A 144179-nucleotide genomic window follows, 5' to 3' on the forward strand; every position below is an offset into this window, starting at 1 on the left:
GTCTGTAATGTAGGGGGGTTATGTATTGTAGGGGGGGTTCTGTATTGTAGGGGGGTCTGTATTGTAAGGGGGGTCTGTATTTTAGAGGGGGGTAGGTAATATAGGGGAGTCAGTATTGTAGAGGGGGGTATGTAATGCAGGGGGGTCGGTATTGTAAAGGGGGTCTGTAATGTAGGGGGTCTGTACTGTAGGGAGGGGGTCTATACTGTAGGGAGGGGGTCTGTATTGTAGAGGGCGGGGCTGTAATGTAGGGGGGATCTGTAATGTAGGGGGGTCTGTATTGTAGAGGGGGGCTGTATTTTAGAGAGGGGGCTGTAATGTAAGGGGGTCTGTATTGTAGAGGGAGTCTGTAATGTAGGGGGGTCTGTACTGTAGGGAGGGGGTCTGTGCTGTAGGGAGGGGGTCTGCACTGTAGAGAGGGGGTCTTACTGTAGAGGAGGTCTGTGTAACATGCAAGGGGTCCAGAATTGTTAGGGGGTGTCTGTGTAACAAACTGTGGGGGGCTGTGTAATGTAAAGGGGTCCAGAGGTGCAGGGTGCTGTGTAATGTAAAGGGGCCCAGAGGTGCAGGGTGCTGTGTAATGTAAAGGGGCCCAGAGGTGCCGGGTGCTCTGTAATGTAAAAGGGTCCAGAGGTGCGGTGCTATGTAATGTAAAGGGGTCCAGGGTGCTGTGTAATGTAAAGGGGTCCAGGGTGCTGTGTAATGTAAAGGGGTCCAGGGTGCTGTGTAATGTAAAGGGGTCCAGAACGAAACATCCCATCATTAACTGTCAGTCCGGGCCTGGCAGGGGTCTCCAAACTTTCTAAACAAAGGGCCAGTTTACTGTCCTTCAGACTTTGTTGGGGCCAGGCTGTGGCCATTGGAAGTTGAAATTGTCCTGGCGTCAGTGAGAGTAAACAGTGCATCTTTGGCATTAGGGGAAGGAGTAATGCCCCATGGTTGGTGTTAGTGTGAGGAAGAGTGTCCCATGGTTAGTGTGTCAGTGGAAGGATAGTGCCCCATCGCTGATCTCAGTAGAAGGAATAGTGCCCTATAGTTTGTGTCAGTGGGAGGAATAGCGCCCCGTCCTCAGTGTCAGTGGGAGAAATGGTTCCCCATTGTTGGTGTTAGTAGAAGGAATAGTGCCCCATCGTTGGTGTCAGTGGGAGAATTAGTGCCCTGTACTTAGTGTCAGTTTGAGAAATAGTGCCCCGTCCTTGGTGTCAGTGGAAGGAATAGTGCCCCATCATTGGTGTCAGTGGAAGAAACAGTGACCCTTCATTGGTGCCAGTGGGAAAAAAAGTGCCTCATTGTGGTGCCAATGGGAGAAATATTGCCCCATTGCTGATGTCAGTTACAGGAATAATGCCCCATTGTTAGTGTCAGTGGGAGGAATAGTGTCTTGCATCAGTAAGAGTGCCCCAAGGGCCAGATAAAGGCAAGCAAAGGGCCACAGTTTGGAGACCACTGATCTAGTGGTTATAATACAGTCTTTTCCTAGTTGAGATATTTCAGGAAAATACTGCATTATGGTCACTAGGTGCAGGTGGCAGAAAGAAAAATCTTAGACACATTATAAGGATTATTTATGATGTCTATGTGAATGCTGTGACATTTGTACAGAGAATTTGTTATAAATAGGCCCCTAAAGCCCTGTACACACGATCGGATATCTGATGGAATCTAATCCGATGGATTTTTTCGTCGGATATCCGATGAAGCTGACTTTCATCAGTCTTGCCTACACACCATCAGTCAAAAATCAGACCGTGTCCAACGCGGTGACGTAAAACACTACGACATGCTGAGAAAAATGAAGTTCAATGCTTCCGAACATGCGTCGACTTGATTCTGAGCATGCGTGGATTTTTGACCGATGGACCTCCACACAGACGATCGTTTTTTTATCCATAGGAGAATTTTAAAACGTGTTCTATTTTTTTTCACGGATGGAAAACAAACCGATTGAGGCCCACACAGATCGGTTCGTCCGATGAAAACAGTCCATCACCTGGCCGCGTTATCGGTAATGTGGCGCTTTACCATCGTTTTAGCTGCGCTATTCGGCCGCTAGCGGGTCGCTTTTAACCCCCGCTAGCGTTTGAAAAAAGGGTTAAATGCGACTGTGTATCGCCGCTGCCGAAGCGCCCCTCCCTGAAAAAATTTCAGTGGATGCCCATGCTCACTTACTTTATAGGGGGTCATGATTAATGCCAATGTTCTGAAGGGTAGTTGGGAAGAGTTGCAGAACTACAGAGGGAAGTGACCTGTGATTTCTTTTCAGTTGCTTTCTAGACTTCCCTCCAGGTTCCCCTCTTGAACTGCTTTGTTTTATAGCTTATTATTGCAACATATTTTTAAAATAAAATTGACAGACGGCTATTATAACATAAGAACAAAACCCACACTATTGTGAAAGACAGAGGCACATCAAAAATTTAGCAAGCCATTATTGATATTGAGGAAACAAATAGCGGAATAAAAGATTGTGCAATGAAACAGGAAGAAAAAGAATTTCAGCTTAGCAGAGGGGAGATAAAGCCGAGTTATTCTAGGTCACATATGAGGTTCTGCTGGGTGACTGTCTAAAGAAAACAGCTTTGTTTGCCCGCAGTGGTGTCTAGTCTACCAGTATGTTTTTCTACATACTATAAATATCCACAGGCAACCTTAAAGGGGAGTTCCAGCCATTTGTATGTTTATTAAAAGTCAGCAGCAACAAAAAGTGTAGCTGCTGGCTTTTAATAAACAGACACTTACCTGCTCCAGCGCTCCAGCGGCGCGCCGGCCGGGGCTCCGCTCCTCTCCCCCCCTCAACGGCCGGCGTCTTTATTCTCAGTGTGGGCACCCGGCCGTGACAGCTTTCGGCTTCACGGCCGGGCACCCACTGCGCATGCGCGAGCGGCACTGCGCATGCGCGAGCGGCGCGGCCCGGCACCGCGCCGTGTAATTGGCCAGGAGATCGCCTAGGACCTGTGACGTGTCCTAGGCGATCGCCTACAGCAGCCCCTTCCTGAAGGCGATTAAGCTTAGTCGCCTACAGGAAGGAGGAAGTGGGACAGGAAGTCCCACTCTTGCTGAAGCCCCCACTCCCCCCCCCAAAAAAATTACATGCCAAATGTGGCATGTAAGGGGGAGAGGAGTGGGTTAAGAGGAAGTTCCAAATTTGGGTGGAACTCCTCTTTAGCCCTGGTTCACACTGGGTACGATTTAGAACGATTTGAGATGCGATTTGACATGTCAAATCGCATCTCAAATCGGCGGCAATTGTCGGCAATGGCACTGTCCTAATCAGTGCGACGCCGCATCTGCAAATTTCAAAAAGTAGTTCCTGTACTACTTTTTGCGATTTCGGGCCGCGATTTACATTAAATTGCGTCCGAAATCTCGGCAAAATCGCGATGAAATCGCGCTAAAATCGCGCATTTTACCGTGATTTTGAATTCGCAGCAGTGTGAACCTAGGCTCAAGGTCATATTAACCCAAAAACAAGAATGTAATATTTTGCAGCTTACCAATCATTAGATGTGGTGGCTGCATTCGTTTTCTTTTTGTTAGGATTTTTTTCCACCTTTATTTTCATCTGGTGATCTGGCCAGTAACACACTGTGGGCCGGATTCAGATAGGTTAGCGGATCTTTAGATCCGCATAACCTATCTGATTTACGATCCGCCAGCGCAAGTTTTTGAGGCAAGTGCTTAATTCAGAAAGCACTTACTTCAAAACTTGCGGCGGCGTATCGTAAATCCCCCGGCAGAATTCAAATTCTGCGGCTAGGGGGCGTCTACAATTTAAATCAGGCGATCGAACAGCGCATGCACCGTCCGCAAATTTTCCCAGCATGCATTGCTCCAAATGACGTCGCTAGGACGTCATTGGTTTCGGCGTGAGCGTAACTTGCGTCCAGCTCTTTTCTGAATCGACGTAGGCAAACGACGTAAAAATTCAAAACTCGGCGCGGGAACGACGGCCATACATAGGATACCCCTCACATATCAGGGGTAACTATACGCCGGAAAAAGCCGAACGCAAGCGACGTAAAAAAGAAGCGACGGGCGGGCGTTCGTTTCTGAATCGGCGGAAATCCTCATTTGCATATTAGTCGCGTGTAAAAAACAAAACGCCACCTAGCGGCCGACCTGGAATTGCAGCCTAAGATCCGACGGTGTAAGTCACTTACACCTGTCGGATCTTAGGGAGATCTATGCGGAACCTGATTCTCTGAATCAGCCTCATAGATCCGACCGACGGAACTCAGAGATACGACGGCGTATCTCTATCTGAATCCGGGCCTTTCTGTCTAATACCCCGTACACATGATTGGAATTTCCGTTGGGAGAAACTCCGACGGATTTTTCTGACGGAATTCCGTTCAAGCTGTCTTGCATACACACTGCCACACCAAATTCCGACCATCCAAAACGCGGTGACGTACAACACTACGACGAGCCGAGAAAAACTAAGTTCGATGCTTCCGAGCTTGATTCTGAGCATGCGTGTTTTTTTTCTCCATCGGAGTTCCATACAGATGCACGGAAAAAAGAGAACATGTTCTCTTTCTAAGTCCGTCGGAATTTCCGATGGAAAAACTGAGATGGGGCACACACAAGTTCCGTCTGACTTTTTCCATCGGAAATTCCGATCGTGTGTATGGGGCATAAGGGTGTCTCCACTCTGGATGGAGACACTCTTGGACAGTCACATTGTCAGACTGGAGAGAGGTGTTACATGAACTAGTAGAGTTAGAAGAACTTGACTAATAAATCAAATCTGAACTCCAGCTAACATTTTTTAAAGCACCGATAGGCGGCACTGATATGTTTACAACCACTTTAAAATTTAAAATAATTAACCACTTCCATACCAGGCACTTACGCAGCTTCCCGCCCAAGCCAATTTTCAGCTTTCAGCACTGTCGCACTTTGAATGGCAATTGAACGGTCATGCTACACTGTACCCAAACAAAATTGGCGTCCTTTTTTCCCCACAAATAGAGCTTTCTTTTGGTGGTATTTTATCACCTCTGCGATTTTTTTTTTGCGCAACAACTAAAAAAAGGCTGAAAATTTGGAAAAAAAATTACGTTTTTATTTTTTTCTGTTAATTTTTTTGTAAATAAGTTTTCTCTTTCAATTACGGGCACTGATATGCCGGCACTAATGGGCACCGATGAGATGGCACTGATGGACATCGATGAGGTAGTACTGACGGGCACAGATGAGGTGGCACTGATTGGCGGTGCTGGTATGCGACACTGATGGGCACTCATAGGCGGCACTGATGGGCACACATAGGCGGCACTGATGGGCACACATAGGCGGCACTGATGGGCACACATAGGCGGCACTGATGGGCACTCATGGGCGGCACTGGGCACTCATAGGCGGCACAGATGGGCACTCATGGGCGGCACTGATGGATACTTATGGGTGGCACAGATGGGCACTGATAGGTGGGCACTGGGCATGGATGGGCACTGTGGGGTGGCACTGATGGACACTGTGGGGTGGCACTGATGGACACTGGGGTGGCACTGATGGACACTGTGGGGCAGCACTGATTTTGCCAGGTTGCCAGTCAGTGCCCATTTGTGGGCACTGATTGGCATCTTTTTTCTTTTTTAGACTTCTTTTTTTTTTTTTTGCAGGTTTTTTTTTTTGGCAGGCTTTTTTTTTTTTTTTTTTTGCCCACCCTGGTGGTCCAGGGTGGGCATCCCTGGTGGTCCAGTGTGGCGATCCGAGGGGGGGCTGCGCTGATAAACAATCAGCGCGAACCCCCCTGTCAGGAGAGCCGCCGATCGGCTCTCGTCTACTCGCTTCTGTCAGACGCGAGTGAGGAAGAGCCATCAACGGCTCTTCCTGTTTACATCATGATCAGCCGTGATTGGACACGGCTGATCACGTGGTAAAGAGTCTCCGCCGGAAGCTCTTTACCGAGATCGGAGATGCAGTGTGTCAGACTGACACCCCGCATCACCGATCGCCGCGATGCACGCCCCCACGGGCGCGCGCGGCATGAAATCCTGCAGGACGTTCTAGAACGTCCTGTCAGGATTTCATAACCACTTCCCGGATGTAAATCGGCCATAGGCCGGGCGGGAAGTGGTTAAAATATACTTGACCCAAAACCACTATAGCTTTCTTTTACATTTTTTTTTTACAATTTTACGCAATTTGGGAACAGGGACTTGGATGGTCACCATACATTAGTCACATTATGCAGTCACAATAGGTGTATTTCCACTTTTAGGAAAGATATCAGTATTCATATTACAGGCAGTTGAAAAGGAATGCAGCACTGACATACAATGTCTTACAGAAAGTGAAAAAAGGGGATAGATCGTATCTGGAAGTTAAGGATAAGGAATTCATTTTAACCCCGTACCCCCCATTGTCCCCTTTTCACATCTCTCATCATTTCTTATCTATAGCCAGCAGGTCCAGATGTCATTACACTTGGCCAGTGATCACTGGCATGTAATTTTACCCGAGCTATGCCGTCTATGCCGTCCAGCTGGGAAATCAGAGTGACGTCTCCCAACTTTGAGATAATAATCTTTTTCATTAGTCTGCCCACATATTACATGATGTTATGAACAATTGGTCTCAAGTTCCTCCAGAAAGCGACACTGAAAAACGATTTTTATTAAAGAGGAACACTAGCCATTGCATAAAAGCCTTCAGTGGGATTACAGGATCACATGCTGCGCTTGGAATTTAGATTGTAAACTCCAGAAATACCTGCACTAAGCTTTACAATAATTTCCTTACAGTTGAGGGTGCTTTTTTATTTAAAATAGAGCTGTGGTTGAGCCACCAACATTCAAACATTTACACAATCTTAACCGCTTGCCGACCGGCGTACGCAGATGTACGTCGACAGAATGGCACGGGCTGGCAGATTGGTGTACAGGTACGTCCCTTTAAATCTGCCGCCCAGCGAGCGCTCGTGCGTACTGCCGTGGGCGCACGCGTGCCAGCCGCATGCCTCGTGAGCGTGTTCACAGGTCCCGGGAATTCAATGTTCCTGGGCGACCCGCGATTGCGGTCGGCAAGGGCAGAACAGGGGATGCCTTTGTAAACAAGGCATTCTCCTATTCTCCTTAGTGACACTGTCACTGATGGCTGTTCCCCGTGATCGGGAACGGTCATCAGTGATGTGTCACGTGTAGCCACACCCCCTAACAGTAAGAATCACTCTCTAGGACACATTTAACCCCTACAGAGCCACCTAGTGGTTAACCTCTTCACTGCCAGTGTCATTTTCACAGTAATCAGTGCATTTTTATAGCATCAACTGTGGGTATGGGATTATGTACTGTATAGGTTTGTAAAACGTATTTTTCTTGTTTTCCCCTTCTTCATTGGTTGAATTAGATAAACTTGTTTTTTTTCAACCAAACTAACTATGTAACTGTGTACACACTCAACAATGCCTGAGAAAAGGTGGGGCAAGGGTTTCTGACAACCTGACAACCTCCCTTATCATATCCAAAATTAAAAATAAAAGGTTTAGTATTTAGTTCTACTTTAAGCTAAAAATTGGGATAAATGGATCATTTACGGTGTAAGACCTAAAATTCACATGGCCGGTATGCAGCCTGTACCCTCTCTTCCACGATAGTGATGAATAGAAAGTCTTCTGTCCTTTTGATCAGATGCTACTGAGGTACATAGCTCAGGACGGTTCCCGAGAACAATGAAGGATTTCATTCTGCACGATAGATGATTTTCTTTCAGCAAGTCACAGATGACGGTGGCTCTAACTTATGATCAGTATTTCAATGTTTCAATTTGCCAACTTCAATTCCTCATTCTACATTGTAATCTGAGCGCCCGTACACATGAACCTTTTTGTCCTCCACTCTTGCCTTCTGTGTAAGGAAGGGATTGTTTTCAAAGTTGCACCTATTTCTACCCAAGATAGGGGCAAGAAATAATGAGGCCACAACCAACGAAAAATTACTTTTGACTTACTTCAATTAACAATTAACAATTTTGAACAATGTTTTTTTTCTTTCTGTATTTTGCTTGATATTGAAAAGGAAAACAGGAAAATCTGATTTTACAATCCGATCTGATATTATGTTATACATTATGTTGCATTATATGATATTATACAGTATATTCTATTATGGCATATGAAATTATAGTATATTCCAACCCCTTCTCCCCTATTTCTCTCCTATTTCTTTCTCTTCACTCTGGTTCCTTCTCTTCACCTTTTCTCCCATTCTTCTCTCTGCTGCTCTGGCCCACAGGCTTGGCCATGTGGGGCTTAGACACATGTTGTGCTACTGTTTATGCTGCAAATTGGTGAATTTAAAGGGGAGGTTCACCCTAAAAACGACTTTCCCTTATTACACTGGCCCCCCACATTACAATACGATTATGCCTATTAGTTTTTTTTTATGCTGTACATACCTTCGTACAGCTATTCACCCGTGGCTTCCGGGTTGCGAGTCCCCCGGGAGTGGGCGTTCCTAACGTTTGACGTTTTGACAAAAACGAGCTCCCCCCGTCGCGTAAGCCGCGTCACGATTGGCGAAAGGAGCCGAACGGCGATGCGCAGGCGCAGTATAGCGCCGACTCGCCGTTCGGCTCCTTTCGCCAATCGTGACGTGGCTTACGCGACGGGGGGAGCTCGTTTTTTGTCAAAACGTCAATCACCAGCATGTTAGGAACGCCCACTCCCGCGGGACTCGCAACCCGGAAGCCACGGGTAAATTAGCTGTACAAAGGTATGTACAGCACAAAAAAAACCTAATAGGCATAATCGTATTGTAATGTGGGGGGCCAGTGTAATAAGGGAAAGTCGTTTTTAGGGTGAACCTCCCCTTTAACCCTTTTTTATATAATCCTTTTTTATTTTATTTTTATTAATTTTTTTATTTATTTTTTATTTTTTGTTTTGTACTAATTGTATGATATTTCGACATCTCGTCTTAAATTTTTTATTTTTTTACTTATAATCCAGTGAGACAGTTAGTGGGCCCCCTATATCAGCATTCTGAAACCTTACCAGGTATGGACTTTCTTTTTTTGATCAGCTACACCCCGCCCTTGGACTTCCGATGATATGTTCTCAGTTTAAGTCTTAAGCCCTGTACACCCGATCGGTCCATCTGATGAAAACGGTCTGATGGACCGTTTTCATCGGTTAACAGATGAAGCTGACTGATGGTCAGTCATGCCTACACACCATCGGTTAAAAAAACGATCGTGTCAGAATGCGGTGACGTAAAACACAACGACGTGCTGAAAAAAACGAAGTTCAATGCTTCCAAGCATGCGTCGACTTGATTCTGAGCATGCGTGGATTTTTAACCGATGGACGTGCCTACAATGATCGTTTTTTTTCTATTGGTTAGGAATCCATCAGTTAAATTTAAAACAAGTTGACTTTTTTTTAACCGATGGATAAATAACCGATGGCGCCCACACACGATCGGTTTGGACCGATGAAAACGGTCCATCAGACCGTTCTCATCGGTCTAACCGATCGTGTGTACGCGGCCTCAGGATTAATCATTCTGCTGTCTGCAGCTTTGTACTTGTTACTTTTACTTTTTGATGTGTCCACCACTGTTTTGTACTTTTCTGCTGATGTGTGTTTTCAATAAATCCTTTTGTACAAGAAATTATAGTATATTATATAGTATAAATAGCAAGAGGTGCAATCAGCGCAAAAATATATATAAATTTGTGTAAATAAATAAATAAATCCCTCTCCCCAAATAAATGCAAGATGAACACTTAAGGAAATTCACAAAATCCAGAAAAGTACATATTATAAAAGGTTAGTGCAGCGCATACAATTCAAATGCTGCATTAAAGGTATAGGTGAAAAGACCCAGCGAAAAAAACTGAGCCAAAAAGTCAATCATAATCAAAATTAAACGTGAATAATAGTCCAAAAAATTATGTGACAAACAAATTCCAGAATCCGCTACAAGATTCACCAGTGACGTAGATTCCAAACAATAAGTGATCCCTCAAACACTATAGGATAGGCCACACTCACCTTAAAGCGGTGGTTCACCCTTAGAGGGCACTTTTTAGTCTTAGATTCCTGCTCGTTTTGTCTAGGGGAATCGGCTATTTGTTTTAAAATATGAGCAGTACTTACCCGTTTATGAGATGCATCCTCTCCGTCGCTTCCGGGTATGGGCTGCGGGAATGGGCGTTCCTTCTTGATTGACAGTCTTCCGCGAGGCTTCCGACGGTCGCATCCATCGTGTCACGATTTTCCGAAAGAAGCCGAACGTCGGTGCGCAGGCACAGTATAGAGCGGCACCGACGTTCAGCTTCTTTCGGCTACGAGTGACGCGATGGATGCGACCGTCGGAAGCCTCTCGGAAGACTGTCAATCAAGAAGGAACGCCCGCTCCCGAAGACCCATACCCGGAAGCGACGGAAGAAGATGCATCTCGAAAACGGTAAGTACTGCTCATATTTTAAAACAAATAGCTAATTTCCCCTAGACCAAACAAGCAGGAATCTAAGGGGAGAAAAAAAAAAAATTTAAGAAATGGGTGAACTCCCGCTTTAAGGCATGGACTCCTGTGTTACCAGGTAGTCATGCAAGCAGATAACATAAATGTAGATACACCCGATGGCAAATTGTCGTATCAGGTCCCTCAGTAGTCCGGCGCAGGATAATTTACCATGTATGGAAGAAAAATAGATCTAAGTGCTCTCCGTTTCAAAAATGCTAAAATGTATTGGATAAGCATAAAACCACTCACTACACAGTACAGATGTGCCACTTTACAGGTGGACTAAGGGGACCCCCCCGGGGAATCATTCGGCCTGTCCCTAATGATCAGTCAAGTTCCTCCTCTTACATTGGTGGCCAGTGGTAAAGTACTCCTTACATTGGAGGTAAGTAAAGAAATGCCCCTCTTACATTCATCGGTGGTCAGTAGAGAAATGTTCCCCTTTACATTGGTGGTCAGTGGAGAAATGCCCCTCTTACTTTGGTGTTCACTGGAGAAGTGTCATCTTACATTGATGGTAAGTGAAGAAATGCCCCCCTTACATGGATGATCTGTTGGGAAGTTCCCTGTTACATTGGTGGTAGCTAGAGAAATGCCAAATTTACATTTGTGATCAGTTTTAGGGAGAATTCCCCCTTACAGACGGCTAGAGAGATCAGTGGTTACCGTATTTATCGGCGTATAACACGCACTTTTTTCCCCTTAAAATCAGGGGAAAATCGTGGGTGCGTGTAAGGCCCCGTACACACGACCGAACATGTCTGCTGAAACTGGTCCGCGGACCAGTTTCAGCAGACATGTTCGGTCGTGTGTACGGCCGACTGGACAGGTTTCCAGCGGACATTTGTCCAGCCGACCGTTTTCCAGCGGACAAATGTTTCTTAGCATGCTAAGAAACATGTCCGCTGGAAGCCTGTCCGTCGGACATGTTCGGTCGTCTGTATAGACTCACCGTACATGTCCGCTCGGCCGCCATCCCTCGCATGCGTCAAAGTGATTAGACGCATGCGTGGAAGCATTGACCTTCCAGGGCCACGCACGTCGCCGCGTAATTGTCGCGGCGACGGCGCGGCCACGTCACCGCGTATCGTGTACGCGCGGATTTCTGTCTGATGGTGTGTACAACCATCAGACAGAAATCTCCGGGCGGACATGTCTGCTGAAAACGGTCCGGCGGACCGATTTCAGCGGACACTCCGTCCATGTGTACGAGGCCTAATACGCCGATCCCCGCTGTCTCTAAAGCGCCCGACATAGACGGAGCTGAGACGATCGTACTGTGTACTCGGCTAAGCTCGGCTCCGCTTGCAGTCACGCCCTGTCCCGCCGAGAGAGGACAAATACACAGGAAATCCGGCTCTGTATAGCTGGGCTGAGGCGCTAAATTAAAAAATACATAATGCTGCAATTTTGGGCAAGGTGCAGATGGACACTTATAAGGCTGGATGGACTCTGTGCATGGCTGCAGATGGATGCTGGGCAAGACAGCAGATGGACACTGATAAGGCTGCATTGATGGGCATTTAAAATGTAAGTTTTCTTTCCTTAAACTTCCCTCCTAAACATTTTTTTCCTTAAACTTCCCTTCTAAGCTTGGGGTGTGTGTTATACGCCGGTGCGTGTTATACGCCGATAAATACGGTACTTACCTGATCCTGCATGGGTTGCTCTACGTAGTGACTTTGGCACCAACACCAGAGCTATACAGGCAATATAGGGAGGAAGATCAAGACCATGATTTGTATCATTGTCCTGGGGCACTAAGTGGAAGACCCAGAACTCATGCCCCAGGTTCCTCAAGCCCAGGGCCGATCCGTCCTATAGGCTCACTATGCAAGCCGCTTAGGGCCCCGCAAAGCTGCGGAGGGCCCCCCAAATTACTAGAGGCCCTGCATGGTGAGATGTAATTTTCAGCCCCTCACCCCGCTTCTCAACTCGCTAGCTGCATGGGAGAAGAGGTAAGAAGTCAGCACCCCCCGCTTCTCACTTTAATGTAAGATGTCATTTCCAACAGCAGAACACTCCTTCCCCCCGTCACTGTCCGCAGCGCCCCCCCCCCCCCGCGCTTCTCAACTTTAATGTGACATGTAATTTTGCTTAGGGCCCCAGGTAGGTCAGGATCGGCACTGCCCAGGCCTAGCAAGGCTCAGTCATTAATTGAACCAATTATCAGATCAGGAAAGTCAGAAGTTCCTTCTAAGCTACTTGGCTAGCAGTCCTCAATGCCAACGCCATTCCACCAGTTGCAGGCAAGTTCTGGCAGGTTTTGGTGCTAGAATTGTTGACTGTCAATGACGGTTAGGCTCCAGAACAGAGCTAAAGCAATGGCATCATCACCGTCGACATACCCTTTTAAGCCGGGTTCACATATGTGCAAACTAGATGCGGGTTTCCCTGCATCCAATTCGCATTATATGCGAGTGTGCGTGGGGCGGCCGAGGTCCACATTCCAAAAGGGTCCTGTGTGTCTTTGAGTCTGGTTCAGGTGCAAAGTCAGGCAAAAATTCGGATCTGAATCGCACCTGAACAGGGACGCACCGGACCCTATGCTGGGAACCGTGGCCTGCACATATGTCAACCCGGCCTTAGAGAATAGAAGGATCTGTTCAAATTGCCAGAACCTTACAATAAAATTAAAGCGGAGCTCCACCCTAAAGTGGAACTTCCGCTCATCGGATTCCTCCCCCCCTCCTCCGTGCCACAATTGGCACCTTTCAGGGGGGAGGGGGTGCAGATACCTATCTGAGACAGGTATTTGCACCCACTTCCGGGCATAGTCTATGGCCATGACCAATCCCCCCCCCCCCCCTCCACCGGTGTGTTCTGGGAAACACACGACTCCCAGAACACAGCAGGGGAACAGTAGGGAACCGGGCAGTGAAGCCGCAACGGTTCACTTCCTGGTTCCCTCAACGATGATGGCGGTGGGGGCAGCCGAGAGACTAGCGATTGCTCGTCTTCTGCTGCCGACGCCGCTGGACTCCAGGACAGGTAAGTGTCCATTTATTAAAAGTCAGCAGCTACAGTATTTGTAGCTGCTGGCTTCCTTATATTCTTTTACGGCGGAGCTCCGCTTTAATGGAAAACAAGATGACACTGGGTAGTAGGGTAGAGTTTTCTTTCAAAAAGAAATAAATTACAAATGGACTTATCCAAACAGTGGAGCAATCCCAGCCCGAGTACATTTTCTTATTTTTTTTAGGTCACTGGTTCGCCTAATTTATAACAGGTCTTATTTTTCTCTACAGAGACAGATTGATACTATAATTATTAATCTGCTTTTCTTTCAACTCCCCGGTGACTGATTAAATACTAGTTGGAGGGAATAATAGCACTCCTGATATGTTCCTGTACAGCCCATGTTTAATGAGTTACTGTAGTTAAGGGATGACAGGCGGCAGTGATAACAGAAGTTATCGAATAGGCCGAGCATGGGAATACAAATATGACTTGGATACGCTGCAATGGGCTGACTGGTAAACATTGCTGATTATATTTTGTTGATGTCAGCCATACAACAAACAAAGACTAGCATACACTGTCACAGATCATATGGCAAATCAACACTGGGCATGGCGGAAATATGCACATGTTTTATATGGTCAGAAAATAGTATGGCCCGGATTCACATACATTGGCGCATATTTATGCCGGCGTAGCGTATCTAATATACGCTACGCCGATGTAGCGCAGAGAGGCAAGCGCCGAATTCACAAAGCACTTGCCTCCCAAACTGCGCTGGGTTTCCTCGGCGCAAGCCGTCGTAGGTGGAAGTGGGCGTGAGCCATGCTCATGAGGCGTGACCCCATGCAAATGGGGCATGCGCCGTCCCGTGGATGTATCCCAGTGCGCATGCTCAGAATCACGTCGGAACTACTCCCTAAGATACGACGGATCACTGCCTACGACGTGAACGTAACCTACGCCCAGCCCTATTCACGTACTACGTAAACTACGTAAAATACGCCGACTGTGTTCCCTGGTCCATACCTTAGCATGAGTTGGGCCTCATATATGGGGAAAAACTTTACGCCGGACGTACGACTTACGCAAACCGCGTATATCATGCGCCACTGATTTTATGATGTATTAATGGTTATAGCGCTGGGTTATGGTTTTTTTTATAATTATTAGCCAGATTCAGGTAGGGGCGCGTATCTTTAAGGCGGCGTAGCGCATCGTATTTACGCTACACCGCCTTAAGTCAAGGAGGCAAGTACTGTATTCACAAAGCACTTGCCTCCTAACTTACGACGGCGTAGAGTAAATGGGGCCGGCGTAAGCGCGCCTAATTCAAATGAGTATGAGGGGGGCATGTTTTATGTAAATGGGTGGTGACCCGATGTGATTGACGTGTACATATCCCAGTGTGCATTGCTCCAAAGTACGCCGCAAGGACGTATTGGTTTCGACGTGAACGTAAATTACGTCCAGCCCCATTCACGGACGACTTACGCAAACAAGATAAAATTTTCAATTTTCGACGCGAGAACGACGGCCATACTTAACATTGGCTACGCCACCTTGGGGGCAGCTTTATCTTTACGCGGCTTATCTCTTACGGAAACGGCGTATCTTTACTGCGACGGGCGCACGCACGTTTCGTGAATCGGCGTATCTAGGCATTTATATATTCTACGCCGAACTCAACGGAAGCGCCACCTTGCGGCTGTCGTATCTTAGATAGGTTTAAGTGTATCTCAGTTTGAGCATACACTTAAACTTACGACGGTGCAGATTCCGAGTTACGTCGGCGTATCTGCTGATACGCTGGCGTAACTCTCTCTGAATCTGGCTATATATCTGCCTAGAGTTCAGCTTTAATGATAAAAGCCTAAGGTAGAACGTGTGTTTTGTGCGCCTACCTTCGATACTAAGAGCAACACATCTCACGTAAAAATCCCTATATTTGGGGAGGAAATTTATTCTTTCCCCTTATATAAGCTAACCTTTTTATTTTCTACAATTTTGATGGGATTGTGAGTGACTGCTGCTCAAGAGGAAGTCATTCATTCACCGACATACTTGTTTCTCTGTTTCCTAAGGTAGAACGTTTCTGAATTATTATACTTTTTTAGGAATTGATTTATTCATGTAGAGTTACTGATGATCCGCTTATACATTGGATTTTAAATCTGTGTAGATGAACCAAAAAAAAAAAAAGCAACAGGTTGAGAAACTTTTACATTTAAACAGAATAAAGTCTTCTATGTCCCCCATTCAAATAAGCCTTGTGTCAATGCCAGCGATGAAATATTTATCCCCAGTAGACGTTATTTGCTTTCTTTGCTGTTCCGTCGCTCCTCGACGTGCATGCTTCTGTTTAAACTTGCTTCTATTCATTTAAATAATTGATATCACTACGGCTGCCTGCCTGACATGGCTTTGAATTATTGCAAACTGTATAAATGACCTGGAGCTGTTTAAAAATGACTTAAGCTAATTATTTTTTGTTTTTCCAACGTGCTCGTCATCGGCGCTACCGCCGCGTGTTATCTCCCGCTCACATGAAAATACGCCGGGGCTCAGCACGGCGAAGCCGAATGCAACTGTGTTTAAATGGCTTTAATGACTCTTTTAGAAATCATGTTTGCGCTGCACAGAAGGATAATTCTCTGAAGTGATAAATTGGCTCATATGTCTCAAGAAAGGATGACACGCCGCACCTAGGGGGGTTTTCATTGTGGAAGCGCAACAAATAATTATCCCTGTCTTATTTAAACAGCTCACTTCATGCACCATGGCATCTATACAGCCTCCTCGTTACTTTGCTTTGGGCCAGATTCTCAAAGGCGTTACGACGGTGCAACACCATTAGCGCCGTCGTAACTCCTCATCAAGTCCCGGGTATCTATGCGACTGATTCTTAGAATCAGTTGCGCATAGATACCCATTAGATCTGACATGCGTAAGACGCTGTCAGATCTTAAAAGTAATTTTTTTTCCCGCCGCTAGGTGTCGCATCGTCGTTTTCCCCGTCGTCTATGCAAATGAGGTAAGTACGCGAGATTCCCGAACCTACGCGCGTCCGACGCTGAGAATTTACGTTGTTTCCGTAGCGTACGCGACGCGTACTATTAGCAGGGGCAACCAATGTTAACTATGGCCGTCGTTCCCGCGTCAAAGTTTAAAAAAAATACGTCGTTTGCGTAAGACGTCCGTGAATGGCGCTGGACGCCATTTACGTAAACGTCTAAGCAAATGACGTCGGGGCGACGTCATTTAGCGCAATGCCCGACGGAGCATGCGCAGTACGCTCGGCGCGGGAGCGCGCCTAATTTAAATGGTGCCCGCCCCATTTGAATTGGGCGGGCTTGCGCCGAGCGAATTAACGATACACCGCCACAAGTTTACAGGTAAGTGTTCTGAGAATCAGGATGTAAACCTGTAAACCTGCGGCGGTGTAGCGTACAGCACATACATTACGCTGCCCAGGAGCAACGTTAATGTATGAGAATCTGGCCCTATATGTTTATTTATGGAAGAAGTAAGCATGTTCCATGTTCTCATGCTCCCTGCAAATTTTAAGGGTAACTCCACTTTCGTGGGGGGGGGGGGGGGGGATATAGCAAATAAAAAAATATATTAATATAGCATATACAATTGCGACACAAGTCATATTGTAATTGAATGTTATTAACCACTTCCATACAGGGCACTTATACACCTTCCCGCCCAGACCAATTTTTAGCTTTCAGTGCACTTTGAATGACAATTGCGCGGTCATGCTACACTGTAACCAAACAAAGGCCCAGATTCACAAAGGAGATACGACGGCGTATCTCCAGATACGCCGTCGTATCTCTGAGTTGTGCCATCGTATCTATGCGCCTGATTCATAGAATCAGTTACGCATAGATTTCTATTAGATCCGACCGGCGTAAGTCTCTTACGCCGTCGGATCGTAACTGCATATTTACACTGGCCGCTAGAGGCGTGTACGCTGATTTACGCCTAGAAATATGTAAATCAGCTAGATACGCAAATTCACGAACGTACGCCCGGCCGACGCAGTACAGGTACGCCGTTTACGTTAGGCTTTTCCCGGCGTAAAGTTACCCCTGCTGTATGGTGGCGTACATGCGGTGTACCAATGTTAAGTATGGCCGTCGTTCCCGCGTCGAATTTTGAATATTTTACGTTGCTTGGGTAAGTCGTCTGTGAATGGGGCTGGACGTAATTTACGTTCACGTCAAAACCAATACGTCTTTGCGGCGTATTAGGAGCAATGCACACTGGGATATGTCCATGGATGGCGCATGCGCCGTTCGTGAAAAACGTCAATCACGTCGGGTCATGATTATTTTACATAAAACACACCCCCCTGTTCCACATTTGAATTAGGCGGGCTTACGCCGGCCGATTTATGCTACGCCCGCCGCAACTTACGGAGCAAGTGCTTTGAGAATACTGCACTTGCCCGTCTAAGTTGCGGAGGCGTAACGTTAATCGGATACGTTACGCCTGCCTATAGATACGCCGCTGTACGAGAATCTGGCCCTAAATTTTTATCATGTTGTACCCACAAATAGAGCTTTCTGTTGGTGGTATTTGATCACCTCTGGGATTTTTATTTTCTGCAAAAAAAAATTATAAAAAATGTTATAAAACATTGTAAATAAGTACGTTTTCTCCTTCACCGATGGGCACTGATGGTACTGCACTGACAGGCACTGATAAGGCGGCACTGATGGGCACTGATGAGGTGGCACTGATATGGTGGCATTGATGGGCACTGATGATGGGCACTAATATGCGGCACTGATGGGCGGCACGGATGGGCACTGATAGGTGGCACGGATAGGTGGCATGGATGGGCATGGATAGGCGGCATTGATGGGCATGGATAGGCGGCACAGATGGGCACGGATAGGCGGCACGGATAGGCACGCATAGGCGGCACGGATGGGCACGGATAGGCGGCATGGATGGGCACTGATAGGCGGCATGGATGGGCACTGATAGGTGGCATGGATGGGCATAGATGGGCACTGATAGGTGGCACTATCGTATGTGTTGTACTAATGGATGCCAATCAGTGCCAAACAATGCCTGCCAATCAGTGATGCCCATTGTGGGCACTGATTGGCATCCATTGCGGGCACTGATTGGCATCCATTATTTGTGAAATTGTCATTCCTGGTGGTCTAGGGTGGCATACCTGTGTTTTTTGTTTTGCATCCCTGGTGGTCTAGTGGCATCCCTGGTGGTCCAGTGGGCATCCCTGGTGGTCTAGTGGCATCCCTGGTGGTCCAGTGGGCATCCTCGGGGGGGCTGTGCTGATAATCGATCAGCGCGAACTCCCCCTGTCAGAGGAGCAGCCGATCCGCTCTCCTCTACCCGCATCTGACAGACGCGAGTGAGGAAAAGTCGATTACCGGCTTTTCCTGTTTACATCGTGATCAGCCGTGATTGGACACGGCTGATCACGTGGTAAAGAGTCTCCGTGAGAGACTCTTTACCGAGATCGGTGTTGCGGGGTGTCAGACTGACATCCTGCAACAACGATCGCCGCGATGCGCGCCCCCAGGGGCCCGCAGAGCCTCGATATCCTGAGGAGGTTAATATGGCGTCCACTCAGGATATTGAAACCACTTTGCTGACGTCAATCTGTCATTGGCGGGCGGGAAGTGGTTACAAATTGCCTTTTCTTTTTAATCTGCAGCTGCTGTAATTTTCTGAAAATGCAATATGGCTACCTGGAGGTGTTCTGTGCACAGAATGTATACAGGCCACGCCCCCAGAAACATAATTTCCTGCTTGTGTGATTGGCTCACTGATTTTGCCAGAAGTCTGCTCTAAAGCCTCGTACACACGATCGGATATCTGATGGAATCTAATCCGATGGATTTTTTTGTCAGATATCCGATGAAGCTGACTTTTATCAGTCTTGCCTACACACCATCGGTCAAAAATCCGACCGTGTCCAACGCGGTGACGTAAAACACTACAACGTGCTGAGAAAAATTAAGTTCAATGTTTCCGAGCATGCGTCGACTTGATTCTGAGCATCGTGGATTTTTGACCGATGGAGTTCCACACAGACAATTGTTTTTTTTCTATCGTTTTTTTATCCATAGGAAAAATTTAAAACATGTTCTATTTTTTTTCACCGATGGAAAACAAACCAATGGGGCCCACACACGATCGGTTTGTCCGATGAAAACAGTCCATCGGTCAGTTTTCATCGGACAAACCGATCGTGTGTACAGGGCTTTAGATCCCTTTCACGCTGGGGTGGCAGGTTCATTAGCGGTAAAGCGCAACTAGTTTTAACAATGCTTTACCGTCATTTTAGTGGCGCTTTTTGGCTGCTAGCGGGGTCCCGCAAGCGCACTGCCCCAATGTGAAAGCACTCAGACTTTCACACTAGGGAGGCATGAGAGGCACTTTTCAGGCGCTTTACAGGTGCTATTTTTAGCGCTAAAATGCCTGAAAAGCACCTCAGTGTAAAAAGGGTCTAAGGGCCAGATTCACATAGAAGCGCGGCGGCGTAACGTATCGTAGTTACACCGCCGCAATTTTTCATCGCAAGTGCCTGATTCACCAAGCACTTGCGATGAAAACCTACGCCGGCGGCCTCCGGCGCAAGGCGGGCCAATTTAAATGGGCGTGTCCAATTTAAATTAGGCGTGCTCCCGCGCCGGACCTACCGCGCATGCTCCGTTTCCGAACTTCCGTCGTGCATTGCGCACCGTGACGTCATTTTTTCGAACGGTGACGCGCGTAGCGTAATTCCGTATTCTCGGACGGCTTACGCAAACGACGTTATTTTTTAAATTTCGACGCGGGAACGACGGCCATACTTTAGACAGCAATACGCTTGCTGACTAAAGTTAGGGCAGGTAAAACGACTACTAACTTTGCGACGGGAAACTATACTAGCGGCGACGTAGCGAACGCGAAAAACCGTCGTGGATCGCCGTAACTGCTAATTTGCATACCCGACGCTGGTTTACGACGCAAACTCCCCCCAGCGGTGGCCGCGGTACTGCATCCTAAGATCCGACAGTGTAAAACAATTACACCTGTCGGATCTTATGGATATCTATGCGTAACTGATTCTATGAATCAGTCGCATAGATAGAAACAGAGATACGACGGCGTATCAGCAGATACGCCGTTGTATCTCCACTGTGAATCTGGCCCTATGATTTAAAACAGAGTTCTGCCGAAAAACAAATACTGCAGCTGCTGACTTTTAATATTAGGACACTTACCTGTCCTGGGCACCCGAAGCCAATCTGCCACTCAGGCCTCTCGGGTGGAGGCGCCGCCATTTTCAATAAGGGAATCAGGAAGTGAAGCCTTGCGGTTTGACTTCCTGGTTCCCTACTGCGCACGCGCAACTCACGCTGCGCGTGCCCACTGGTCTCTGCTGTCTTCTGGGACCCTTGTGTCTCCCAGAAGACAGTGGGGGGGGGGCGTAGGGACTGCAGTGATCTATGCCCGGAAGTGAGACACCGGAGGGGGGGGGGGGGATTCCCAAAAGCATACGTTTCATTTTTGGGTGGAATTTCGCTTTAGGTCAGATATCAGGCATCCCCTGCAACAAAAATTGTATTTTCGGTGAGATACTCCCAATAGAAAATCACGCCTAAAGGGATGCAGACCCAGCAGATTTCCTCATTAGGGCCCTGCAGTTGCAGAGCTGATTGATAATTTTGGAACCACTCCCATTAGACCCACTTCCCACATGGGCACAGAGAAACACACAGGGATTTCTTCAGAATAGCAAAAGGTAGGAATCTGCAACAAAGGTTGTTAAAATCCTTGCTATGCACATAGATCACACAGAGGGGAATGTTTTTTTCTCAATAAAAGTGAAGTTATTCTTTAAAGTCAAACATAATGTTGCAATTAAATTATCTGTAAACTTGAAAATCATCTCTTGGACATGGTAATGTCAAAATAAAAAATAAAAAGGAAAATAAATAAGAACAAAAAAATTAAAGCGCCCCGTCCCACCGAGCTCGAAGGCATACATAAGTCCCACCCACATATGAAAACGGTGTTCAAACCACACATGTGAGGTATCGCCACGATCGTTAGAGTAATAGCAATAATAGTAGCCTGAGTCCTTCTCTGTCACTCAAAACTAGTAACCTGTAGACATTTTTAAACGTCATCTATGTAGATTTTTAAGGCTAAAAGTTTGTCGCCATTCCGCGAGCAATTCCGAAAGCGTGACATGTTGGGTATCAATTTACTCGGCGTAACATTATCTTTCACAATATAAAACAAATTGGGATAACTTCACTGTTGTCTTAATTTTTTAACCACTTGCTTACTGGGCACATAAACCCCCTTCGTGCCCAGGCGAAATTTCAGCTTCCGGCACTGCGTCGCTTTAACTGACATTTGCGCAATCGTGCGACGTGGCTCCCAAACAAAATTTACGTCCTTTTTTCCTCACAAATAGAGCTTTATTTTGGTGACATTTGATCACCTCTGCGGTTTTTATTTTTTGCGCTATAAACAAAAAAAGAGCGACAATTTTAAAAAAATATATATATATTTTTTACTTGTTGCTATAATAAATATCCCAATTTTTTTTCTCAGTTAAGGCCGATACGTATTTTTTGACATATTTTTGTAAAAAAAAAAAAAAAACGCAATAAGCGACTGGTTTGCGCAAAAGTTATAGCGCCTACAAAATGGGGAACAGAATTATGATTTTTTTATATTATTTTATTTTTTACTAGTAATGGCGGCGATCTGCGATTTTTATTGGGACTGCGATATTGCGGCGGACGTATCGGACACTTTTGACATAAATTTGGGACCATTCACATTTATACAGTGATCAGTGCTATAAAAATGCACTACTTACTGTATAAATGTGACTGGCAGGGAAGGGGTTAACACTAGGGGGTGAGGAAGGGGTTAAATGTGTAGCCTGGGTGTGTTCTAACTGTGTGGGGGAGGGGGGTGACTGGGGGAGGTGACCGATACTGTGTCCCTATGTACAAGGGACACATAGCGCGGGTCTCAAGTGGTTAAGTAAAAAAAGTGTATTTTTTTCAAAAAAAAAAGTGCGCTTGTAAGACCGCTGCGCAAATACGGTGTGATATAAAGTATTTTATTCTCTAGGGTGTAAAAAAAAAAAATGTTTGGGGGTTCTATGTAATTTTCTAGCAAACAAAAAATGGTTTTTATCTTGTAAACATCGAGTCATAAAAATTGTCTCGGTCCTTAAGTGGATAAGGTATAAAAATCTGAAAATATATATAAATATATAAATGAATGCAGCCACATCTAAGGACTAGAAAGCTGCAATATGTTTGATACTCTGTGAGCACTAAGCACTAGAACATTTTACAAACTATTGACAATGTTGTCTCTTATTAAATCATGAACACCAATAGAGGTATTAATGTCACTGTTCAGATGGGACTGTGGCGGTTTCTGCCTTGCCGCCTGTGTTACACATAGCCTGAGTTGCCTGAGTTGCCACACAAAAAATAAAGTCCAAAGTTCTTGCTCAAGATAATTTATTAACTGTAATTGTTAGGGGGCAATCAATAGTTGGCAATCACACAGCTGTTTTATATAAAATCCCCATGCTCATACTTTGATAGATCAAAATCAACATATTATCAAGCTGTTGTTTTCATTATAGCAATAGGTTTTGGCTGCCTGGTGGCAAATATTAACTTGAGATAAAAAAAAAAATTCTGATAAATAAAAGTTGTTCATTGAAGGTTTGCCGAGCAAAGTTTATACCAAAGTGCAAAGTTCATATTTCATAGTTTATTGATGGGGAGTCCAAACTCTTGTTATGTATAAAGGTTTTACTATTGTGTAAGAGTGGATAATATCCTTCCTTCCTTCTTTCCTTCCTTCCTTCCTTGCCTCCCATCTTCCTTCCTCCCTCCTTCCCTTTCCTTTCCTTTCTTCCTTCCTTCCTTCCTTCCTTCCTTCCTTCCTTCCTTCCTTCCTTCCTTCCTTCCTTCCTTCCTCCCTCCTTCCCTTTCCTTCCTTTCCTTTCCTTCCTTCCTCCATTTCCTTTCCTTCCTTCACTTCCCTCCATTCCTTCCTTCCTTCATTTCTTCCTCCCTCCCTCCCTTCCTTTCATTTTCCTTCCTTCCTCCATTTCCTTTCCTTCCTTCACTTCCCTCCATTCCTTCCTTCCTTCATTTCTTCCTCCCTCCCTACCTCTTTTCCTTTCCTTTTCTTACTTCCTACCTTTCTCCCCTTCCTTTCTTCCTCCCTCCCTTCCTTCCTCACATCCTTTCCTTCCTTCCTTCCTTCCTTCCTTCCTTCCTTCCTTCCTTCCTTCCTTCCTTCCTTCCTTCCTTCCTTCCTCTCCTTTTCTTTCTCCCTCCCTTCCTTTCCTTTTCCTTCCTTCCTCCCCTCCCTTACTTTCCTTTCCTTTCTTCCTTTCCTTCCTTCCTCTATTTCCTTTCCTTCCTTCACTTCCCTCCATTCCTTCCTTCCTTCATTTCTTTCTCCCTCCCTCCCTCCTTTCCTTTCCTTTTCTTCCTTCCTTCCCTTCCTTCCTTCCTTCCTCCCTTCCTTCCTTCCTTCCTTCCTTCCTTCCTTCCTTCCTTCCTTCCTTCCTTCCTTCCTTCCTTCCTCCCTCCTTCCCTTTCCTTCCTTCCTTTCCTTTCCTTCCTTCTTTTCCTTTTCTTCCTTCCTCCCTCCCTCCCTTCCTTTCCTTTTCCTTCCTTCCTCCATTTCCTTTCCTTCCTTCACTTCCCTCCATTCCTTCCTACCTTCATTTCTTCCTCCCTCCCTACCTCTTTTCCTTTCCTTTTCTTCCTTCCTACCTTCCTCCCCTTCCCTTCTTCCTCCCTCTCTTCCTTCCTTCTTCTCATCCTTTCCTTCCTTCATTCCTTCCTTTCCTTTTCTTCCTCCCTCCCTCCCTTCCTTTCCTTTTCCTTCCTTCCTTCCTCCCCTCCCTTACTTTCCTTTCCTTTCTTCCTTTCCTTCCTCTATTTCCTTTCCTTCCTTCACTTCCCTCCATTCCTTCCTTCCTTCATTTCTTTCTCCCTCCCTCCCTCCTTTCCTTTCCTTTTCTTCCTTCCTTCCCTTCCTTCATTTCTTCCTCCCTCCCTTCCTTCCTTCCTTTCTCTCATCCTTTCCTTCCTTCCTTCCTTCCTTTCCTTTTTTTCCTTTCTCCTTCTTTTCTCCCTCCCTCTCTTCCTTTCCTTTCCCTTCCTTCATTCCTTCCTTTCTTCTCCCCTTCCTTTGCTTTCTTCCTCGTTTTCCTTCTATTCCTTTCTTCCTTCCTTTCCTTCCTTCTTCCCTCCCCCCATTTTTTCCTTCCTTCCTCCCTCCCTTTTTTTCCTTCCTTCCTTCCTTCCTTCCCTCCTTTCCTTTCTTCATTATTCCTTCCCTTTTCTTTCCGTCTTTCCTTTCCTTCCCTCCCTTCCCTTTCCTTCCTTCCCACGTGCTACCCTTTAAAACGTAAAGCTGAATTCTAGGAGGAGATAAAAGACACAACTTAATGCAACTCTGCATTCATCAATACACGATTAAAGTAATATTAAACCCTCAGCATTTTTTAGTTTAATATATTGGTAACAATAAAATAAGAATTCCCCAGTAAATTATAAAAATAGAATATCATCAAAAAGTTAAAGGGGTTGTAAAGGTAAAAAAAATCCCTAAATAGCTTCCTTACCTTCGTGCAGTCCTCTTTCACTTACCTCATCCTTCCATTTTGCTTTTAAATGTCCTTATTTCTTCTGAGAAATCCTCACTTCCTGTTCTTCTGTCTGTAACTACACACAGTAATGCAAGGCTTTCTCTCTGGTGTGGAGAAAGCCTCTTGAGGGGGGAGGGGGCGAGCAGGAGGGTCAGGACACTCTCTACTTTGCAGATAGAGAAAGGAGCTGTGGGCGTCCTGACTCTCCTGCTCGCCCCCTCCCCCCTCAAGAGGCTTTCTCCACACCAGAGAGAAAGCCTTGCATTACTGTGTGTAGTTACAGACAGAGGAACAGGAAGTGAGAATTTCTCAGAAGAAATAAGGACATTTAAAAGCAAAATGGAAGGATGAGGTAAGTGAAGGAGGACTGCACTAAGGTAAAGGAAGCTATTTAGGGAAAAAAATTGTACCTTTACAACCCCTTTAATTTATTTCAGTATTTAAATTCAAAAAGTGAAACTCATATATTTTATATAGATACATTACACACAGAGTGATATGTTTCAAGCATTTCTTTCTTTTAATTTTGATGATTATGGCTTACAGCTAGTGAAAACTCAAAATTCAGTATCTCAGAAAATATGAATATTACATAAGACCAATAAAAAAATATATATATATATACAGAAATGTTGACCTACAGAAAAGTATGTCCATGTTCAGTATAGTATGAACTATACCGGCTAAATGGCAGCCCACAGTCCGCGGTCCGCGTTAGGCCCGAGTTACTGTTCTTTCTGGGCCACCGCAATCGTGCCATTTAGCTGCCACTTTTGTCCCTAGCCTCCGCCGCTGTCATTAGCAGAGCAGAGCGGACGGTGGGAGAGGCAGTGCTGTGGGGGTGATATGTTAAGAGGACAGTGCTGTGGGGGTGATATGTTGAGAGGATAGTGCTGTGGGTGGGGGATATGAAAGGGACAGTGCTGTGGGTGGGGGATATGAAAGGGACAGTGCTGTGGGTGGGGGATATGAAAGGGACAGTGCTGTGGGTGGGGGATATGAAAGGGACAGTGCTGTGGGTGGGGGATATGAAAGAGACAGTGCTCTGGGTGGGGGATATGAAAGGGACAGTGCTGTGGGTGGGGGATATGAAAGGGACAGTGCTGTGGGTGGGGGATATGAAAGAGACAGTGCTGTGGGTGGGGGATATGAAAGAGACAGTGCTGTGGGTGGGGGATATGAAAGGGACAGTGCTGTGGGTATGGGATATGAAAGGGACAGTGCTGTGGGTATGGGATATGAAAGGGACAGTGCTGTGGGTGGGGGATATGAAAGGGACAGTGCTGTGGGTGGGGGATATGAAAGAGACAGTGCTCTGGGTGGGGGATATGAAAGGGACAGTGCTGTGGGTGGGGGATATGAAAGGGACAGTGCTCTGGGTGGGGGATATGAAAGGGACAGTGCTGTGGGTGGGGGATATGAAAGGGACAGTGCTGTGGGTGGGGGATATGAAAGGGACAGTGCTGTGGGTGGGGGATATGAAAGAGACAGTGCTCTGGGTGGGGGATATGAAAGGGACAGTGCTGTGGGTGGGGGATATGAAAGGGACAGTGCTGTGGGTGGGGGATATGAAAGGGACAGTGCTGTGGGTGGGGGATATGAAAGGGACAGTGCTGTGGGTGGGGGATATGAAAGAGACAGTGCTGTGGGTGGGGGATATGAAAGGGACAGTTCTGTGGGTGGGGATATGAAAGGGACAGTGCTGTGGGTGGGGGATATAAAAGAGACAGTTCTGTGGGTGGGGGATATGAAAGGGACAGTTCTGTGGGTGGGGGATATGAAAGGGACAGTTCTGTGGGTGGGGATATGAAAGGGACAGTGCTGTGGGTGGGGGATATGAAAGGGACAGTGCTGTGGGTGGGGGATATGAAAGGGACAGTGCTGTGGGTGGGGGATATGAAAGGGACAGTGCTGTGGGTGGGGGATATGAAAGAGACAGTGCTGTGGGTGGGGGATATGAAAGGGACAGTTCTGTGGGTGGGGATATGAAAGGGACAGTGCTGTGGGTGGGGGATATAAAAGAGACAGTTCTGTGGGTGGGGGATATGAAAGGGACAGTTCTGTGGGTGGGGGATATGAAAGGGACAGTTCTGTGGGTGGGGATATGAAAGGGACAGTGCTGTGGGTGGGGGATATGAAAGAGACAGTGCTGTGGGTGGGGGATATGAAAGGGGCAGTGCTGTGGGTGGGGGATATGAAAGGGACAGTGCTGTGGGGGGGGGGATGGCAGTACTGTGAGGGGAGCGTGAAGGGGGAGCAAAGGTTGTTTTGATAGTGGCTCCTCTTAAAAATACCCCACAGATTCTCTATGGGATTTAGGTCAGGTGAGTTTGCTGGCCAATCAAGCACAGTGATACCATGATCATTAAACCAGGTATTGGTACTTTGGCAGTGTGGGCAGGTGCCAAGTCCTACTGGAAAATTAGATCAGCATCTCCATAAAGCTGGTCAGCAGAGGGAAGCATGAAGTGCTCTAGAATTTCTTGGTAGAGGCTGTGCTGATTTTGGACTTGATAAAACACAGCGGACCAGTGGCGGCTGGTGCTCAAAATTTTTAAGGGGTGCAAACAAACTGAAAAAAAAAAAAACATCAATTGCAGCCACTGTGCCCATCAAACACAGCTACTGTGCCCATAAATTGCTGCCACTGTGCCCCATCAGATGCAGCCAGTGTGCCCATATATTGCCGCTACTGTGCCCCATAAAATGCTGCCAGTGTGCCCATCAATTGCTGCTACTGTGCCCCATCAGATGCTCCATGTCTTCTTCTGTCCTCTCTCAGGCGTCCAATCACAGTGCCTGACGTTTCAGCCAATCAGGTGATCGGTAACAGACCCGGCAACCTGATTAGCTGAGAGGCGGTTCAGTGTTAGCAAAGAAAATGTCTTCGCTTTGCTAACACACAGCTGAGTGAACAGAAAACGCCCAGCATGGCGCCCGCTGTTCACATTTTTGGACGCCTAATCAGGTGCTTCCAAAAAACACCCCGCCACTGTAATTCCGGTGCCCTGTGCCCGAAAAGGGGCCGGACACCTGAATAGGGGGTGTCAGCGGCGACCATAGAAAGATTCATGCAATGCATGAATGTATCTATGATGGTAGAGCGGTGCAGGAGAGAGGGGGCGGTGCTTCTGCACCCTTTATGGACACGCCGCCACTGCAACGGACCAACACCAGCAGGTGACACGGCTCCCCAAATCATCACTGACTGTGGAAACTTCACACTGGACCTCATGCAACTTGGATTCTGTGGCTCTCCACTCCTCCTCCAGACTCTGGGACCTTAAAGTGGAGGTTCCCCCTAAAAAAAATGTCTAACAATACATTCAGAAGGCTGATTACACTGCGGGTAGGCTGTTTTATTTTATTTAATTTTTTTCATACATACCTCGATATCGCCGTTTCATCCCTCGGCTTCCGGGTATGATTCTTGCTGGGCGTTCCTAGTTGATTGACGTTCCTCCGACCGACGCATACTTGACGTCACGACTTTCCGAAAGAAGCCGAACTTCGCTGCACAGTCGCCGTATAGAACTCTATACGGCGCCTGCGCAATGACGTTCGGCTTCTGTCGGAAAGTCGTGACGCGCAGTATGCGCCGGTCGGAGGAACGTCAATCAACTAGGTCCAGCAAGATTCATACCCGGAGGGATGAAACGGCGATAACGAGGTATGTACGAAAAAAAAAAAAACCCCAGCATACCCGCAGTGTAATCAGTCTTCTCAATGTATTGTTAGACATTTTTTTAGGGGGAACCTCCACTTTAATTTCAAAATGAAGGTGGGGAGCCATGTCATCTGCTGGTGTTAGTTCCATGCGTTTTCTTTTTTTTTTTGGTGTTTTTTTTTTTTTTTAAGTGCTTGTTGAGAAGTGCAAGCATCGCCCTCTGGGGCATGCATTTCGTTTTGGGTCTAGATTTGAAGTGCATATGTTGTTGGTTTGAAGTGCATTAGTTGTGAACACATTTGACATTTACATTAATCCACTTTCACAATCATAGCTGTACAGCTGATTTGTTACTTACATTGACATCTATAGCTCCCCTCATGATGTTTATGGTATGAGGTTCCTTCATATGGGGGGGGGGGCAATTTAGACAGGAGCCAATTCACCTACCAGCATGTGTTTGGAATGTGGGAGGAAACCGGAGTACCCGGTGGAAACCCACGCAGACACAGGGAGAACATGCAAACTCCATGCACGTAGTGTCATGGTTGGGATTTGAACCCATGACCTACTTACTGCAAGACAGAAGTGCTAACCACTTAGCCACTGTGCTGCCCATACTGCTGTGTTTTATTCAATCCAAAGTCCCCTACCAGGCAATTCTAGAGCACTTCATGCTTCCCTCTGCTGACTTTATGGAGTTGCTGATTTCATTTTCCAGCAGGACTTGGCACCTGAACCACACTGCCAAAACTACCAATACCTGGTTTAATGATCATAATATCGCTGTGCTTGATTGGCCAGCAAACTCACCTGACCTAAATCCCATAGAGAATCTGTGGGGTATTGTCAAGAAGAAGATGAGAGACATCAAACCCCACAATGCAGATGAGCTTACCCCAGAAGGATTTACCCCCTTACTGACTAGGCCATTTTTTGCGATACCGCACTGCTTCGCTTTAACTGAAAGTTGCGCGGCCGTGCGACGCTGTACCCAAACAAAATTGATGTCATTTATTTCCCATAATTATAGCATTATTTTGGTGGTATTTGATCACCTCTGCAGATTTTATTTTTTGCGCTATAAACAAAAAAAGACCAACAATTTAAAAAAAATAACATATTTTCTACTTTTTGCTATAATAAATATCCCCATTTTATTTTAATTTTTTTAATGTAGCGCCCCCCCCCTTTTAAAGTTAGTGGGGCGTTACACTAAAGTTAGTGGGGAATGGGAGATTTCACTTGCTCCCATTCACTAATTGTTAGTTTGTGCTGGTGCCAGTTCAGAACTGCCTCTTGGGTCAGTCTGTGTATCCAGGGGTGCGTTTCCACCCCTGGGCGACAGTTGGCGCTATAGGGGTTCTGACGGAACCATCCTTCCCTAGCAGCCAATCAGAGGAGTTTCCCTCTTTGGGCATGCTGGCGGAGGGTATATTTGGAGCACCGGCCATTTTTCGTGTAGTCTGTGGGGCCCAAGTTCCGGGTGCGGCATCCACCTTTAGGGTGCGCGCATCCGCGGGCCCCATCCTAATGTCCGGTCGGGTTGAGGCTGTGCACCTTGCGGAGCCTTCTGTTGATGAAGAAGGGGACCCCAGCGGCTTGCTGGGTTCCAGATTCTAAGCTGGAGGCTGAACGGTGGGGGATTGGCTCGGGAGAACCTAAGTGCAGAGGTTGTCTGCGAGGCCTGGACGAACCACCTTGATTTCAAAATGAAGGTGGGGAGCCATGTCATCTGCTGGTGTTAGTTCCATGCGCTTTTTTTTTTTTTGGTCATTTTTTTTTTTTTTTTTTTTAAGTGCCTGTTGAGAAGTGCAAGCATCGCCCTCTGGGGCATGCATTTCGTTTTGGGTCTAGATTTGAAGTGCATATGTTGTTGGTTTGAAGTGCATTAGTTGTGAACACATTTGTTATTTACATTAATCCACTTTCACAATCACAGTTGTACAGCTGATTTGTTACTTACTTGTGTTTATACAGTACTTTACATCTATAGCTCCCCTCATGACGTTTATGGTATGAGGTTCCTTCATATGGGGGGGGCAATTTAGACAGGAGCCAATTCACCTATCAGCATGTCTTTGGAATGTGGGAGGAAACCGGAGTACCCGGCGGAAACCCACGCAGACACAGGGAGAACATGCAAACTCCATGCACGTAGTGTCATGGGTGGGATTTGAACCCATGACCCACTTACTGCAAGGCAGGAGTGCTAACCACTTAGCCACTGAGCTGCCCAGGCTTCTGTGCTTTATTCAATCCAAAGTCAGCGCAGCCCTCTACCAGGAAATTCTAGAGCACTTCATGCTTTCCTCTGTTGACTTTATGGAGTTGCTGATTTCTTTTTCCAGCAGGAATTGAACCACACTGCCAAAACTACCAATACCTGGTTTAATGATCATAATATCGCTGTGCTTGATTGGCTAGCAAACTCGCCTGACCTAAATCCCATAGAGAATCTGTGGGGTATTATCAAGAGGAAGATGAGAGACACCAGACCCAACAATGCAGATGAGCTTAAAGCCACTATTAACCACTTCAACCCCGGAAGGATTTACCCTCTTAATGACCAGGCCATTTTTTGCGATACGGCACTGCTTCTCTTTAACTGATAATTGCGCGGCTGTGCGACGCTGTACCCAAACAAAATGGATGTAATTTATTTCCCACAATTAGAGCTTTCTTTTGGTGGTATTTGATCACCTCTGCAGTTTTTATTTTTTGCGCTATAAACAAAAAAAGACCAACAATTTAAAAAAAAAACATATTTTCTACTTGTTGCTATAATAAATATCCTGTTTTTTTTTTTTTTTTAACAACTGTATTCATCAGTCTAGGCCAATATGTATTCTTCTACATGTTTTTGGTATAAAAAAAAAACGCAATTAGCGTATATTGATGTGAAGGGGTACAGTGCTGGGGGGGGGGGGGGGTTGAAAGGGGAATAGTGCTCTGGAGGGACGTGAAGGGGCAGTGGTGTGGGGGCGATATGTGAAGGGGGGCAGTGCTGTGGGGATGTGAACGGGGGCAGTGCTGTGGGGATGTGAAAGGGGCAGTGGTGTGGGACAGTGGGGGTGATATGTGAAGGGAGCAGTAGTGTGGGTGATATGTGAAGGGGGCAGTAGTGTGGGGGTGATATGTGAAGGGGGGCAGTGCTGTGGGGAGGTGAAGGGGGGCAGTGCTGTGGGGGTGATATGTGAAGGGGGGCAGTGCTGTGGGGGTGATATGTGAAGGGGGCAGTAGTGTGGGTGATATGTGAAGGAGGGCAGTGGTATGGGGTGATATGTGAAGGGGGCAGTGGTGTGGGGGATGTGAAGGGGGGCAGTATTGTGGGGTGATATGTGAAGGGGGACAGTGGTGTGGTGGTGAAGATGTGAAGGGGGACAGTGGTGTGGGGGATGTGAAGGGGGCAGTGCTGTGGGGGTGATATGTGAAGGGGGACATTGGTGTGGGGTGATATGTGAAGGGGGCAGTGGTGTGGGGATGATATGTGAAGGGGGACAGTGCTGTGGGGGATGTGAAGGGGGCAGCGGTGTGGGGGGATGTGAAGGGGCAGTGGTGTGGGGGGATGTGAAGGGGACAGTGCTGTGGGGATGTGAAGGGGGGCAGTGGTGTGGGGTGATATGTGAAGGGGGGCAGTGCTGTGGGGATGTGAAGGGGGCAGTGCTGTGGGGGTGATATGTGAAGGGGGCAGTAGTGTGGGTGATATGATATGTGAAGGGGGGCAGTGGTGTGGGGTGATATGTAAAGGGGGACAGTGCTGTGGGGGGTGTGAAGGGGGCAGCGGTGTGGGGGGATGTGAAGGGGACAGTGCTGTGGGGATGTGAAGGGGGGCAGTGGTGTGGGGGTGATATGTGAGGGGGGCAGTGGTGTGGGGGTGATATGTGAAGGGGGGCAGTGCTGTGGGGATGTGAAGGGGGGCAGTGCTGTGGGGGTGATATGTGAAGGGGGCAGTGCTGTGGGGGTGATATGTGAAGGGGACAGTGGTGTGGGGGTGATATGTGAAGGGGACAGTGGTGTGGGGGATGTGAAGGGGGCAGTGGTGTGGGGGTGATATGTGAAGGGGTGCAGTGGTGTGGGGGATGTGAAGGGGGCAGTGCTGTGGGGTGATATGTGAAGGGGGACATTAGTGTGGGGTGATATTTGAAGGGGGACATTAGTGTGGGGTGATATGTGAAGGGGGACATTAGTGTGGGGTGATATGTGAAGGGGACAGTGGTGTGGGGGTGATATGTGAAGGGGGACGTTGGTGTGGGGTGATATGTGAAGGGGGCAGTGCTGTGGGGTGATATGTGAAGGGGGGCAGTGCTGTGGGGGTGATATGTGAAGGGGGGCAGTGCTGTGGGGGATGTGAAGGGGGGCAGTGCTGTGGGGTGGTATGTGAAGGGGGACGTTGGTGTGGGGGTTATATGTGAAGGGGGGCAGTGCTGTGGGGATGATATGTGAAGGGGGACAAGCAGCTGCTCACAAAATGAGGTGCTGCACATAAAACATGTAGGGGTACCATTGACTCTTTAACGCACTGAAATACAAGGTGCAGTTTCCTGCACATGGAAATTGATTGGTACAAACGCACCATGCAGTTTCCATGCGGCTGCATTTTTTAATAAGGTGCCAGGAGTCAGGACCCTGTCACAGCAGAAAACGCAGGCGCAGCAGCCCAGTCAAATGAATGGACTGTTGTGTCTGTACACCTGGGCTGTGATGTAAAGAATCGTCGCACAAAAATGGGATTCGGACCTCTCCTGGAAGAAAATGTTACTAATCGGACCTCCATGAATTTTAATTCAATACCCCTTCACTATACCAATACTTGGTCGGGGCTTCTTTTTCATGAATTACTGCCTCAATGCGGAGTGGCATGGAGGTGATCAGCCTGTGGCACTGCTGAGGTGTTATGGAAGACCAGGTTGCTTTGATAGCGGCCTTCAGCTTGTCCGCATTGTTGGGTCTGGTGTCTCTCATCTTCCTCTTGGTAATTCCCCACAGATTCTCTATGGGATTTAGGTCAGGTGTGTTTGCTGGCCAATCAAGCACAGTGATATCATGATCATTAAACCAGGTATTGGTACTTTGGCAGTGTGGTTCAGGTGCCACTAGGGTTGCCACCTCATCCCTTTAAAACAGAACACATATTAATTACACAGGTTCTGTGGCTAATTAAGGTGGTAATTAGGACTCATTTGGTGCCTTATTTGCATTAAATTAGCCTCAGAACCTGTGTAATTCATATGTGTTCTGTTTTAAAGGGATGAGGTGGCAACCCTAGGTGCCACGTCCTGCTGTCTCCAAGTCAGCATCTCCATAAAGCTGGTCAGCAGAGGGATGAAGTGCTCTAGAATTTCCTGGTAGAGGCTTCACTGATTTTGGATTTGACAAAACACAGCGGACCAGTGGTGGCTGGTGCTCCAAATTTTTGAGGGATGCAAACAAACTGAAAAAAAAAAACATCAATTGCAGCCACTGTGCCCATCAAACGCAGCTACTGTGCCCATCAGATGGTGCCAGTGTGTCCATCAATTGCTGCTACTGTGCCCCATAAAATGCTGCCAGTGTGCCCATCAATTGCCAGTGTGCCCACCAATTGCCGCTACTGTGCCCCATCAGATGCTGCCAGTGTGCCCACCAATTGCCGCTACTGTGCCCCTTCAGATGATGCCCTGTCTTGCAGCTTGTCAGCGGCGGCCTCCTGCACGTCCTCCATGTCTTCTTCCGTCCTCTCTCTGAGGCGTCCAATCACAGTGCCTGACGTTTTAGCCAATCAGGTGACCGGTAACAGACCCGGCAACCTGATTGGCTGAGAGGCGGTTCAGTGTTAGCAAAGAAAATTTCTTCGCTTTGCTAACACACAGCGGATCGAACAGCGAAAGCCTAGCATGGCGCCCGTTTTTCAAATTTTTAGGCGCCTAATCAGATGCTTCCAAAAAACACCCCACCACTGTAATTTAGGTGCCCTGCGCACCCCTCCTCCAGACTCTGGGACCTTGATTTCAAAATGAAGGTGGGGAGCCATGTCATCTGCTGGTGTTAGTTCCATGCCCTATCTTTTTTTTTTTTTTTTTGGTCATTTTTTTTTTTTTTTTTTAAGTGCTTGTTGAGAAGTGCAAGCATCGCCCTCTGGGGCATGCATGTCGTTTTGGGTCTAGATTTGAAGTGCATATGTTGTTGGTTTGAAGTGCATTAGTTGTGAACACATTTGACATTTACATTAATCCACTTTCACAATCATAGTTGTACAGCTGATTTGTTACTTACATTGACATCTATTGCTCCCCTCATGATGTTTATGGTATGAGGTTCCTTCATATGGGGGGACAATTTAGACAGGAGCCAATTCACCTATCAGCATGTCTTTGGAATGTGGGAGGAAACCGGAGTACCCGGCGGAAACCCACGCAGACACAGGGAGAACATGCAAACTCCATGCACGTAGTGTCATGGGTGGGATTTGAACCCATGACCCACTTACTGCAAGGTGTAAGTGCTAACCACTTGGCCACTGTGCTGCCCGGTCTACTGTGCTTTATTCAATCCAAAGTCAGTGCAGGCAATTCTAGAGCACTTCATGCCTTCATCACCCTCTGTTGACTTTATGAAGTTGCTGATTTCATTTTCCAGCAGGACTTGGCACCTGAACCACACTGCCAAAACTACCAATACCTGCTTTAATGATCATAACAGTGGCGGCTGGTGCTCAAAATTTTTGGGGGGGCGCAAACGAAAAAAAAAAAAAACAATTGCAGCCTCACTGTACCTATCAATTGTCACCACTGTGCCATGCCATCAAATGCAGTCACTGTGCCATCAAAACGCAACCACTGTGCCATCAAAACGCAGCCACTGTGCCATCAAAACGCAGCCACTGTGCCATCAAAACGCAGCCACTGTGCCATGCCATCAAATGCAGTCACTGTGCCATCAAAACGCAACCACTGTGCCATCAAAACGCAGCCACCGTGCCATCAAAACGCAGCCACTGTGCCATCAAAACGCAGCCACTGTGCCATGCCATCAAAACGCAGCCACCGTGCCATCAAAACGCAGCCACTGTGCCATCAAAACGCAGCCACTGTGCCATGCCATCAAAACGCAGCCACCGTGCCATCAAAACGCAGCCACCGTGCCATCAAAACGCAGCCACTGTGCCAATGCTTTAAAACGCAGCCACTGTGCCATGCCATCAAAACGCAGCCACCGTGCCATGCCATCAAAACACAGCCACTGTGCCATACCAGCAAACGCAGCTACTGTGCCATCAATTGTCACCACTTTGCCATCAAACACAGCCACTGTGCCCCCAATTGTTGCCACTGTGCCCCCAATTGTCACCACTGTGCCCCCAATTGTCACCACTGTGCCCCCAATTGTAGCCACTGTGCCCCCAATTGTTGCCACTGTGCCCCCACTTGTAGCCACCATGCCCAGTACCCCCCCTGGCATTTACCTTTATGGCTTCTACGTCCCTCGATGTCCCTCGTCCCGCCCTCGATGACGCTTCAGCCAATCAGGTTACCTGATTGGCTGAGACGCCTGTCACTCTTATCCTCGGGCGTACGGCCGGTACGTCCCGAGGATGAGCTTCCAGAAGCCGACTACAGCCTCAGGGCTGTACTCGGACAGCCTATCAGGGCTGCTGGCCCTGATAGGCACTTCCACACAGCCAGTCAGCTGCCGCTATTCAGCTGACCGGCGCTCAACTTCCGGCCAGCTGAATAGTGGGCGGCAGCGGCGAAAATATACAGATTCATACAGTGTATGAATCTGTATATTTTACTGGCTGTGAGCGTGCCAGAGGGGGCGGCGCTCCTGCGTCCCTACGGACGCACCGCCACTGGATCATAATATTGCTGTGCTTGATTGGCCAGCAAACTCGCCTGACCTAAACCCCATAGAGAATCTGTGGGGTATTGTCAAGAGGAAGATGAGAGACACCAGACCCAACAATGCAGATGAGCTTAAAGTCACTATTAACCACTTCAACCCCGGAAGGATTTACCCCCTTAATGACCAGGCCATTTTTTGCGATACGGCACTGCTTCGCTTTAACTGATAATTGCGCGGATGTGCGACGCTGTACCCAAACAAAATTGATATAATTTATTTCCCACAAATAGAGCTTTCTTTTGGTGGTATTTGATCACCTCTACAGTTTTTATTTTTTGCGCTATAAATAAAATAAGAGCGACATTTAAAAAAAAAAACCATATTTTCTACTTTTTGCTATAATAAATATCCTGTTTTTTTTTTTTTTTTTAACAAATGTATTCATCAGTCTAGGCCAATATGTATTCTTCTACATGTTTTTGGTAAAAGAAAAAACGCACTAAGCGTATATTGATGTGAAGGGGGACAGTGCTGGGGGGGGGGGGGGGGGGTTGAAAGGGGAATAGTACTCTGGGGGGACGTGAAGAGGGCAGTGGTGTGGGGGATGTGAATGGGACAGTGCTGTGGGGGAGAGGGGTGTAAAGGGGAATAGTGCTATGAGGGGATGTGAAGGGGAAGTGGTGTGGGGGTGAAATGTGAAGGGGGAAGTGGTGTGGGGGTGAAATGTGAAGGGGGCAGTGGTGTGGGGGTGAAATGTGAAGGGGGAAGTGGTGTGGGGGTGAAATGTGAAGGGGGCAGTGGTGTGGGGGTGATATGTGAAGGGGACAGTGCTGTGGGGGTGATATGTGAAGGGGGCAGTAGTGTGGGTGATATGTGAAGGGGGGCAATGGTGTGGGGGTGATATGTGAAGGGGGGCAGTGGTGTGGGGGTGATATGTGAAGGGGGCAGTAGTGTGGGATGATATGTGAAAGGGGCAGTGGTGTGGGACAGTGGGGGTGATATGTGAAGGGGGCAGTGGTGTGAGGGTGATATGTGAAGGGGGCAGTAGTGTGGGTGATATGTGAAGGGGGGCAGTGCTGTGGGGGTGATATGTGAAGAGGGCAGTAGTGTGGGTGATATGTGCCCATAAATTGCTGCCACTGTGCCCCATCAGATGCTGCCAGTGTGCCCTGTCTTGCAGCTTGTCAGCGGCGTTCTCCTGCACGTCCTCCATGTCTTCCTCCGTCCTCTCTCTGAGGCGTCCAATCACAGTGCTTGACGTTTTAGCCAATCAGGTGACCGGTAACAGACCCGGTAAACTGATTGGCTGAGAGGCGGTTCAGTGTTAGCAAAGAAAATGTCTTCGCTTTGCTAACACACAGCTGAGTGAACAGCGAAAGCCTAGCATGGCGCCCGTTTTTCACATTTTTGGGCGCCTAATCAGGTGCTTCCAAAAAACACCCCGCCACTGTAATTTAGGTGCCCTGCGCACTCCTCCTCCAGACTCTGGGATCTTGATTTCAAAAGGAAGGTGGGGAGCCATGTCATCTGCTGGTGTTAGTTCCATGCGTTATCTTTTTTTTTTTTTGGTCATTTTTTTTTTTTTTTTTTTAAGTGCTTGTTGAGAAGTGCAAGCATCGCCCTCTGGGGCATGCATTTCGTTTTGGGTCTAGATTTGAAGTGCATATGTTGTTGGTTTGAAGTGCATTAGTTGTGAACACATTTGACATTTACATGAATCCACTTTCACAATCACAGTTGTACAGCTGATTTGTTACTTACATTGACATCTATTGCTCCCCTCATGATGTTTATGGTATGAGGTTCCTTCATATGGGGGGACAATTTAGACAGGAGCCAATTCACCTACCAGCATGTCTTTGGAATGTGGGAGGAAACCGGAGTACCCGGTGGAAACCCACGCAGACACAGGGAGAACATGCAAACTCCATGCACGTAGTGTCATGGTTGGGATTTGAACCCATGACCCACTTACTGCAAGACATAAGTGCTAACCACTTAGCCACTGTGCTGCCCATACTGCTGTGTTTTATTCAATCCAAAGTCCTCTACCAGGCAATTCTAGAGCACTTCATGCTTCCCTCTGCTGACTTTATGGAGATGCTGATTTCATTTTCCAGCAGGACTTGGCACCTGAACCACACTGCCAAAACTACCAATACCTGGTTTAATGATCATGATATCGCTGTGTTTGATTGGCCAGCAAACTCGCCTGACCTAAACCCCATAGAGAATCTGTGGGGAATTACCAAGAGGAAGATGAGAGACACCAGACCCAACAATGCAGATGAGCTTACCCCAGAAAGATTTACCCCCTTACTGACTAGGCCATTTTTTGCGATACCGCACTGCATCGCTTTAACTGAAAATTGCGCGGCCGTGCGATGCTGTACCCAAACAAAATGGATGTCATTTATTTCCCACAAATAGAGCTTTCTTTTGGTGGTATTTGATCACCTCTGCGGATTTTATTTTTTGCGATATAAACAAAAAAAGACCAACAATTTTAAAAAAATAACATATTTTCTACTTTTTGCTATAATAAATATCCCCATTTTTATTTTATTTTTTTTTAACAAATGTATTCATCAGTTTAGGCCAATATGTATTCTACATATTTTTTGTAAAAAAATAAAAACGCAATAAGCGTATATTGATGTGAAGGGGGACAGTGCTGGGGGGGGGTTGAAAGGGGAATAGTGCTCTGGGGGGACGTGAAGGGGGCAGTGGTGTGGGGTGATATGTGGAGGGGCAGTAGTGTGGGGGTGATATGTGAAGGGGGCAGTGGTGTGGGGGTGATTTATGAAGGAGAACAGTGCTGTGTGGGGATGTGAATGAGACAGTGCTGTGGGGGAGGGGGGTGTAAAGGGGAATAGCGCTATGAGGTGATGTGAAGGGGGCAGTGCTGTGGGGGTGATATGTGAAGGGGGGCAGTGCTGTGGGGTGATATGTCAAGGGGGGCAGTGGTGTGGGGTTGATATGTGAAGGGGGCAGTGGTGTGGGGGTGATATGTGAAGGGGGGCAGTGCTGTGTGGATGTGAAGTGGGGCAGTGATGTGGGGGTGATATGTGAAGGTGGCAGTAGTGTGGGTGATATGTGAAGGGTGGCAGTGGTGTGGGGGTGATATGTGAAGGGGGCAGTAGTGTGGGGTGATATGTGAAGGGGGGCAGTGGTGTGAGGGTGATATGTGAAGGGGTCAGTGGTGTGGGGGTGATATGTGAAGGGGGCAGTGCTGTGGGGATGTCAAGGGGGGCAGTGCTGTGGGGGTGTAATGTGAAGGGGGCAGTAGTGTGGGTGATATGTGAAGGGGGCAGTGGTATGGGGTGATATGTGAAGGGGGCAGTGGTGTGGGGGATGTGAAGGGGGGCAGTGCTGTGGGGTGATATGTGAAGGGAGGCAGTGGTGTGGGGTGATATGTGAAGGGGGCAGTGCTGTGGGGGTGATATGTGAAGGGGGGCAGTGGTATGGGGTGATATGTGAAGGGGGCAGTGGTGTGGGGGATGTGAAGGGGGGCAGTGGTGTGGGGTGGTATGTGAAGGGGGACGTTGGTGTGGGGGTTATATGTGAAGGGGGGCAGTGCTGTGGGGGTGATATGTGAAGGGGGCAGTGCTGTGGGGGTGATATGTGAAGGGGGTAGTGCTGTGGGGGATGTGAAGGGGGGCAGTGCTGTGGGGTGGTATGTGAAGGGGGACGTTGGTGTGGGGGTTATATGTGAAGGGGGGCAGTGCTGTGGGGATGATATGTGAAGGTGGACAAGCAGCTGCTCACAAAATGAGGTGCTGCACATAAAACATGTAGGGGTACCATTGACTCTTTAACGCACTGAAATACAAGGTGCAGTTTCCTGCACATGGAAATTGATTGGTACAAACGCACCATGCAGTTTCCATGCGGCTGCATTTTTTAATAAGGTGCCAGGAGTCAGGACCCTTTCACAGCAGACAACGCAGGCAAAGCAGCCCAGTCAAATGAATGGTCTGTTGTGTCTGTACACCTGGGCTGTGATGTAAAGATTTGTCGCACAAAAATGGGATTCGGACCTCTCCTGGAAGAAAATGTTACTAATCGGACCTCCACGAATGTTAATTCAATACCCCTGCACTATACCAATACTTGGTCTGGGCTTCTTTTTCATGAATTACTGCCTCAATGCGGAGTGGCATGGAGGTGATCAGCCTGTGGCACTGCTGAGGTGTTATGGAAGACCAGGTTGCTTTGATAACGGCCTTCAGCTTGTCCGCATTGTTGGGTCTGGTGTCTCTCATCTTCCTCTTGGTAATTCCCCACAGATTCTCTATGGGGTTTAGGTCAGGCGAGTTTGCTGGCCAATCAAGCACAGTGATATCATGATCATTAAACCAGGTATTGGTACTTTTGGCAGTGCGGTTCAGGTGCCAAGTCCTGCTGGAAAATGAAATCAGCAACTCCATAAAGCTGGTCAGCAGAGGGATGAAGTGCTCTAGAACTTTCTGGTAGAGGCTGCACTGACTTTGGACTTGATAAAACACAGCGGACCAACACCAGCAGGGGACACGGCTCCCCAAATCATCACTGACTGCGGAAACTTCACACTGGACCTCATGCAACTTGGATTCTGTGGCTCTCCACTCCTCCTCCAGACTCTGTGACCTTCATTTAAAAATGTCATCTGCTGGTGTTAGTTCCATGGGTTACCTTTTTTTTTTTTTGGTAATTTTTTTTTTTTTTTTTTAAGTGCTTGTTGAGAAGTGCAAGCATCGCCCTCTGGGGCATGCATTTCGTTTTGGGTCTAGATTTGAAGTGCATATGTTGTTGGTTTGAAGTGCATTAGTTGTGAACACATTTGACACTTACTTTGATCCACTTTCACAATTGTACAGCGGATTTGTCACTTCCATGTGTTTATACAGTACTTTACATCTATAGCTCCCCTCATGATGTTTATGGTATGAGGTTCCTTCATATGGGGGGGACAATTTAGACAGGAGCCAATTCACCTATCAGCATGTCTTTGGAATGTGGGAGGAAACCGGAGTACCCGGCGGAAACCCACGCAGACACAGGGAGAACATGCAAACTCCATGCACGTAGTGTCATGGTTGGGATTTGAACCCATGACCTACTTACTGCAAGGCATAAGTGCTAACCACTTAGCCACTGTGCTGCCCGGTCTGCTGTGCTTTATTCAATCCAAAGTCAGCGCAGCCCTCTACCAGGAAATGCTTCCCTCTGTTGACTTTATGGAGATGCTGATTTCATTTTCCAGCAGGACTTGGCACCTGCCCACACTGTCAAAACTACCAATACCTGGTTTAATGATCATGGTGTCGCTGTGCTTGATTGGCCAGCAAACTCGCCTGACCTAAACCCCATAGAGAATCTGTGGGGTATTGTCAAGAGGAAGATGAGAGACACCAGACCCAACCATGCAGATGAGCTTAAAGCCACTATTAACCACTTCAACCCCAGAAGGATTTACCCCCTTAAGGACCAGGCCATTTTTTGCCATACGGCAATGCGTCGTTTTAATTGACAATTGCGCGGTCAGGCAACATCATAATAAGCGTATATTGATTGGTTTGCGCAGAAGTTATATCGATTGTTTTTTTTTTACAAGTAATGGTGGTGATCAGCCACTGATCACTGTATAAATGACAATGGGGAAGAAGTTAACACTATCGGGGCAATCGAGGGGTTAAGTGTGTCCTAGAGAGGTGTTTCTAACTGTGGGGGGAGTGTAGTGAACCGGAGTAGAGAGAGATCGCTGTTCCTGATCACTAGAAACAGCAGATCTCTCTCTACTTCCCTGTTAGAATGGGAATCTGTCTGTTTACATTGTCATATCCCTGTTCTGGCCCTCTGTGGAGTGATCACGGGTGGCTGGCAGACATCGCGGCCGCCAGCCATGCGCATCGGCTCTGCGCTGCTATAGCCAATAAAGGGGCCGACGTACACCTAAGCAGATTTGTGCAACCGAGCCAACCTGCCGCAGTATAACTGCAGGGGCTGGTCAGCATGCGGTTACAGCAAACTGGGCTTCAAAAACACCTCAGCAGTGCCACAGGATGATCGCCTCCATGCCACTCCGCATTGATAAAGTAATTTATGTAAAGGAGCCCGACAACGTATTGAGTGCATACTTTACAGTGCATGGACTTACTTTTCAGTGAAGCCTCGTACACACGATCAGTCCATCCGATGAAAACGGTCTGAAGGACAGTTGTCCTAGGCTAACCGATGAAGCTGACTGATGGTCCGTCATGCCTACACACCATAGGTTAAATAACCGATCGTGTCAGAACACGGTGATGTAAAACACAACAACGTGCTGAAAAAAATGAAGTTCAATGCTTCCAAGCATGCGTCGACTTGATTCTGAGCATACGTTGATGGTTTTGAATACTAACGATCGGCGCCCACGATATGGCGCCCAAACACGATCGGTTTGGACCGATGAAAACGGTCCATCAGACCATTTTCTTTGGTTTAACCTATCGTGTGTACGCGGCCTAAGCCAACATCAGATTTCCAAATCTGAGCTTTAACCAGAGTAAGCGTCTACCTAATTACCCCATACCCAGTGATGTGTGGCCTCTCTAAACCCTGCCATGGAGGTCTAGGACTCATGCATGTCTTTCCGTTCTTTATATACATTTCATATATATATATATATATATATATATATATATGTGTGTGTATAGATATAGAGATGTATATATATCTACAGTTGTATGAAAAAGTACTTGCCCATTTCTGTTTTTTTTTGCATATTTATCACACTTAAATGACTCATCATCCAAATTTTAATATTACACAAAGATAACCCAAGTAAATACAAAATGCAGTTTTTAAATGATGGTTTAATTTATTAAGGCAAAGAGCTGTCCAAAACTGCCTGGCTTTATGGAAAAAATGAATTGCCCCCTAAACCTAATAACTGGTTGTGCCTCCCTTGGCGGCAACAACTGCAATCAAGCATTTGCAATAGCTGGCAATGAGTCTTTCACATTGCTGTGAAACTATTTTGGCCCCACTCTTCTTTACAGAATTGTTTTCATTCAGCCACATTGGAGGGTTTTTACAGCATGAACGGCCTGTGTAAGGTCATGATACAGCATCTCAATTGGATTTAAGTCCGGACTTTGACTAGGCCACTTCAAACCCTAAATTTTGCTTTGTTTAAACCATTTGGAGATGGACTTGCTATTGCATTTGGACATTCTCCTTTAGAATTTTCTGGTAGAGATCAGAATTTATGGTTCCATCAATTATGATTGATTGATTGATTTTTGAGCTTAGTTAGGCGCCAAATGCCCACTGTGAAGTGAGCTTCTAAGCGCCGCTGGTGAGATATTACTTTGAATCAATCTGTGATGGGGAAGAGAGAGGAAAGAGAAGAGAAGGCGGTGAAAGGAAAGGGTATCCAGCCCTTAGGGGAGCAAGAGAAAGAAGCTGTGGAGTGTAAGAGAGAAAAATAGAAAAGAAAAAGGGGAAATTATGGTAAGTCGTCCAGGTCCTGAAGCCGCAAAGCAGCCCCAGACCATCACGCTACCACCACCATGTCTGACTGTTGTTATGATGCTCTTGTTATGAAATGCTGTATTCGTTTTATGCTAGATGTAACGAAACGCACACCTTCCAAAAAGTAAAATTGTTGTCTCATCAGTCCACAGAATATTTACCTAAAAGTCTTGGGGATAATCAAGATGTTTTTTGGTAAATATGAGATGAGCCTTTGTGTTCTTTTTGGTCAGCAGTGGCTTTGGCCTTGGAACTCTCCCATGGATGCCATTTTTGCCCCGTCTCTTTCTTATTGTTGAATCATGAACACTGATCCTACCTGGGGCAAGTGAGTCCTGTAGTTCTTCAGCTGTTGTTCTGGGTTCTTTAATGACCTCCTGGATGAGTCGTTGTCATGCTCCTGGAGTCATTTTTGTAGGCCGGCCACTCCTGTGAAGGTTCACCACTGTTCCAAGTTATCTCCATTTGTGGATAATGGCTCTCACCATGGTTCGCTGGAGTTCAAAAGCCTTAGAAATGGCTTTGAAACTCTTTCCATAAAATTATATAGCAAACCCCTCGGGCAGTTATATGATTTCATTGAGCATGTGAATACGTTTTAATATTTTTTTTCTCGTATTTTTAGCAGCTAAGCAAACAATTACGAATCCATGGCAGACCTCCTGCCTTGATATTGTAGAGGTTAGACACGGACTAGATTATTTTATGGTCAATGAAAAATTAACCAGCATTGTACTGGAGTTTTTAAACAGTATTTAAAATTTGGAGAGTGAGTAACCTATGAATAACCACAAACATTGAATGAATCTCAACAATATGTGAATGTTGGAGAGATGAATGATTTTCTCTATTCAGTCTTCTTCACCTTTGTTATTATTATTATTATTATTATTATTATTATTTTTTTATTATTATTATTTCTCTTTATTAAATGTCTTCATCAAATAAAAACAGGTTACATTCATATTAGTCCATATACAAATTTCTTATTCCACATATGACATAACCTTTTCACTTTCCCATATTATTTATTAACTTACTGACCTTCCCCGTCCCAGTTAATAATTTTTAATTACATGTGGGATATCCCATTTTAGCCAACCAAGGTTTCCACATTTTATCAAATTCCTTGATATTTCTTCTCTTAGCTTTTACTACCTTCTCCTTGAGATAGCCTGGATGGCTCAGTTGGTAGAGCATCAGACCTTAATCTCCGGGTCGAGGGTTCAAGTCCCTGTTCGGGTACTGCCTTTCAACTACCTTTGCTCTTATGTACTTTTTTATCCCTTTGAATGCTTCTTTCCAAATTTAAGAGGCATTGTAACATATATGGCCTTCTGATAGCCCTGCTTCTAAGCAAGGTATACTCACAATGCCATGCCAAGTTCCCCACGAAGGTATACCCACCACATCATACCATGCTCCCCAGCAAGATATACTCATGATGCCATGCCACGTTTCCAAACAAGGTATATTCGCTGTGCCAAATCACAATCTTCAACAAGATATACTCGTCATGCCACGTTCCCCAGCAAGGCATACTCACCACACCATCTTTTTTAACAAACGATAACGAACGTGCAGAATCTGAAATCCGAAAGATCCGACATAAAAAATGCTTTATTTTCATTTTGTTGCGACAACAGTTTGATATAGATAGAAGATTCAACATGACGGTGACAATAGCGATCTGTGTCTATCGAATCTGCGGTCGAATGTGCCTAACCTAACTCTATTAGTCTGAGATTATTCGACATAGACAGAAAAGATATGACATTATAGAAACATGAAGATTCGACGAAGCAGCTAAAAACATACGATCGCCACGAGCGGACATTTATGGTCAAATGCTCCACCCAAAGGCTATAGAAGAATTCTAATGTTGGTTGACTAGTAATGATAATTAAAAAATATAATTATTACTAGTCATACAAAATTAGAATTCTACTATAGCTTGTGGGCGGAGCATTCAAAATAAATAAAAACACATTTCTGGAGTAACCAAATACATTTATTTTTCGGACAAAACCAAAATTCGGAAAATAAATATTTCAGTGTGCACATGTCTTCTGAGCACAGACAGGAGACTGGACAGGTATACAGCAAGTAAAGCAACTAAAAGTAATCCGTGAGAGTACAGGTACGTCTCAAAAAATGTGAATATCATTGAAAAAGTTAATTTATTTCAGTAATTTAATTAAAAAAGTGAAATTCCTATATTTTATAGAGTCATTACACACAGAGTGATATATTGCAATTTGCAAGCATTTCTTTCCTTTAATTTGGATGATTATGGCTTACAGCTAGTGAAAACCCAAAAATCAGTATCCCAGAAAATTTGAATATTGTGAAAACTTCAATATTGTAGACTCATGGTGTCACACTCTAACCATATACAGTAATTAACTAAAAAAACCTGCAAAGGTTTCCTGAGCCTTTAAATGGTCTCTCGGTCTGGTTCAGTAGGTTACACAATCACGGGGAAGGATGCTGACTTGACAGATGTCCAGAAGACCTTCATTGACACCCTCCACAAGGAGGGCAAGTCACAAAAGGTCATTGCTAAAGAAGCTGACTTTTCACAGAGTGCTGTATCCAGGCATATTAAAGTGGATGTAAACCAGTGTAGCGCCCTGCTCCTGTTGAGTAGGCGCTATTTTGTAAATTTAGTTACCTGAACTGTAGTTTAGCTCAGAGGATTATACCAAGTTGTGGGTTTCTGTTCCAGTCCAGCTGTGTTGCACATGTTCCCCTTGCCTGCGGGTGTCGCTGTCACCGGGAGTCAAGGTTGGAAATGCAATAGGCTGGATGCATTGGGTGCCTTCTTCCCAGAAGCAGCCCAGTGGGCGTGGTCAACCCACTGTGCATTCTGGGGGAGGGTACTTAAGAGACAGACATCGTTCTGGCAGGGTCTTCCGATCCTGACCTGATGGCCCTCCTGGCCTCAGGGATGCGCTGACAGTGTTTTTCCGGTCTCAGGGCCTGCTGGTTTGAGACTCCGCAAGTGAGAGTAGGCCCAGGAATTTCTGGGGCCTACTGGTCCAGGGATGGTCCTGTGCTGTCTTGCCTGCGGGAAGAAGCGTAGCAATTGGGGACTCAATTGAGGGACGCATCGGGACTAACTTGCCTCACTGTGCTGCCGGTCTGGCTGAAAGATCCTGGCACCGTGAGCTGTGTACTTTCTTTGAAATTTCACCAAGTGTGTGCATGGTTACACGATCCTGTGGCAGAGGCTTGTGTAGCGACTTAACGACACTCATCAAGTCTGTGGCAGAGACTTTGAATGAGCTTCGCACCAGCTGCTAGGTCAGTGAGAGTGGGCCTATCCGGTGGTTTCTAAATCCAGCATGGAACCGATTTGTCCTCTGGATCTAAGAATGTACCTGTGATCCGCAAAGCAAGGTACCTGAATCTTCCCTATCCCTCTACCCCTCTGTTGGAGAACCTGTTTAGTAAAACTCCTGAAAAAAAAAGATACCGAAGTGTTGGTGCAGACATTCTTTTTAAATAACTCTTCAAGAGGGACCCCTAGGACAAGTGTGGTGAACAGTAAGGTAACGGCAGGCCCAAAATTAAACCAGAAGCTCCTTTGGGGGTAGTGCTATACCTGATTCATGAAATTTGAGCTGGACACATATATCTGTAGTGTTTTCTTATCTCTCTTCAAATCACTGAGTCCAGTGGCTTTCTCCTGCTCTGTTCTTCTGTTATCAGCCTGATAACTTCTGACAAGTTCTCCGACACACGATATAAATCCTTTTGCCCTGCCATTTTCCTTTGTCATTGCTCATTTGTACATGCTTTTAACTCCTCAATAAATCTTCTATTTTGCATTGTATTGGGAGTGCAGTCATCCTTTTTTTGTTCACACAAGCATGACATTTTTATCGTGGGAGGTTGCTATAAATAGATTAGCACAGAGCTTGACTTGTCAGAGCAGAGCTCTGCACATTCCTTCCTTGCTTTGCCAATGTGGAGGGAGTGTGTGTGCCTTTCCTCCAACCAGCTGTTTTGGCTGTATGCCCAGACTTCACACTCAGTGCTGAACATGAAGAGAAAAATCTGTAACACGATGTGCACTTTCTAAAAGATATATACAGTTGAAGACAGGAGATTTGCATGTTCTATTTTTCTACACCGATGGAAAAAAGTCTGATGGGGCCCACACTCGAGTGGTTTCTCCAAAGAAAAAAGTCCATCTGACTTTTTTCATCGGAAAAAACGATCGTGTGTACACGGCATTAGAGAATCTGTGGTTTATTGTCAAGAGAAAGATGAGAGACACCGGACCTAACAATGCAGATGAGCTGAAGGTCGCTGTCAAAGCAACCTGGGCTTCCATAACATCTAAGTTGTGCCACAGGCTGATCGCCTCCATGCCACGCCGCATTGATGCAGTAATTCATGCAAAAGGAGCACCAACCAAGTATTAAGTGCATACTGTACTGTACATGGACATACTTTTCAGTAAGCCAACATTTCTGTATTTTTTTATCTTCTGAGATACTGAATTTGGGGTTTTCACTAGCTGTAAGCCATAATTATCAAAATTAAAATAAATATACCACTCTGTGTGTAATGAATCTATATAATATATGAGTTTCACATTTTGAATTGAATTACTGAAATAAATGTACTTTTTAATGATATTCAAATTTTTTTAAATGCACCTGTATACACATACATATGCATATTATCACAAATGCCTACTGGTGACTGGTGCTCATTATGTTTCCATGTTCAGGTAATATTTAGCAGAAATGGACAGTTGGTTACTTTGCATATAGCCTTGACACAAAGAAATATAAAACACTGTTTTCTAATGTTGTTATGGTGATCTTTTACACCAAAACAATGCAAAAAGATATATAAAGTAATGTTATCTATATTTTTTACTGTAAACTGTGACTTTGTTTATCTGTAAAACATGTAAAATATCAATAAAGATTCATTGAAAGTCAGATAAAGGGCATCATGCTCAATCGTAGGCCTTCAATCTTTAATTTTTTTTTATTATTTTTTAATCTGGTCCTGCCAGATGTCACAGGTCAGCTAAGATACAGTGGGGTAGATTCACATAGACTTACGATGGGCGTATCAGTAGATACGCCGTCGTAAGTCCGAATCCCCGCCGTCGCAACTTTAAGCGTATGCTCAAACTGAGATACGCTTAAATGTTGCTAAGATACGACCGGCGTAAGTCTCCTACACCGTCGTATCTTAACTGCATATTTACCCTGGCCGCTAGGGGCGTGTACGCTGATTTACGCCTAGAATATGTAAATCAGCTAGATACGCCGATTCACGAACGTACGCCCGGCCGTCACAGTAGAGATACGCCGTTTACGTAAGGGGTTTTCTGGCGTAAAGTTATTCCACCAAATACATGGCGCAGCCAATGTTAAGTATGGCCGTCGTTCCCGCGTCGAAATTTGAAAATTTTACGTCGTTTGCGTAACTCATCCGTGAATGGAGCTGGCCGTAATTTACGTTCACGTCAAAAGCATGACGATTTGCTGACGTCATTTGGAGCATGCGCACTGGAATAGGTTCACGGACGGCGCATGCGCCGTTCATATAAAACGTCAAATACGTGGGGTCACTAGTATTTTACATAGCACACGCCCCCAACCAGCCTATATTGAATTAGGCGGGCTTACGCCGACCCAGTTACACTGCGCCGCCGTAAGTTTCAGCGCAAGTTCTTTGTGAATACAGGGCTTGCTGATCAAACTTACGGCGGCGTAGCGTATCTGAGATACGATACGCCCACCTAATTCTACCTGAATCTAGCCCAGTGTGTGCAGGCTACCTGTTACTTTATACACATGAATAATCTCTGTGATGGCATTTGCGCAGCATATACAGTAGGCCAATTGGATAATATTTACTTTTTGCAGCACTGGAGACCTGGGTTTACACCCCCCCCCAGCTGGATTGTTTACAGTTTGGTTGAGAGCACAACCAATGTGACAGTTACATTCCTGGCACGTGGTAGGAATATAACTGTTTTTAAGAAAGTGTTAAATCGATGGGTTTTGTTTCACTTTAATGGTAGGTTACATACTGGTAGTTTGATTGGCTTCTGTATAAGTGACCACTAAACCTATAATTAAAAAGCTGCATTATGTAAAAGAGCTTGTAATCAGAATAGAAGGCCAGCTCTCCCTAGTGGTCTAAGAAAGATGGCGCCACATCATTGGCTGCAGGATCTGCCCGGTTGTGGTCCATGGCCCATAAATACAACTTCCCAATACAAGTCCACACAGGCTTCAGTCCTGACGGTGCCCTTAATTTCCCCAGGACAACCTTACAGTTCATAGGATGGGTTATCTCAGCCCCCTGTATAACTATGGGTCTTCCATATGTAGCACTACCCCCGTAGGAGCTGCTGGTTTAGATTTGGGTTTTGCACATTACTTTTCGCTGTCAGGGGAAGAAAGTCTGTAGAAATTCCAATGTCCACACATGATGTAAAACCTTCAACTGTTAAGTTTTATTTTTGCTGCATAAAACTTGTGAAGAAAGAAGGTAGAAGGAGAGAAGGGGAAGGTTCAGGTACATGGTACAGAATGCACAAAAAGTAACTAAGTTCCAGTATTCACCACTCTCTCTTGAGTGGGTATTGCTCACCCGGATAGACCCCTCTCCCATGGCCTAGCAGCCGGGATGATGCACGGACAGTATGAGAACAGTCTCTGCCACAGACTGTCTTGAGCATGAAAGATGGATAGTCAGGGATCCTCTGCCACAGAATTTAAGTCCCAAACTTCCTGCCTTACAGCAAAAGAGCCTTTAAGCCGATTTGGCGGACTGTAAGACAAATTGAGTAGTGGATCCCTTTTATAACGAGGTCACCAGGCCTATCCCGAGACATCAGCTTAGCTTGCTTGGTCTCCTCCAGGGCAGGTCCTCCCCCGGTTTCCTTCGTTAAGCAGCTTCCCTCACTTAGATGGACAGCTTGGGATCCCTTTTAGAATCATAGGCCCCAGCCAGCATAGCTGGGCCTACTTGATAGAGATGCAGCCTCAGACCAACAGGGTTCCAGGGCTGGAATGACACACACGTGCCAGGAGGGCCACGAGGTGAAGGACCCCGGGAAATGGTGTCTGCCTCTTAAGTATCCCTTCCCAGCATGCAAAGCGGGGGCACCACTCCTACTGGGCTGCTGCTGAGAAGGGTCACTTAACACACCATGGTTCGCTTGAGTTCCAACATGGGCCTGAGGTGGTAACTCCTACCAAGCATAACCATTAGCCAGAACAGAGGCCAATTTCACAGAAATTCAACAAAGTCTGAGCCCACTATTGGCTCAGATGCCCTCTAAATTTACAATAGCGCCCCAGTCATTGGGAGCAGGGCGCGACACATAGATCAGTCCCCCACATACTCAAAGACAACATTTGTGTCTTCCACTCAGAGGTAATGGTATGGATATCGAATACATCAGCCCTTGCTAACAGACAGAATCTGCAAGGATGCTAAGCATCTCTTTCTGGTACACCGAAATAGAAGGACGTCCAGTTAGTTCAGGGTTGAGGCAACTGACTTACTCAATTTAAATTGATACACATGAGTTTTTTTCTCAGAATTATGCTCTCATGAGTATTTACTACATACTTCTTTCAGGCCTGTATTTCAGTTTCAATATGCTCAGACAGTTTTCACAAAATGATGGATGGAGTCCTTGTTCCAAAAATAGGTTCTTGCCAAGTCCTTGTACTACTGAAAAAAAAAACAGTTTTATTTAAAAAAAATGATTAATTTTAAACTTATCAGACAGAGAAAATGGGTACGACGAATGCCTGAACAAAAAATGTTGTCGGCATATGCATAAAAAACCGGAGTATACTGTATTTATCGGCGTATACCGTGCACTTTTTTGCCCAGGGCAAAATTGTGGGTGCGTGATATACGCCGATACCCGCTTACCGCGCTGTGTTTGAACCACTGCGCCGGCATATACCGAGCATAGTACACTCGGGCAGGCTCGGCTCCTCTCGCGGTCACGTCCTGTGCGTCCTGTACGTCCTTTACGCGAGAGGAGCCGAGCCTGCCCCACTATACCCGAGTGTACTGCGCTCGGTATATGCCGGTGCAGTGGTTCAAACACAGCGTGGGAAGTGGGGTTCGAGCAGGGAGGACACCACGATGGCCGCAGAAGGACGCCGGACCGGACGAGGCCGCCGATGAACGACGGGCAGGACGCGATGGACGACGGGCAAGACACCGATGAGGGGCATCCAAACTGTAAGTATTTTTTTTTTCCAGGAATTTTCCTTCAAGTTCGGGGGTGCGCGCTATACGCCGGGGCGCGTTATAGCCAGATAAATACGGTAAATAAAAGAGCCAAACAACGATGTAAGTAACACCATTTTGTATAACCAGGTCTTAGTAGTTGGTGAAGGGTGTTGCTATTTATTGAACCCAGCCTACCTTCAATATACTAGTAGAAACATGGATGAAAGTTGCCATGTATAATAATACAATCAAGGTGAAAACAATAAACATGGGTCACACACATCACTGCTGTACCATTGATCCATACCATACAGTACAAGTTAGTAGTAGAGAGAAATAAGTACACTAAAAACCTAATAGAGAAACTCAAACCAGATATGCTCTCTGGGATATAAGTGGTGGTGGGTTGGGGGGTGTCAAGTCCAAGGTGTTGATCTGAGACTTGGAGCAGTAGCTTTTCCAATTAGTTGGTAAGAATGTGTAACAAGTCACCCGAATCCTGGCATCTGGGGCACCTAGCATCTGTTCTCTATCTGAACAGGAACAGTCTCTTGGGTGTATAGTATGTCCTATGTATCAGCATCAGATGTGAGACTTTCTGTGCGGGTGAGACCGATACCAGGTGCCCCTCTCTAATTTCCTCCTCCATTGCCCATCTGATATTACCCCTAAGTCTTTTTCCCATTTTCCCCTGCTTTTAAGCAGTTCCGGACCTTCAATACTTCTTGCTGCATATATGTGGATATATTTCTGATATAAATCCCTTTCTCTTAACTCAGGCTACTTATTTGTTGGAAAATAAGGGTATTACACCTTGTTTCTTAAACTGGACATCCAATGCATGTCTGATCGGTAAATATTTGTAGAATGATTGTTTGGGTATACCGTATTCATCTCTCAAGGCGATAAATGTTTTTAAGGTACTTCCCTCATATACTGTATCTGGGCCAACCTATCGATCCCCTTTATTTTTCATTCTTTGGTCTTTTCTATAGTTGCCAGCTCCCGAAGGTTCCTATTATTCCAGAGGGGGGTATATTCTGTCACACCCCCATAGCCCCTTAAAGCGGTTGTAAACCTGCATCAAAAAAAAAAATGTTTTTCTCCTGCAAGGCAAAAGTCATAATGAGCTAATATGCACGGCATATTAGCTCATTATGAAATACTTACCTCGGAACGAGGTGTGTAGCACTTACCTGGTCCACGCCGATCGAGATATCCTCTTGCCTGGCGTGTCTTCCGGGTATCGCCACTCCAGCGCTGTGATTGGCTGGAGCGGCGATGACGTCACTCCCGCGCGTGCGCGCGGGAGATTTAAATTCGGCAAGGTCCGGCGGCTGCCGGTCCTTTCGCCGTAGATCCTCTGTGCGCATGCGCCGCGGCGCATTGCGAGGGGAATATCTCCTAAACCGTGCAGGTTTAGGAGGTATTCTCCTTACCTACAGGTAAGCCTTATTATAGGCTTACCTGTAGGTAAAAGTAAAAAAAGTGGGTTCACAACCACTTTAATGACTTTACTGCTTTCCATTCCATACCTTTATAGCCAGCTTTACTGTGGGATTTCTATTGACAAATGAGTTTGCCTCCAGTACCTCCACCACTGTCTTATGGGGCGCCCCTAGTACCATTAATCCCTCGTCTGTGGCCCTCTCCAGGATCTTTACTAACCCATAAGTGTTGCAGTTGTGCTGCCAAAAAGTAGCTCCGGGGGTGTGGCACCGCCATGCCCCCCTCCCTTGTTCTTAACTGTAAAGTTTGTAAACTTATCCTGGCCTCCTTTCCATATTAGTTCTCTAAAAATAGTGTTAAATTTTTTTTAACCATTTCTTATGTATCCAAACCGGGGAGTTATGCAGTAGGTATAGCAATTGTGGTATCCACAACATTTTGTTCAGATTGCATCTCCCTGCTACCGAAAGGAGGAGCCGAAGCTAAATTTTAATTTTACTTTTAAATTTGGCCAGAAGGGGGGTTATATTAAAAAAAATGTTTAGTAGGCCAACAATTTTGAATGGCACCCAAAAGAAAGCCCTTTTAAGAGAAATGCCCATTCAGGGGAGAAACTAACGCCTCTTCACAACTCATGTTTGCACTTATCTCACTAATCTCTTCCACCAGAAGTTAATTACCCCCCTGATTGACAGAAAAGGTTACATGACAACCCCAAGGGTTGGCCAAAGAACAAAAAGGCCTAATACCCCTTACAAGCTACAAATTAAAAAAAAACAGCTTACCTCACTATTGTAATTGGTCTATTTATTATACAATATTCTACCAAAATGCTTGGTTTCACCCAAGGGTTCACAATTTTTCAGGCCAAATGTTTTTTTTTTACATTTTCTCATTTATGACAGTGGCTTTAAACAAATATTAACCAGAAAGAAGAAAAAAAGCTCTACTGTACTTTAAACATGGCAGAAACTGAATGGTAAACCTGGTGGAATCTTGGGTTGATGTTCTGGGTCAAATATTCACTAGGTGAATTGCTCAGTTATTGTTTAATAAATAGATCATTAAAAGTATTGGGAGCTAAAGAGAAAGCAGGGAGCAAGTTATAAGAAGTCCAATAGTTGTGAATGTGCAAAGGCAGGGCCGGAGATCTGAAGTACAGCACTCACACAGACCAGAGCAGTCCAGATCTCCAGCATACTTCTGGCACACACAAACACACACACACACACTGGCACATACCTGGTGGAGATTGAGCTGAAGGGGGCTTCTCCTGCAACCCTTGTTCAACATCCCTGGTAGTGGTGGCAGGAGTTGTGAGGACACAGTGTGGCACCAGGGGCAATGTTGAAGGCAGCGTCAGCTGTCGGCTGTGAAGGACAGATTCCATGATGACCACCAGGTAAGACTCAGATGCAGGAACATGGTAGTATCTAATCAGAAGATAGGAACAAAGTCAGGGCACAAGCCGAAGTTTATCAACAGCCAGGCAATGAGGTACCCAATCAGAAGGCAGGGACAATATCAGAATAGAGGCCAAGGTCAGCACCAGCCGGATAGTGAGGTACAGGAACATAAGGCAGAGGCAACGTCAGAATACAAGACTAGGTCAGTTAATATCTGGGCAGGAAAGCACTGTAACAGAAGGCACGAAGTCCAAAACACAGACTGAGGGCACAAAAAGTCAGACTGATCAAAAGGCAAGGCTATATACAGTGTAATATTGCCCAAAAAAAAACAACATCCAATAAAAAAAAAAACAATGTCCAATAATAAAACTTATGGAATGTTCCCAGAAATGTTTTGAATGTGAAACATAGAGGAATGGATCTTCACCACTTTTTTTAGATCACTCCACTCTTCTTTGTGTCAAATAAATCACCAACCACCACCTCCTTGTGAAATAAAAACTCACCAGACATAGATGCTGTCATAACAGCAGTAACAAACGCATGTGTTATATTAAAGCGGAGTTCCGGCCACAATTTCACTTTTTAAATATAAATACCCCTGTAATACACAAGCTTAATGTATTCTGGTAAAGTTAGTCTGTAAACTAATGTCCGTTTTGTTAGGTTGTCACAGCATTTAGACACTTTATAAAATAGAAATTGACTGGGGCCATCTTAAGTGTGGGCATCATGAAGCCAGACTGTATGACTTCCTGGATTTCAGCCTTGCACATGCTCAGTGCTGCACAAGCAGTGTCAGATCAGGTTTCAGCACCTGTGCTGTCCAAGTCACATGATTCTTTGAGACTGGGGAGTGTACAGACTCCTGGAAAGTTACACCCACTACATTCCCAGGAGTCTGTGCGGTGTAGGTTAGGAAGCATTAAGCACCTAGGTGCAGGAAGTGGGAAGATTAACTATTCTGCCTAGCAACAACACTTTGAAGGCATTTAAAAGAAAAAAAAAAATTGTAAAGGACTAATGACATTTTTTTAAACTACTGATGTAATGTTATATTTATGGGTGGAACTCCACTTTAAGGATCCCTCTAGGTAATGTGCGCCAGCCTCCATTTAATGGCACCCAGGATTGATCCCAGCTATGGCAAATAAAGCTCACCAGGAGCCAAAACATATATTGCCAATAGTTCAGTAACTTTATTAAAATCGGCTTTGCAGAAATATATAAAAACATTCCAACTCCCACAGATGGCTGCTGCCAACCTGGAATCGGGCAGCGGCGTGACATCAGCACCAGGACTCCGCCCTGACACGCTTTGTCTAATCGGACGTTATTGAGGGGTCTCTGGCATCACCTAATCATTTTTTACACAGGGTACAATTGGTCTTTTAACCATTTAGTAGCTTGCTATGAAGTTCTTGCTCTATGTTAGCTCCCATATTAAATAAAACAAGCCAAAAGTGACATTTAATATTTTCTTTTATAGGATTACTAAACAGAAAGTTCATTTATGCATATAAAAATAAATGCTACCCATTAAAAAAAACATTCTTTTAAAATATATTCGGTTATGTTAATGTTCAAAACTTATTTCTCTACAAATGTTCTTTATATAAATGTTCATGCCCCAGCTTGTAATATACTGTATGTTTGGTGGCTTTTTAATTCCTCGTGTGTGTGTGTTTATGCCTTTGGTGGAGACATTTGAGATTAATCTGTACCGGCGCAGGAATTAATATGAATAGATCTACAGTATGTACTCTGTCAGGTATTTTATTATACTGCTAATAATTAATCCATATCTATCCTGTTCTTTGGCCTACACATACAAAGAACAGGCAAGAATGTCTAATCATTGCCAGAAAATATTTTTTTTCTTGCAGACAGATGTACATGGATATTTGTATCCCTAAAGTGGACCTGCCATTGATCACTATCACAAAAAATAATAGTCTGATAAGTAATTGCAGGTAATGCAGATTTTCAGATTTAATGTCTGTAGTGACATTGGCACAAGTTGGGAAATTATAGTACTGCCAGCGCATAGGCAGGTGTAGCAACAGTTTTTTTTTTTAAGATTTAAACTATAAGGTCCCATGCTCACTGAGCTTTTGCCCAGCTCCTCTAAACACCTTTCTTCTGGCAGGAGCAAATAAGCAGTGTCATGTCCTCTTTATGTAGAGATCTGGGGTCAATAAGACCCCACACTTCTCCTCTGTAATGTAAAGCAGGTCACGTGATCACTTAGAAAAAAATTATAAAAATAAAATAAAATAAAAAAAAGTACACTATATTGTCAAAAGTATTGGGACACCAGCCATTACACGCACAAGAACTTCCCAGTCTCTGTAGGGTTCAATATTGAGTTGGCCCACCCCTTGCAGCTATAAACAGCTTCAACTCTTCTGGGAAAGGCTGTCTACAGGTTTAGAAGGGTTTCTATGGGAATGTTTGACCATTCTTCAAGAAGCACATTTGTGAGGTCAGGAGCTGATGTGGCGAGAAGGCCTGGCTCGCAGTCTCCGCTCTAATTCAACCCAAAGTTGGGAGGATTACATTGTCCAAAATGTCTTGGTATTCTGATGCCTTAAGAGTTCCCTTCACTGGAACTAAGCCCAACCCCTGAAAAACAAATGATTTGTAGGGGTGGCACTGGCCCGATACTTTTGGTAATATAGTGTGGATGAGCAAGTTTGGGGTAGAGGAACTTGACTGACCTCAACCCGTGAACAAATAGAGCAGAGACTGTGACCTATGCAACATCAAAGCCTGACTTCACTAATGCGCTTCTGGAAGAATGGTCAAACATTCCCATAGACACACTCCTAAACCTTGAGAACAGCCTTCCCAGAAGAGTTAAAGCGGATGTGCGGCCAAAAAAAAATATTAAAAGCCAGCAGCTACAAATACTGCAGCTGCTGACTTTTAATATTAGGACACATACCTGTCCTGGAGTCCAGCGCCGTCCGCAGCAGAGGACGAGCGATCGCTCGTCACTCTGCTGCCCCCCCGCCATCCACTGTGAGGGAACCAGGAAGTGAAGCGCTCCGGCTTCACTGCCTGGTTCCCTACGGCGCATGCGCGAGTCGCGCTGCACCCACCGATTGGCTACCGCTGTGTGCTGGGAGCCGAGTGTTCCCAGCACACAACGGGGGGGGGGGGTGACGGGATGTGATGCAATGCCCGTCTTTTGCCCGTGAATGCTGGGCCGGAAGTGGGTGCAAATACCTGTCGGACTAAGACTGGGATGCCATTAAATTTCATGTGTGTGTAAAGACAGGCGTCCCACCAATACTTTTGGCAATATAGTATATATATATATATATATATATATATATATATTTATGGTCGTTACCCTCTGACCGAGAGAGATGTGGATCACATAAACACGCGACAAGACTTACAACATAAATAGACCTGAAGTGTGCCTTGGTGGTCTGGTCAGTATGCCAAGAAAAGGGGGCATACCCAAGGTAAGTAATGGGTAGTTAATTGAAGAAGGATATGCTGAGAAGTGCCCTGAAAAAGGGAAGGGCGGGGGGGTGTCGAATGCGATTAAATGCGCAGACTCACGGACATGAGGTGAGCTGGGAAGAGTCGGCCCAGTGACGTGTAGTACTGCACACTGAACCGACAAAGAGCATGTGTGAGTGGGCTGCTTAAATACCCTCCGAGCTCCTCCCATAAACTCAGGCCACCATACTGGCCTTCTTATATATATATATACAGTATCTTTTTCCTTGCATTTTTTTTTTAACAGAATAGGTTGTTTTTTGTTTTACAAGGTAAGAGTTCACAGACAATTGTATGGTTGGATTTTTATACGAGCCCAGAGTACCTTAAGAAATATAACAAGAGTTCCCCTTTAACTGAACCCCTGCCAGCTAATATCAATGAGCATGTTTAAAATGGCGCGTGTGCGCACGTGTATGCTTGAATCTAACGCTCTTGCTGGGAGGGGTGCGACTTGTACTCCCATAAACACTGTACAGTGAACAGTCCAAGGTAGGGTTGACCTATAAATAATTAATGTATAACCAATGCAGGTTAATCTTTGTAGTGTATCAGGGTGAGTGCTAGGGCTTTGTCAAATACAGTTTCTTGTGCCGCAAAGAACACTTAATCTGTAGGGTAGAACACAGTAAAAGTCATGTGATGTAAGGAGCACAAAGGAACTTACAGCACTCACGGTAAATATTGGAAGATAAACACCAAACAATGTGCTTTCTTAATCCATTTAGCAGAGCAGTTGCTCCAAGATCTACATTATGTAATAGCAACGGAATGTTTAGTGAGGTCCGTGTACGTGACTGACTGGAGGTTTTTTTTATAGCCAGGAAAGTATTCAGCTGTGTAAAAAAAAAAAATAGACAGAAATAAATGTTTATTTAGCAGAGCAATAATCTGACACCGTGCCCAAGAAGATTAAAGGAAAAACATATCTTGTTTTGAATAGGACATATGCTTGCTCCTTATCTCTCTAAAAATGTTCTGTAAAATGTGTGGGTATGGTATGTTCCTCAGAAAGCACATGAAGCGAGTTAGATGTAAAGCAAGATCATGGACTTGTGGAGCAGACTACAACAAAGCCGTAATAGCTTTTACTTTGTAGACTTTTGCCACCCTCCTTGAGAAATCGACTTTCTAATTTGGACTTTCCCAACCTTAGAAAGTGAAGGAACCTTAAAATTACTATTGGGTTTCAGAGAACCCTAACTATTACTATATCTCCAACTCAAGGAACAATGGCCCAGATTCAAGTAGAATTGCGCGATATTTGCGGGGGAGAAGGGCAACGATTTTGCCCTGCGCCCCCGCAAATATTTTGCGCTGCCCTCGATTCACGGAGCAGTAGCTCCGTGAATTGCGAGGGCGCGCCGGCAAATTTGCCCGGCGTAAGCGCGCGCAAGTTAAATGATCCCGCCGGGGGCGGGAATCATTTAAATTAGGCGCGCTCCCGCGCCGAGCGTACAGCGCATGCTCCGTCGGGAAACTTTCCTGACGTGCATTGCGGCAAATGACGTCGCAAGGACGTCATTTGCTTCTAAGTGAACGTGAATGGCGTCCAGCGCCATTCACGTTTCACTTCCGCAAACGCAGTGAAATTCAAATTTCACGGCGCGGGAAGGCCGGCTATACTTTAGCATTGGCTGCCCCTACTATTAGAAGGGGCAGCCTTGCGCTAAAAGTAGCCGTACGGAAACTCCGTACCTGGCTTGCGCGGGGCCCGCGCAAGCTTGTGAATCAGTGGTAGTATGCAATTTGCATACTACACGCTGAAACACAATGGGAGCGCCCCCTAGCGGCCCCCGCAAGAATGCAGCCTAAAATCTGCGAGGCATAAGAGCCTTATGCCGCGCAGATTTTAGCCTGCAGTCGGTGTAACGAATGTTCCTGAATCAGGAGCACTCGTTACACCGGAGCAAGTAAGCAATTGCGGCGTGTAACCTATGGTTGCGCGGGCGCAAGTGCTTCTTGAATCTGGGCCACTGACGTGAACATACCTAAATAATTTAACACCCAGGGCTGCTCTATAAAACAAGATTATTTTCAGTAATAATATATAAAGCAAACAACTAATAATGGCCATTATTTGGCGCCCCTGATGAAACGCGTAGGGAAGGGCAATGCACGCACACGCTACTATGCATGAGCAGCCAATTGTCAGACATTTTTGTTTCTGGAAGAGGCTTGTTTTCTAATGTTTTTACATGCTTTAACGCAATGTATCCATGTGAGGGTATTCTTAATCATTAAATCGCTCTGATTTCGTGGTATTACACTATGAGGAGTACAATTTTGTTCTATGTGCTTCACCACATGTCCTAACCCTGTATGAGAGCCTGGAGTATAGCAATCCTACAACTAGACATTGAGGCTACTGTTGGCAGTATCCCCTATGGTTTTGATACCTGGAGGTCTTCTGAGAGGATCGGTTCACTATCCAGGATGCTGGCTTGGTTGTTGTAAATAAAGAGCATACAGACCACTCTTATAAGAGGAGTCACTAATGTTCCAATAAGCTTAGCATGAGTGTGGTTGGTGACATCTTGGCTATCTTGTAGTTTCCTACTTCCATCATGGCATGTGGGGCTACAATCCTGACTAACTGTTTGGATCTACCCTGTTTGGACTTTTTTAGTTGTTTCTTTTTTTCTTTTTGAAGTCACGTAATCTATTTGATTTGTCATTTATTACTATTGGGACACTGATATTTCTGATACTTTATATTAGGTATTATTTAAGGCTAACAACAATTGATTTACTTAAGTGCGCACTGTTTGTTTTTGACTAATGGCCATTGATGGTCAGTGAAAAGCTCTCTTACACTTGTGGTCAGTGGGTAAGGGCTCCCTTTGTTTGGTGATCAGTGCGAGAAAGCCCTCCTACATTGGTGATCACTGATCACTAACAGAGGGGCCCCACTACATTGGTGTCAATAAAGACAATGGGCCAGATTCACGAACAATTACTGCGGCGTAACGTATCCCCTTTACGTTACTCCGACGTAAGTTTTCGTCGTAAGTGCTTGATTCACAAAGCACTTGCGTGTAAATTTGCGGCGGCGTAGCGTAAAGCTTTGCGCGAAATTACGGCACGCCGACGTGCGTTACGTCCTTTTGTATTCCCGGACGTCTTACGCAAAAAAAAAATTTGGAATTCGACGTGGGAACGACGGCCATACTTTAACATGGCTGGTCTAAATCTAAGCCATGAAATAGCAGGCTTAAGTTTGCGATGGGAAAAACCGACTAGCGACGACGTAAGAGAATGCGACGAACGCGCGTACCTTCGTGGATCGCCGTAAACAGCTAATTTGCATACCCGACACGGAAACGACGCAAACTCCACTGAGCGGTCGCCAAAGTATTGCATCCTAAGATCCGAAGGCATACAAAGCCGTAAGCCTGTCGGATCTTAGCCAAAAGCCGTCGTATCTTTGTTTGTGAATTACAAATAAAGAAACGACGCAGCAAATTTGAAAGTACGCCGGAGTATCAGCAGATACTCCGGCGTACTTTTTCTGTGAATCTGGCCCACTGATTTTAACCTTGAATGCTGAAGCATCTTGTCCACTTGGCAACTGACCGTCTACAAGACAGGATGTGAAGGTGGATCTCCACAATAGGACAAAGATGGCAAAAAGTAGCGGGAGTGTAAAAGGATATACAGTTATATAGCCTCACATAGAGTGAAGAATGCACAATACCATTTTATTGCTGATCATGTCTCTGCTGGGTAGTCACCTTCTCAGTTTGTCCTGGTGACCAAGCCAGATCGTGATGGGAAAATCAAAATTTTAGGAGAATTCCCTACAGTTTGTAGAGATTTTTATTTATTTTTTCCTCGTGTTGCGTTTTCTAGGGCAGGAAGTGTAAGGCCCCCGTACACACCATAGAATCCATCCGCTGAAAAATCTCAGCGGATCGGTTTCAGCGGATAGATTCTATGGTGTGTACATTCCTGCGGATATTTATCCGCGGGAATTTCACGATTCCAGCAGATAAAAATTTGTAGACATGTCTACAAATCTATCCGCTGGAATCCATCCCAACGGATTGATCCGCTGGTCTGTACAGACTCACCGGATCAATCCGTCCGAAGGGATCCCCCGCATGCGTCGTAATGATTCGACGCATGCGTGGAATTCCTTATATGACAGCGTCGCGCTCGTCGCCGCGTCATCATCGCGGCGACGGCGCGACACGTCATCGCGAGGGGATTTCGGCGCGGATTTCAATCCTATGGTGAGTACACTCCATCGGATCCAAATCCGCTGAAATCCGCTGGACCGTATCCGCGGATAAATCCTCTCGTGTGTACTAGGCCTAAGAAATCTCAAAAAGACAGCAAAAATGTAACTGACAAGGTTTTACCTTTCCCTATTCTGTCCAAAACTTTAAAAAAAAACTTGAACTTTTTACCCACTTTAACCATTGCTTACTCCAAAAGGTATAATAAATATTTAAAAAAAGATATGGTTTTAATATGATTTATTGCTTGGGCCTTTGGGATTTAATGTGGTGTAAATCAATGAAATGTACTCCACATCTTTATGTGGGTTCCTGCAATCTGTTTAACATATCACATGCATTTGTATGTAATGCAAAGAGTTTCAGCAGAATGGCAGCAATTTTCTGTGTTTTAGAGAAAAGTCAATGTATCACAGGCCCTTTAAGCATACAACACAATGGAGAAAACAGATGAGGGACATGAGCGCAAACCTTTGATACTGACAGCTTAAGTTGCAATACAAAGTATCTGTAAGTACAGATGGTTATGTAGATAGATTACTCTATTAGTATTTGTTACACTATCAAGTGTTTCTAATTAGACGCTGTCATTTTTCACTAAGGGTCGGGTCTGTCTGATATGTTATTTCGAGTGACATCCAGATGCTTTGGTGAAAAAAAAATTAAATAATGCCTGTGCACACATTTTTCTAATTGTCCTGTATTAGAGGCTTCATGCAAACCTGTCACTAGGAATTACAGTCTTTGATTTATTATTGCACAAGAAACAGTCTATCTATCACTCAAAGACAATTCATGAATAGATTTCATTGGTTCATATGTAGGATGGTTGAAGTCAGGGGCGGACTGACCATTCAGGCTCTCGGGCACTGCCCGAGGGGCCCATGCAACTAGGGGGGCCCCACCAGGGTTGCCACCCTTAGTAAACAGGGACAGTATGTAAAAATCTGTGGGCCAGATCCACAAAGAAGTTACGCTGGCGTATCTATTGATACGACGCGTAACTTCTAGGATGCTCGGCGTATCTTTTTTCTGTATTCAGAAAACAAGAGACGGCGGAATTTCGCTAAGATCCGACTGGGCTAACACCGTCTTACACAGTCGTATCTTAGTTGCATATTTCGCTGGCCCGCTAGGTGCGCTTCCGTAGATTTACGCGAGGAATATGCAAATTAGGTAGATATGCCGATTCACAAACGTACGTCCGGCCGGCGCATTTTTTTTACGTCGTTTACGTAAGGCTTTTTCCGGAGTAAAGTTACCCTGCTATATGAGGCGTACGCAATGTTAAGTATGGACGTCGGGCCACTGTCAAATTTTTTACGTTTTACGTCGTTTGCGTAGGTCGTTCGCGAATAGGGCTGTGTGTAAGTTACGTTCACGTCTAAAGCATTGACGATTTGCGGCGTAATTTGGCGCATGCGCACTGGGATTCTTTCACGGATGGCGCATGCGCCGTTCGTAAAAAACGTCAAATACGTGGGGTCACGATTAGTTAGCATAGAACACGCCCCCAACCAGTCTCTTTTGAATTAGGCGGGCTTACGCCGCCCGATATACGCTACGCCGTCGTAACTAAAGGCGTAACTTCTTTGTGAATACAGTACTCGCCTTTCTAAGTTACGGCGGCGTAGCGTTTCTGAGATACGCTACGCCCGCCTAAAGATAGGCGCATGTACGTGGATCTGGCCCTGTGTCTTTTAAAAAATCCCAAGATTATAGCTGCCTCGCCTGTCCAATACCCTTTTAGTGTGTGTATGTGTATTCTGTGTGTATGTATACTGTATGTGTGTGTATACTGTGTATGTATACTGTGTGTGTATATTGTGTATGTATACTGTATGTGTGTGTGTGTACTGTGTGGCCCCATAATCTATTGCCTGGGGGCACCATAATCTCCTATTGCCTGGGGGCCCCATAATCTCCTATTGCTCGGGGGGCCCATAATCTCCTATTGCTCGGGGGCCCCATAATCTCCTATTGTCATAGTTAGGTCGCTAATACGATTAAGGCAACTTTATTTTTTTGCTTCTCAATAACCAGTGGAGCAAAATTTGATTGCTTTTGGCTGTTCTGGGTTCTGCTGGTTGCAGGCTCTACTGCTTCCCCCTGTTTTCTAGAGAGTTCTAGAATTTAGTGGGTTGTAAGAGGCAGACTCTGGACTTGCATATTCATATGGCCTTGGGCAATCCCTGTGTCAAAGAATGACCAGTAGAGGGCTGGGGTGTGTATAAATAGCATGTTGCCTGTAACAGCAAGGTTCTTGTCCTGGTGGAAAAGACCAAACCTGGAGAGCTTTGGCCTTCTGGGTCACTTAGCTGGAGTTTGCAGGCAGACATCAGGGTTGAGGGACCCATTTGAAGAAGTTGCTGGAGCAGTTTGGAGAAAGTTTGCCGAGGATCTGGCCTGGAGGCTCACAATACAGAATCTAGCTGGTAAATGGACACAGTGAACAAAGGCCTTAGAAAGACAGAGATCCTAGTGACTGTCCTTGTTAATCCCTGTTCCAGAGTTACTGGCTGAGGATTGCTTATGCTTTGTGCATTTACCTGAGTTGTATGTCCCTACCACTAGTCAAAAGGGGATTCACTCTGAAGAGTCCAGCTATAGCCATAGAGCTATACTGTTGTACCTTGCTACACTTTTACCAGATTATTGTGTCCCTGTAGTCACGTAATTCAAAATATGTTGTAAAGCTGGTTGCCTCATACAAATTTGGGTAGGCTTTGTGCCATTTCTCTCTCTGCCCTTGCACAGATGTCCTTCAGTGCTATGATCTGTGCTGTGTGCCTGTGACTGGTTAGGGACATTTGCAGTGTTTACTTGAAGGTTGGCTGTACCCTTTAGTTTTAAAATTTGAATATAAAATAATAAAACAATAGAATGAAAATCAAAGAATATAAAGAACAGATGGAATTTAATAGAATGTAATCAAATACAATAGAATATGACCTGGCTTCTTCTATCTATCTTCCATTTTTCTGAAATTCGAAAATTCATATAGAAGAAAATGAAAGATAGATAGAAGAAAGCCAGGTCATATTCTATTGTATTTGATTACATTCTATTAAATTCCATTCTTGTTCTTTTACTATTCTTTGATTTTCATTCTATTGTTATATTATTTTATATTCTATTTTATAGTATTCTTTTTTAGGAAATCGATTTATATTTTTTAGATTTTGATTCAAATTTGCTTTCAATTTTCATTCGAATTTGCTTTCGAATCGAAATGTTTTCGAATTCGATCCGAATAGAATTTGTTTTCGAATTTGATCGAATTTCGTCCGCGGGTTTTCTATTCGAAAACGTTCGTTCGGATTCGGTTAAATTCGTTAATATTACAATTCGGGAATTCGTATGCATCCGAATGTCCGAATAATGAAAAATTTGTCCGAATTTCGATTCGGAACAAAACGAAATGCACATGCCTAATTGATATCTATAACCCATACCTTAAGGCTAATTGGGGCGCAAACACACGTGATCAGTGTTCAATAACATTTCTTTTTGTTTCATATCTGCGTTCTTACATTTGATTTCACCCACTCACCGATACCGCAATAGTCCAATGACCCCCCCCCCCCTTCCTTTGGCTCTTTGGTTTGGGGACCAAAGACACGATTTCTATATACAGTCCTTAACCGGTTAACGCCCGGTTGGGGGATATTTATTATAGCAAAAAGTAAAAAATGTTGAATTTTTTTCAAAATTGTCGCTCTATTTTTGTTTATAGCGCAAAAAATAAAAACCCGCAGAGGTGATCAAATACCACCAAAAGAAAGCTCTATTTGTGGGGAAAAAAAGGACGCTGATTTTGTTTGGGAGCCACGTCGGTCGACCGCGCAATTGTCTGTTAAAGCGACGCAGTGCCGAATCGCAAAACCTGGCCTGGGCATTTAGCAACAAAATGGTCTGGGGCTTAAGTGGTTAAAGTGTTCACAGGGCTCTGAAGACTCTAGCACTGAAATCTAACAATGACTATCAACTGTGGCTATGGCACAAGGTCTGAGATACAAAGCCAAGCTTGGCTACACCAGAGAGTGTCCCCACTTCAGCCTTTTCAGGTATAGGTAAGCTTACCTTGTTCCTTGTCAACCTCCAAGAGACTTTGCATGCATCATTAACTCATAACGATCTTGCTGTGCATAGATATGGACAGTACCCAACTTTATAGCCAGTCTTCAAATTCACGATCAGGATTGGCAAACCTTTTTCTCATAACGCCTTTCCCGCACTAAAAAGCATTATGTCCAATGTTACACGTGTAAACCTGGTGTCATTTTCACACACACTCTTGTATTTTGATCCAAAGGTTCACATCAGTTCCATCCCATGTGCCAAAGCCAACCAATCTCCATGCAACTAAAGCCACCAGTCTGTCACTCTTTTACAATGCTTACAGCTCTATCCTGCGAAGGACATTGGTACTTTGGCGGTTTTCAGTTGCCACACTTAACACAGGTTAGGACACAAGAAAAACGAACCTATGGAATGATTCCAGGTGAAAGTGCATCGATTGGAGATCAGGCCGAAGGGCAAGTGAATAGACCGGGAGAGAAATGGAGGTTTTAGGCCTCGTACACACGACCGAATGTCTGCTGAAACCGGTCCGTAGACCAGTTTTCAGCAGACATGTTCGGTCGTGTGTACGGCCGACCGGACAGGATTCCAGCGGACATTTGTCCAGCCGACTGTTTTGCAGCGGACAAATGTTTCTTAGCATGCTAAGAAACATGTCCGCTGGAAGCCTGTCCGTCGGACATGTTCGGTCGTCTGTACAGACTCATGCGTGGAAGCTTTGAACTTCCAGGGCCGCGCACGTCGCCGCGTCATCGTCGCGGCGACGACGCAGCCACGTCACCGCGGATCGTGTCTGATGGTGTGTACAACCATCAGACAGAAATCTCCGGCCAGACATGTCCGCTGAAAACGGTCCGGCGGACCGTTTTCAGCGGACTCTCCGGTCGTCTGTACGAGGCCTTAGTGAACTGGGGATAAACATATTTTTTTCCCACTCTGAACATTCTGAATGGTTGTCACATTACCAACTCATGACTTCAACCACTGACACAGTCAAGATTTTAAAGTGATCTTGAGCAAGGGAAGGGAAATTGTGTTTTGTAACAAAACAAAAGCTTTACATAAAATTGGTTTGTTTTGAAAGATTAGAGAAAAGATTTAGGCAATTAAAGGTCCCTGAACATACCGTACCTACAAAAGCCTACAAGTTCTGTCTAATACACCTTAATTTGAAGCTGGATTGGCCTATGGTTTCACAAATAATTGTTGGTTGTATCCAGCCTCATGCACTTTCCTACAAGCCAATGAGGAAGCCTATTTATTGGCCCCTATAAGGGGCCAATAGAAATATGTGGGTGGCAGAAAGGAGCAAGGGAGCTACAGAACGAGGAGGAAGCAGCAGGGCTTTGTATATCAGAATGGCCAGGTAATTCTTTTGCTACAGTCATTTTCTTGACAAGCTGCTAAAATAGAACTTCACCCAAAAGGAAATGTTCCAATTGCTTGCTTACTCCCCTTTTCCTCGGCCACTTTTGGGATTTTTTTGGGGAAGGTGGGGAGGATATCTGGTTTTGACAGGTACCCATTCCCACTTCTGGTCAGATTGCTTCGGCGTTCTGAACGGAAGTTCGCCTCCCCCTCCTTTCCCTGCAACCTTCTGGGAACTGTGATATGTGACTGTGGGACCATTCACAAAGTGCAGCTCGCGCATGTGCAGTAGGAAACCAGCTCTGAAGCCGCAAGGCTTTAGTTAAGATGCTGGAGTCTGGACTCAAGGCTGATTGAAGAATCGGCCTCGGGTGTGCAGTCATGTTGGAACAGGAAGGGGCCATCCCCAAACTGTTCCCACAAAGTTGGGAGCAAGAAATTGTCCAAAATGTCTTTGTATGCTGTCACCTTAAGGCCCCGTACACACGAGAGGATCTATCCGCTGGAATTTATCCGCGGATCACTTTCAGCGGATAGATCCGCTGGTGTGTACAACCCAGCGGATATTTATCCGCGGATATTTTTCGGGCCGATGGTTTTCCAGCGGATCAAAATTTCTTAGCATGCTAAGAAATCGATCCGCTGGAATCCAGTCCAGCGGATTGATCCGATGGTCTGTACAGACTCACCGGATCAATCCGTCCGATTCCCTCCCTGGAAGTCCTTATATTACAGCGTCGCGCACGTTGCCGCGTCATCATCGCAGCAACGGCGCGACACGTCACCGCAAAGGGGAATTCCGCGCGGATTTTGATCTGATGGTTAGTACAATCATCAGATCAAAATCCGCCAGAGGATTTATCCGCGGAAACGGTCCTCCTCCTCTCGTGTGTACTAGGCCTAGGTGTTCCCTTCACTGGAACTAAAAGGCCAAGCCCAACCCTTGAAAAACTACCCCACACCATAATCCCCCCTCCACCAAATGATTTGGACCAGTGCACAAAGCAAGGTTCATGAAGACATGGAAGAGAGAGTTTGGGGTGGAGGAACTTGACTGGCATGCACAGAGTTTTGACCTTAAAGGGGTTGTAAAGGTTCCTTTTTTATTTTCTAAATAGGTTCCTTTAAGTTAGTGCATTGTTGGTTCACTTACCTTTTCCTTCGCTTTCCCTTCTAAATGTTTTTTTTTTCTTTGTCTGAATTTCTCCTCGGTAAGCTTACCCCCATAATTCTGGCTGGGGGTTAGTCAGCGTGCTCCCCCCCACCCTTAGGACTACATCCCTGCGGGGAGACGCTGAGAACAGTGTCTCTCCGCAGGGATGTAGTCCCAAGGGAGGGTGCAAGCATGCTGACAAACCCCCAGCCAGAACGGCTCGGATTATGGTGGCAAGCTTACTGGGGAGAAACAGGAAGTGAGAAATTCAGACAAAAAAAAAAAAAAACATTTAGAAGGGAAATCGAAGGAAAAGGTAAGTGAATCAACAATGCACTAGCTTAAAGGAACCTATTAAAAAAATAAAAAACAAACCTTTGCAACCCCTTTAACCCAATAGAACACCTTTGGGATGAATTAAAGTGGAGACTGTGAGCCAGGCCTTCTCGGCCGACATCAGTTCCTGACCTCACAAATGTGCTTCTGGAAGAATGGTCAAACATTCCCATAGACACACTCCTAAACCTTGTGGACAGCCTTCCCAGAAGAGTTGAAGCTGTTATAGCTGTAAAGGGTGGGCCAACTCAATATTGAACCCTACGGACTAAGACTGGGATGCCATTAAAGTTCATGTGTGTGCAAAGGCAGGTGACCCAATACTTTTGATAATATAGTGTATATACATTCCTCCTATTATACTGGCTTGAATATGAATGACCAATTTTTATTAGTTGTTATTTTGTTTGGGGTCTGGGTAGAAAGAAGTTCATCAGTCATTAAGAAGCAATTTTTACATACAAAAATCTCTATTATGAAAGCCACATATGGACCTTGTATTTTTTCTAGTGTACTCTGAAAAATGCAAGTTCTGTTTTTTTGCTTCCTTCACAGATTATTACTTTTGCTAACGTTTCTGAAAAATAAGCAGAATATTCTGTTTACGGCTGTTCTTCTTTTCTTTTTCCTCTTTTATGTTGCAGAAAAAAACATATTGCAACATTAGACTTCTAAAAATCAGGGTGAAAATGTGCATTTTCTCTTGAAATGAACAATGCCTTTCCTAAATTTAAATGCTATCTGCATGAAGTTTATTTCATGGCTCCGTTGTGTTTTTGGGTTTTCATAGTAACATTTTAGAGGTTATGGCCCAGATTCACAAAGAGATACGACAGAGTATCAGGATACTCCGCCGTATCTCTCAGAGTATCTATGCGACTGATTCATAGAATCAGTTACGCATAGATATCCCTAAGATCCGACAGGTGTAATTGTTTTACACTGTCGGATCTTAGGATGCAGTACCCGCGGCCGCCGCTGGGGGGAGTTTTGCGTTGTAAACCAGCGTCGGGTATGCAAATTAGGAGTTACGGCGATCCACGACGGTTTTCGCGTTCGCTACGTCGCTGCTAGTCTAGTTTCCCGTCCCAAATTTAGTCGTCGTTTTGGGTGCCCTAACTTTACACAGCACACGTATGTGCTGTATAAAGTATAGCCGTCGTTCCCGCGTCGAAATTTAAAAATTCAGGTCGTTTGCGTAAGACGTCCGGGAATACGGAAGTACGCTACGCACGTCGCCATTCGAAAAAATTACGTCAGTTCGCGCAAAGCACGGCAGGAATTTCAGAACGGAGCATGCGCAGTAGGTCCGGCGCGGGAGCGCGCCTAATTTAAATGGCACACGCCCCTTTGAATTACGTGGGCTTACGCCGGAGGCCGCCAGCGTAGGTTTTCATTGCAAGTGCTTTGTGAATCAGGCACTTGCGATGAAAACTTGCGGCGGTGTAACGTATCTACGATACGTTACGCCGCCGCACTTCTACGTGAATCTGGCCCTAAGTGTTTTAGCAAGTGTACTGCCTAGATTTGATTTCGCATCACTTCCTTGACTTTAAGTGGTAGTGAAATCTGATTTTTCACTTGTACCTACTGTACAGGTAAGACTTTAATAAGACTTACCTGTAGAGACAGTGGCCCAGGTTAACAGACATCTTACGCCAACGTATCTGTTGATACGCGGCGTAAGTTCAAGGATGCACCGTCGTATCTATGCGCTGTATTCAGGAAACAAGATACGCCTGAATTTGGCCAAGATACGACCAACGTAAGTCTCCTACGCCGTCGTATCTTGGGGTGCATATTTACGCTAGCCGCTAGGGGCGCTTCCGTTGATTTACGCATCGAATATGTAAATGACCTAGATACGCCGATTCACGAGCGTACTTGCGCCCGTCGCAGTAAGCTACGCAGTTTACGTAAGGCGTACGTCCGGTGTAAGTTTACCCCTCATAAACCAGGGGTAAGTCATGTTAAGGTATGGACGTCAAAAACATCGAAACAGCTGTTGTATTTTACGTTGTTTGTGTAAGTCGTACGTGAATGGGGCTGGGTGTAGGTTACGTTCACGTCGAAAGCACTGAGCCGACGTATCTTAGGGAGTATTTGCGACGTGATTATGAGCATGCGCGCACATGCGCCGTTCATTCGGCCATGCATTTACACGGGGTCGCGCTTCATTATAATACTACACGCCCACTGCCTTGCTACTTTGAATTAGGCGGGCTTACGCCGGCCATTTTACGTTACGCCGGCGCAAGAAAGGGAGCAAGTGCTTTGTGAATACAGTATGAGCCTCTCTATGTTATGTCGGCATAGCGCATATCAGATGCTACGCCACTCTGAATCAGGCCCGTGACTATCTTCTGCGCCATAAAAATGGTGAGCATCTTGGCATCTGCATGTGTACAGACCTGTTCAGCTGTATTGTTATAATTCAGGTGGGTGGCCAATGGGTAGAATAACCATGGCTCGGCCGTCTTTTCTTACCGGCACCCTGACCGCCCATCTAAAAGAGCCAATAGTGTTAAAGGGAATCCACCCCACTCCATCCAAAGTTAGGAAAAGTTTTGGCTTCATTTACTATTTTTAAAGTATAACTAAAGGCAAAACTTTTTTTTCTAGTTTTGGACAGAGTGGAGAGGGATTATATTATATATATATATATATATTATATTGGGTTTTATATTGCTGTCTGTGCCCCCTCTCTATGTGTCCTGTTTACTATTATCATTGAAAATGAAAGTAAAAAAAAATCTAAATGTTGGGTTGTTCCCTGAAAAGTAATAGAGGAAAAATATACCAATGGGGACACTAGTTCTGGTGACGAGGGGGTCCCCAAGAAAATTCCCTTCATTTACAGGGACTTCCTCTCACTGCCTGTTTGGCTATTGGACAGGAAGTGAAGGGAAATCTCCCCAATGGGTGGAAGACAGCAAAAATAAACCTTACAGGTGTTATAACCCTCCCTTTCTCTATCCAAATTGAAAAAAAATGTTTTGCCTATAGCTTTACTTTAAGGGCTTGTTCACACAGGAGTGTAGTGCGGATAACCCGCGTTCTGCAAGCTTTTCCTGCAAACTCATTGGATGTGTGATCTGCCAAGGGCGTAAACAGATACCTAATGACACCCGAAATCAGGGGCAGACTGACCATTTGGGCACTCGGACACTGCCCGAAGGCCCTTATGCCACCAGGGGGCCCCATCAGGGTTACCAGCCTCAGTAAAGCCAGAAAAGTCTGTGTTTTTATTTAAATCCCAAGATTATAGCTGCCCTGCCTCTCTATTCTGTGTGTATGTAGACTGTGTGTGTATACTATGGGCCAGATTCACGTAGGAGAGCGTATCTTTAGTTGGGCGTAGCATATCCTATTTACGCTACGCCGCCGCAACTTAGACAGGCAAGTGCAGTATTCACAAAGCACCTTCTCCGTAAGTTGCGGCGGCGTAGCGTAAATTGACCGGCGTAAGCCCGCCTAATTCAAATGTGGAAGAGGTGGGCGTGTTTTATTAAAATGAGCCGTAACCCCATGCAAACGAAGCGCCAATCGTACGGCGCATATTCGACGCGTAAATCAACGGAAGCGCCCCTTGCGGCCAGCATAAATATGCACCCAAGATACGACGGCGTAGGAGTCTCCTACGCCGCTTGTATCTTGGCCAAATCTATGCGTAACTGATTCTAAGAATCAGGCGCATAGATACGACGGCTCACATTCGGACTTACGACGGCGTACGTGGAGATACGCCGTCGTAAGTCCACTGTGAATCTGGCCCTATGTGTGTATGCTGTGTATGTATACTGTATGTGTGTATACTGTGTGGCCCCATAATCTTTTGCCTGGGGTCCCCATAATATCCTATTGCCCAGGGGCCCCATAATCTCCTATTACCCGGGGGCCCCATGAGTTGTTAGTCCACCCCTGCCCGACATGCAGATCGCACACATAGTATGTTTGCCTGCACCACAGTACTATGCAATGCAGTTACTGGCCTCGATCCTCCTTTTCCCTTCGATCCCTCTCATTGGATTATCTTTACATGGGCTATCCCCTCTTCAGTCCCTCCTAGATTGTAAACTCTAAAGCCTCGTACACACGATCAGTCCATCCGATAAGAACGGTCTGAAGGACCGTTCTCATCAGTTAACTGATGAATTTGACTGATGGTCCGTCATGCCCACACACCATCGGTCAGCGATGGACTGGCCATCGGGAGTACCGGGAGAATCCCGGTGGGCCGATCGGATAATAGGGCCGGCCGGCTGTCAATCACTGTCATTTTCGATTGAGTATTCTTTACATGGCTTTACGAGATACCCGGCGTCGGCGGCGCCGTCAGCCAATAACCGGCGTCCTGGCCGCGTCCATCAAGCTGCGCTGGCCTGCCACTTCCCTCCGGCTCCGCCTCCTCCTATGTTTAGAGTGGCCCTGATCACCTCCCAGCGGCGTGACGTATCTCAGAAGTCACGCTCACAGCCGTATGCGGGAGGGGATGGGAGGAGCCGAGCCCGAGGAGAGAGGCCTCAAGCTACAAGACGAGGTGGAGCCAGCGCCGCCGAGGAGGAACGTGGTACAAGTACAGTACGCTTCAGTGCCACCACCACCGCACCATTCCGGCAGCAAGTAAGGTTAAGAAAGAGGCAAAGGAAGTAAATTATATGCAGCAAAAATGTTAATTGCTGAGTGGTGGATAGTGAGACTGTTTAGTGTAGACTTTTTTTTTTTTACTCTACTCATTTCTGCTTTTTCTTTCTATACACTGTACCTGCCCCAACACAACCCTCTGAGGGTTGCAAATAGAACCATCCTTTGCCCCTTTAAGTGCTTAGTTTCCTATTGGCTATTAACTAATGCCTTAGTTAGCATCGGATGTATGCAGATTATGAGATGTGATGACTGCCATTTTTTTTTTAATATGCATCATGGGGGGGGGGGGGGGGCGGATAAGTGTATGAAGATACTCACAGTTCATAATCTTCATACACTTATTACATCAGTTACTATGGCCAGTGGTGGCAGATTTACCCCCCCCCCCCCTGCCATGCTGCGTATTAAAAAAAAATCAGAATGCTAGTCTGTGAGGGGGGGGGGGATGTACTGTCTGCCACCACTGGACATAGTAACTGATGTAATAATGTGATATGTGTATGAAGATTATGAACTGTGACTGTCATTCTGATTTTTTTTAATATGCAGCATGGCGGGGGCGGGGGGGGGGGGGAGAGGGGGAGGTAAATGAACTGTCTGCCACCCACTACTGGACATATCACATTATTACATCAGTTACTATGTCCAGTGGTGGCAGACAGTACATTACCCCCCCCCCCCCCTCACAGACTAGCATTCTGTTTTTTTTTTTAATACGCAGCATGGCGGGGGGGGCAATGTACCGTCTGCCACTACTGGACATAGTAACTGATGTAATTTGTAAAAAACCTGTTTATACTTACAGTGGAATGTTTTTACTTACGTTTTTTTTTTGTGTGTTTGGGAAAAATAAAGTGGGCCGGTCTGGCTGAAGTCCAGGGCCACTTTATTGTCCCAGTCCATCCCTGCCATCGGTTAAATAACCGATCGTGTCAGAACGCGGTGACGTAAAACACAACGACGTGCTGAAAAAAATGAAGTTCAATGCTTCCAAGCATGCGTCAACTTTCGATTCTGAGCATGCGTGGATTTATAACCGATGGTCGTGCCTACTAACGATTGGTTTTGACCTATCGGTTAGGAAAAGGAATCCATCGGTTAAATTTAAAGCAAGTTGGCTTTTTTTTAACCTATGGGGCCCACACACACGATCGGTTTTGACTGATGAAAACGGTCCATCAGACCATTGTCCTCTGGTTAACCGATCGTGTGTATGAGGCCTAAGGCACAGGTGCCAAACACAAGGCCCGCGGGCCGAATCCGGCCCTCCAGGCCATTTCATGTGACCCTTGCACCTCTTCTGCAGCTGCAGGAGAGCTCCAGCCATTCTCTGGTCTTCCTCCATACCCTTAATTTCTGCTTTAAAGCAATGTATCCAGCTGCTTCGCAGCAGCAGCATAAAAAAAGGGGGTGCATTGTGATGTAAGGGAGAGTAGGGGACTCAACTTCTGATAGTGGGGTGGCTCTTGACATCTAATGTAAGGGGAGGGGATGCACTGGACATCTAATCTTACAGATACATCCGGCCCTTTTCAGGGCAATTATAATGCTGATGCAGCCCACGATGAAATTGAGTTTGACACCCCTGCTCTAAGGAGCAGGGCCATCTGATCCCTACTGTATTGAATTGTATTGTAACTGTTCTGTTTGCCCTCATGTTGTAAAGCGCCACACAAACTGTTGGTGCTATATAAATCCTGTATAATAATAATATAATAATAATAATATAATAATAATATAATAATAATATAATAATATAAAGTAGTCAGGAGATTGGGCATCGACATGGATTCTACAGAACTGTGAAAGTGTTGTCACCATGGTTATCCTACACAACCTGTAAGCAGAGCAAGGCAGATATGAACATTACCTTACTTTCTTTTTAATAGTAAAACATTTTTATAATGTATGTACATTTGCGCTTTATCTTTTTGCTTTTTGGATAGAATAAGTCTGTTGATAAAAGCAAAAAATGTATTGTGGTCTGAGGTCAGGGAGGAACAAAGGCCCATTGCTAAATGTTTTGCTGTGTTATCATTCTTTGGTTCTTCTATCTCTGTTTAAAAGGCTGTGATATTGTTGGGGAAGTTGTAACATCTCTTTTAGGATGTGACTTAGTGGAAGAAGAAGGAGAATGAGGAACATTTGATGTGTTTTGTAGCTAGTGACTCACTGCTCACCACTGTCATCTGTGCCAGAATGTAATATTATGTTTGCTGACCCCTGGAGGCATTACTAATTTAAGTTAGCCAATAAAGAACATCACTTAACCACTTAAGCCCCGGACCATTTTGCAGCTAAATGCCCAGGCCAGGTTTTGCTATTCGGCACTGCGTCGCTTTAACAGATAATTGCGCGGTCGTGCGACGTGGCTCCCAAACAAAATTGGCGTCCTTTTTTCCCCACAAATAGAGCTTTCTTTTGGTGGTATTTGATCACCTCTGCGGTTTTTATTTTTTGCGCTATAAACAAAAATAGAGCGACAATTTTGAAAAAAATGCAATATTTTTTACTTTTTGCTATAATAAATATCCCCCAAAAACATATATAAAAAAAAAAACTTTCCTCAGTTTAGGCCGATACGTATTCTTCTACCTATTTTTGGTAAAAAAAAATTGCAATAAGCGTTTATCGATTGGTTTGCGCAAAATTTATAGCGTTTACAAAATAGGGGATAGTTGTATTGCATTTTTATTAATATTTTTTTTTTTACTACTATTGGCGGCGATCAGCGATTTTTTTCGTGACTGCGACATTATGGCGGACGCTTCGGACAATTTTGACACATTTTTGGGACCATTGTCATTTTCACAGCAAAAAATGCATTTAAATTGCATTGTTTATTGTGAAAATGACAGTTGCAGTTTGGGAGTTAACCACAGGGGGCGCTGTAGGAGTTAGTGTTCACCTAGTGTGTGTTTACAACTGTAGGGGGGTGTGGCTGTAGGTCTGACATCATCGATCGAGTCTCCCTTATAAAAAGGATCACTCGATCGATACGCCGCCACAGTGAAGCACGGGGAAGCCGTGTTTACATACGGCTCTCCCCGTTCTTCAGCTCCGGGGAGCGATCGCGACGGAGCGGCTATAAACGAATAGCCGCGCCGTCATCCCGGATCGCTCCCCGAGGGAATCCGCCCGCCGCACGCAGCGGAGGGGGTCCCGATCGGACCCCCCACCCGCTAGAAGGCAGGGACGTATATATGCGTCCTTCTGCCTGTCCGTGCCATTTTGCGAACGAAAATAGTCGTGCGGCGGGCGTTAAGGGGTTAAACTCCAAACTTAGGGATTTGTTATCAAAATAGTTTTTTTTTTTTACTTTTTCCGGCGCCGTGATGTGGCCACCCTAAAGGTGGGCGCCACACTGAGTGAGTGAAAAACTTATATAGCGCAACACATGCGAACTGAATCGCCTCAGGGCGCTTGGTATCCATTCCCTACTGTATTTTGCCTTCAGAATAGATGGGTTTTGAGTTTTTTCCTGAAGGCCTGGTGATTCACCTCCATTCGTATGCTGGTTGGTAATGCGTTCCACAGTCTAGGTCCTTGGATTGCAAATTTTCGTTCTCCTTTGGACTTGTATCTGGCCTTGGGTATCTGGAGTAGTTTTTGGTTAGTGGAGTGAAGAACGCGATGGGGGTTGTGACAATTAAATTTTTCGCATAGATATTGGGGGGCACTTCCTTGAACACACTTATGCGTCAGACAAAGTGCCTTAAACGTAATTCTGTTTTTACTGGCAACCAGTGAAGGGATCTCAGGGAGGGCGAGATTGATTCCCATGGTTTTTTCCCAGTCACAAGTCGTACCGCCGTATTTTGAACGACTTGTAGACGAGCAATTTGGTACTTTGGGAGTCTGATATAAAGGGCGTTTGCTTAGTCGAGTCTGGAGTTGAGTTGATTATCGTTCCCACCACGACTGCTGTGTCTTCTTTCGGGATAAAGAGAATGAGTCTCAGTAGCAGGCGCAGCAGATGGTGAGATCCGCTGACTAATGAACTTATTTGTGCATCCATTGTCATGTTGGAGTCAAAAGTGACTCCAAGATTTTTGACTTTGGTGCTTGGGACGATGGTTTGTCCCAGAATGGGCGGGGGTGTCCATGTTGTTGTGGGAAGTCTCTTTCGGTTGGTGTGGAACAGAAGAAGTTCTGTTTTTGAGCCATTGAGTTTAAGGTAACTCTCTGTCATCCAACTTTCTATCAAAGTAAGGCATTTCTCTAGTCCGAGACTGGAAGAAGACCCAGACCAATGACGTCTGTCTCATAAATACCCTCCCCCAGCATGCACAGCGAGGAAAACTCCTCCCTAATAGGCTGCTGGGGAAAAGCACCCAAACCTCGACTCCACTGCTGCCACCTATCGTCCTGGGGTGGAACTACACCCCAGAAACTACAGCATGAGCCCTCAGCACAGCCAAGCTGAGACAAAGACCCAACTTTAGACAAACCAGAACTGGTCAGAGCTACTTAGCTCTTCGACCCCCTCTAAATTTAAACTAGCACCGGTTCTTAACCACTTCATTACTGGGCACATAAACCCCCTTCGTGCCCAGACCAATTTTCAGCTTTCAGTGCTGACGCATTTTGAATGACAATTGCGCGGTCATACAACACTGTACCCAAATTATATTTGTATCATTTTTGTCCCACAAATAGAGCTTTCTTTTGGTGGTATTTGATCATCTCTGCGATTTTTATTTTTTGCGCTATAAACAAAAAAAGACAGAAAATTTTGAAAAAAACACACAATATTTTATATTTTTTGCTATAATAATATCCTAATTTAAAAAAATAAATAAAAATTCCCTCAGTTTAGGCCGATACGTATTCTTCTAAATATTTTTGTTAAAAAAAATCGTTTACACACAGAGCTCCACATCCCTACTGTCTGCGCCGATCGCGGGTACCTAGTGGACATCGCGGCCACCAGGCACACGCATCGGCTCCCGAGCGAGGCACGGGGAGTGTAAACAAGCAGGACGTCCAAAGACGTCCACTCGGCACTTGGGAGCCGCGCTGTGGACGTCTTTCGTCCATAGCGCGATCCCAAGTGGTTAAAAGTAACCAGGCGCTACACTGACAAAACATGGGAAATTTACTGATGGAGCACATTTATTTACTGACAATTTGAAAAATGACAGAACTCTTATTAACCTCTTGTCGACCAGCCGCTGTCATTATATGGGGGACCCCATGTGCGTGGCTGTTGGCCGCGATGTCTGCCGTCCACCCCGGGATCGTGGAAAAGAGAGTCAGAACAGGGATCTGTCAATGTAAACAGACAGATCCCCATTCTGACAGGGGAGAGAGAGATCTTCTGTTCCCAGTGATTAGGAACAGCAATCTCTCTCCTCCTCCAGTCAGTCCCGCCCCCCACAGTTAGAAACACCTCCCAGGGAACACATTTAACCCCTTCATTTTGCGCAAACAAATCAATATACGCTTATTGCATTTTTTTTTTACCAAAAATATGTAGAGGAATACATATCGGCCTAAACTCATATGGACATTTTTTTTGGGGAGGGATATTTATTATAGCAAAAAATTCTAAATTGTTGCACTTTTTTGTTTATAGTGCAAAACGTGAAAATGGCAGAAGTGATCAAATACCACCAAAATAAAGCTCTATTTGTGGGGAAAAAAGGACAACAATTACAGGGCAATCTTAGAAGAAAACCTGTTATGCCGCGTACACACGATCGGACATTCTGACAACAAAACCGTGGATACATTTTCGACAGGTGTTGGCTCAAACTTGTCTTGCATACACACGGTCACACAAATGTTGTTGGAAATTCCAATCACCAAGACCGCGGTCACATACAACACGTACAACGGCACTATAAAAGGGAAGTTCAATACCAAGTGCGCCACCCTTTGGGCTCCTTCTGCTAATCTCGTGTTAGTAGAAGTTTGGTGAGAGACGCGCTTCTCAGCCTTGTGCTTTTCAGTCCGTTACTGCTCTTCAGTTTGTGCTTGTGGGTTCGTATCTGTTTTTTAGTGCATATAGTCAGTTCTAGCATTATAAAGAAGAAGAGAATGTGCTGCATTAAAAGATTAAAACATTTTCAGCATGACGAATGTGCTATCTCCATTACGAGCGCTAGTTTTACCAGACCGAGCGCTTCCGTCTCATACTTAATTCAGAGCATGCATGGAATTGTGTGCGTCGGAATCGTCTACACATGGATTTTGTTGTCGGAAAATTCGAGACCCAGCTCTCAAATTTTTGTTGTCGGAAATTCCAACAGCAAATATCCGATGGAGCCTACACATGGTTGGAATTTCCGACAAGAAGCTCCTATCGAACATTTGTTGTCGGAAATTCCGAGCGTGTGTACGTGGCATGTGTACGTGGCATTAGAGTTTGCAAAAGACATGAGACTGGGGCGAAGATTTACCTTCCAGCAAGACAACGACCCTAAACATACAGCCATAGCTACAATGGAATGGTTTAGATCAAAGCCCAGTCAAAGTCCATACCTAAATCCAATTGAGAATCTGTGGCAAGACTTGAAAATTGCTGTTCACAGATGCTCTCCATCCAATCTGACAGAGCTTGAGCTATTTTGCAACGAAAAATGGGCAAAAATACCACTCTCTAGATGTACAAAGCTGGTAGAGACATCCCCAAAAATTGCAGTGAAAGGCGGTTCTACAAGGTATTGACTCTGGGGGGCTGAATACAAATGTACCCCACACTTTTAAGATATTTGTTTGTAAAAAATTTAGAAAACCATTTATCATTTTCGTTCCACTTCACAATTTTGTGCCACTTTGTGTTGGTCTATCACATAAAATCCCAATAAAATACATTTATGTTTTTGGTTGTAACATGACAAAATGTGGAAAATGTCAAGGGACCAGATTCAGGTACATTAGCGCCGATGTAACGTAAGCCGTTTACGTTACACTGTCGCAAGTTTTCAGTTTTAGTGCCCGATCCACAAAGCAGTTACCTGGAAACTTGCGGCGGTGTATCGTAAGTACGTCCGGCGCAAGGCGATCCAAATCCAATGGGCGGCTAACATTTAAATTAGGCACGCTCCCGCGCCGGACCTACTGCGCATGCTCCGTTTCTTAACTCCCGCTGTGCTTTGCGCGAAGTGACGTAATTTTTTCGAACGGCGACGCGCGTAGCGTACTTCCGTATTACGTGTTACGCAAACGACGTTAAATTTTAAATTTCGACTCGGGAACGACGGCCATACTTTAGACAGCAATACGATTGCTGACTAAAGTTAAGGCACCCAAAACGACGACTAACTTTGCGACGGGAAACTAGACTAGTGAACGCGAAAAACCGTCGTGGATCGCCGTAACTCCTAATTTGCATACCCGACGCTGGTTTACGACGCAAACTCCCCCCAGCGGCGGCCGCGGTACTGCATCCTAAGATCTGACAGTGTAAAACAATTACACCTGTCGGATCTTAGGGATATCTATGCGTAACTGATTCTATGACTCAGTCGCATAGATACTCTGTCGTATCTTCTTTGTGAATCTGGGCCAAGGGGTATAAATACTTTTTCAAGGCACTGTAATTCCTCAGTAGTTTAGTGTTATGAAGCACACTTTGTACAGGAGGCTTGGTAGTGCAACGTTGCAAATGTACGCACGGAAAAAAAAAACGTTGTTCTTTATTTAAATGTTAGGAACAGTTTATAAATTAGGTACTTTGTGCTGGCTAGCTGGATGGGTTGCTGGGCATTCTTTGTAACTCCCCTCCTACCCTTCTTCTTCACAGCGATCATTTTATTACTTTAGTACAAGTGCTCTTTAACTAATGGCCTGCAATATCTAACGGCATCTCTTTCCACCCACTGAGCTAGCCATAGAGCCTGGCAGGTATTCAGACATTTGCTTATGAACCACAATACATTGTGAAGCAAATCAAACAGGATCAGGTCTGTACCACAGAAATTTGGCCGTGTCACAAATTATTCTAGAATAAATAGAAAAATGCACAGGCATGAATACTTAAGTCTGTGGTTTTTGTTAATCCATTCCACAGCAATATGAAGCTTAGCAAGAGTTTACTGAGTAACAAAGAGTCTGCCATAGTAGAGGGGGTTATGTACAGTGTGAAAGCGTATAACTTCCAGTTTATCGCTTGTGTGATAACATGTCAGGTTTATTTTCTTACTTTGCTTTGTGAATTTTCCTTGGGCCACGGCTATTGGCCAAAATAAAGTTTTGTTAAAAAGAATCTATAGGTTTTTTCGAGGTGAACCTTTGCTATGCCTCCGAGGAGCAAAGCAAAAGGTTCACTTAAAGTGAACTTATGCCCACATCATGTGCATTCAAGTGTTTATGTATTTTGAACAAGCAGTAAAAAGCCTTGACTGCTGAGAAGCATAGGCCTGAAGCCATAACCATATGTATGATGTAACCCTGGCCAAAGATGACACAGAGAATGATTGAGTTGGAAACAGAAACTTCCAACATAACAACTAGGGATGAGCCGAACACCCCCCCGTTCGGTTCGCACCAGAACCTTCGAACGGACCGAACGTTTGCGCGAACATTTAGAACCCCATTGACGTCTATGGGACTCGAACGTTCGAATTCAAAAGTGCTAATTTTAAAGCCTAATATGCAAGTTATTGTCGTAAAACATCTTTGAGAACCCGGGTCTTGCCCCAGGGAACATGTATCAATGGAAAAAAAGTTTTAAAAACAGTCGTTTTTTTCAGGACTCCTGAAAAAACGACCGTTTTTAAAACTTTTTTTCCATTGATACATGTTCCCTCGGGCAAGACCCGGGTTCTCAAAGACGTTTTCACAGGCATACTGTAGACACCCAGCAGGTACAATATTTAAATGAATTTTTTTTTTTTTTTCATTTAAGCATCATTGAAATCACTGCTCTTGAATCTTTAGGTGCAAACTACAGAGCACACGGCCAGTACACACCTAGTAGCTTTAGGTGCAAACTACAGAGGACACAGGCAATAAACCACGTACTGCAGCTAGCACAATCACCTGCCTGCCAGTAAATTAGTAAGAACTGATTTAGCTAAACTATACAGTGTATAAATATATGTACAACACCTGGGATGTATATATATCCTCTACACACTGTAACATTAACTGACTAGCCTGCCTGCTCTATCTACCTGCAAAAAATGACACTCTCTCTGTCCTCTCAACCACCGCAACACACTACACAAGGCCGACCTGCAGGCGGCCTTTTATAGTGTGGGGCGTGTACTAAACCCCCTGAGCCATAATTGGCCAAAGCCACCCTGGCTTTGGCCAATTATCGCTCACTGTAATATCCACAGACATCTCTCCCACTGTAATATCCACAGACATCTCCCCCACTGTAATATCCACAATCACCCCCACTGTAATATCCACAGCCATCTCCCCACTGTAATATCCACAGCCATCTCCCCACTGTAATATGGTCCACATCTCCCCCACTGTATAGGAAGATTAGTGCTTACTTAGTCTTACCAGAGAAGCCGGCCGAACATGAGCAGTTGAGGCTGGGTGATGACGTCAGCGCGCCGCTGTAGGCTCACCTAGGCCGCCGCCGGGTGAACCAAGATGGCAGCCGCTCTGGGAGCTTTCCTATGGCTGAGGCAGCAGCGGAGCTCCGTGGATCACATGGTTAGAATGTGCTGATGACACACTGATGACACCACCTGATGACACACTGATGACACCACCAGAGGATCCATGTCACAATAGTACACATTTCAAGGAAATCTTCCACTTCTTCAGCTGACCAGCTGGACTTGTGGGGGAGGCTTCCATTACGGTCTTCATGCCTCAACATGTTTCGCAGGTGACCCTGCTTCTTCAGGACCAGTAAGAGAGTTTACATTAAAAATAATACACATCAAGGGTCCACACAGTCCAGAAAATAAGGAAACTAAAGCAGTGTCCCACAATATCTTCCCCGGGGGCAAGTGTGTTAAAATGAAGCACCAATAAAGCTGTGACAATCATCCTTAAACTGAGAGGGTAACTCCTGTGAAGGCTGAAGATCATAAGGTCAGTGATGGGTGCCTCAACATAGCCTTTCCTGAAATTCAGACCCTGCCTTATCATACCATGCCTTGGTAGACAATTAAACTGGAGCTACTTTAAACTTTATGCAATCTGTTGAAGCCCACATATTATTACTAATATTATACAGGATTTATTTAGCGCCAACAGTTTGTGCAGCACATTAAAACATGAGGGCAGACAGTACACTTACAATAAAAATAAATAGAGGAGGGATCAGAGGGCCCTGCTCGTTCGAGCTTACAATCTTGAGTCATGTTTCCATCACTTAACCAGTTCCCGACCACCGCATGTACATATACGTCCACAGTATGGCACGTACAGGCACATGGGCGTATAGGTACGTCCTCGCCTATTAGCGGGTGGGGGGTCCGATCGGGACCCCCCCCGCTACATGCGGCGGTCGGGTCCGCTCGGGGAGCGATCCGGGACCACGGCGCGGCTATTTGTTTATAGCCGCTCCGTCGCGATCGCTCCCCGGAGCTGAAGAACGAGGAGAGCCGTGTGTAAACACGGCTTCCCCGTCCTTCACTATGGCGGCGCATCGATCGCGTCATTCCCTTTATAGGGAAGACACGATCGATGACGTCATTCCTACAGCCACACCCCCAAACAGTTGTAAACACATACTAGGTGCACCCTAACTCCTACAGCGCCACCTGTGGTTAACTCCCAAACTGCAACTGTCATTTTCACAATAAAGAATGCAATTTAAATGCATTTTTTGCTGTGAAAATGACAATGGTCCCAAAAATGTGTCAAAATTGTCCGAAGTGTCCGCCATAATGTCGCAGTCACGAAAAAAATTGCTGATCGCCGCCATTAGTAGTAAAAAAAAAAATAAAAAATAAAAATGCAATAAAACTATCCCCTATTTTGTAAACACTATAAATTTTGCGCAAACCAATCGATAAACGCTTATTGCGATTTTTTTTTACTAAAAATAGGTAGAAGAATACGTATCGGCCTAAACTGAGGAAAAAAAATGTTTTTATATATGTTTTTGGGGGATATTTATTACAGCAAAAAGAAAAAAATATTGCTTTTTTTTCAAAATTGTCGCTCTATTTTTGTTTATAGCGCAAAAACTAAAAACCGCAGATGTGATCAAATACCACCAAAAGAAAGCTCTATTTGTGGGGAAAAAAGGACGCCAATTTTGTTTGGGAGCCACGTCGCACGACCGCGCAATTGTCTGTTAAAGCGACGCAGTCCCGAACTGTAAAAACACCTTGGGTCTTTAGGCTGCATATTGGTCCGGGGCTTAAGTGGTTAAAGTGGTTGTAAACCCTTAAGTCCTGTACACACGATCGGATATCTGATGGAATATAATCCGATGAAGCTGACTTTCATCAGTCTTGCCTACACACCATTGGTTAAAAATTCGATCATGTCCAACGCGGTGATGTTAAACACTACGACCACTGAGAAAAATGAAGTTCAATGCTTCTGAGCATGCTTCGACTTGATTCTGAGCATGCGTGGATTTTTGACCGATGATTTCCCCACAGACGATCGTTTTTTTTCTATCGTTTTTTTAACCATGATAAACATTTTAAACAGGTTCTATTTTTTTTTCACTGATGGATAAAAAAACGATGGGGCCCACACACGATCGGTTCGTCCGATGAAAACAGTCCATCGGTCTGTTTTCATCAGATGAACCGATCGTGTGTACAGGGCTTTACAGATCACTTTAACCTACAGGTAAGCCTAGATTAAGGCGTACCTATAGGTGCAACAAATATCTCCTAAACCTACACGGTTTAGGAAATATATGCAGTAAAGACAGCACCAATGTCTACGGCGCAGGCACACTGAGCGTTCCGTTAGTGAAGGCGATCGTGCCGTCACTGAAGGCTCCCGCGCACATGCGCAGGAGTGACGTCATCGTGGCTTCGGCCAATCACAGCGCTGGAGCCGCAATACCTGGAAGTCACTCGGGTATCATGGCGGTGGCGGAGGAAAGGAACGAGAGTCGCTTCAGGGGCTTTTATCTCAGGTAAGTAATTCATAATGAGCTAGTATGCTATGCATACTAGCTCATTATACCTTTCTCTTGCAGTTTTTTTTTAAAGAAACGTTTTAGAGGGTTTACTTCCTCTTAAAGGATCCCATTTAATAAGGACTCAAGGGACCTTTATGACTGCTGCGTAGCATACGCCTAAAGCCATAAACATATGTAACCTTGCCCAAGGATGACATTGAGACTAATTAAGTGGGAAGGGGCATGGCAACAGCTTTGAAATTTTCCAACATAGCAACTCAACTAGTGATAGTCACAGTTACAGTATACTGTGAGCACTCCTGAACAGTAACCTAGTACTATATAGTCTAATGCCGCGTACAGACAGTCGTTTTATGCGATGTAAAAAAACGACGTTTTCTGTGAAGTAAAAAACGACGTTTTTGAAACTTCAATTTTCAAAAACGACGTTGCCTACACACCATCGTTTTTTCACAATGCTCTAGCAAAGCGAGGTTACGTTCACCACGTTTTTTCCATTGAAGCTCGCTTCATAACTAGCTTCTGGGCATGCGCGGGTTCAAAAACGTTGTTTTAAACGTTGTTTTTTGCTACACACGGTCAATTTCTGTGACACAAAAAACGACGTTTTGAAAAACGACACATAAAATTGAAGCATGCTTCAATTTTTTTTTGTCGTTTTTTACAAGACATAAAGCGACGTTTTCCCCCACACACGGTCAATGAAATTGACGTTTTTTTACATCACATAAAACGACCGTCTGTACGCGGCATAAAAGACCTGTCCTTACTATTACTGCCAAACACGCATTAGACTGACCCATTCACAGGCAAGATCAAGTGCCCCACTACACCCAGCTCTTGCTTGACGAGACTGTTGGCCAAGGTAGAAAATGCCAAGGCAAGAGAAACTTCATCAGGTCTCAACAAATTATTGTCAACGCCTTCTAAATCCCTATGGCAGCTATTATTTCCCCAATTATGTACACAAATGTAGACATTAGGCCCGGATTCACAAAGCACTTGCGCCAACGTATCTCCAGATACGCCGCGTAAGTGCAAATATGCGCCGGCGTATCTGTGTGCCGGACCCACATAGTAAGATACGCCTAAAAACAGGCTTCATCCCACGACGTAACTTGCCTACGCCGGCGTAGAGTGGGCGCATATTTACACTGGACGCATGTGGCGCTCCCATTGATTTTCTATGCAAATATGCAAATGAGGGAGATACGGCGATTCACGAACGTACGTGCGCCCGGCGCAAGTGCGCGTAAGTTATACGTACGCCGTAAAGTTATGCCCCATAAAAGAGGTGTAACTCAGCAGCATCCATGCAAAGGGCTGCACCAGGGAACACAAGCCGGCGTATTTTACGTAGTTACGTTGGACGTGAATATGGCTGAGCGTAGGTTACGTTCACGCCGTAGGCAAGTGATCCGACGTATGTTAGGGAGTAGTTTCAACGTGATTCTGAGCATGCGCACTGGGATGCGTCCACGGGACGGCGCATGCGCCGTTCGTTATACGTATCTATCTGGCACTCGGCCCATCATTTGCATGGGGTCACGCTTCATTTGCATGGCTCACGCCCACTTCCACCTACGCCGGCTTCCGCCTAGGAAATCCAGCGCAGTTTTGGGAGCACTGGCTTTGTGAATTCTGTGCTTGCCTCTCTGCGCTGCGTCGGCGTAGCGTACAGGAGATACGCTACGGCGGCAAAAATGTGCGCCGCTGTCTGTGAATCCGGGCCTTAGGATATAACCTTCCTTCTAAAATGCTCTAGACACAAACCTGGGAGATGATGGGCCCACTCGACAATCTCCTACAACACTATGACCAAATCGGTGAAGGCAGGACAACAACATGCACATGTCTTGTTTGGTGGATGAAATCAGGTTCTCACAATGTGAATAACCAATGTCATTATTCGATTAGTGCTATAAATATGCATTGATTACTGTGTAAATGTGACTGGCAGGGAAGGGGTTATCCACTTGGAGGCGTTGAAGGGGTTAATATGTTCCCTAAGGTGTTTTCTAACTGTAGGGGGGAGGGGACTCTCAAGGGGAGGAGACCGATGTGTGTTCCTCTGTACTGGGAACACACATTGGTCTCCTCACCGCTGATAGGAGGTGGATCTGTGTGTTTACACACACAGATCCACACTCCTGCCGTGATTACCGGCAATCGCGGGCACCCGGCGGCAAACGCGGCTGCCGGGCACCCGCGCCGGGTCACGAGCTCTGCTGCGGGCCCTAGATCGCCAGAAACACAGGACGTCATATGACGTCCACCCGGATCGGCGAGGGGTTCCTGCCGCCGTCATTTCCCTATGGCGCGGTATGGAAGTGGTTAAACACATACTGTCGCTGGTTTTACCGAGACTGGCAACCCTAATTGGGGCCCCCTAGTGGCATGGGGCCCTCGGGCAGTGCCCAAGGGCCCGAATGGTCAGTCCGCTCCTGGTAGTAGACACATTTAAATAAAATATAGTCTCGGTGAGTGAGGGGAGTCATAACACAGTGTTGATTCTATTTAGTGTAACCCAAGCTGCTGTGAATGAGTTGTACTCCATGTAGAGTATCATCACAATCCAGGCATTGTAGAAGGCTGTCATAGAACACGACACAAGACAAATATTTGCACTGTAGGTGTGTCATGTTTGTACCGACATATCATTGCCCTTATCACATGTGCCTGCTTTATAGCCCCTCATTGTGGAGTCATACGGCAAACTGATAACAACTAAACTGGGTTTTGAAACAAACTTCCTAAATACAAATCCCTATATGATCCTTGTATGCTGGACAGATAACTCACCGTGTGCTTTTCTTTCCATTGACACTTGCCAAGTAACCATACAGCTGCTCAAAGCACATACAGTACATTATACTCCATTGTGTTTTTTTGTGCATATACAGTGACCTTTCTGCTGAATATAAAACTAGATTTTTAGCTGCCTATTCATTGCCATTGGGAAGAAAAAAGCAATGCTACATAAGGTTTAAGGGCCAGATTCTCAAAAGAGTTACGCCGGTGTATCTACAGATACACCGGCGTAATTCGAAATTCCCGGCGGCGTATCATTGTTTTGTATTCGCAAAACAAGATACGCCGGAATTAGGCTAGGATCCAACTGGTGTAAGTCACTTACACCAGTGGTCATCAACCCTGTCCTCAGGGCCCACTAACAGGCCAGATTTTATGTATTACCTTAGGGCAGTGTTTCTCAAAACCTGACCTGTTGGGGGGGCCTGAGGACTGGAATTGAGAAACACTGCCTTAGGGAGATGCAGACTAGAATACTGCAATCACTGAGCACTGCAGAAAATGATATCACCTGTGATGTATTTCAGTTATCTTGCAAACCTGGCCTGTAAGTGGGCCCTGAGGACAGGGTTGATGACCACTGACTTACACCGTCGGATCCTAAATGCAATACAACGCTGACCGCTAGGTGGCGTTTACGTTCAGGTCTTACTTGACTATGCAAATGAGCCTGATACGCCGATTCCTAAACGAATTTGCGCGTCGTCGTTTACGTCGTTTCTGTAAGCGTAAGGTTACCCCTGCTATATGAGGGGTAACCTTACGCCAGTCCGCCGTATGCCATGTTAAGTATGGAGTCGGGTCCGCGTCGTCTTTTTCCGTCGGTTACGTCGTTTTACTAAGTCGTTCTTGAATACGACTTTACGTCAATGACGCTCACGTCGGCGTCATTGACATTTTCCGTCGTGAGCTGGAGCATGCGCACTGGGATATTTTTCAGCCGGACGCATGCGCGGGGGCGCGCTTAATTTGAATACAAGCCGCCCCCTTTGAATTACGCGGCCATACGCCGGGCCATTTACACTACGCCGCCGCAAATTACGGAGCAAGTGCATTGCGAATACGGCACTTGCTCAAATAATTTGCGGCAGCGTGGTGTAAATGGATTGCGCTACGCCCAAATGTATGTGAATCTGGGCCAGTGTTTGTAGTGGGAAACAAAACCATTTTGTACAAGATCCTACTTCTGTGTGTCCCTGATGCCAACTTGCTATTACACATAATAATGTATTTAATAAATACATTTATTTATATATACAATAAAATTCAAAGCTTCACTTTGGGCAAATAGCTACATCCACAGTTGAAATACACGGGAACTCTTTTATCTGCCTAAAGTAATTCCAGTTACCGTAACCAGTCTTGTGATTCCTGTAATGTCGGATCCAAATCACATCCATTAAGATAAGGATCTGACTTGGAGGCAACTTCCATTGAAATCTATGGGTACAAGTTGGCTAGAAGTCGCCATGAAGTAGTACAGGAACCTTCTCTGAAATCGGAGCGACTTCAGTAGTGTACATTAAGACGGTTCTCATTCACTTCAATGGCATTTCTTATGTTCAGTGACTTGGGGTGACTTGAGGTCTGACAAATCGGATCTCAAGACACGGTAGTGTGAACCGCCACTTAGGATGAGATTACTGGGGATGTCTTACTTTCGGGGAAACACGGTATTACAAGGAATGTAATAGAAATAAGCAAAAAGACCCCACATCTCTCATTTACCTTTAAAAGCTGAAAAAAATGTAATGTAATTTTGATTTTAAGAAAAAAATCCTGTCTATCTGCCCGAGGACTGGAAGTGACGTCACATTTAAATGCGATTACCAAAATGATCTTTATTTAGCCAGGTATGTAGATACAATAGTATACAAGGAATTTGTCTTTAATTAGGGAACTTTCAAATTGGGGCTTTCAAATTGGGGCATTGGGGGCATCGGCGGTAAAGCGCTGCTATTTTTAGCGGCGCTTTACCGTTGTTTTAGCGGCGCTTTTTGGTCGCTAGTGGGGCGTTTTTAACCCCTGCTAGTGGCTGAAATTAAGTTAAAAGTGCCTGCAAAGGGCCGCTGTCGCAGTGCTTTGCAGGCACTTTGGCGGCGCTGCCCATTGATTTCAACAGGCAGGGGCAATTTAGGAGCGGTGTATACACTATACCACTCCTAAAGCGCTGCAAAGATGCTGCTTGCAGAACTTTTTTAACATCCTGCAAGCGCACTGCTCCAGTGTGAAAGTCCTTGGCCCGGATTCACGTAGAAGCGCGTATCTTTGTGCGGGCGTAACGTATCCTATTTACGTTACGCCTCCGCAACTTTGACAGGCAAGTGCCGTATTCTCAAACCAAAGTTGCAGCGGCGTAGCGTAAATAGGCCGGCGTAAGCCCGCTTAATTCAAATGTGGTAGATGTGGGCGTGTGTTATGTAAATTTAATGTGACCCCACGTAAATTACGCTTTTTGCAAAAGGCGCATGCGCCATCCGTGAAAGTATCCCAGTGCGCATGCTCCAAATTAACCCGCAAGAAGCCAATGCTTTTGACGTGAACGTAAATGACGCCCAGCCCTATTCGCGAACAACTTACGCAAACGACGTAAAATGTTCAAAATTCGACGCGGGAACGACATCCATACTTAACATTGGTACGCCTCATGTACGCCTCATATAGCAGGGGTAACTTTACGCCGGGAAAAGCCTAAGGTAAACGGCGTATCTGTACTGCGTCGCCTGGGCGTACGTTTGTGAATTGGCGTATCTAGCTGATTTACATATTTCTAGGCGTAAATCAGCGTACACGCCCCTAGCGGCCAGCGTAAATATGCAGTTAAGATACGACGGCGTAAGAGACTTACGCCGGTCGGATCTAATACAAATCTATGCGTAACTGATTCTAAGAATCAGGCGCATAGATACGACGGCTCAGACTCAGAGTTACGACGGCGTATCTGGAGATACGCCGGCGTAACTCATTCGAGAATCCAGGCCCTTGAGTTTTTACACTGGAGTGACAGGAGAGGCGCTTTACAGGCGCTTTGCAGGTACTATCCTGATGCCGCGTACACACGATAATTTTTCGGCTTGTAAAAAACAACGTTTTTCAGCCTCTAGAAAAAACTATGTTTTTTCCAACTTCATCATTAAAACGACGTTGCCCACACACGATCGTTAAAAAAAAATGCTCTAGCAAAGCGCGGTGACATACAACACGTACAACGGCACTATAAAGGGGAAGTTCCATGCGGATGGCGCCACCCTTGGGGCTGCTTTAGCTGGTTTCGTATTAGAAAAAGACGATTCGTGCTTTTCTGTCTGTTACAGCGTGATGAATGTGCTTACTCTATTACGAACAGTAGTTTTACCAACGAGCGCTCCCGTCTCATAACTTGCTTCTGAGCATGCGCGGGTTTTTTAATGTCGTTTAAGCCCACACACGATCATTTTTTACAACCCGAAAAACGACATAGTTTAAAACGTCGTTAAAAAATGCAGCATGTTCGAATTTTTTTTTTGTCGTTTTTCAAAACCCGAAAAATGATGTGAAGCCCACACACCTTCATTTTAAATGAAACTTTTTAAAAACGTTGTTTTTTACATGCCGAAAAATGATCGTGTGTACGCGGCATTAGCGCTATAGCGCCTGTAAAGTGCCTCAGTGTGAAAGTGGCCTTAAAACAATTATTTTCTTGTAGTGTGTGAAATTTTCAAAAATGTCCTGTTCACAATAGCTCTCCAACAGGAAATACACTTAATATGTTTTTTACTACATTGACATGTACCGGTAATACTTTTATAGGCTATAAGTCTATATATGGACTACTATGTTCTCTGCGTTGGGTGATATCCCTGAACTTTTAACCATAAACGTAATAAAGCAAACATACTATAGAAACTGACAAAGGTTAAAAGTCTACACAGAACTTACTCATTTATGATCATCGCTAGCAGCACCTGTCATAAGCTTTGCATTGTGCAGTAAATAATCATGTAAGTGCTATGGAAATTAGACTCCAGGTCCATAAAGTTATAGAATAGTTGACTTATATATACATGGATACAGTTATCATGACCTTACTATTCACAAAGATCTTGCCAATTAGTAAAGCAATACAATTTCCATTTATAGCTTAATGAATGTTATCTGTCTGTGTGACAAGCCACAGATATTAAAAAGAGTCATATAAACATATAATTGTATTGAGGATAGTACTGGGTGGTTGCCTGCTAGGGGTCATTAAGATAAAAAGTCTGGTATGAATGGTGCATTTTGCCCTACTGGATCAGGGCCTAAAGAAGAGTCAGCAAAAATATAAATGAATAGAAATGATCCAGCTGTAAAAAGCTGCTTTTGCATATATTTATGCTCATTATAAAACAAGGTTGTAATAATTCTTATAAACAAAGGGCCAAATCCTCAGCCAGGCGGCGTAACTTAACTTTTTCCATTTAAGTTACACCGCCGCAAATTTCCCAAGTTAGTGCCCGATCCACAAAGCACTTACCTGGGAATTTGCAGCGGTGTAACTTAAATTCCGCCGGCGCTAGGCTTTCCTCTTCAAATGGGGGCGATTCCCATTTAAATGAGGCGCGCTCCCGCGCCGGCCCTACTGCGCATGCTCGTGACGTCATTTTCCCGACGTGCATAGCGCGAAATTACGTTACGCCGAGCTTTGTGGATCACGACGGGTCAATAAAGTTGCGTCGGGAAAAAAAAAAGATACGGCGGGAAAAAAAAAATTTCAAATTAAAAAAAAAATCGCGTCGCTGGACAGAAGGGTCTGCTTTTACATGGTGTACTAACTTTACACTTTGTAAAAGCAGCCCTAATTTTGCGTTTGCAAACTAAAACTTACGGAGAAAAAAAGGAAGCTGAAAAGCTTTGTGGATCTCCGTAAGTGCTAATTTGCATACCCGAGGCGGCATTTCGACACGAAATGCCCCCAGCGGCGGATGCGGTACTGCATCCTAAGATCCGGCAGTGTAAGTCCCTTACACATGCCGGATCTTCTGGCTAACTATGGAAAACTGATTCTGTGGATCAGTTCCATAGTTAGGACCAGGGATACGACGGCGTAACAGTAGATACGCCGTCGTATCTCTTTTGAGGATTTGGCCCTAAAAGTAAAAGTTAAATATGGGTTGCTACTTTGCCTATAAATTAATCCAATCCCTCCACTGTGATAGTTAAAACAGAATTAAACCCTTCTATTGTTTGCAGCCAAGGAAGCTGCTATGTTGGCCTCTGTTTGATCCTCAACCGCCATACTGCTGCCCTATGTAGTCTGTCAGCCCTGACACACAGCAGGGTTTTTTGTTTTCTGAGCTTCACCTGTAACATACATGATATTACCAAAAGTATTGTGACACCTGTCTTTATATGCACATGAACTTTAATGGCATCCCAGTCTTAGTCAGTAGGGTTCAATATTGAGTTGGCCCACCCTTTGCAGTTATAAGGCCTCGTACACACCACCGGATCTATCCGCTGGGATTTATCCGCAGATCAGTTCCAGCGGATAGATCCTGTGGTGTGTACGGCCCAGCGGATATTTATCCGCGGATATTTTTCGGGCCGATGGATTTCCAGCGGATAAAAATTTCTTAGCATGCTAAGAAATCTATCCACTGGAATCCTGTCCAGCGGATTGATCCGGTGGTCTGTACAGACTCACCGGATCAATCCGTCCGATCCCCTCCCTTGCATGCGTCGTAATGATTCGACGCATGCATGGAAGTCTTTACCTTCCAGCGTCGCGCACGTCGCCGCGTCATCATCGCGGCGACGGCGCAACACGTCACCGCGGATGGATTCAGCGCGGATTTCGATCTGATGGTTAGTACAACCATCAGATCAAAATCCACCAGAGGATTTATCCGCGGGAACGTTCCGGAGGACCGTTTCCCGCGGATAATCCTCTCGTGTGTACGGGGCCTAGTGCCGGACCGTATCCGCGGATAAATCCTCTCGTGTGTACGGGGCCTAACAGTTTCAAATCCTTTGGGAAGGTTGTCCACAAGGTCAAGGAGTGTGTCTATGTGAATGTTTGACTATAGACACACACTTGTATTTCCAAAAATACTGTATGTAGCAGAATACATATTGGCATAAAACATTTTTATTGGATGTTTTAAATCAGAAAGCTATATATATATATATATATACACACAATGGGGATTGAAAGTTTGGGCACCACAGGTTAAAAATTGTATTAATGTGCATAACGAAGCCAAGGAAAGATGGAAAAATCTCCAAAAGGCATCAAATTACAGATTAGACATTCTTATAATATGTCAAAAAAAGTTAGATTTTATTTCCATCATTTACACTTTCAAAATTACAGAAAACAAAAAATGGCGTCTGCAAAAGTTTGGGCACCCTGCAGAGTTAATATCTTGTACTGCCCACTTTGGCAAGTATCACAGCTTGTAAACGCTTTTTGTAGCCAGCCAAGAGTCTTTCAATTCTTGTTTGAGGTATCTTTTCCCATTCTTCCTTACAAAAGTCTTCCAGTTCTTTGAGATTTCTGTGCTGTCTGTCACGCACTGCTCTTTTAAGGTCTATCCATAGATTTTCAATTATGTTGAGGTCAGGAGATTGTGAAGGCCATGGCAAAACCTTCAGTTTACGCCTCTTGATGTAATCCCCATGGATTTTGAGGTGTGTTTAGGATCATTATCCATTTGTAGAAGCCATCCTCTCTTTAACTTCAGCTTTTTCACAGATGGCATCAAGTTACCATCCAAAATTTGCTGAAATTTTATTAAATCCATTTTTCCTTCTACTCGTGAAATTTTCCCTGTGCCACTGGCTGCAATACAACCCCAAAGCATGATTGATCCACCCCCATGCTTAAGTACTGTATATTTTATTTTTGATTGTTCTCGTAGTTGAATTAAAAAAAATAAGAATTACAGTGTGAGAGGATTGCCTATTATGTATCATTTTAGAATTAAAATGACTCTTCAAGATGAAGTATACAATTTCTGCCCTGGGGTATGAACATTGAAATGCGGCTAGCCACAGAAAAAGACTGCGGTTATTCCTTTGTAAGTCCTGATTTGTCCTCTTCAGTATATAGACTTCTTTATCTTTTTTATGTCTTGAACTGTTTTATTAATGACTTCCATCAACAGAGGCAAAAATACCTTTTAGTAGTTTATACCCTGAAAAACAGCTTTATTTGTACGCTCCGAGACTGAACAAGAACAGTCTTAGTGGATGGGTTCCGGCTTGCCACAGCACTTAAAATTCGTTATAGCAAGACATTTTTGCGGCAAACCAAGGATACAGATTTACTAGAAATGAGATTTTCACTTCCACGGGCTCAAGGTACAGACTGTCCGTGAAAGTCATCCTTATGAATACACGCAACACTAAACAACACGCAATAGAACATCATCTGGAAAAACGACAAGTTCCAGTTTGTCCGAACAAGCCATAAACACTGCAAATCTTGTTGGAAAAGTTTTATTAAACGATTTTACAGAGATAAAAGATATTTAGTACTGCATACTTGTCAGATGAAGGTTAGAGCTGAACTCTAGGCAGCTATAAAAGACTCAACCTAATACAGCTTAGGAAAGCGTAAGTATGAACCGGAGATCACTCCAGCAACCTAAAAAAAATGGCGGATTATAACAGCCAGAACAAGGGAGACCATTATTAATAAAATAGTATTATTCTTTATTATATATATTTTGAATATCTTATGTCATTGGTATACTAGCACAATATTGTTCTAGAAAGCTTGCTACTCTCTTTTTTGGGTCCTGAGGAAGCCATCAGGTGAAACACGTTGACCATACAGACAGCAGGCTAAATTATCTTGCACATAATTTTTGGGACACTTGGCATTTTTATTGTGATTTTTTCTAGTTTTAATATTTGTATAATAAAGAATAAGACTATCTTATTAATATTGGTCTCCCTTGCTCTGGCCCTTATAATACATCTATTTTTAGGTTGCTGGAGTGATCTCCGATACCTACCTTTTTCTAAGATATTGGATTAGGCCAAAAAGGTCCTTTGTATCATTGTAACCTAATACAGCTCTCTAATCAATAATGCATCATTAAATATATATTTTATGTCAGAATGTACATTACCTATTTGACCTGGTATCAGCCTTATGCAGTCCCTGTACTGCAGAGCTGGAGTGTGAGAGGAATAAGCAGTACAAGAAACCAATCAGCTCATGTGCTGACATGAAGCATACTGATAGGAGAAATCAGAGTGACAGAGAGATGTGCTGATTCTCCTTTCACTGTTCAGTCACATGCTGGGGGTTGGTCCACAATGACAGGGGCTCAGAGGAAGTGTGATGAGTTTTGCTGGCCATCAGCCTGAGGATATGTAGCAGCAAAAAATAAATAAAAAATCTCTGGATTAAAGGTGAATTTTGCAGAAAAAATCTGGTTGTGCTATTTTGTGTTTTATTGAACTATATATTTTTGTATATTTATTGTATTTATATTTTATTGTTTATATTTATTATTATTATTATTATTATTATTATTATTATCGTTGTTTTTATCACTATTATTTGTCTTATATTTTATTACAGAATATAATATACATATTCTTATATTCAGGTCTTTTTTTCAACAGGAACGTGGGTGGAGGTGGGGGGGGGGGGTTGTCACAGTTCTGGCACCTCTAGCACTGCGTCAATAGTATGGCAAGGAGTGTCGGTATATGCTGAAGGATCTATTGATGCTAGCTACTGGGGGTCTATTGTCGCTAGAAGGTGTCTATAGTTGGGAGGGTCTGTTGTTGCTGGTGGGGGATCTTTTGTTTCTGAGAGGATCTACTGTTGCTGGGAGGATTCAACTGTTAAAGAAAGGGGTCTATTGTTGCTAGGTGGGGGGGTCTACTGTTAAATGAGGGGTCTATTGTTGCTGGCTGCTGGTGGGGTAAGTGCTGGAAGCAGCTATTTTACTGCTTTTCTTGTTATAATTAACAAATTCCATACAAATTACTTAGCACCAAAGAAATGATACTTGGTTCTGTAATACCAAAAAGTACTGGGAGGTGGCTAGGTAGTGGTATCAAGGGATGTGCTAAAGGTGGGTGGGTGCGGAGACAAGATGTGACTTGGATGGGGGGAGTACCTGCACATATTCTCTGAAAAAAAAGCCCTGATTATATTAACAATAATAATAATAATTATTATTATTGTTTTTTTTATATAATTATATGTATATTATAATCTGTAATACAATGTAACATAAATTAAAGTGATAACAATTATTATTACTATTATTATTAATATGATAATATATATACTATAATCTGTAATTAAATATAAAATAAATTAAAGTGATAATAATAATAATAATAATAATAATAATAATAATAATAATAATTGTTATCACTTTAATTGATCTTATATTTTATTATAGATTATATTATACATATTATTTTATTAAAACAACAATAATAATAATATCATTAATAATAATACATATTATTATTATTTTAAATATAACAATATATGTATATTATATTCTGTAATAAAATAAAAGGTTAAATTATAGTAAAAACACTCAAAACTACAACAACAATAACAATAAAAAAATAATATTTATTCTTATCGTTGTTGTTGTTGTAGTAGTTATTACTATAATTACAGCAATGATTACAACAATGATTAAAATAATTATTATTGTTAGAATTATTATTATTTTTATTACTAATATTTTTTTTTAATGTTTATTTATTTGTTTGATTTTGTTCTTGTATTTTATGTTTTTTTGCGTTAACATTTTGCTTTAAACTGATGCAGTTGCTGTACTTACTTTCCTTAACTTTTTAGAAGTAAATACACTTGTTGAACAGCGCTTCTATGATAGGCCAGAGTGTAAAGGTACCATAATTATAACTGCTAAAAATTTGAATGGGTTCTAATCAAGAGAATTGATTCAACTAATACTTTTATGGTCAGAATTGTTTTTTTTTTTAAAGCAATATAATTATATATTTTATACTTTTTGCTATAATAAATATCCCCCAAAAAATATATAAAAAATATTTTTTTTCCTCAGTTTAGACCGATACATTATCTTCTACATATTTTTGGTAAAAAAAAATCGCAATAATCGTATATGGATTGGTTTGCGCAAAAGTTATAGAGTCTACAAAATAGGAGATAGTTTTATGGCATTTTTATTATTATTAATTTTTATTAGTAATGGCGGCGATCTGCGATTTTTATCGTGACTGCAACATTGTGGCGGACACATGGGACACTTTTGACGCTATTTTGGGACCATTGTCATTTATACAGTGATTAGTGCTATAAAAATTAACTGATTACTGTGTAAATGACACTGGCAGGGAAGGGGTTAAACACTAGGGGGGCTGAAGGGGTTAAGTGTGTCCTAGGGAGTGATTCTAACTGTGGGGGGCTGGGCTACAAGTGACATGACAGTGATCACTGCTCCCGATGACAGGGAGCAGATCACTGTTCCGTCACTAGGCAGAACAGGGAAATGCCTTGTTTACAATGCCGCGATTTAACCACTTGCTTACTGGGCACATATACTCCCTTCCTGCCCAGGAGAAATTTCAGCTTTCAGCACTGTCACACTTTGAATGACAATTGCGCGGTCGTGCGACGTGGCTCCCAAACAAAATTGACGTCCTTTTTTTTCCACAAATAGAGCTTTCTTTTGGTGGTATTTGATCACCTCTGCCGGTTTTTGCGATATAAACAAAAATAGAGCGACAATTGTGAAAAAAAAAACATTTTTACTTTTTGCTATATCAAATATCCAATAAAAAAAAAAATATTCTCGGTTTAGGCCGATACGTATTCTTCTACATATTTTTGGTAAAAAAAAAACGCAATAAGCGTATAGTGATTGGTTTGCACAAAAGTTATAGCTTCTACAAAATAGGGGATAGAATTATGACATTTTTTTTTTATTATTATTATTTTTTTTTACTAGTAATGGTGGCGATCTGCGATTTTTGTCACAACTGTGATATTACTGCGGACACATCAGACACTTTTGACACATTTTTGGGACCATTCACATTTATACAGCGAACAGTGCTATAAAAATGCACTGATTACTGTATAAATGTGACTGGAAGGGGTAAACACTAGGGGTCGTGGAAGGGGTTAATGTGTGCCCTGCCTAGTGTTTCTAACTGTGGGGGGAGGGGAATGACTGGGGGAGGTGACCAATGGTTATCCCTATATACAAGGGACACACCATCGGTCTCCTCTCTCTGACAGGACGTGGATCTCTGTGTTTACACACAGAGATGCATGTCCCTGTCTCTGTGACTGCCGATCGCGGGTGCCTTGCGGACATCGCGGCCGCCAGGCACGCGCATTGGCACCTGAGTGACGCGGCGGGCCGCACTCGCGCGCCCCCCAGTGGCACGAGGCCGTATATAGACGGCCTCCCGGCAATTAAGATCCACATTGCGGCTGTAAAAAGTCGTCAGGCCGGCGGGAAGTAGTTAAAGGGGATGTACCTGTACGCCCATTTGCCAAGCCGAGCCATTGTGCCGACGTATATCGTCGTGCGATGGTCGGCATGTGGTTAATAACAATGGCCTGGATTCAAGAAGCAATTGCGCCTGTGTAACCATAAGTTACAAAGCGCAATTGTTTACTTGTCCCGGCGTAACGAATGCTTCTGATTCAGGAATCTCGTTACGCCAACTGCAGCCTAAGATATGCGCTAGGTGGCGTTCCCGTTGTGCTCAGCGTATAGTATGCAAATTGAATACTAACGCCGATTCACAACGTTGCGCGAGCCCTGCGTACGCAATTTACGTTGTTTCCATACGGCGGTTTTCGCGTAAGGCTGCCCTTGCTATTAGCAGGGGCAGCCAATGTTACGTATACCCGTCGTTCCCGCGAAATTTGAAATTTACGTAGTTTGCGTAAGTGAATCGTGAATGGCGCTGGACGCCATTCACGTTCACTTTGAAGCAAATGACGTCCTTGCGACGTCATTTGCCGCAATGCACGTCGGGAAAGTTTCCCGACGGTGCATGCGCTGTACGCTCAGCGCGGGAACGCGCCTAATTTAAATGATTCCCGCCCCCTACGGGATCATTTAAATTGCGCGCGCTTACGCCGGGCATTTTGCCGGCGCGCCCACGCAATTTACGGAGCTACTGCTCCGTGAATCAAGGGCAGCTCAGTAAATTTGTGGGGGCGCAGGGCAAAAACGTTGCCCTGCGCCTCCGTAAAAAATGCGCAAATCTACTTGAATCCGGGCCAATGGGTCTCCTAAACTGTTTTGGTTTGTGAATACATTTTACCTTTTTTGAAATGATGTAACTATACAACTATGTATCATCTAGGAAAGGCTTTCAAGCTCATATGTTTGTTTGGAGGTGTGAGGCATTTTGTTTTTAGATGATAAGATCGAACTTCTGTGGAACTCCATGATTTTAGCATTTTGTATCAGGGCCCAAAGAAACGAAGCCCCGGGGCCCTTCGCTTACAGACAGGCCTGTTTGCCTGTTTTTCTTGTTGTGTGGCCTCGGTGAATGTTAGCCCACGTCCGTACATCATTGAAACTGCATGTCTCTGTACACAGAATAAAATTACTGACTTTTTAATCTGCACACACACATACACTGCTTGTTAGAACACCGCTAGTCAACTCACTGCAAACAAACATAGTAAAATGACTACTACTGGAGAGCTTCGCAAAACACTTTCCTAAATCTGTTTTATGAACAGAGATGCTTGTTTAGAAGACTGACCCACAGCGAATTCCTTCCACTGAAAACACCTTTTGCATGGATGCGGGGAGATGCTGGTGGAACACAGACATTAATCACAAGCAGAGCAGGCAGGATAACCATCTTCCAAACATGAATTCCGTCATAAGGACCTAAATAGATTCAGCTTGTTTAAAGGGGAGATACCTGATGCTCTATCTCTATGGCCCTCAGGCACAGCCATTTTAGAGTACAAGAATATGCAATCAATTGAAAGCTTTACGGGATAACTTAAGCTGGCCACAGGCATTCTAAGATCAATGGCTATCAGTGGACAAATTGACTGATAGTCTTTAAGAGCTAAGGGTACTTGAATGAGGTTCAATTATAGCAAGCAATATGACCGAAATAAGACTGTCACTCCAAAAAAAAAAAAAAAAGATGAGGAGAAAAAGAAACAGGAAAGGACATGGGAGAGTTCCACAGGGCTGTCTTAATACATGGGCACCCCTGGGCACTGCCCCAGGTGCATAGGGGGTCCCATGATACCCGTATTTCACAGACCAGTCAAGCGTTTTACTAAGCTGTCCCAAGATGGCCATGTCCTGAGCAGCATTCTGGAACCTGCGATGTGCCTTCCTGATCCCAGTATTGTGCCCTCCTGACCCCGCCCCCCATACTATGCCCTTCTGCCTCCAACCCTGTACTGTGCCCTTGTGTTGATTTGTCTTTGATTTATCAAATGCTTTTTTATATGTTTTGCAATCTAATTTATTGTAAGTACTAATGTTTGATTCTATCAACTAATTCTTGAGAGTACACACGGTCGTTTTATGTGATGAAAAAAAATTACGTTTTTAAAAACGTCACTTTAATTGACCGAGTGTGGGGGAAAACGTCGTTTTATGTCTTCTAAAAAACGACCAAAAAAAATTGAAGCATGCTTCAATTTTATGTGTCGTTTTTCAAAACGTCAACTTTTACTTCACAGAAATTGACCGTGTGTAGCAAAAACGTTGTTTAAAACAACGTTTTTTCATCCGCGCATGCCCAGAAGCTACTTATGAAGCAAGCTTCAATGGAAAAACGTGGTGGGACGTAACCTCGCTTTGCTAGAACATTGTGAGAAAAACGATGGTGTGTAGGCAACTTCGTCTTTGAAAATTGAAGTTTCAAAAACGTCGTTTTTTACTTCACAGAAAATGTCGTTTTTTTTCATCACATAAAGTGATGGTGTGTATGCGGCATAAGGGCCAGATTCACGTAGGGAGCGCGTATTTGTGAGTGGGCGTAACGTATCCTATTTACGCTACTCCTCCGCAACTTTGACAGGCAAGTGCAGTATTCTCAAAGCAAAGTTGCGGCGGCGTAGCATAAATAGGCCGGTGTAAGCCCACCTAATTCAAATATGGAACATGTGGGCGTGTTTTATGTTAATTTATTGTGACCCCACGTAAACGACGCTTTTTACGAACGGCGCATGCGCCGTCCGTGAAAGTATCCCAGTGCGCATGCTCCAAATTAACCCGCAAAAAGCCAATGCTTTCGACGTGAACGTAAATAACGCAGAGCCCTATTCGCGAACAACTTACCCAAACGACGTAATCGACGAAAAATTTTACGCTGTTCCGACGTCCATACCTAACATTGGTACGCCTCATCTATGCCTCATAGAGCAGGGGTAACTTTACACCGTAAAAAGCCTAACGGAAACGGCGTATCTGTACTGCGTCGGCCGGGCGTACGTTCATGAATAGGCGTATCTAGCTGATTTACATATTCTAGGCGTAAATCAGCGTACACGCCCGTAGCGGCCAGCGTAAATATGCAGTTAAGATACGACGGCGTAGGAGACTTACGATGGTCGTATATTAGAGAAATTCTGGCGTATCTGATTCTTTGAATCAGGTGCCAAGATACGACGCCTCAGACTCAGAGATACGACGGCGTATCTGGAGATACGCCATCATATCTCCTACGTGAATCTGGGCCTAAGTGCGTAAATAGGAGCAGGCTGGTAGAGGCAGTAGTGTATTTAGGTTTTGTGTTCCCCTAGGCTTGAATAAACTCGTGCACCCCCTAATTTAAATTTGACCCACCCCTTCCTGTCAACACCACACCCCTTGCTGTTTAAGACCCACCCTGAAATTTTCGAGTGGGTACACTAGTTGTAAAGGCTTGGGGGGGGGCAATGGAATACCTTAATTTGCATAGATTTCCTGTTTGGCGATGGAACAGGAAGTGAAGGGACAGGGGACAGGGATGGTAAAAAATAAACTGACAGGGGCTATAACCCTCCCTTACTCTATCCAAAATTAAAAAAAAAAGTGTTGCCTATAGTTCTACTTTAAGCACACATTTCTGATAATTTAATGGAGAGGACTAAGAAGATATAATCATGCCAATGGTGCAGCAGAAAACATATAGCACAGTGAGGAGTGTTTGTGGTCCAGGTTTATAGGACAGTCAAAATTAGAAGCAGTGCCCCCCCCCCCACAGTTGGGGAATTCTAGCCACCTGCATACCAGAAGCAGTGTGGCCGCTTTATGGGGGCGCTAGACTAATTAATAACAGTGTAGCACAAGCCAGTGGGGACTCTTTTCGTGCTGCCCCCCTGCAAAGTGCTGCCCTAGGCCTGGGCCTTGTTGGCCTAGGCCAAGATACAGCGTCAGGGCAGTGGCCCAGTGCATTACTTTGCCAAGGGGCCCACGATGCTATTAAGACGGCCCTGGAGATCCATATAGTGCAGTAGATAATTAAAATGGAACAAAGATGTGTTATATTAAATGATGGAGATGTAGGGTTGTGTACTCACATCTGGAAGGTTGTCAAAGTCGGGAGCAAGCAACCTAGAAGTATAACCTGTAGATGTTGGTTGCTCCAAGCGCTCGTCAAGGGGGTAATCTGGATGATCCTTTGTGATGTACAAATGCAATGGAGAATTGTGTGCCCACTGCCCACCAAAAAGAGATAGAACTAACAAAGGTATCCGTGTGAACAGAATATTCCTGGAGGCTTTTTTAATTGGTCATAAAACACTTTTATGGTCATATGTTGGTTGAACTGGATGGACTAGTGTCCTTTTTCAACCAGATTAACTATATAAAACAACAAAAACACAAGTTTTGCGGCTCTAAGGTGGCCACTTCTTCAGTAAGGCCCATGGAACACTTTAAAGCTGAACTCTAGCTTGTGATATACTTTACATAGTTTGTTTGGGCTAGGTTGGCCCAAATGTTCCTCACTAACATGTGAGGCTGCTGGATGTGCGGTATAAACTGTATGTAGCTGAGGCCACGTGCAGCATACCTCACTGTATTCTGGGTAAGAACCGGGATTTCTTTCCTCATACCTGGAACACAGTAGGCTATTCAGAGAAAACAATGTATTCTAACAATCAATACAAAGCTTCTTCTGATTGGCTAAGTCAGAGAGGTGGGCTGATGAAGTCACAACCTCTGATTCAGCCAATCAGAGGAAGAGTAGAATTAAAAAACCTAGAGGATTGCTAGAATACATCACTTTTTCTAAATGGTTGAGTGCCGATCAGATAGACTCTACTGTGCTCCGGGTAGGGTCGCTGATAAGCCAGTACAACCAGCTCTGTTGTACCGTGTCCAGCCAGCAGGGGGGGGGGGGGGTGTGCAGTTTCACAGACAGTTCAGTGGCGAAAAACAAAAAAACCCTTTCTAATTTACACTCCCACTCAGCAGCTCCTACTAGCTTAGGGGGTGTTTTATTAATGCTATTTCCAGGGCCCCTATCTGATGGTGTAGGAGGAGCAGTCAAGGGACTTTTTATTCAATTTTGGGCGCATGTGCAGTCCACGTCCGGCACCTGCATCGCATATTGCTGGCTGCTCTTCTGACAGCTGAGGTTCCGTCTGTCTATTGCCTTCCCTGGCTGAGTGATCTTCCTCTGCTCCACGCTCAGCAGCCGAGAGAGGCGGGCAGCGGGAGCGGCGGCAGGGAGAGGCCCACATGTTTTTTGTTTTTTTTTAACTGTACTGCAGCTTTGTGGTATGGATGATAGGCCCTAAGTAAATAATTTATCTTTAAGAGGCCATGTCTTGTATTAAAACACTTGTGAGAGCCTACATATCTGCATCTTCTGCCAGTTATACTGACTTTGCTGCATACTTTAATACAATGCACATAAATAAACAGATTGTAAGTTTACAAAGTAAGACATGGGCCCCTCTTGGCATCATTAACCCCTTCCCATACATCTCAGCCCTTTCGTTGGATCCTAAGGCAGGGTGCGGGGCCAGGGTTGGGGTTGAGAGTGGGACTGAAGGGGGCTCCATCAGGTAGGCTGTACGGGCCCCCATGATTTCTATTAGCGCCCCCATACAGCCCAGGACAGTGTGGTATGCTCTATAGAGCCTCAGCTACATACAGTTTATACTGCACATCCAGCGGCCTCACATGTTAGTGAGGGACATAGTTTGAGCCAAACCTACTTAGCAGCGAATAAAAACTTAACAGGAAATCTAATCCTTCCTTACTGTATACAAAACTAGAAAAAATAAAGTTTTGGTAATACGTACTTAATTTAGGAACTTCGGGCCAGATTCACAAACGAGATACGACGGCGTATCTACTGATACGCCGTCGTATCTCTGTTTCTAACTATGCGACTGATTCATAGAATCAGTTACGCATAGCTAGCCCTAAGATCCGACAGGTGTAATTGAATTACACTGTCGGATCTTAAGGATGCAATTCTAGGCCGGCCGCTAGGTGGCGAGGCCATTGCGGCCGGCGTAGAATATGCAAATGAATACTTACGGCGATCCCCGAACGTCCGAACGGCCCGTCAATCTAACTCTACGTCATTTCCGTAGAGTTAAGCCGCGTAAAACTAGGGCTGTGCCCTAGTTGTCTTAAGCCATGTTAAGTATGGCCGTCGTTCCCGCGTCGAAATTTAAAAATCAACGTCGTTTGCGTAAGACGTCCGTGAATGGCGCTGGACACCATTTACGTTAACGTCTAAGCAAATGACGTCGGTGCGACATCAGTTAGCGCAATGCACGTCGGGTAATTTACCCGACGGAGCATGCGCAGCACGTCCGGCGCGGGAGCGCGCCTAATTTAAATGGGACTCGCCCCATTCGATTGGGCCCACCTTGCGCCGGACGGATTTAGGATACACCGCCGCAAATTTCCAGGTAAGTGCTTTGTGGATCGGGCACTAACTTGGGAAATTTGCGGCGGTGTAACTTAAATCGCTTAAGTTACGTTGCGCCCGGGCTACGTGAATCTGGCCCTTCTTTTGCTGCTGTATTAAGGATGTCGAAGAACAACATAAGCAGCGAGTGAGTGAGTGAGTAACTTGTACAGCGCTACAAATGCGAACTAAATTGCCTCAAGGCGCTTTTTGCAGCCAGTGTCCGCCTGTGTCTTCAGAAGAGATGGGTCTTAAGCTTCTTCCTGAAGGTCTGATAGTTTTCATCCAAGCGGATGTCTGTGGGTAGAGCGTTCCATATCAGGGGTCCTTGGACTGCGAATCTTCGTTTGCCTTTTGATTTGTAGCGGGTCTTAGGTGATGTGGAGGAGGTTTTGGTTAGTTGACCGGAGGGGGCGACTTGGGATGTAGTGCTTTATTTTTGTCTATGTCTATATTGTGGGGCATTACCTTGTGTACATTTGTGTGTGAGGCAGAGGGTCTTAAATGTGACCCGATCCTTCATAGCTAGCCAGTGATACTTTAAAGACAGTACCTAAAAATAACACATTTTTCTCTAAATATTTCACTTGTCCTTATAGCAACCTACATACTCTACAATTTGGTCATTTTTCCATGTTATTTTTGGTTGTAGAAAATATGAGGTCAGATTTCTTCTTATGTACAAATTAGTACCAATTTCCAGGGCATGCTGGGAATTTTAGTCCTGTGACAATGAGAGTTCATACATAGCCCATTCTAACAGGAAGGCTATCCCAAAGAACTATAGAAAGATTCCTGGCTTTGTTCTATTTATAACGGCTTTAAATATTCCCATTCTTCTCAGTTATATTTCCCATCCGCATTTATTCATATTTTCAAAGGCCTGCGGTTCACTGGGAGGGTGCAAGGTTGACAATTTGCTTCGAGCGCCAAGTGCCCTTGCACAAGCGTTGCTTGTAGAATGTATAATTGATACACTGATGTCTTCAGCCCACCCGCGGAGCTGCAATGTGCAGCGCTGACCTTCCAATACAATAGACAACAGCAGAAAATATTTTTAGGCAAAAAGATCTTTGTTTTGGAAGTACAAAACATTAATATCCCTATTATTGTCCAGTACAGGGAAATTCACCCTTTTAGGTGTTGATACAAGCGAGAAAAAAAAATGACGACCAGAGAACATTCTAAGCTTCAGATAGAGGTGGTCACACTCTGGATTTCCTAAAATCAATTTACAGCATTTACTATAGTAAATAAGGCACATTGGCGCCATAACTGTGTACGTGAGATTTTTTCTACAAGCCGTCTAAGCATTGCCTTCCCAAAATTCCATTTGTAGTAAGTGAAGCAAAGCCCCCCAATGCAACTACATGGGGCAAACCACCCACTGTGTGTATATCCTGGACTCTAAAATATATTTTCGGGCCCACATCCAATCAATGTCCAAAGCTTGCCGCCTCAACCTTCGCAACTCAAAAATACATCCCTTCCTGACCAATGGCACCACAAAGCTCCTAGTTCACTCCCTGGTCATCTCTCGCCTCGACTACTGCAACTTTGTACTCATTGGCTTACCTTTACATAGGCTATCCCCCCCTTCAGTCCAATATAAATGCTGCTGCTAGACTCATCCACCTTTTCAAGCGCTTAGTGTCTGCTACCCCTCTGTGCCGATCCCTCCACTGGCTTCCGCTCACCCAAGAAACTACATTCAAAATAATAACAACTTACAAAGCCATCCACAACTCGGCACCCAGCTACATCACTAACCTAGTCTCAAAATACCAATCTAATCGTTCTCTTTGTTCCTCTTAAGACCTCCTGCTCTCTAGCAACCTTGTCACCTCCTCCCATGCTCTCCTCCGGGACTTCTCCAGAGCCTCTCCCATCATCTGGAATTCCCTACCCCAATCTGTCCAACTATCTCCGACTATTATTTTATATATACTGTGATTCTGTACTTGCCAAATATGCTGCAGAAATCTCTTTCCACTGAGTCTTCCTGCATCCATTTTAACTGTGGGCAGCTAAAGCTGCTGACTGTTCACTTCCTAGATTTACACAGACACACAGAGGCACACCTCCAGCCCTGCAGCTGTTATTGGCCCTCTTATGACTCATCCCCCTCCCTTCCTGGCAAACTCTCATGAGATAAAGAGCTGTGCATGATGTCATAAGCCTAGGCTTTTCAACCAGACAAGAAACAGGAAGTGGGCTGTAAAAGGTATTTACTGGCAGAAAAAAAAATGTTTTATTATCCAAACTTAAAACAACAAGGGCAGAAAATGTAATAGATGGAAAGTTGAAAAAATGACTAAAGGTCCGCTTTAAGGCTCGGTTCACACTGCTGTGACTTGGGATCCGACTTGTGAGACCCCAAGTCTCAAGACATGTGAAATCCCATTTTGGTCAATGAGAGCGGCCTTAACTATCACTACTGAAGTCGCTCCGACTTTAGAAAAGGTTCCTCTACTAAGCCAACTCTCGATGACTAAAATGGTATTTCACATGTCATGCCACTTGGGGTCACACAAGTCGGATCCCAAGTTGCGGCAGTGTCAACCGAGCCTTAAAGTAGTTGTAAAGAAAAAAAATTCACCTTAATTCAATCTATGCATTAAGTAGAAAAAACATCTGATGATGCCGGCACCCCCCGAGCCCCCGTTTTACTTACCTGACCCCTCGAAAGTCCCGCGCTCGGTCCCGAGATCCTCTTCGCCGCTCAGCCTGGCAGCTGATTGGTTAGAGCGGATGGATTGAGAGCAGCGCAGGCATTGGCTGGCGCTGCTGTCAATCACATCCAGTGATGCGGTGCGCCGAGGGGCGGGGCCGAGTGATGGCTATGGCCGCTCACTGTATCACGGGAGCGCGCCTGCAAGGACTCACCACCATGCGAGCTCTCTCGCATTACTGTGGTGAGTTCTTGCGGGGAGGACCAGAGACAGCCGCCAAGGGACCCCAGAAGACGTGGATCGGGGCCACTCTGTGCAAAACGAACTGCACAGTGGAGGTAAGTATAACATGTTTGTTAATTTAAAGATTTTTTTTTTCCTATAGTAACCCTTTAAAGTGATTTTTTTAAATAAGAAACATGTTATACTTACCTGCTCTTTGTAATGGTTTTGCACAGAGCAGGCCTGATCCATTTAGGGCCTTTACCTGTCCAGGCATTCAGTGGTGTTCTTACCCTAGCCAATTCTTGTATCCGCTCTCGGGTGCTGGTGCCGCCATCTTAGCTAAGGGAAACCGTCAGTTTGCAGCTTCACAGCTGGTTTCCTACTGCACATGTGCAAATCATTCTATGCTCTGTGAATGGACCGGCTGCGAGGGGGGAAGAGGGGGGGCTCACTTTGGGCTCTCTTCACCTACGGCAAACTAAGTTGGAAGTGGGAGTAAGTACCTGTCAAAGCCAGGTACCCACAGACAAGCAAAGGGAGAGCTCCTCTTTAATGCAGAGAATGCATTAAGGTAAAAAAATATATAGACTTTAGAGCCACTTTAATCAAATACGTTTGAAATTGTTCAGCATGTCAGCCCACACCTTCATTAAAACTTCAATTTATCGAATAAACTCAAGAATCCTTATCTGGTGTTTGTGTAAGCAGTAGGTGGGGACGTGAAAAAAATGTTGGGAGTTTTGGCCAACAAATAGTAACCAAGAACTAATGTAAACACATTGATTTCCTGTGCGAGATTAACAGGTCACTGAAATCAATGGAGGAGATTAAAATATTACCAAAACATTTGGATAATTTAACAAGCAGTGCAAAGAGCAGCGATGATGTGTACATTGGAGTAACCCATTGTAGACCATTAGGTCCCAGTCAACCAAGGGGTTCCCTTTTTAGCCCAATAAATAGTGATCTCCTGAGCGCCATTGTCACTGAGAATATGACCGTTTCTGACTTACAAAGTAAGAGGCGGCCATTATTGTACAATCTGCTTATGCAACGTGTTGGAGAATCACTCCATGCATGAGGCACAATTGTCTTACTAGATACAGAAGGTCTGCATCTCACTAGTGTGTTATTTATTCATCTAATAAGAGTTACGAAACATGAACTACGTGACATACTCCTGGCAGCAAATAAAACAAAACAATTGCCCAATTCCCAGAATGGCGTGTTTCATCGTATGGGATTTTGTGACCCCCCATTTCTCCACAGAATGGCCAAGAGCAGCACAAAAACAAAACATCATTATTCATTAGATCTGTGCATCTGACCCCAATCCATTTAGGAACTATGCTGAAAGATTAACTACAAAGATTTCAATTTATGTTCATTCAGTCCTGATATTTCCAGAGCTCTGCTGCACAGGACAGTCCTGTCTGGATGGGTAGAAGACCTGATTTTTCTCTGCTGCAGTTAGGTAACAATTACAGATCTTCTACTAGCCTGTGGCTGTGACTTAAAGCTGAGCTCCACCCATAAGGAGATGCGCCGCTTGTTCACACCCCCCCCTCCCCTCCATTCACACCCCCCTCCATAGCCACATTTGGAGGAGGGGGGAGCGGGTACCTGATTTTGACAGGTACCCACTCCCACTTCCAGGTAAGATCGCCGATCAATGACGTTTCCGGTCCCTCCTCCTTCTGGGACACACACAGGTCCCTGAAGATGGCAGGATCATTCAAACAGTGCAGCGTGACTCTCGCATAAAGGCTTCGCTGCTGGTTTCCATTACTTACAATGCTGGCGCCTGCACCCGAAGCTGATTGACAAATCGGCTCTGGATGCTGACATCGCGGGATCCCTGGACAGGTAAGTGTTCTTATTTTAAAAGTCAGCCGCTACAGTATTTGTAGCAGCTGACTTTAATTTTTTTTTACAGACTGAAGCTCCTCTTTAAGAAAAAGCAGCAGGCTGATGAGTTCCTCTCTCTCTCCTCCTATCAGCATGTTCCTTGTTAGCACATGCGCACTGCAATAATCTTAGTCTGAGCTCTGCTGTACAGGAACTGCAAAAGGCTAAAACCAGGTCATATTCAGGTACTTGCACTTAGAACCACAGTTCTATTAAAGTGATATTAAAGTCTTGGGGGGTTCTTTTGTTTAAAAATAACAAACATGTTATACGTACCTGCTCTGTGTAGTGGTTTTGCACAGAGCAGCCCAGATCCTCCTCCTCTCCCTTGCCGGCGCTCCTGGTCCCTCCCTCCTGCCTCCTGCCAACACAGCAAGCACCCGAGTAGGCTCGCTCACGAGCCGTTGCTTGGCGTGTCCATTTAGACATGGAGCCTCAGGCTCGGCCCCCCCCCCCCTTTTCTCTCCTCATTGGCTCACTGACTTTGAGTGCCAATGGCGCCCCCTGCTGTCTCAGCCAATGAGGATGGAGCGCTGAGCTGTGGAGGGGCGAGGAGCCGCTGTCTCAGTGGCTCCCTGAGAGCTATCAGTCCAGGCACCTGGAGGATCCAGACTTCAAAAGTCGGGATGACCTGGTGCCTGGACTGAACTTGTTGACATCTGCAGAGAGCAGACTTCAGACCGCTCTCTGCTGAAAATGGGTCACAGGAGTGCAAAACTAATTGCACTTCTGTGACCCTTAGGAGAAGCCCAGCCATAGAATGTAGGGTTGTCCCGATACCGATACCGATACTAGTATCGGTACTAGTATCGGTATCGGGACCGATACCAAGCTCCCGATGCGTCACTCGATACTTGTACTGTCAGCGGTGATCAGTGCATGGGGAAGTTACACCGATAACCGCTGTATAGATTTAAAAGTAATTTCTCTGCTTCTCTCTCCCCCCAGCTTTCAGCTGCTTTAAAATCAGCGGTGATCGGTGCTTGCAACTCCCCCACACGATCACCGCTGACTGTCCCGTGTCCTCCTCCAGCCCCCCTCCGTTTTGCTACAGTCTCCCACCCTCCATGTCCCCCACGAGTTTCTCTCTCCCTCCATGTCCCCCTATGTTTCTCTCTCCCTCCGTGTATCCCTCCGTGTCCCCCGCCGTGTTTCTCTCTCCCTCCGTGTCCCCCCTGTGTTTCTCTCTGCCTCTGTGTATCCCTCCGTGTCCCCCGCCGTGTTTCTCTCTCCCTCTGTGTATCCCTCCGTGTCCCCCGCCGTGTTTCTCTCTCCCTCCGTGTCCCCCCTGTGTTTCTCTCTCCCTCTGTGTATCCCTCCGTGTCCCCCGCCGTGTTTCTCTCTCCCTCCGTGTCCCCTCTGTGTTTCTCTCTCCCTCCGTGTATCCCGCCGTGTATCTCTCTCACTCCGTGCTCCTCCTCCACCCCCTGGAACTGTCAGGATGGAGAGCGGGGTAGGAGCCGGTAAATTCAGGTCCTTACTGCTCCGAATGTTTATTCACATAACTGTTTCAGTTTATGAATGAAGAGAAGCGGCTGTCTTCACTCCATTCATATTCAGCGCAGCTGATGCTGCTGAGAAAGGGACTGGGGAACATGTGTCCCTAGTCCCTTTCTCTGTCTCAAAGGGGAGATGCCAGAGGTCTGTTAAGACCCCGGATATCTCACCAAAGCCCCCCAACAGGGCTGAAAAAAATTAAATAAAAAAAATGATTGTAGAAAATAAAAAGATAAAAGAAAAAACACACTGACACGGTCCACCCCCCCCCCCCCTTAAAAAAAAGACAGCATTATAAATACAAAAAACTGTAAAAAAATAAAAACAAATTGTTAAAGATAAAAAAAAAAAAAAATACTGACACATGTGCCGCTGTCACGAGATTAAAAAAAAGTATCGGTATTCGGTATCGGCAAATACTTGAAAAAAGTATCGGTACTTGTACTCGGTCTTAAAAAAGTGGTATTGGGACAACCCTAATAGAATGCCTTAAGGTACAAAACCTTCTGACTTTAGAACCAATTGGATTTGTGTTTATTAGTTGAATGACACAAACAATGGTGGCATTATGGGTTTAGGCTCTATCACTTAATGGACTAAAGAAGAAACTATCATGAAAACTGTTGACTGGATTGACCAAGGTTCCTGTGTCGGAAAGGATGACAAAGCCTAACTCAGAGTAGCAGTGCTGCTTGTGATTGACAGCAGCAGGAGCCCATGGCTCCCACTACCGTCTCTCAGCTAATAAGGAGGCAGAGACCCAGGAGAGCAGCTGCACTCCTGCACATTGCTGGATCGCGATTGGGCTTGGGTAAGTATTAGGGGGGGGGGGGGGGGGGGGACATGTATAAAATCCATAAAGGTAAGAAACCTTTAGACCCACTTTAAAATGGGGTTAGCCCCTCATTTTCAGCCTTTACTTTTCTGGAAAGATTTTCTTTAGAAGACTGTGGAAGATGTATGCGTCTGTAAAATGCACCTATTTAGCCAAAAGAGCATCTGTAAGGTCAGGTAATGATTAGACATGTGCACACTGAAATATTTTGTTTCGGAATTTCGTTTTCATCTGAAAAATACATTTATTTCGTTACTACCGAAATTTGTTTTTATTCATTTCATAAAAAAAGCATTTGTCTGAAAATCCGAATTAATTAAGGTCGAATCTGTCATTGAAGACTTATGGTGTCTGTCGAAAGTTCTAAGAAGATTCGACGGAGCAGCTAAACTGTACGACGCCACAATAGTACTTTTCCAGTCAAATGCTCCGCCTACAAGCTATAGAAGAATTCTAATGTTGTATGACTAGTAATAATTATATTTATAAATTATTATTACTAGCCAACCAACATTCAAATTCTTCTATAGCCTATGGGCCGAGCATTTGACCAGAAATGTACGATTGCGGCGTCGTACAGTTTAGCTGCTTGACAAATCTTCTTAGAACTTTCAACAGACACCAAAATCCTTCAATGACAGATTAGACGTTTGTATGTTTTTCGCTGCTTTGTTGAATCTTTGTCGTTCATGTCGAATGGTCTACCCCAACACTGTCTCTATAATGTCGAATCTTTCCTCTCTATGTAGAATAATCTTGGACTAATAGAGTTAAGGTTAGGCAGATCCAATCGCAGGTTCAATAGACACAAATTACTATTGTCAGCGTCATGTCGAATCTCCTATCTATATCGAACTGTTGTAGCAACAAAAACTAAAATAAAGCATTTTTTATATGTCGGAACTTGCGGGTTTCAGATTATGCATGATCGTTTTTATTTGTTGAAACGATAACGAAAATACCCGAAATTCGGACAAAAATGCATTCAGACGAAAACAAATGCACATGTCTACTACTGATGTTAGATGAGAAGACCTAGTTCATGTGGATAAGATCTCTATAGTTAGCACGTAAAGTTATTTTACAAAAATGGTCATCTGTTGATCTTCCAACCCATGAACAGTTGAGAAACGTAATTACATACTTAAAAGAAAAAAAATACCGTATTTATCGGCGTATACCGCGCACTATTTTGCCCTGAAAATCAGGGCAAAATCGTGGGTGCGCGATATACGCCAATACCCGCTTTCCCGCCACGAGTTTTGAATAGTGCGCCGGCATATACCGAGCGCAGTACACTCGTGAATCTTCGGGCAGTCTCGGCGCCTCTCGCACTGACGTCCTGTACGTACAGGACGTCAGCGCGACAGTTACCGAGCCTGCCCGAAGATTCACGAGTGTACTGCGCTCGGTATATGACGGCGCAGTATTCAAAACTCGTGGCGGGAAACGAGCGGGGAGGACCCAAGGACGCCGGACCCGCCGAAGAGGACGCCAGACCCGCCAAAGAGGACGCCGGACCCGCCGAAGCGGACACCCGACCCGCCGAAGAGGACACCCGACCCGCCGAAGAGGACACCCGACCCGCCGAAGACGGACGCCCGAAGCTGCAGACGAACGCCGGACCCGACGAGGCCGCCGATGAACGCCGCGCAAGACACCAAAACTGTAAGTACAAAAAAACTAAAAAACTTTTTTTCCACAGGAATTCGGGTCACTTTGGGGGTGCGCGGTATACGCGGGAGCGCGTTATACCGTGATAAATACGGTAACATATAAGCATAGAGGATAAACTCCAAAGGTTTGGTAAAATATGGTCATGTTGGAAAGATCCTAGTAATCAATTATATGATGGTTTGCCTAGTGGAGAGGAGTGGGAAAGAGGAGACAGATGTGACTAAAGAGTAGAAGTGAAGAAATTAGTATGTAACAGAAAGATAGTTTGATGCTGTACAGAGGAAGCTGCCATAGTTTAATGATTGACATTAGTGGTGAATAACTTGATGTGTAAAATGTATCTATGTTTCTATAATGTTTTGTTTATTAAATGCCAAGTTATTTTACTACAAGAGGTGGAAGTGTTAGAGCCATAGGCGTGCGCACAGGGTGTGCCAGGTGTGCCTGGGCACACCCTAATCACCTTGTATGCTGCAGATGATCCCATGTTTAGATCCATGATATTTCACCAAAGCCCTAAAAAAAAAATGATTTTTTTTATAAATAATAGTAAAAAAAAAAAATTAAAAACAAAAATGTAATTGTAAAAAATAATAAAAAATAAAATAGTAAAAATAAAAACACAGTCCGCTGCCCCACTGACACCAAACTCTGTCCTACTGACATAATTGGGCTCCTAAAAAAAAAATGCAAAAAAATATAAAAAAAAAATAATTATAAATAATAATAAAAAGATTGTAAAAAAAATAAAAATGAAATTGTAAAAAATAATAAAAAATACAATTGTAAAAATACAAACTACTGACACTGTCCACTGCCCCAGTGACACCAAACTCTGCCCTACTGACATTATGGGGCTCCTACAATTTTTTTTTTAAAAAATAAAAAATTATAAATAATAATAAACAAAATTGTAAAAAAACAAATTGTAAAAAAAAATGTAATTGTAAAAAATAATACAAAATTAAATAGTAAAAATAAAAACTACTGACACTGTCCACTGCCCCACTGACACCAAACTCTGCCCTACTGACATTATGGGGCTCCTACAATTTAAAAAAAAAATGATTAATAATAATAAAAAACATGTACAAAAAAAATTGTAAAAAATAATAAAAAATAAAATTGTAAAAATAAAAACAACTGACACTGTCCACTGCCCCACTGACACCAAACTCTGCCCTACTGACATTATGGGGCTCCTACAATAATATATATTTTTTTATAAATAATAATAATAAAAAAATGTAATTGTAAAAAATAATACAAAATTAAATAGTAAAAATAAAAACTACTGACACTGTCCACTGCCCCACTGACATTATGGGGCTTCTACAATTAAAAAAAAAATGATAAATAATAATAAAAAAAATGTAAAAAATAAAATTGTAAAAAAAAATGTAATTGTAAAAAATAATACAAAATTAAATAGTAAAAATAAAAACTACTGACACTGTCCACTGCCCCACTAACACCAAACTCTGCCCTACTGACATCGTCCACTGCTCTACTGAAACCGGCAGTATATACTGTATACACATGCATATGTGTTTGAGCTTTGGGGTGCACACCCTAATGCCATAGGCTGCGCACACCTATGGTTAGAGCCCATTCACACAGGGGCAACACTACTTCCAGAACGACTTTGGGAGGCAACTTGGACACGACTTGGGTATGAATTATCAGGCAACTTACAAGGCAACTTCAAGTCTCCTCCAGGACAGGAGGCTTTCCAGTGGCCAATCAAACAACAATCAGCTCTGGGGGAGGGAGGGGTTTGCCTGAGAAATGTATGTTCTCTTCCTGTATTGTTGCTTCAGTTAAGACAGTGATCCGACTTCTGAGGCGACTTCCATTGAAATCAATGGGTACAAGTTGCCTAGAAGTCAGATTGAAGTAGTAAAGGAACCTTTTCTGAAGTCGGAGCGACTTCAGTAGTATACATTAAGATGGCTCCCATTCATTTTCTCTTGGGGCAACTTGGGGCGACTTGAAGTCGGATCCCAGGTCGCCCCAGTGTGAACCGGCTTTTATCTTTTTTCTGTGTTTTTTTTTTTTCTATTTTTGATACTTCATGGATTAATTTGTTTAATACAAATAAAAAATAAATATTTGATTAAACAAAAAAAGAAGACCTAGTTCATAATCAACGTACCAGTTTGTCCCAAAAGTTTTTTAGGAAGGGTTAAGGTCAGAGCTCTGTGCAGGCCACTTGATTTTCTACACAGTAAACTCATCAAGCCATTGTCTAAATACATCTCCCTAGCATGCCCCCTTCACTGAAAACACCCGAACCCCATAATTTGGAGGAGTACCCCCATGGTCTTATAGTGGGTGACTCAAACTACCATCATTCCCCCAGAATAGAAATATGGGTTCTGCACAGACTGACCTTTGGCTTGGGTTATCTATTTGGCTTTCTATTTTGACTAATGAGAACATTTTAGATGGCCTGGAGTTTATCTTTGTCCTGGAGCACAGAGTTTAGATGCAATCAGCTTGAAAGTTGAGCGTATACAGTACTTGCTGTGAGATGGTCAAGCCAATACATACATAAATCAATGTAATGAACATTCAATAAACACTGCAATTTTCTTGTCATTTACCCGAATTTTGCCTTTGTCAGCTCTGATTTATGAAGCCCATCGTGGACTTTTAATGCATTTTAATAGTGTCAGATTTGTTTGTGATGTAAGGAGAATGCAAACACTGTTTACCATTAGCAGGGAGATATGATCACGGCTGGTTCAATGTTTAACAAGCCTTTAAATACCACTGGAATGTACCAGGCATGTATCCCTAACTAAATGCCCATTACTGATGTGTTGTGTCAGGCCAACATCTGACAAGGTCACATAACCACTTCCAGACCTGCGCACGACGATGTACGTCCTATTTTTAAAGATTGATATCTCGGGAACGTCAGCAGCTGCTGCCACAACCGAGGTATCGATCTTTAGTGTGCGCGGTCTGGTACACGATAACGGCGGTCTCCGCAGCGGATTCGCCGCGAGATCGCCGTTATCGGTGGCGGGAGAGGGCCTCCCGCCGCTCTCCCGCGCCCTCCGCCACTTACCGGAGCCGTCGGTAGCGGCGGAGGCGATCGGGACCGTTCGGCTGTTGACTGGGGACGAGACTGAAGGAAAAATCTCCTTCGCCCGTCCCCATAGCTCTGCTGGGCAGAAGTGACGTCAAAACGTCAGTCCCGCCCAGCCTCTTAAAGAGACAATTTTTTTTTTGGTCATTTGAAAAAATGACAGTTTCAAATATTTTTTTTTTTTTTTTTTGCATTTTAGTCTAAATATGAGATCTGAGGTCTTTTTGACCCCAGATCTCATATTTAAGAGGACCTGTCATGCTTTTTTCTATTACAAGGGATGTTTACATTCCTTATAATAGGAATAAAAGTGATCAATTTTTTTATTTTATTTTTTTCAGTGTAAAAAGTAATAAAATAAATAAAAATAAATAAATAAAGCGCCCCGTCCCGACGAGCTCGCGCGCAGAAGCGAACGCATACGCGAGTAGCGCCCGCATATGAAAACGGTGTTCAAATCACACAAGTGAGGTATCGCCGCGATCGTTAGAGCGAGAGCAATAATTCTAGCCCTAGGCCTACTCTGTAGCTCAAAAAATGCAATCTCTAGAATTTTTTAAACATCGCCTATCAAGATTTTTAAGGGTAAAAGTTTGACGCCATGCCACGAGCGGGCGCAATTTTTAAGCGTGACATGTTGGGTATCATTTTACTCGGCGTAACATTATCTTTCACAATTTATAAAAAAATTGGGCCAAATTTATTGTTGTCTTATTTTTTAATTCAAAAAAGTTAATTTTTTCCAAAAAAAGTGCGCTTGTAAGACCGCTGCGCAAATACGGTGTGACAAAAAGTATTGGAATGACCACTATTTTATTCTCTAGGGTGTTAGAAAAAAAATATATAATGTTTGGGGGTTTTAAGTAATTTTCTAGCAGAAAAAAACTGTTTTAGTCTTGCAAACACCAAATCTGAAAAACACCTAAGGTCTGGAAGTGGATAAGACAAAGAAGAATGAGGCCCCTTCTGAGCAATCTTTTTTTTCACAGACTGTTCACTATCAATTTTTTTTATTAATAAGTAAAGGTGCTTCTGGAATCCAATAGGTCTCACTGCAAACTTCCACATTCTTTTGGGACATCTGATGTAGGGGCAGGACTTTTTTTCTCAAACAATAGGTGCTGGAACCTGACCACGACCCCACAAAGCCCCTCCCCCTACACACACCCTCCAAATCCCATCAAATAGTGGGTGTGGTTAGTAAAATCTCACGAACAGTAGGAGGGTCTTAAAGTGGCATTAAATACCAGGGGGCAGATCCACAAAGATCTGCCCCGACGCATCGTATCTGAGATACGCTACGCCGCCGTACCTTACCTGGCTTTGGTTCGAATCCATAAAGAATTTGCGCCGTAAGTTACGGCGGCGTAGTGTATCTCAAGCGGCGTAACGGCGCGGAATTCAAATGCGGCGAGTAGGGGGGGTGTTTCATTTAAATGAAGCGTGTCCCCGCACCGAACGAACTGCGCATGCGCCGTCCCTAAATTTCCCGCCGTGCATTGCGCTAAATGACGTCGCAAGGACGTCATTGTTTTGACGTGGACGTAAGTTCCGTCCATCCCGATTCATGGACGACTTACGCAAACGAAAAAAAAAATGTCAAATTATACGCGGGAACAGCGGCCATACTTAACATTGGCTGCGCCACCAAATAGCAGCTTTAACTATACGCCGAAAAAAAGCCGACTAGAGACGACGTAAAAAAATGCGACGGACGCTCGTACGTTCGTGGATCGTCGGAAATAACTAATTTGCATACTCGACCCAGAAAACGACGTGAACGCCACCCAGCGGACGCCAAAGTATTGCATCTTAGATCCGAAGGCGTACGAAGACGTACGCCTGTCGGATCTAACACAGATGCCGTTGTATCTTGTTTTGAGGATTCAAAACAAAGATACGACGCGGGAAATTTAAAAGTACGCCGGCGTATCAGTAGATACGCCGGCGTACTCTCTCTGTGGATCTGCCCCCAGGATTGCATTACATACACAGTGCAGAGCTGTCACTTGTAAACACAGAAACCAGACTTCTGTGTTTACAAGTGATAGTGGTGATCAGGCACCAAAGGGTCTGAGCCAGAGGTGGTGGAACTGAGTTCCCCCCAAGTTACCCCTGAAAAAAAGCCCTGTGTAGGGGTGAGGCCCTTGTACTCTCTACTCCCAATGTTGAAGGCATATGGTTTAGTGTGGCTCGAAAAGGGGGAACACACTTGCTCTCCTACCCTTCCTGGCCATCCAGGGTGCATGCCTTGATAAAGGCCTGGCATGAACTTGAGGATAGACCTCAGGGACGTGCAGTGAGGTCAGATGCACACAGGGTATATACGCCACGAACATTAAAGCAAGAGCAATAATTCTAGCACTAGACCCCCTCTGTAACTCTAAACATGTTACCTGTAAAAAAAATTAAAGCGTCCCCTGTGGAGATTTTTAAGTACTGAAGTTTGGCGCCATTCCGCAAGTGTACGCAATTTACATGTTAGGAATGACAGCTGATCACGGAAGTAAACGGAAGACGGTCATCGTTTTTTTCCCCTCACGCTGACAGTGTGAGGAGAAAGGAAGAAAGCCGTAACTGGCTCCTGTTATGAGGACATCGGCCCCACCCAAGGCACGTCAGTGCGGCTAATCAGTGCTAACCAGTGCTACTAATCATTGCCCACCAGTTCTGCTTTACAGTGCCCACCAGTGCCACCTTTCAGTGTCCATCAGTGCTCCCAATCAGTGCTCATCAGTGCCTCATCATCAGTGTCACTTATCAGTGCTACCTATCAGTGCCGTCTACCAGTGCTTATCAGTGCCACCTATCAGTGCCGCCTATCAGTGTCGCGTAGCAGTGTACTTCAGTGCCTATCAGTGCCACCTATCGGTGCCGCCTATCAGTGTCGCATAGCAGTGGCCATCAGTGCCGCCTAGCAGTGACCATCAGTGCCACCTATCAGTGCTGCCTATCAGTGCTAGTGCCTATCAGTGCCATCTCTAAGTGCCCTTCAGTGCCACCCATCAGCGCCACCTATCAGTGCCATCTATCAGTGCAGCCTCATCAGTGCCCACCGATGCCACCTCATCAGTGCCGATCAGTGGCACTTCATCAGTGCCCATCATTGCCACCTCATCAGTGACCATCAGTGCAGTCTCATCAGCGCACATCAGTGAAGGAGAAAAATGACCTGTTTGCTAAATTTTATAACAAGCTATGAAATTTTTTTTTTTTTTCAACATTTTGGGTCTTTTTTTGTTTCTTTAGCATAACATTAAAAAAAAACAGTTGTGATTTAAGAGGAAGTAAACCCTCTGTAATATATATTTTTTTAAATACACCTGCAAGAGAAAGGCATAATGAGCTAGTATGCACAGCATACTAGCTCGTTATGTGTCACTTACCTGAGAACGAAGCCCCCGAAGTCTGCCTCGGTCCCGTCCACCGCCGCCGCCATGTCCCCTGGAGCTTCTTCCTTGTTTTCGCCGCTTCTGTGCTGTGATTGGCCGGAGCGGCGTTGACGTCACTCCCGCGCATGCGTGAAAACACAGCATTAACCCAGTGAATGCCATTCACAAAAACGGCACCGCTCAGTGCCCATGCGCCGTTGTAGGTTAAGGAGATATTTCTTGCACCTACAGGTAAGCCTTAATCTAGGCTTACCTGTAGGTGCAAGTTGCAAGAGTGTGTGAAAACAAAATGATAAAAATGTGTTTGGGTACAGTGTTGCATGACCACGCAATTGTCATTCAAAGTGCGACGGCGCTGAAAGCTGAAAATTCGCCTGGGCAGGAAGGGGGTATATGTGCTCAGTATACAAGAGGTTAAACAACAGTTATCCTCCGATGGTAAATTATACATTTTTTAACATTTAAATCACAAAATTCAAAACCCATGTAATGTATTCAATTATTTTTAGTAAGGGCAGCTCATAGGAAAGCAGGAAAAACTTGTAGCTGGCCTTTACTGTGTGGAAATAGAACAAATATAGTGAGCAGCTAATCCTCAGCTAGCTGATGTAAACAAGTGGCATTTGACTTAAATGTCATGAATTTCACATCATTTCTTTCTACAATAGACAACAGAAATTCACTTGCAAAAAATGTGTGACTTTTGTGACCTCCTGGAAGGCTTATTCTATAAGAATATATAGTAATTATATATGTATATGAAGAAGTCAAAGGTACATGGTCAGCAGAGTCCTGGACGGCAGAGGGATTCGTGGACATCGCTGGACAGAGAGGGGGCTCAGGTAAGTACTGTATTAGATGGCTGCTACACACAGAAGACTTTTTTTTCCTAATGTATATGGAAAAAACTTCTGCCTTTACAACTCCTTTGAGATTTTTCACCTTAATGCATTAAATGCATTAAAGCGGAGTTCCACCTAAAAATGGAACTTCCGCTTAACCCACTCCTCTCCCCCTTACATGCCACATTAGGCATGTAAATTTTTTTGGGGGGGGAGTGGGGGCTTCAGGAGAAGGGGACTTCCTGTCCCACTTCCTCCTTCCACCGAGGGGCTGGAAAGGCGATTAGCTTAATCGCCTTTTCACAGCCCCTCCCTGTAGGCGAGCGCCTGTCCAATCGGACGGCGCCGCGCCGCTCGCGATTGCGCACTGCCGCTCGCGCATGCGCAGTGGGTGCCCGGCCGTGAAGCTGAAAGCTGTCACTGCCGGGTGCCCACACTAAGAATGAAGACGCCTTTAAGGTGAAAAACCTCCTGTGCTGTAAAAGCTCCCCCAGCCCTACCTTTTAGGCACCCAATGCTGTCTTCCCTCCTCCATAGGCAGATTGATAGCAGTGGAAGCATGCGCGTCGGGTCCCTAGTGACACGGCAGACACGCGCGCACCCCCTAGTGGGCCGGGAAGGTGAGGATGTCATATGACGCCCGCCCAGAACAAGAGCAGCGCCACCCATCGGCCATTTGACGGCTGGCGGGCGGCAAGTAGTTAAATAAAACATATAGGTGTACACTCACATAAAACCAGTGTAACGGAAAGGGCCCGTGGGACCCAGAAGCTCCCCGATGCCTCTTATGTGTAGATTACCCTGTGTCTCTAATAGGGGCACAGGGTGAATGAGAACCCCACTATGGTCTTGGCTAGTCAGATTTAATGCAGTATATATTGTATATATATATTGTGTGTTGGCTGTTGTGTACTATAAAGCTTGCTGTGATAATTAAGTCTGCTACTGTGATAAATGTGTATTGAATCCAGAAATAATGGAAATGCAGAATATGTCTTGGACTGCAGCCCACCTGTCTGTCTGTTGCGATGTAAATGAATCTAGGATGGCTTCTGAGGATCTTTCATTGTGGCTTGTGCTAATTGACCCTGTATTGTGTGAAAGTCTATTGATGATAAATGTGTATTGTGAGTTAACAGACAGCCTAAAGGTCAGGTGTAGGAATTATCAGTTGTAGTTAATTAGCTCATGTAAACTATGTCAGAGCTAGAGCCAGAATATCTACTAAAAGATGTGTATTGGGGGGGGGGCTCATTGGGAACCATTGTCTGATGTTGTGGGTGAAGTTGGGTCATTGTTCATTTGGTTACTGCAGTATTATTTTGGTGTATATAAGAGCCTGCTTTCTCAATAAAGATTGCCTTTTCTGTTGAACCTCAAACAGAGCTGTGTCTCGTTAATGGGGGAATTTGTGTGGGTCTTGTTCGCCGGATTGTGGAGTGTCGATAGCTGCCTTGGGTTAGGGAATGGAATAACCTAAACGGCTTTAACCCTTGTCCCATTTGGGGTGCCGTTACAACCAGCATCTCAGAGCATGTAGCAGTTGTCACAGTATCATCAAACCAACCAACATGACGGTGTCTAGTCTTCGCCCAACGTAATGACGTCAATGGCCAACTGACGCGTTGTGTCAAATTGGCTTTCTTTCACCTTTCGGGTTTTATTGCTGTCTGTGCCCCTATTAGGGATACTCACGGTAACTCACCCTATTTGTTATGTTTGCTGTTATCGTGACGAGTGAAAGGCCCCTTTCACACTGAGATGGTTTAGCGCAAAAAATACCGCCTAAATACCACCTGAAAAACTCCTGCCCTGCAGTCTCAGTGTGAAAGCTGGAGTGCTTTTACACTGAGGCGGAGCGCTAGCTGGACTGCTCCAGAAGTCCTGCTTGCCACATCTTTGGAGCTGTGAAGGAGTGGTTTGTTTACCGCTCCTCCACCGCTCCTTCCCATAGAAAACAATGGGACACCGCGGCTATACCGCCGGCAATGTGCCTCTGCAGAGGCGCATTGCCGGCGGTATTAACCCTTTTTCGGCCGCTAGCGGGGGTTAAAACCGCACCACTAGCGGCCGAATACCGCCGCAATTCTGCAGCAATTCCGACGGTATATCGTCGCTAAAAATAGAGCCACTATACCGTCAGCGCACCTCCCACCCCAGTGTGAAATGGGCCAAAGTAAAAGAAAAAAAATATTTTGGGTGTCCACAGAACAGGGCAATTTTAAATGAGAACACTAGTTTTGGTGACAACCAGGAATTTCCTCATTTTAAAGAGTTTCCCCCTCACTTCCTATTTTGGTTATGGGACAGGAAGTGATGGGAAATCTTCAAAAACTGACAGGGGTTATTATAACCCTCCCCTACTATATCCAGAATGAAAAAAAAAAAAAGCAGCCAACCCATAAAGCCCCGTGTCAGTAGAAATCTCAGTGACACAACTTTTTCTGGAATCCAAAGGCAGCTTTTATATCTATCTGCAGATTCCTGGAACTCAGAGGCGCAGAATATACAATTTTCTGTCTGTCCCCCTTAACCTGATTTTCCTGGCAGAGCGGACGCACTGTGTTCACAGTGACACAATTCCCACTTGGATGCGCTTTTATCGTGTCATGAGAATGATTGCACAGAAACAATGTAAACAGCTCGGCTCGGCTCGGCTCAGCCAGTGCAGGCGCTTACTGGAAAATGAGATTAGGGAAAGGAGGGTTTACTTTGATAATTGTGGCATGTAGTAAAAATACAAGAGGTATAGCTATGACCTTAGCAGTCCATACTGGTCAGTGAAGTTTGCTTAGGAGCAAGCTGGTTCAAAGAACCTTGGTTTTGGGATTATATAATAACATGAAATGTAAAATTCACAGATGTCAGCACACAATGGGCTAGATTCACGTAGGGGGACGCAAGTTTGTGCGGGCGTAGCGTATCCTATTTACGCTATGCCTCCGCAACTTAGATGGGCAAGTGCAGTATTCACAAAGCACTTGCTCCGTAAGTTGCGGCGGCATAGCGTAAATCTGCCGGCGTAAGCGCGCCAAATTCAAATTGTCAAGAGGTGGGCGTGTTTTATGTAAATAAAACATGACCACGCGTAAATGACGTTTCTCACGAACGGCGCATGCGCCGGCCGTGAACGTATCCCAGTGCGCATGCTCCTAATCACGTCGCAAATAGTCACTGCTTTCGACGTGAACGTAATTTACGAAAAGCCCTATTCGCGAACGACTTACGCAAACAACGTAAAAATTTTAAAATTCTACGCGGGAACGACATCCATACTTAACATTGATTATGCCTCATATAGCAGGAGTAACTTTACGCCGGAAAAAGCCTTACGCAAACGACGTAAAAAAATCCGCCGGGCGCACGTACGTTTCTGAATCGGCGTATCCAGCTCATTTGCAAATTATATGCTGAATTCGACGGCAGCGCCACCTAGCAGCCAGCGTAAATATGCACCCTAACATACGATGGCGTAAGAGACTTACGCCAGTCAGATCTTAGCCTAATTTCGGCGTATCTTGCTTTCTGAATACAGAAAGAAGATACGCCGGCGCAAATTTGTATTTACGCAGCATATCAATAGATACGCCGGCGTAAATTCGTTCTGAATCTAGCCCAATGACTGTTCTGATTTCTGATTGGTTACTGTGAGAATCTGCACTTTAATCATTTTCAGTTACCTTTGTGCTTCTTTTTTTTATAAACATTTACTGCAAGGCAGTGGCAGCTGGTGCTTTAATTTTTTTTTTTGGGGGGGGTGGCAAATTAAACACCCTACCCCTCCCCGCTTGGTCTATCTGTCAGTCAAAACCCCCAACCGACCTCTCCTCCCCTGTCACTTGATCGGTCAGTCCAACCTCCCCCCCCCCCGATCGGTCAAACCTCTCACCCCACCCATTTGCTCAGACGATCATCTGTCGGTCCATCAGCCCTGAACTTACCCCATTCAGACTGCAGGCAGCTTCACTTACTCCTGCGTCTCCTTCTTGGCGCCTCCCCCCTGCTCCCGGCCAATGGGGTTGCCTCTACTCTCAGCCAATCAGGTCTTAAGACACACAGCTATAACAAATAATGTTTATTCAATTAATGAGTGACTTATTTTTTTGGTATATATAAGAGAGAAAAGAAACACAGAAAATAATATTAAAAAAAAAAAAAAATAAGAGGAAAGAAGGAGGGAAAACAAAAGAAAAGAAAAGAAAAACGGATAACCCACAAGTAATGCAAAGCCACAGAGGAGACGCGATGGGCGGAGTAACCGTGAACGTGTCTCGCTGCCCTTTGTTTTATTTGGTTGAGTCTGATGTGGAGAAAAAAAAAATTAAGACCCATTTCATGATTGATTGGGAAGAGAAGCAGGAAGACAATAGCGAATATTAATTTGCTATTGTCAACCAAGTGGGTGGGCTCTAGGTGCAGTGAAGCCTTTGGCTCTAATCACATGCTTAAAAAAAATAATTAGAAATCCATGCATACGGCGCCCTGCATGGGGATTAGAGGCGGGACACATGGATTTGGGGGGTGGTGCCCCTGCACCCCTAATGACAGGTACGTCTCCACTCACTGAGCAGAGATGGACCTGTCAGAGCCCCGATCTCCTCTATAGAGAGATCGGATGAAAACGGCCCGCCTGTCCATTTTCATCCGATCCGATCCACCAGAGGGATGGAAAATAGGACCACCATCCATCTGGAAAAGCCAGTGTGAAAGGGGCCTTACTAAATCAGCATTACAGAGTGATTTCCAGCCTTGTCCTCATCAACACTGACACCTAATGATTTCCAGCCTTGTCCTCATCAACACTGACACCTGTGTTAAAGGATCACAAAAGGAAAAACAAATTTGGGCTAAAATGCACTGCAGTATCGTATAAAGTCTTAATAGGTTATTGGTTTTGTTTTAAAAATAGTGACAAGGGATTAAATCCCTTCATATCTCTTACCTTCTGCTATCTACTTTCGTTTCTGCATTTGATTTCCTCATTCTTGGCCCTCTTTAATGAGAGCGACGTCGCCGTCATGCTGGGAACTAAATTTCCCAGAATCCTTTGCGCATCGCGCATGCGCAGTTAAAAAACCGGGACGCGCGCTCTGTGCAAAGATTTGAATAGACCACCCACTATACCGCATAGCATACTAGCTCATTATGAAATACTCACTTGAGATCGAAGCCCCCTCAGCGGTCCCTGTACACCGTTTGGCCAGAGTTACTTCTGGGTATCGCGGGCTCCGGAGCCGCGATGTCGTCACTCCTGCGGGAGCCACTGGTAACGACACACTAACTGGAGCAACGGCACGTATGTGCCATTGCTTCAGTGCGCATGTGCCGATGATGTAAGAGATGTTAGGCGATATCCGGGGTAGTAACAGGTAAGACTTATTATAGGCTTACCTGTAGTAAAAAGTGGTTGTAAAGGGTTTACAACCACTTTAACAAGAGAATCACTGACCTGATGTCAGCTGGTCCTTGTGTGACAGGGCTGAAACGCAGTGGAAATGTTTTTTTGGGATTAAGTTCATTTTCATGGCAATCTGATCGTTCTTCATAACATTCTGCAGTATATGCAAATTGCCATCATAAAAACAGAGGCGGCCAACTTCGTGAAAATATATTTTCTCTTCCGTTCATGGACGGACACAACACCAATTGACCTTAGTCATCTCCTGAAAGGAAGGTAGATAACCCTAAGGTCAATTGCTGCTGTGTCCGTCCATGAACTCCGAGAAATGGATTTTACGGTGAGTACAAAAATCCTATTTTCTCTTCCGTTCATGGCAATTAAAGCGGATCTCCCATGCAATTACATTTTTTTTTTTAGTCTAGTTACATAGCTAATTGCAGGGCTTAAATAAACGTACTTCTCTCCGCTCTAACGTCCGCTCCGCTCCCTTTGTGTGCTGAAGAAAAACTTATATTCCTTCCGTTGCCATTTGTAGTGTGGGCATTAGATACGGGCAGGGACTTCCTGGTTGCGGTGATGCTGTGTTCCCAGCATCCACCGCTCGATCTCGCGCATGCGCACACGCAGCGCGGACCATGGGCGTCAGTGTCTGTGTTGCCATAGCAATGGCAGGCGTGGTTCGTCCTGGTCCCCGAAATCACGCGATGTTTCGTCTAGGCCAGAATAGGACAACAAGGGAGCTATGAAACAAGCTCCCAGAAGACACAGCGCGGGACAGGAAATAAGAATAACCCAAGGAAAACCCGAAGGCTCCAGACCGGAAGGCAAACGAAGAACTCAGGTAATGTACATATTTATTAAACTTAAATATCCATTTCGGTATTGTTTTTTAGCATTAGAAATATTACAAATGACTTAAAAATCGGGTGGAGCTCCGCTTTAACCTTAGAGTTATCTACCTTCCTTTCAGGAGATGACTAAGGTCAATTGCTGCTGTGTCCGTCCATGAACTCAGAGAAATGGATTTTACGGTGAGTACAAAAATCCTATTTTCTCTTCCGTTCATGGACGGACACAGCAGCAATTGACCTTAGAGTTATCTACCTTCCTTTCAGGAGATGACTAAGGTCAATTGCTGCTGTGTCCGTCCATGAACTCAGAGAAATGGATTTTACGGTGAGTACAAAAATCCTATTATTGTGTAATTCTCAAAACCTTTGGCCACGGCTTTAGAACCATGTCCCATGCCGTCCCTAGAGGGCAGCACCTTAGATGCTTATGGTACATGGTGTGGTTCCTTGGCTACAAGTTGGACTTCAATCTCCGAAACAATAGTGCGTCGTCTGTACAAGTACAGTTGATACGGAAATCAGTTTAAGCTTTTCTAAGCACCTAAATCCAGCAGAGAACATTCACTTGCCAACATAAATGTTATTTGTGGAGTCATTTCAAGGAACACAAAATCTGCTCAAAAAAATAAATGCAGTTTCTGTCATATATGAAGTGTGAGATCTGACAGGCTGACAAATTATAGAAGTTTAAATAAATCCCGAACTCTGAAAGTGAAAAACACATCAAGTCTTTATCCCATGACTGACAATTACTAAGTCTAGACAAAAGCACTTATCTCATTAGGCTGTTACTATCGGCCTGGCTCACACAGGAAAGGGGAATCTTATATCTCTCTCTATGGTTTCCAAAATGGCCTGAGTGGGAAAAAAACGAAGTGCTAAAATGAAAGAAAAGTGGTCAATTTAATCTAGGATCTGAAAATCAAATGCAAGGGAACAAAACCGCTACCCAACAAAGGAAAAATGTGGTTGGGTAATCTACGTTTACCAAAACAACAAATCCCAGAAAGAAGAGCCGAGGAACATTATGGTGTATAAATTAGAAGTTATGCTAAATGCTAGACTCAGGGCCCAGACAATGGATTTCCCAACACATCTCCAGCTAGCAATGTGCAGTTGCTCTTTGTATGACTGCCAAGAGAGATACGCAATTAACCACTTCCATACCAGGCACTTACGCACCTTACCGCCCAAGCCAATTTTCAGCTTTCAGCACTGTCGCACTTTGAATGGCAATTGCGCGGTCATGCTACACTGTACCCAAACAAAATTGACGTCCTTTTTTCCCCACAAATAGAGCTTTCTTTTGGTGGTATTCGATCACCTCTGCGATTATTTTTTTTTGCGCAACAACTAAAAAAAGGCTGAAAATTTGGAAAAAAAAATACGTTTTTATTTTTTTCTGTAAATTTTTTTGTAAATAAGTTTTCTCTTTCAATTACGGGAACTGATATGGCGGCACTAATGGGCACCGATGAGATGGCACTGATGGACATCGATGAGGTAGTACTGACGGGCACAGATGAGGTGGCACTGATTGGCGGCGCTGGTATGCGACACTGATGGGCACACATAGGCGGCACTGATGGGCACACATAGGCGGCACTGATGGGCACACATAGGCGGCACTGATGGGCACACATAGGCGGCACTGATGGGCACTCATGGGCGGCACTGGGCACTCATAGGCGGCACAGATGGGCACTCATGGGCGGCACTGATGGATACTTATGGGTGGCACAGATGGGCACTGATAGGTGGGCACTGGGCATGGATGGGCACTGTGGGGTGGCACTGATGGACACTGGGGTGGCGCTGATGGACACTGGGGTGGCGCTGATGGACACTGGGGTGGCGCTGATGGACACTGGGGTGGCAGCACTGATTTTTGCCAGGTTGCCAGTCAGTGCTCATTTGTGGGCACTGACTGGCATCTTTTTTCTTTATGCTTTTTTTTTTATTTATTTTTTAGACTTTTTTTTTTTTTCTGGCTTTTTTTTTTTTTGCCCACCCTGGTGCTCCAGGGTGGGCATCCCTGGTGGTCCAGTGTGGCGATCCGAGGGGGGGCTGCGCTGATAAACAATCAGCGCGAACCCCCCCTGTCAGGAGAGCCGCCGATCGGCTATCCTCTACTCGCGTCTGTCAGACGCGAGTGAGGAAGAGCCATCAACGGCTCTTCCTGTTTACATCGTGATCAGCCGTGGTTGGACACGGCTGATCACGTGGTAAAGAGTCTCCGCCGGAGGCTCTTTACCGAGATCGGAGATGCAGGGTGTCAGACTGACACCCCGCATCACCGATCGCCGCGATGCGCGCCCCCACGGGCGCGCGCGGCATGAAATCCTGCAGGACGTTCTAGAACGTCCTGTCAGGATTTCATAACCACTTCCCGGACGTAAATCGGCCATAGGCCGGGCGGGAAGTGGTTAAAGAGGAAGTAAACCCTCTGGTGCCAGATTCAGCAAAGATTTACGCCGGCATATCCATAGATACGCCGCGTAAATTCAAAGCTGTACCGGCGTATCTTCTTTCTGTATTCAGAAAGATAGATACGCCGACATTAGCCTAAGATCCGACTGGCGTAATTCTCTTACGCCGTCGTATCTTAGGGTGCATTCTCACGCTGGCTGCTAGGTGGCGCTGCCATCATTTTCGGCGTAGAGTATGCAAATTACCTAGATACGCTGATTCACAAACGTACGTGCGCCCGGCGGTAGTTTTTTACGTAGTTTGCGTAAGGCTTTTTCGGCGTAACGTTGCTCCTGCTTCTATGAGGCGCACGCAATGTTAAGTATGGACGTCGTTCCCGCTTAGATTTTTGAATTTTTTACGTCGTTTGCGTAAGTCGTTTGCGAATAGGGCTGGACATAATTTACGTTCACGTCGAAAACAATGCGTCGTTGCGGCGTACTTGGGAGCAATGCACACTGGGATATGTACACGGACGGCAATCACGTCAGGTCATCATAGATTTACATAAAACACGCCCCCCTTCCACATTTGAATTACGCGCGCTTACGCCGGCACCGTTAACGCTACGCCGCCACAACTTTGGGAGCAAGTGCTTAGTGAATACTGCACTGGCTCCTGTAAGTTGCGGCGGCGTAGCGTAAATATGATACGCCGCCGTAACTTTGCGCACCCCTACCTGAATCTAGCCCTCTTTGTTTTTTCTGGAAAAAAAACCCTGCAAGAGAAAGGCATAATGAGCTAGTATAGCATACTAGTTCATTATGAATGACTTACCTGAGATCGAAGCCGCCAAAGCACTTCTCATTCCCCTTCACCTCCTCCTACAAGTCCCTTCCGTGTATTGCCATGTATGGCCAAAGTGGCGATGACGTCATTCCCGCGCTTGCGCGCAGGACCCCCGCTCGATCCCCACGCACGTGCGCAGTCCCGGCATTATCCCATTGATAAAACCGGCACACTTAGTGCGCCTGCACCGTTGTCAACGGCGTGCATGTGCCATAGACATCAGTGCAGTCTTTTCTGCAAATATCTCCTTAGCCGTGTATGTCTGCCCAGTTGGCCCCATAAGACTGGGGCTACACTAACAGTGTAGCGCAAGCTGGCGGAAACTCTTCCGTGCTGCTCCAACGCAAAGTGCTGCCCTAGGCCTGGGCCTTGTTGGCCTAGGGCAGGATACAGTGTTTAGTAAGGGAATTCAAAATAAACATACAGGGCTAGATTCAGCAAGAATTTACGCCGGCGTATCTATAGATACGCCGCGTAAATTCAAAGCTGCGCCGGCGTATCTTCTTTCTTCTTCTGTATTCAGAAAGCAAGATACGCCGAAATTAGGCTAGGATCCGGCTGGCGTAAATCTCTTACGCCGTCGTATGTTAGGGTGCATATTTACGCTGGCCGCTAGGTGGCGCTTCCATCATGTTCAGCGTAGAATATGCAAATGACCTAGATACGCCGATTCACAAACCTACATGCGCCCGGCGGAATTTTATAATTTAAATAAAACGCCCACATCATCCCCATTTGAATTAGGCGGGCTTACGCCGGCCCACATACGTTACGCCGCCGTAACTTAGGGCGCAAGTTCTTTATGAATATGGAACTTGCGCCCTAATTTACGGCGGCGTAACGTATCGGAGATACGTTACACCCGCACTAAATTACGCAGGGCTATCTGAATCTAGCCCACAGTATCTCACAAAAGAAGTGAGTACACCCCACACATTTTTGTAAATATTTTTATTTATGTTTTTGTAAATATTTTATTATATCTTTTCAGTGACAACACTGAAGAAATGACACTTTGCTACAATGTAAAGTAGTGAGTGTACATCTTGTATAACAGTGTAAATTTGCTGTCCCCTCAACACAACACACAGCCATTAATGTCTAAACCGCTGGCAACAAAAGTGAGTACACCCCTTAGTGAAAATGTCCAAATTGGGCCCAAAGTGTCAATATTTTGTGTGGCCACCATTATTTTCCAGCACTGCCTTAACCCTCTTGGGAATGGCGTTCACCAGAGCTTCACAGGTTGTCACTGGAGTCCTCTTCCCCTCCTCCATGATGACATCACAGAGCTGGTGGATGTTAGAGACATTGCGCTCCTCCACCTTCCCTTTGAAGATACCCCACATACTAGCCCCGTAGGAGCTGCTGGTTTAGATTTCGGGTTTTGCGCGCTACCTCTAAGTTCGTTGTCTAGGAAAGAAAGTTTGTAGGAATTGGAATGTCCACACAAGAGGTAAAACCTTCAATGATAGGCTTTATTTCTGCTGCATAAACTTGTGAAGGAAGTAGAGAGTATAGAGAGAGGGGGGAAGGTTCAGGTACGCTGTACAAAATGCACAACAATATTCACAGTTTCAATATTTACCACTCACTCCTGAGTGGGTATTGCTCACCCGGATAGACCCCTCTCACATGGCCTAGCAGCCGGGATGACGCACGGACAATATAGAAACAGTCTCTGCCACGCACCGTCTGAGAACACAGACTGGATAGCCAGGAATCCTCTGCCACAGGATTTAAAGTTTCGAACTTCCTGCCTTACAGCCAAAGAGCATTTAAACCAATCCGGCGGACTGTAAGGTGTTGTAGGTTATGGTGCATCCTTCAATAAGTTACCAGGCCTCTCCCAAAGTACCAGCCTTCCGCTCGGTTCCGGGACAGGTCCTCCCCTGGCTTCCTTCATTGAGTGGCTTCCCCCCGCAGGACAGACAGCACAGGATCACCTCCAACGCATAGGCCCAAGCCAGGATAACTGGGCCTACTTGACAGGAACCCAGCCTTGGACCACCATGGTCGCCGAGACTGAAATCGCACACACCCACCTCGCGCCAGGAGGGCCACGAGGCGAAGGACCCTGAGAAATAGAGTCTTCCCCTTAAGTATACCCTCCCGGCATGCATGGCGGGGTCACCACTCCCACTGTACCACTGCCGAGGAGGGACACCCAATACACTATGGTACACCTGCGGTCCAACATGGGCCTGAAGTGGCAACGCCAACCACAGGCAACAAGGGAAAATACTAGTAGCAATAGGAGGAAGGAGATGGACAGCCGCACTCCGAAATAACTTAATAAAAAAGTTGTCTTTTATTTTCAAGCAGGAACATGCATAATCACCACAACCATAAACCAGGACAGCCGACTAGTTTCGCACTCTTGCTAAAATACTACCAGGCAGTACCACAGCCAGAACAGAGGCAAATTTGCATATAATTCAACAAGTCTGAGCCTAACTATTGGCCCAGATATCTCTTAAATTCGAAATAGCGCCCCCATCTTTGGGAGCAGGGCACTACACTCAATAGGGTTTAAGTCTGGAGACATGCTTGGCCAGTCCATCACCTCTAACTTCAGCTTCTTTAGCAAGGCAGTGGTTGTCTTGGAGGTGTGTTTGGAGTCGTTATCATGTTGGAATACTGCCCTGCGGCCCAGTCTCCGAAGGAAGGGGATCATGCTCTGCTTCAGTATGTTGACATTCATAGTTCCCTCAATGAACTGTAGCTCTCCAGTGTCGGCAGCACTCATGCAGCCTCACGAAAAGGTGACCTAGTGAGGAATGCTGAAATAAAAAAAGAATAAAAAAAGAAAGCAAAAAAGAACAGATCATTTTTTTTATTATTTGCTTTTTATTTGCTTGTCTGTTTATCCTGAACGTATTCCTGAAAACGTACGCAAACAAGGAATGATGTGTTTCAAAGGCCATAAAACAAAGGGCCCTTTCCTATTAATTTCCAACTAAATCTGTGCTCTCCAGGGACAATTTATAAGTACCAGACACGGCCACACAGTAAATTAGGACAGCCTTTTTAAGTCATTTATTTTGGGAGTTGTGTAATCTGCAGGGAAATATGCAGTGTATTATGTGCTAGCAAATATCACTTCCTGCTCTAGACATCTTTGCTGACTTTCTGCACATTTTTGTAAACTGTTTAATCTAAATTCAAGCCAAGATATTTCTGACAACAACAAAATAACATATAAATCATTTTTATAGAAACTATAACACCCCGAGATCAAATACAACCTTTGAAAGCCAGACGCAACAATAACAGACTCTCAGGCCTCTAGAAAGGTTTTAATAGCCTTCCATAAAGTCTGCTGGGAAAAGGGAATGCGGAGGAGCTGTACGCACTTTTCAGAATGTGCAGGATACGGAAAAAGAAAAAATAATATTACAATGTACTGTCTTTGTCCTGTAAGGGTCTATAAACTAAAGACAAAAAAAAAAGATAAAATATACAAAAGACTTATTAAAGAGGAACTGCAGTCTGCTCACATTTTGCATATTATTTTATATATACTGTGATTCTGTATTTGCCAAATATGCTGCAGAAATCTCCCTCCGCTGAGTCTGGCTGTAGCCATTTTAACTGTGGGCAGCTGAAGCTGCTGCCTTTTCACTTCCTGGATTTACACAGACACACAGAGGCACACCTCCAGCTCTGCAGCGCCCCTCTTATAACTCATCCCCCCTCCCTTCCTGTGCATGATGTCATAAGTCTAGGCTTTTTATCAGACAAGAAACAGGAAGTGGGCTGTATAAGGTATTTACTGGCAGAAAAAAAATCATTTTACTATCCAAAGTAAAAAGAACAAGGGCAGAAGATTTAATAGATGGAAAGATGAAAAAAAGACTGAAGTTCCGCTTTAATAATATCAAGAAGAAAAGAAACACTGACACAGAGAATATTGGGCCAGATTCACATATATCTGCGGCGGCGTAACGTATCGCCTTTACGTTACACCGCCGCAAGTTTTCAGCGCAAGTGCCTGATTCACCAAGCACTTGCGTGTAAACTTACGGCGGTGTAACCTAAAGCCGTCCGGCGAAAGCCCGCCAAATTCAAATGGGGCGTGTACCATTTAAATTAGGCGCGTTCCCGCGCCGAACGTTCTGCGCATGCTCCGTGTGAAAATTTCCCGACGTGCTTTGCGCGAAATTACGGCGCCCCGACGTATTTTTTGAATGGCGACGTGCGTTACGTCGTTTCGTATTCCCGGACGTCTTACGCAAAAAAAAAAAAATTTAAATTCGACGCGGGAACGACGGCCATACTTTAAAATGGCTGTTCTAAATATAAGCCATGAAAAAGCAGGCCTATGTTTGCGACGGGAAAAACCGACTAGCGACGATGCAAGAGATTGCGACGAACGCGCGTATCTTCGTGGATTGCCGTAATCAGCTAATTTGCATACCCGACGCTGGAAAACGATGCAAACACCACCTAGCGGCCGCCGGAAAATTACACCTAGGATCCGAAGGCGTACGAAGCCGTACGCCTGTCGGATCTTAGCCAAAAGCCGTTGTATCTTTTTTGTGAATTACAAATAAAGATACGACGTGGCAAATTTGAAAATACGCCGGAGTATCAGTAGATACTCCGGCGTATTTCCTCTGTGAATCTGGCCCATTATTATTGATGTTTTTAGTGTGAAACCCGGACACATGATTTAAATCCCAGACACGTGGCAACCCTAGTACAGCCTAGTGTTCTATGTTAGTTGCCATTTTAGGCCAAAGCAGGCTTAAGGTGGTTGTACACCCTTACATACAGTATACCCAGTGAAGTGACCCAGTGAGGTGATCCACAGAGATGAAAAAAAATATTATTATTACTATACATGATTTATATATTGCCAACAGTTTACGCAGCACTTTACAATGTATAGGGAGGACAACACAATTACAGTACAGTTCAATACAGAAGGTACAGGAGGGCCCTGCTCATAGAGCTTACATTCTAAAGGGAGGGGGTGGTCGTACAAAAGGTAAACAAATCCTCCTACATCCATTTTACCGGTTTTATCTAAAGTCGTCTTTCCCTTACATCCATTCTAAGTGCACAATTTACACAGGATGTCTCAGCTCTGAAAAAGCAGGGGGCAGAGAGCTGAAGTTTCATCAGTGAGGGCTGATTGGAGGGAATTGACACCCCCCCCCCCCCCGTCCCCCCGTCACACAGCACACAGGCACAGAGCTGAGGCTGTCAATCAGCTGGAGGTCCCTCCCCTGTCACCATTTTTCTCTTGGTGCCAGGAAAACTTACCACAAGTGATTCATGCTTGTTGCAGAGGAACGAGGCAGCAGACAGAAATTACACTTAGTGCGCCATTAATTAAATGTTTCTATGATAATCTTAAAGCGGTTTTAAACCAAAATGTCATATATTGTAGATTTCCAGTCATTAGATATGGTTTCTGCTCTCGGCGTATGTCTGGCCCCTCTGCCTCCACCCCCCGCTGCCTTCTGGGACACACACAGGTCGACTCGTGCATGTGCAGTAGGAAAGCGCTTGTGAAGCTTCACTGTCGATTATCATTAGTGAAGATGCCAGCGCCTGCACCCAAAGTCAGTTGAAGAATCGGCTCGGGATGCGGACATCGTGGGGTAGCTCCCTGGACAGGTAAGTTAAAAGTAATATTATTATTATTGCAGTTAAATGTTAGTGCATTTAGGCCAGCAACCCTATATGTGGAGTTAGGGCTTAATCTGGAGTTGCCCCTTGCAATTATTCTCTTTTGCCACCAGTCCTCCACAGTGAATGATGGTAAGAGTCATTTAACCCATTTCCTCTGAGCCCAGGCTGTCGTGGACCTGCCCTCTGGTGGTGGTCATCATGACAGCCTTGGTGCTCTAATGTCATTAGGTGAGTCCTGCCCACTGCTGCTGCTTGATAAGAAGGGGAAGAACCAGTGACCTCATCAGACCAGCCGGAAGACTGCTGAATTAAAGGCATTTATGCTTTTCATTTTATTTTCATAGGCTGTGGTGGGGCCTCAGGAAACCCTTGGGGGGGGGGGGGGGTTGCGTTTTCTTTAGAAATACATAACTGGTGGTTGGGTAGTTAAGTATGGCAAGGCCAGTCAGTTACAATTAGGTTATTTGAAAGTATAGCTACCCTTTAAAGTAATTGCAAGGGTGGGGGGAAAAAAATATATATATATATATATATATAATAATAATAATAATAACAAACATGTTATATCTACCTGCTCTCTGCAACAGTTATGCATGGAACAGCCCCGATCTTGCTCTTCACGGGTCCCCAGCGGCACTTCTGTTTCTTCCCTCCTGCTGAATGCCCCCATAGCAAGCCCCTTGCTATGTGGGCACTCATACAGACTCACTCCCAAGCTGCACTGTGTGTATCCCTTGACACACAAATTGTGGATTAGCACCACCCCCCGCTCTCTCCTCACTGGCTGTGATTGACAGCAGCATGAGCCAATGGCTCCCGCTGCTGCCTCTGAGCCATTGAGGAGAGAGAGCAAAAATGCTGCTCTTGTGTACAGTGCTGAATCGCATCAAGATTAGGTAAATATAAGGTGGGGCTGGGTGGGAGCTGCACACAGAATATTTTTTACCTTGATGCATAGAATACATTAACGTAAAAAAAAACTTTTGCCTGTAGAACCACTTTAATATCTTCACGCCCGGGCCTATAGCAGAATGACGGCTGGGCATTGGCTTTCCCACTCCAACTGGACATCATATCATATGATGACATGATATGATGTCCTGTCAGAAAGCGCCACGCAGCAGCAAGATCTGTCACTGGACTGATCAGTGTACCGTCTCGCTGTCGGTACCATGTGACTGCCGTGACCAATCTCATCAGGTTATATAACAGTTGTACACAATGGAGTGCTTCCTTTTATGCCATCTGTTGTGTACAATTGTGTTACTAGCTGTGATTGGCCAATTTGGTCACATGCTACAGACAGAGTCAATCACACCCCATCTGTACCATGTGATGAGCTTTGACCAATCACAACAAAACAAACTGGATGACTCGGTTTCATTCAGTAAAATTCTTGCTTATACCAATGTGATTCACTCAAGTAAGACAGGGAAGAGTGGGAGCAAGGGAGTAGGGGCTGAGGCTAACTCTATGGCATCTCCACTCAGAAGGTTTTTCCTGGACTATCTTGGTACTGGTAAATAACAATATACAATATAATGTAAAAAGAATTGATTTATTATAAAACCAAAAATACAAATAATATTATTAAAAACAAACAAAAAACAGATGCTCAGGGGTCACCCAGAGAACATCTGTAGTTGTCGAATGATAGATTGGTCAGAGTCTCGACTAGTTTCGCGGTCACCCGCTTCCTTAGGAGAGCCAATCTATAAGGCAAATAATACAGTAAAGACATATAGAAAAATTGACTTAGGAAGATTACAGCATATGAAGACAAGAAAGTAATAAATTGAATAGCTTACCCAATGAATGAAAATTACTGTGTGAACCATAGCCGCCATCGGAAGTGCCCCCCAGGCGGACAAGGGGGGGTGTGAGTGGTAGGGTAAAATGAAGAGGGATAGAACACTAAGGTATAGGGCTGCCGTGGGAGAGAGGGGGGAGAGGAAGGGAGAGGGGGGGGGAAAAGGGGGGGAAAGGGTATGGAATGACAGGGAAAGAAGGGGAGAGGAGTGGGGAAGGACAAAGAGCGACAGGAGGGGAGAGGGGAAGGAAAGGAAAGGGGAGGGGGTGTGGGAACAAGAAAAGATGGGAAACGAGGAGGGAAAGGGGAAAAAAAGGAAAAGTGGTAGGGGAGGAAAAGGGATAAATGAGGGGAGGGGAGGGGGAAGGGAAGGAGGGGGGGGTTTGACGGTGGGGTGGGGAGGGTAGGGGATGATGGGCAGTGGCCAAAACTGAAGGAGATATAACTCACCCGACGGGTATATCAAAAGATGACCCATAGTGTCAGGGTTGCTGGGGTTGTGAGGGCTGGAACAGGTGGGCAGATGATAACCGGCTAGTGCAGCTGCATAAGAGATGACGGGGAGAAGGTGAATCAGTCCAAGCTTGCTGCTGGCAACCAGCACAGAACATGGACCTGAATATAGACTGGTGGATAGCCTCCCCCTCCCTTTGTTGGATATTTACACCTTGTGTTTCACTTCGCAATTGTGGTGCCATTTGCACAATTTTTTAATTGTTTAATTATTTAATCAACAATTATTTTTTATTATATTACCACTATTGGTATTCTCTCCCTTCCTCTCCCCCCTCTCTCCCACGGCAGCCCTATACCTTAGTGTTCTATCCCTCTTCATTTTACCCTACCTTAATTTTATAGAGGTCCACTCACACCCCCCCTTGTCCGCCTGGGGGGCACTTCCGATGGCGGCTATGGTTCGCACAGTTATTTTCATTCATTGGGTAAGCTATTCAATTTATTACGTTCTTGTCTTCATATGCTGTAATCTTCCTAAGTAAATTTTTCTATATGTCTTTACTGTATTATTTGCCTTATAGATTGGCTCTCCTGAGGAAGCGGGTGACCGCAAAACTAGTCGAGACTCTGACCAATCTATCATTCGACAACTACAGATGTTCTCTGGGTGACCCCTGAGCATCTGTTTTTTGTTTGTTTTTAATAATATTATTTGTATTTTTGGTTTTATAATAAATCAATTCTTTTTACATTATATTGTATATTGTTATTTACCAGTACCGAGATAGTCCAGGAAAAACCTTCTGAATGGAGATGCCATAGGGTTAGCCTCAGCCCCTACTCCCTTGCTCCCACTCTTCCCCGTCTTACTTGAGTAAATTGGATGATGGTACGTTTTTAACTCTACTATGTCCTTCTAAATGAAGCTACACTCCAACCTTTGCAATGTGATTCACTGCTATAAGCAATCATAATTTGTGAAAAAAAAAATCCTGATCACTTACCAAGAGTAGTAGAATGCTACTATGGTCACCGTGTGTTAAAAAAATAAAAAAATAAATAAATGAAAATAATTTTTTTTTTAATAAAAAAATAAAATTAAGTAAAAACAAATATATAGCATTTATTTTTTTGTACAGTCGGTGTCCCTGATCACCATCACACCAGTTATATGATGACACTGTACTGCACTGGTGACAGTATGTTAAAAAAAATAATAATATTTTGTTTCTTCAATTACCAAAATATTATGACAAAATATTACAATTTCAAAAAACCCGCCATGCCTCTTACTAAATACCTTGGACTGTCTACTTTCCAAAAAGGGGTCATTTGTACTGTCCTGGCAGTTTAGGGCCTCAAGAAATACATCAGTAAGTCAGGATTGATCAATTTTCATATATATATAGTATACCATTGTTTTTGAACTCTATAACTTTCTCACTAAATATAATACACTGATTTGGGTTAATTTCACCAAAGAAATGCAGCAGAATACATTGTGGGCTAAACTGATGAAGAACAATTATTTATTTGCAATATTTTATGATAGAATTTTTTTTAACAAAAAAATGAAAACCCCAGTGGTGATTAAACACAACCAAAAGAAAGCTCTAGTAGTTTGAACAAAAGTTTAAAAATGTAATTTGGGTACAGTGTTGCATGACCGCACAATCGTCATTCAAAGTATGACAGCGCTGAAAGCTGAAAATTGTCCTGGGCAGGACGGGGATAAAAGTGCCCGATATTGAACTGGGTAAGGTGCCTATAGATAAGATAACATCCCCTTCACCTAAATGGCTGGACAAAGTTGGATCAAGCGACAACATCTGTCCAAAACAGCACATTTATGGAAAAATCTTGCGACCGATGGATCATGCCTGCCATCTAAAGTATTTTTGTAGCTCTATATTACATGGAGAAAGAGCCCATTATGGTTAACCCAATGTTGAACAAATAAAAAAAAAACAAATGTCAAATTTCAGACTCCAGACATCTGCAACCGCTCTCCTGTCTACAAGCCTGGAAGTTAACCATAAAAATCAAATATCAACTAGGAAAACTGAAAGTGATTATTGAGTGAGAATGTAACCCAGAATTTGTCTTCTCGTGACTAAACAGAATTACCTAGAAAATCCTTCACATCAGCAGAAAGAACCGCACATTGGGTCAATTTGCAAGCTTGCATATCCAGCTGAAAATAAAATGTGCAAACCCACATTTTTTCGGTAACAGCTGAACACACAGCTGTCAACAGAGCTTTTTAAAGGCCAACTAAAGCGAGAAAAAAAATGAAATTTCTTATATGAAGCATGAAAGTAAAGTGTAGTGTAGTGTGTCACCCTGAGACAGAAAAAGAACTGTGTCCTTCCCACTCTAAAGCTGCCATAGAGATTAGTGAATGGCCAGACATCTATGCATGGACCAACCACTCTACAATGGGGTAGATTCAGAGAGAATTTACGCCGGCGTATCTATAGATACGCCGTGTAAATTCAAATCTGCGCCAGCGTATCTTCTTTCTGTATTCAGAAAGCAAGATACGCCGACATTAGCCTAAGATACGACTGGCATAAGTCTCTTACGCCATCGTATCTTAGGGTGCATTCTCACGCTGGCCGCTAGTTGGCGCTCCCGTCGTTTTCGGTGTAGATTATGCAAATAACCTAGTTACGCCGATTCACAAACGTACGTGCGCCCGGCAGTAGTTTTTTACGTCGTTTGCGTAAGTCGTTTTTGGCGTAACGTTGCTCCTGCTATTAGGAGGCGCAGCCAATGTTAAGTATGGACGTCGTTCCAGCTTCGAAATTTGAATTTTTTACGTCGTTTGAGAATAGAGCTGAACGTAATTTACGTTCACGTCGAAACCAATACGTCGTTGCGGCGTACTTGAGAGCAATGCACACTGGGATATGTACACGGACGGAGCATGCGCCGTTCGTAAAACACGTCAATCACGTCAGGTCATAATACATTAGCATAAAACACACCCCCCCTTCCACATTTGAATTACGCGGGCTTACGCCGGCCCCATTTACGCTACACCGCAGCAACTTACAGAGCAAGTGCTTTGTGAATACTGCACTTGCTGCTGTAAGTTGCGTCGGCGTAGCGTAAATACAATACGCTGCGCCGCCGTAACTAGGCGCGCAGGTACCTGAATCTGCCCCAATGTCTTCTGGGTCAGTTTCTTTCCTATATAGCAGTGTTCTCCAAGCTGTGGCCCTGAGGCTGGATGTGGCCCCTTGCCTGCTTTAATCTGGCTATTGGGGCACTATTTCTCGCGATGACACCAACCATGGGGTCCATTAACACCAATGATGGGGCGCAATTTCTTTCAATGGTACCAACG

This window comes from Rana temporaria, chromosome 4 (genome assembly GCF_905171775.1).
Source record: "Rana temporaria chromosome 4, aRanTem1.1, whole genome shotgun sequence".
Lineage (NCBI taxonomy): Eukaryota > Metazoa > Chordata > Amphibia > Anura > Ranidae > Rana > Rana temporaria.